Below are 104,283 nucleotides of genomic sequence, written 5' to 3' on the forward strand. Positions count from 1 at the left end.
CAAATGGATGGAACTAGAAAAGATCATCCTAAGTGAGGTAACCCAGACGCAGAAAGATGCACATGGTATGTACTCAGTTATAGTGGGTACTAGATCCGCAGTACAGAATAAACCAGACTACAATCCACAGACCCAAAGAAGCTAAGTAACAAGTGAGGAGAATAGTAAGTCAGTCTGACTCCATGGCAGGCTTCAAAATTGGCTTCAGATTGAACAGACCTGGGTTTCTATTTCTCAAAACATGAAACTACAGTCCATGTAAGCCAGATATTGTTTCCAGCTTTCCCTGAAAGCTAGAAACAATAACTTAATAAAGTTCCCAAGCACTTGACCAATCAAATTAATGGTCAGTTAGAAACACGCTGCCTAGCTAGTCAAAATTACACTTCATTACCTGGGCACACTTTGTTACCTGGGCACTCCCTGCAGTCCCCCTAACTGCACACCAATCATGAGTTCCCCTGTATCCCTACCAACCAATCAACATAAAGATCACCTAACCACACTGGGAAATCCCCTAACTGTCTTTAAATTGAGCCTTTAAATTGCCCCAGCATGCTGGCAATTTCTGTAGAGTAAACACTCCTTGCTTTTGTATACTACCTGAGGCCTAGGTCTTCTCTCAGGGATTCCTGGACCTAGTAAAAGAAGGGCCCAATGGGTGGTGCTGGAATGTCACTCCGAAGGGGAAATAGAATAGACAGCAGAAGTGGATTGAGAGAGGGAACTGTGCAGGAGATGGAATGGGGATCAGATGTGGGAAGAGGGGGTCTAAAGCAGGATCTCTGAGCTGTGCACACCAGGCAAGAGGCTGCTCTCAGAAGGCCGGCTGCAACTGGAGTGGAAAGTTCCTCCCCAGGCTATTTACAAGGTCCAGTCAAGATTGTGGAATCCATGAAGTCATGTAATCCAATTATCACTTTAAGAGGAACACCTGATCTTGAGGCAGGATCACACAGGCTTTAGTCTGGATCTTAACTACCCTGAGGAGGAAAAAATGGAGATGACCACACACTCTAAGTGCCTCATTTTAGGCAGACAGATGAGTAGAGGCCACAGCAGAAGGCCAGAACCTTGGCTTCCACTGCATAATGTATGTTTGCATGGAAGGTGAAAATCTGGGGACTGGCCCATAGACACCTAAGCACTCACAAGGGTCACCTTGCCATCTAATCCTCGTCATCTGATCCACTCAACTGATTCCTCTTACATTTAGATATTTCTCAGCATTAAAATGAGCCTCAACCTACAGTGTGTTGACTTAGTGCTCATCAGTAGGGAGAGGAACCTAGTATTCTACCAGCTGAACCACCAAGCACATGAGTGAAGCTGCTATACTGGCAGCGAATTCTCTAATTCCTATGATAACATTTTGCAGTGCCATTGCCAAAGATGTGTAGTGAGACTGTATCTGTGAGAGAGGGTTGAGGGGAAGAATACACATGGAGAAAGAGGTGTGTGGGAGTAGATGGGAAGCTGGATGGGGCAGGGAAGGGACATAGGGGGGAAGGAGAGGTGGAGGTAGAGGAGGAGGAGAAGCAGGATAGAGTTAGAGACACTTGCAAGGGAAAGGCAAGATGAGCGGCCCAAAGAGAATGTGTGGAGGAGTTAGGGGAGCGGGAAATGTGGAGAGCAGGGAGGGAAGGATGAACACAGGGAAGTAGAGATAGAGAGATAGTGATGAAGATTGAATCATAGACAGAGAGGGGGTGAAGAGAGAGAGGAGACGGACAAAGACACTAAAACAAAGCGGACTGGACTGAATACAGGGTGTGGCTGAGACCAGAGCGGCCCTGCTTTGCCACACCCACGCCAGTGTCGCCATAGTAGCATAAGCTACAGGGCGGGGGATATGATTTCCCCGGAAATAATGCCCCCTGGAAGGTCCCTGGCAAACTCATCCCACTTGGAAAAGAGACGTGTTCTGAGATTTCTACGCTTCTTCAGTTGTGGCTCTGGGGCTGGAATAATAAATTCTTTGATCTTTCCCTGTGACACCTGAAACAGCACAACTAACTTTATAAAAAAAATTATTATTAGTAGATTGTTAAAGGCTTTAATAAAAATAAGTTTAAGAAAAGTAATGAATTAAATTTAGTATTAATAGGCATTAAGAATAGTAAAATCATAATAGGCTCCTTCTTAAGAAATAATAGCATGAGAGGTGCAGCTGGCGGGAGTTTCCCCCTCCCTTCAGTGCCTTGTTCCTAGAGAAGATCATAAATCTTAAGCAGGACATATGGGAGGAGGGTTAACAAAGGTGTAGTTAGATTTTGTTATAGAGAGGGACTTTGGCAGGCATCTGACTTAGCTCCTGACTTTCCTCTTCATTGGTTAGCAATAATGAAACTATATTTGAGGTTTCTTTTCCTTTGTTGACTCTGATCAAAAAGTTTTTAGGCCAAGATTATTTGTGGGTACTGCTTTATGTTTGATTGCATTTTGAGTTAAAATGTAAACTTTGTATTCTTGGTAAAAGTCTAAATGTTCTGGGAAGTATGCCAATTTTAAGGTGCCTTTTGTGAAATCATTATAAAAATACTAGCTTGATTTCAGTAAAGTGGCAGCAGAGTCAAAACCATCAAGGTGTCTCTGTCTGTCAATTCTTCGCCGAAACCGTGTCTTCCTGTCTAAAGCCTTGTTCTCCCGCGGACGACGGGAGCCCGACTGGGCCGGTCCGTGGCAGCTGTTTTTGTTCAGTGCTGGGCTCCTGGACTGCTGTTTTCTTGCTCTTTTCAGCTGAATCTTTTAGTCCAAGTCTGTTGGCAATGGGAGGGAACTGCCTATCCTGGCAGGCCTACAAAACAGTCATTGCATTGCTCTCCACTGATGCACTGGTAGAGTTGACTCTTGGTTTACTCGGGAGATTCTGGATAGGCCGTGTGTGATGCCAGAAAGCTTTCTCCTGTGGGTCCCAGAAGCTGAGTTTGGGATTCTGTCTTGTCCTAGCGGTGAGCAGGATTCTGACTGGGCTGCTTTTTCCCACTGGGACCCTGGGCTTTTGACTCTGTGTGAAATGCTTCACTGACTCCATTCTTTTGGGGACCGCAATGGTTTGTTGATGCATGGTACCCTGTAGCTTTTGATCCAGCAGGTCTTGTGAGGCTGTGTTTCCACCATTCTGCCTGAGCACTGGCTTGGGGACATCAAAAACAGCCATGTTCTGACCTTCTTCCTGCCTGGAAGGCAAGATGCAGGAGGCATCAAAACTTTGGATGGCAGGGTTTCCAGGGCACACCTGCATCCCAGGAGACTTTCTGGAGGGTAGACTGCCACTGACCTCCTCCTCTTCCCAGGAATGAACCTGGGCATCTGTGAGGGTTATGGAAAAGACAGATATATGGAAAGATTAAGGGAACTGTGTCAGGGTGGAAATTCCTCCATTTGTATGGATGTGCCTTCTTTACAGGTACATATCGCTTGTCCTTAAGCATGATCTTGGATTTGGCTATGAAGATAAACACCTCTAATTCTTAATCTAGATTCACTCTTGGCCACACCTTTGCTGGAAGCCTATATAAGAATTTGGGAGGAGGAAGTTTTTGCTCTTTGCCTGTTTGCAGTAGAAACTGGAGCCTATTTCTTCGGGACACTAGCATCTAATGAAGACAAGCTGAGACACCGTGCTGCATAGACTGATGAAGCAGACATTTTTCAGACATTTTGCCCCATGAAAGAAATCCAGCACCATATTTGGAAAAAGACCCTGAAGACACAGGAGCTGCTCAGTTGCTCTGCAAAGGTGAGTCTTGCAGTAAGTCCTGTAAGAGGACATTTATTCACCTGTTTCAGTTGTTGTCTGGGAGGCTTCCTCTGTCTGCTAACCTAGCCCTACTCTTGGAAGCTTCCAGCCTCCATACAATATAACCGAGGCCTAGAATGATTTTAGCCTCTGAGACTGACTGCTATTCAGCTCATCCTGTCTAGTTCTTTCTAAGCTCATAGCTGGCTGATTCAATTCAGCTGTTCTGACCCAAACTCTCTCCCAGCTGACTTATTCAATCTGGCTTTTCTCTTGGCCTCTGAATTGTTCTGCTTGGCCTCAAACTAAATCCAGCAATCTGCTCTAATCCCCTGGCTCCTTCTCATTCTCTAGTTCATTTGGTCTTCACCCGAGTTCTCTCTCTGCGACCTGTCTCAGCATTACTGTCCCTCTAAAACTGCCTCCTTCCTCTCTCTGCATTGCCCCTTAAGTTTTTCTCTCTTCTTGTGAAAGTGGGTGTATCCTGTTTTGTAGAATCTTCTCAGATTTGTCACTTTCTTTTTCTGTGATTCAATTAGACATCACTTTCAAACCTGGGTGTTTCCTTTTACAAATTAACTTTACCTTCATCGTTTGGGGTTAAAGGTGTGTGCCAGCAGCTTTTCTGAACCTGAAACTTGCTCTATACCAGGCTGGCCTTGTCTATGCCTCCTGGATTAAAAGCATGTTTGTACTCCAGCCGTATCACATAGACCTAGAAGGTCTTTGGATCTCTTGCCAGAACAGTCATGCTCTGAATTAAAATTCCTCTACAAAATTTGTTACAGCTCGCATGTCCTATATCAAGGAGGCTGGCTCTGAAGCCTCTCTAAGCTGTTGTTCTGCCACAGATTGTGCCCTGTTATATCCAGTGAGCCCAGACCTGCATCGGGATGAAGCTCAGGTGCCAGGAGAGCTGGTTGCCAGGGGGAAGCACAGTCTAAGTTGGGAAAGGCTCCATGGAGTGGGAGCTGGACTAATTTCATTGGTTAAAACTCTTTTGTTTCCTTCTGATTCAAGAAATCAAAGCCAACAACTCCAGATTCAGCGATAAAGCAGGAGACACACATGAAGATTCAGGACCATAAAGCTGTTCCAGCCCAGAAAGTCCAGAGTAAGCCAAGAGGGCCCATGACACAGAAGGTTCCCCCATGGCAAGAAGAGAACATTATGGTAAGTAGAGCCCTTAATGTGTCATCAACCACTGGGGCTAGGTGAGACACGAACTGGGCTCCCTCAGAGAACCTATTTGTTGTGGGTTTTCCACCAGAGAAGACTGCTGGGAACATGGCTTTAAGTCAATAGAAAGTCCTGATTAGCCAGGTGGCAGAGTACTGACTGGATCCTCTGTATCCCAGGGGATCACTGAACCTTTCTTGGGGTGAGGTTTTAAGCACAAAAACAAAAACCAACCAAACAAACAAACATGTTTTGGGTTGACATACTTCTGTTACCCAGAACAGTAGGCCAGAAGCAGAAATGCACAGGTGAGAGACATGGGAGATTTTCCCAGGACTGTGGACTCAGACACATTGGGTCTTGTTTTCATTTTGTTAGGTGATAGTGTCTGTGGGTTGAGTTCTACAGTCTGAATGAAGCTTCCATTGTGGAATTAGTTGTGCCAGTGTCTGGGAATTTATTAAGTTCTGGGGCCCTGTGAAATGTTGCATCTGTCCATGGTCCTGACTGTAGCAGAGGTATCAGAAGGCCAGGCAAAGGAACTACTCCCCCTGCATGTGGACCTGAGTAGACACTGGGAAGTAAGCCCAGCCTCTCTTTAGCAGGATTGGTCCTTTGGCACATACAAGGCTCACTGACATCACTCATGCATCTTTCAAGTGTGCTTACCTCTTCCGGGTTCAAAGAAACAACCATTTTCTGGAGAGAAAACATTGCAGGCATTTTAACCCTTTATCCCTAAGAGGTACCTGGATCCCTTTTTGACTCACTAATATCTCATTTGCTACTCACAGGTAAAATGCAGAGAGTGTGGGGCCTTTGGCCACACAGCAAGGAGCAGAAGGTGCCCAATCAAGTATGGCCAAAAGCTCCTAGATCCACAGCCTCTGGGAGCCAGGAAGGAGAAAGAGAATCAGGATCCTCGCAGGACACAGGGTCTCCAGAAACCAGGGCCCATAAGCCAGGCCAAGACAGAAAAGAAACCTAGTCAAGTCACTGGACAGAGGTGAGTGATGGGGAAGGGCTGGCCAGAGGGAAGGCTCTGGGTGCAGCAAAGCTCATGGGGTACCATCACTCATCTCTCTGTCCCCAAACACTGAAAGGGCCAGACAGCTAGTAAGTAGTATACTAGCTACGGAGAGTGGGTGAGTGAGAGTGGGTGAATGGGTGGGTAGAGCTGATGTGTTTCCACACCATTGTCTGTCCCACAGAGGTGATGAGCAGCAGAGGAAGGCTCCCTTCCAGAAACTCCCCATGGATCCACAGAGGAGGGGCCAGCACATCAACCTGGTTGTGAGTAGCAGCAGTTGCTCTGTTCCTGAAAGTCCCTTTCTCTGTGCTCTGCCCCACCTGCCCATTCCCTGCTGCACCACCTGCTTGCTCCATTCACGACCCCATGCATGTCACATCGAATCAGTCCTCTCTGATGCAGCAAGGACTCATTTGGTCATTTTCATAGTTCAGACTGACTTGGGTTTTGGGGAGCAAGTGAGCCTCTGCTGTGTGCTTCTCCTTTGGTAGACCAGTTCTCCTGGAGGATGGGCAGGCTCCTCCTCACCTGTCCTTGAGCATGACCTTGTCTCCTGGTCTCCATGTGGTCCTTCCTTCTGAGGTCATATTACAAACATGGCCTGCTCTTCTAGCCTTCTAATGATCTTCTCTCAGATTTTAATGTTTCCATTTTGAACTGATTCTGTGTGCTGCTTCCAAAATCTAGACTTTTATTGGAGAACTTTTAGGGCAATGAATATATCCTTTAAAATTTTTATTTTATTTTTATTCCATCCCAATATGTTGGCTGCAGAGTTGACTCTCATTTTGAGAGTCATATTCAAGTCATGTCATCTTAACATACCTTTTCCCCTGTTTTACATCCTAGGTGACATGATTAGGGGTTTTCAATACACTGGAAATTGCGTGGTAATTTGAATTGTTTTTCTCTTGACCACAAAAGGCTCATGGCCCTCTGCTTAGCTGTCTATTTATATCATATATAAATAAGTAAAGATTTCTGTAAAAATCATATATTCTTTACATAAAACACATGTACACATGCAGATACATTTGAGTGATGAGAGTTCAGCTCAAGGAAACTTCACAGTGAGGCTGAAACTCTTCACATTGCATGTCCCAATCCCTCTGCATCTCCCCCACCACAGGTTCTCATTCTGCAGCTTTTGGATAACTAATGTAGACCATTTCAGACTGAGTACCTTCACCTTAAAGTGAACTTATACAAGAGTTTTTCTGTCATGATAATCTTATGAGGTCCTTGTGTTATTTGGAAGACTTACATAGTCAATTTATCCTGCAATTGTTATTTTCACAGCATCCCAAGATGCCAGTGTTCAGTCCTGGAAACACAAAGAAGTCTGTGACCAACCAAATTCAGATTACTGTGTCACGTGCCAGAAAGTCTCCTGGGAAGCGGATGTGCCCTGGAAACCCTGGAGCCATCCAAAGCTCTGATGCCTCCTGCATCTTACCTTCCAGGCAGGAAGAAGGTCAGAACATGGCTGTCCCTGGGGTCTCACAGCCAGTGTTCAGGCAGGGTGGTGGAAACACAGCCTCACAAGACCTGCTGCATCAAAAGCTCCGGGGTGTCTCACATCAACAACCCATTGTGGTCCCTAAAAGGAATGGAGTCAGTGAAGCATTTCACACAGAGTCAGAAGCCCAGGGTCCCGGTGTGAAAACACAGCGCAGCCAGCATGCTGCCCTCCATCAGGGAAGACAGAACCCTGAACTTAGCTTCTGGACCCCAGGTGAGAAAGCTTCTTGGCAGCCCACACTGCCTAGCCAGAAATCCTCAAAGAGACTAAGAGTCAACTCTACCAGTGCACCAGAGGAGAGCAATGCAAGCACTGTTTTGAAGGCCTGCCGGGATAGGCAGTCTCTTCCCATTGCCAACAGACTTGGACTGAAAGATGCAGTGCCAGTGAGCAAGAAAATAGCAGCCCAGCTGCCCAGCACTGACCAAGAACAGCTACCAAGCAGGCCTGCTCTGGTCTCAGCCACACCCTATGCTGAGTCCTCTCAACCATCTACCAGCCATGCTGTACGCCAGTCCCTGAGAATGGTCTTTACTAGACTTAATGGTGACTGCTGGAGCTCCAGGTTCCTGACAGTGTCCCCAGCACTTGCCCATGAGAAGCAAACAGCTCCTTGGGAGGGCCCTGCCTTCCTGGAGAAAGGTGAAGCAGCACGCTCCCAGGTCCCAGTGAGTGTCCTCTATGAGGACCTTCAGGTCTCCTCCTCTTCAGAAGACAGTGATGGGCAGTGAGTGATGGGACAGCAGATGCCACCCTCCTGCTCAGACTTGACAGACACTTTCAGACTGGTCCTCTCTGGGTTAGCCAGCTAGATGACATGACTGGGACCTGTCAGATCCACTTCCAAATGACCCTTCTGGTGTGCGTGGACTCACATCTCTGCACAGAGCCTCACCTCAGCATGGACTCTGGACTCTGACCTGAGAAGACCTCTGAAGAAAGGTCACCTGTCCTCTCCATTGTGATTATCAATGACCTGTATACAGTATGTCTTTTCAGCTACCTCAACGTCCTAACTCTGCATGAGTTGTCATATTGTATGATGTTTTCCACTTCCAGTAATAAAATTGGCCTAGAAATTATGTCTGCAGTGGTGTTCTTGGGCCGAAGGCATGGGGTTTTCACAGGACCTATGGCCCAATAACGAGCCACAAACCCAAGAGGCTCTCAACCTACCCCATCAGGTTTGCCGTTCTGACACTGTGCATAGGTACCCCCACCTTGTGATCTTAAGACCATTGAGAGACAGGGCAGTTTGTAGGCCTGTTCTTCCAGGGCTGCTGGTAATGGATGTCCTGGAATGTCAGAGCCTTGGCTTCCACCAAACATTGTGCATATGGACAGAAGTTGAGAATCTCCCAAACTAGCCCATAGACACCTAAGCTCTCACACTAACTACCTTACTTTAAACTTAATCCTCTTCTTCCCTGTCTGCTGAATTCTATATGAGAGAAGAGAAATGTCTTATGACTGGGATTGTTAATAAAATACAATTTCGATACAATGCACTGAATGACTTCATGATTTAGCATTGTGAAATATCTTAGTAACATGAGTTTCTATAAATTAAAATACGCAGAACTTAGGGTGCTTTCAAGGTAGAGAAAGCTAATTTCTTTCCTGTGCATATTTTGTGTTCAAGGACACTCTAGAAAACTGATGCGAATCCTGACTGAAAATGAAAATGTAAAAGGATTGCTAGTACATGACTTAGGTAGAGTGCTCGGGTGGAATGTATAAGCCCTAATGATTGAACCAGAGACACACAGAGACACACCCATAGGCAAACACACAAAAAGCCAGTTGGTTGGCCGCTAGATTCTGCTCCCTATTGATAAATACTAAGCAAGCACACTGCAGGCTCAAGCTCATTTTGACATTGAAGAATATCTAAATGCACACTGTAATCACTTGATTGGATCAGATGACAAGGATGGGATGGCTAGATGGGCAGAGTGGGGCCAGTTCCACAGATTTCTGTATTCCAATAACCATTGAAAAGACCTCTCAAGTATCAGGGGTTGGCACTCTCCCATAGGGTGGGTCTTTGGTTGGGCCAGGCATTGGTTGGGCATTCCCTCAGTCTCTGCTCTATCTTTATCCCTGCACATCTTGTAGGCATGGTAAATTTTGCCTCAAAGTCTTTGTGGGTGGGTTGGTGTTCCCCTCCCTCTGCTAGACTAGTCTAATTAGGGAAAAATGTTCTGCTAAACTTGCAGACAGGAACCTGACAGAGTTGTCCTCTGAGAGGCACTACCCAGCAGTGCCTCAAAACAGATGCTGAGACTCACAACCAAACATTGTGTGATATGTAGGGAAGGAAAGAGAAAAGGGCCTGGAGGTGACAGGAGTGCCACAAGAAGACCAACTAACCAGGGCCCAGAGGGGCTTGCTGAGACTGAAGCATCAATCAAGGACCATGCACAAACTGGAACTAGGCCCCCTACAAAGATGTAGCAGATGGACAGTTTAGGCCTCCGGTGGGTTCCCTAGTAAGGGAAGTGGGACTGCATTGGATACAGACTCACTTACCAGCTTTTTGATCACTTCCCCCTGGTGGGACTGCCTTGTCTGGCCATGGGGAAGAGGACACACTCAGTACCGAAAAAACTTTCTGAACTGGGCTGGATTTAAAAAGGGAGCTCCTCCTGTCTCAGGAAGAGGGAGGGGGAAGGGAAGGAGTGGGGAGGGAGGGTAGGACTAGGAGGGGAAGAGCAATGGGACTACAACAAGGATGTAAAGTGAATTAAAATTTTTTAATTAAAAAAATTGTTATGGCTCTCTTTGACATATTGTTATACCGTAAGCAGCATCAATGTCATTCTTATGCAACAATAAATGCAAACGATTCAAAGAAACCCACAGACTCTTTGAACACACATGCTTTTTCAAATCAATATAAATTGAGTGCTCCTGGGTAGAGATACCAGCCTAAATATAAATTCACCAGGGATTTTATATTCAAATTGAATAAATCTTATGCTTAAAAAGACATTTTCTGGGAGTATAATAAAATAAATAAGAAAACACAAATGGCAGCCCACCTACTGCGCCAGGCGCAGCATCTTCACACTGTCCATGGCTCCTTCCTCATTGTGATCTTCAGAGCATGGACATATAGGACTATCTGCAGGCCTGTCATTGGAAGCACCTGTCATTGTTAGCCAACTCCTGTCCTAACGGGCTCCCAATATGGACATATAGGCACCACTCGGAAAGAAGGTCTCTTGACTCGGGCTCAGGTTATCCCGAAATAAACACTGACAGTCCATTCTTGTAACTCTTGTCTTTCACTCAAGCTGAAGGAAGTTCAACATCAAGGACTGGAAGCCATGCTAGATCTCTCAGAAGCAGTGCCAGCCCTGCAGCTGATGAAGGCCTGAGGACTGCATTCATTTTGGAACTCAAGGGGCCACTTAGTATGTTCCCAACCAACTTGAACTCCAGTGTGAGGTTTCACTGCCCACACCGCAGCTTACTCTCACTCTTCCGTCCCTGACTCCAGAACCCTGCAAGCTTCTCAAAGTTTCCGCAGCCTGGATTTGGCAATACACCTGTCTTTGTCAACAAACCACTTCGGAATCCTGCCCACGCATGGCTTTAGTGGAGGCGTCAAGCTGTTGAGTCAGAGTCAGTTCTCTCTCTCTCTCTCTCTCTCTCTCTCTCTGTGTGTGTGTGTGTGTGTTGCAAATCATGTGAGAATAAATGCACCTGGAGTTTTACACCAACCTGTGGAAGCTCGTGGAAGATGCTTTGATTATACCTGTCTCCCACTTTAAGAAAATTCAAAAATCCCAAACTCAGGGAATAAGGGCCACAGAGGGCAGGACCGGCCTAGGATGGAGCGTGATAAGGACTAAAGTTCTCCAAGCTGTCCTGATATCCTTTAGTCTCACTAGATTCCCAAAGGCCTCCCTATTGGCACCCCTGGCCTTCACTGGTCCAGTGGAAAGTATCCCCCAACTGTCCAGCACTCCTATTAATCTGCTGACTATGCCTCACCTGGTTAATGGCTCTGTGGAATTAACACCCATGTAAGTTTGTGCATAATTCAAACAAGTCAACCACCCCCTCCACGGGGACCCAAGTGTTTGGTTCCTACGAAGCATGACCCTCACAGCCTTGCTGGCTCACTGTAGCCTGCTAAGTTGGCTCTGTGCTTCTGCCCTGGGCCGTGAGGACACGTGACTGCTGTGATGAGCTAGTTTTCCCCCAGCTCATACTGTTTAAGCCAGGGGACTCTCTCTCAATAGTGAGTGACTAGGGAGCGGTCAGGAGAGAAGGGCACTTTGGGCTTTTGAGATGCCTGCCCAGAACATGCTGTGTGTGCAAACCTGTAGTGGCAGAGACTGGTGGCCTTGCCTGTGCCCGTGAGGCACAGCTTTCCCTCTGGGCAATGCAGTAAGACTGAACTTGGAAATCTGAGTGATGGATGCAAAGGGCATCGTCTAGAGGGAAATGGGGAGAAGATATATTTGAGAAACACCCTCCTCCTGTTTCACCTCTGCTCCCAACAGAAAAATGCTGTCTCCCAGAGTGTCAAACAATGTGAGTGTTATGAAATCAGCTGAGCTGAGAAGTGAGTTACCGAAATTCAAACTCTCTGGAAGAGCGAGCAATCTGCTCCCTTCCCAGTTGACTCAAAGAGGCATCAGTGGTATCACTGAGAAGGGTTTTGAATCTCCAGTGAAGATCCTATATATACCTGCACTGGGTACCTTTCTTGTCATGACCGTGAAGCAGCTTAGAAGGAGGAGGAAGAGTTTGTTGTGCCTCACACTTTCAGGGTGTGATAAGGGGGGTGCTTCCCTAGGACAGGGAAAGCCTGGAGCCTGGGACAACCGGTCGGTTTGGATCTGTAGTCAGCAGAAAATGGATAGAAAGTAGGCAGGGCTCTAAAACCCACCCCAGTGACCCACTTCCCTAGTGACTTTCCTCTGTGGTTTCCCAAACTTCCAAAACAGTGCCATAGGATCTGTGGACTAATCTCAAACACGTGAGCTGAGTGGAGCAACGACTGCCTAGGTCAGGCCCTGATGGCGGTCAGTGCACACACCACACACCCAGGAACCCCACAGGGGGCTAGAGCAAGTGAGGCAGCCTGAGCATTCTCTTCCCCAGAGTACCCAAGAGGGCACTGGGGAGCAAACTGCCCAAAGTATGGCACTGACAATGGAAACTGATTCCGTCCAATGAGAGTGAAAGCCACTAGCCACTTTGCCTCTTCTCGCGCCAGGACAGACTATTGCAGTTAACGCCACATCATTCCCCCAGTCAGATCAGTTCATCTCCCGTGAGGCCTGAGAGTGCAGCTGATCCTCTGGCCAGATGAATCAAAATTTCTGGGCCTGGTATTCTGCATTTCAAGCCAACTCTTGTATAGTTTTGTAAGCAAGAGACCGATTAAATGTTCTTCTTTCATAAGTCGCCTTGGGCATGGTGTCTCTTCACAGCAACAGAACAGTGAATAGAACAGTCTTCTGTTTATCACAGCAACAGAAACCTAAGATAATGTCCAATGTAGCGAGGAAAAGGAAATGGCTTGAAAATGTGATTTTCTTTCCCCCTTTGCTGCAGTCTTTTGACAGATAGAAGCAACGAATTTGTTCCTAGTGTGCATAAAACTGAGGAATCTCCATGTTCATTTCTTCTTGGGAGCCTGTCCCCTTGCCACATTCCCACTTGATAGGGGTAAAGGGCTCTGTAAGTCTATCTTAAGTAGGCACTTGTGAAGCTGTGGGTCCACACTGCCCATTTAATACCACCGCTGGAAACCTCCTTCAGATCGGGCCAGTAAAGACACCCATGAGCCTGTTAGGCTTTCCTATCAACATACTGTCCCTCAGCCTGGGGTCACTCAAAGGACAGACTGGATGTCAGCTTTGGATTAAGCAAAACATCACAACCGTAGAGCCTTTGCCTGGGCCTCACCATAACAACTCAGCACCCACTAGAGGCCACCGGTCAGCGGCCGGAGTGAGCAAGTCCATTCAGTGTGCTGAAGGTAATTGCCACAGCACTCAGGGCCCCTCCGGGCATTGGCATATACAAACATTCTCTTTCACACCTAATCCGTGTTTCTTTAGAGGGAAAATATATTTTACGCTAGCCCAGATCTGGCATCTGAAAAAGGCATCTTGATAGCCATGGCCCCTCATAGGCTCCTTTTCTGTCAGCAACTTCAGACACCTTCAAATGGGAGCAGCACACACACTCACGTGTGTGTGTGTGTGTGTGTGTGTGTGTGTGTGTGTGTGTGTGTGTGTGTGTGTTAGGGTAGGGTGACCAGGCTCGGGTATGTAATGCCCACAAATCTGGAAGTCAGCTAAGGCTCTTCCACAGCATGGGAGCGTCACAAGCATACCCTTATCTTCACCTGAATCTAAAAGTATTGCCCCCCCCCCAAGCCCTTGTATTAACGGCTGGAATAGCAGACCATGAGGACTCCAACAATGTAACTGGAAAGTGTTTCACATACTTGAAAATTAAGCAAAAGACTTGTAAATAGCAAATGGATCAAAAATGAAATTACAGTGGCTATCAGGACAAAAATTCCTTTCGGATGCTGCATGTCTGTCTCAAAGATAGCTGGAACTATCTGAGCTCACTTCGTAGCTCAAACTGGCCTTCAACTGTGATTCCCCTGATTCGTCTCCCAAGTGCTGGGATTATTGGCAATATCCACCTCAGAAAAGTTTAATTGAATGATAATTAAAATCTTAAAATGTAGGACTGGAGAGATGGCTCAGAGCACTGGCTGCTCTTTGAAAGGTCCTGAGTTTAATCGCCAGCAACCACTTGGTGGATTCACAAATATGAGATCTGGTGCCCTCTTCTGGCCTGCAGGCAAAACACTGTATACATAATTAAAAAAAAAAAATCTTAAAATCCAAGGAAGTATAGAGGGAAATTGTCTTAAGCAGAGGAATACATTAAGCCTTAAGAAGATCTTGCCATTTGCTTCCTGATCAGCCTGGGGGACATTATACTAAGTGAAATAAGCCTTACATAGAAAAAACAAACAAACACTGTGTGGTCTCAGTTACATGTGGAATCTCAGAAGAAAAAAAGAGTCATGTATGTAAAACAATGGTGGGATACAAAGGGGGGAAACGGGAAGCGAGCCTAAGAATAGCAAGTACCAAATGCGTGGGATACACAGTTCCTGAGATGTAACTGTGTTGCCTGGAAGGCTTTTGATAAGAAAGTAAACTCTGAGTGCTTCTAACTTACTCACCAAAGGACAAACACCTCTTTGAAATAATGGATTTGTTCATTTTCTGGGCTATCGCAAAAGTTTCACTATGTAAAAACTTAGTTCTAGTGTCAAAGAAAAAAAAATTCAACTGAGGAGCTCAACAGTAGATTTGAGCTGATGGGAAAAGAATCCGTGAACTCAAAAGCAGGTCCATTGAGACTATCCGGTCCAAATGACAGAAAGAAGAAAGCAAAAGAAATAGAACTTCAGAGACTTGTGGACCACCACAGCTACAAACACGGGAATAATATAAATCCCAGAAAGAAAGGAAGGGGGGAGGGGCAACTGACCAAACCAGTCGGAAATTTGATGAAAAAAACACATAGAGCCTGCCAATATCAAAGAATCCCAACTAGGATAAACTAAGAAGACACAGACCAAGACACATCCTTGTCAAAAGACACAGACAAAATGTAGCAAGGATCCTCCATCATGCAAAGCATCCCAGAGGCCCCTCCTGCAACACCAAATGAGGTCCAAGGTAACAGTTACTATTGGTGAAGGCCAAGGCTGAAAGCTGTCAACATCTTTCCAACCTTTGGGGGACCCCCCTCCTTCCCTTAGGCCTCATATCTGGGGTCTCATCTTGACCTCCAACCTGTGACTCAGAACTGAGCACAAATAGGTCACTGCAAGACCTGTTGGTGTGAACCAAGAGCCGCATCACTGGGGTTCTGATGTGACAATGACTGCCTGCCCTCTGAGGGTTGCAGGGCCTTCCCAGTTGGGAAACAGCTAAGCAGTAAGTAACCTTAAAAATAAGTCCCAGCCCTGGTACAGTTAGGAAGACAAGACATGTTTTTGTTGAATTGTAAACTAGCTACATAGATGGATATTGCCAATTTTCTGTTGTTCTTGAGATATAATGCATATATAGATACTCGATTTTACCAATTCATTTCTCATAAGAGTGTTTGTTGTCCACATTTGCTCGTGTGTATGGGTGTGTGGGTGTGAACCACTGTGTGTGTGGAGGTCACAGAACAGCTTGCAGGAGCTGGTTCTCTCCTTCCACTATGTGGCTTCCAGGAACCAAACGCAGGCCATCGGGCCTGGCAGCAAGTGCTTTTACCCACAAAGCCAGCTCGCCATCTTTCTCAAAGATAATGTAGTGGTAACTTAAAAAAAACTTGTAGATTTTTTTTTCTAAAACTCTAGTTCAGGAAACTGTTATCCATCCAAGATGGATAGAAGATGCTATTCCTTGCGCATCTTCTCTATGGCAGAAATTACAGTGTGCCTAGGGATAGAAGACAGAAGGGCAGCCCCAGGTCAGAGAGAAGCTGCGAGGGGAGGCTGCCTGGAGAAGGCATCTCCTTCCCTAAATTTGAAAGGATAAGCTAGGTCAGTTGGTTCAAGCTATCCAGGGGGAGGGACTAAAGAATAGAGCTTAGAATATTCCAGGGACCCTAGACAAAGAGCCACATAATGACATAAACAAAATAAAAATTCTAAATTCAGTTACATTCACCCAACATTTCTTACTAGCTTCCGGGCTCCAGAGACAGCAGGAAGACATATCCACACATAATGTCACGTAATGATAGGACACTGGCAGATAGACACAGAGAAGAAGAGAGAAACAAGAATTGAAGCCCACCCAGAAGGTGAGGGAAACCTTAGAAGGGACACAGTTGGTGCTTTGGCAAAGAGGTAAAATGTTCACACAGAGCAGAGCAGAGAGAGAGGAAAGTAAAGATATAGACAAGGAGTAGTCAGCTGATTGGGATTTTCAAACTATGGAGTCTGGCAGTTTATAAGCAGATATGATGCAACAGAACAAAAATCTTAGAAATTGTGTTGGGGAGAGTGTACTTATAGGCAGATATCTGGACAGCAAGATCATGAGACCATGATCAAGACCAGAGACCATGAAAGCAGGAACAGGCATCCTACCCAGACGTGGCCGTGGGAAGATGGAAACAGGAAGCGTGTGCCTCCAAGAGAGGTGAAGGGTTAAAAGTGATAGGGCTTGGTGGTTGAAGAGGTTTAGAAGGTATAGGAGGAGAAGAGGTCAGAGGTGAGCCTCCAGTTTCCGGTTTGTGTTAGTGGAGGGAAGTGAGGTCAACAGCCATGTAGCTACCTCCTTCCTTTCTTTCTTTCTTTCTTTCTTTCTTTCTTTCTTTCTTTCTTTCTTTCTTTCTTTCTTCCTTCCTTTCTTTCTTTTTCTTTCTTTCTTTTTCTTTCTTTTCTTTCTTTCTTTTTCTTTCTCTCTTTCATGTATGAGTGCTCTATCTGCATGTACACCTGCACACCAGAAGAGGGCATCAGATCCCCATGTACATGGTTGTGAGCCACCATGTGGTTGCTGGAAATTGAACTCAGGACCTCTAGAAGAGCAACGCTCTTAACTTCTCAGCCATCTCTCCAGCCCAGCTGCCATCTTTTCATATGTATGCATATACCCACATACACACACTCACACACACCGTTGGTGGGGTTTACCATCCAACTGCCAGATGTCTTGTAACAAACAGCTTTCACATGTGAGCCATCCAGTGTGAGTGAACATGAAGGGGAGGGGGGGTGGGAGAGACAGAGACAGAGAGCTGTGCGTCCTTTCTTCCCCAATCCCAAGCCAGAAGAGGAAAATACAGGGAATGTCTGGGCCATGCTGCTTTACAGTGTGGTGCTTTAGGGAGGAGCATTGAAGACAAACCCCGGCTTCCGCACACAATGGGACCTGTGTGCCTGAGTGCACACACGAGCTTCAGTCACCTTTCCCTGTGGCCTAGGCATTCATCATCTTTCTCACCCTGTGACCAGCCTAGGTAGTTATCTGAACTCTGGATTTTCCTGACACTTGTGACCTCAGATACATGACAGTGTTTAGAATCTCTACCCTTTGCCTTCCTTTCCCTTTCCCTTTCTTTCCCTTCCCTTCCTTTTTTCTTCCCATCCTTCTTTTTCCTTGCTTCACTGTCGTTTCTTCCATTTGCTCTTCTCTCCTCCATTTCCCCGTCTTCTCTTCTCTTCCCATCCCTTATTTTCCCTTTTCCTCCCCTTCTCCCATCTTCTCTTTTCCTCTCTTCCTCTTCCTTCTTTAACTAGTGTTTAGTTTCCCATGAACATATTTTCATATGACACAAGCGCAGCCACCACCCAAGCAAGGAGCAGGACAGTGCCAGCCCCCTGAAGTCTCAGCTGCTCGCTAATCAGCTCTTAGTCCCTCCCAGCTCCCCTGCCAATCACTGTCCTTACTACAAAACTTGGTTAGTTCGTTTATTCTCTGAGCTATAACTTAAGTATGTTTCCCTTCACAGTGAGGGTTTTTTGCTTGTTTTAGGTCTTTATTCTTTAAAATTCCTTGATTCTTCCATCGCAGTATTCATGGTTTTCATTCATGCTGCTGTAGGCAGTTCTTCTGTGCACTGAAGGAATTAACCATCATGCTTTATTGCTTCCTCTTGCTCTGGTCACTGGGATGTTTCCAGACTGAGTGATTGTGGACAAATACTTGAACATGCTGTGTGTGTGTCTGGGTCACAAATAAGAAGTTTCCTTCAGTTGGTATCTGGACATGGAATTGCTGGCTCCTTGGTTTCATAACTAAAATAATAAAATCATGTGGGTGGTTTTCAGATTCCACAGACTCACTAATATTTGGCATTGTCTCACTTTTTCTTAATTAAACCTCTTTATCAGGTATGCTCTTCTGCTAAAATAGTTTCCCTCCCTCTGTTGGTGAGGGTCACCATCCAATTAACCAGGCACTTTGTAAAAACAGCTTTCACATGTGAGCCACCCTGAGTGAATGAGCGTGAACTCCCATGAGAGAATTTAGATGAATCTTGAGTGGCTTTGACAAAAGTCAATCCTCTGGAGGCTGTGACGACTTATGACTTAACCGCTTACAATCTACCCCTTAAGCATCACGTCGCCTTTGTGTACTTTGATTCCTAGCTTAGCACCAGTGTCTTTGTTGGGTTTGGTTTTGGAACACTAGGCCTTGAATATATTAGCCAGCTCAAAGCCATGACCACCTAGCATTCCTCTGTACTAAAACTTCTCTCTCTCTCTCTCTCTCTCTCTCTCTCTCTAATAGGACTAAGAGCAGTGATTAAATTTTCTCATATCAGAGAGCACATTCCTGAGCACTGTTCTCTGGCAAATGTTACTCACAGATGTGTTCTCTCTCATGTACTCACAGGGTTTGACCAACTGACCTGAACGTGGCCGACAGCCCTCACCTCCAACACAGCCACGTACCATTCCGGCTGATTGGAAAATGTTTCCCTTCAAGGTGAGCAAGTGGATGGGGCTGGCTTGCCTCCGGTCACTGGTGCTGTCCTCACCCAGTATTCGTCAGAAGAAATTAATACACAAGCTGCAAGAGGAAAAGGCTTTTCGAGAAGAGATGAGAAACTTCCATGAGAAAATAGAAGATTTCAGGGAAGAGATATGGGATTTCCGAGGCAAGATCCAGGCTTTCCGGGGCCAAATCCTGGGTTTTTGGGAAGAAGAGAGACCTTTCTGGGAAGAAGAGAAGATCTTCTGGAAGGAAGAAAAAACCTTCTGGGAAATGGAAAAATCTTTCCGGGAAGAAGAGAAGACTTTCTGGAAAAAATACAGAACCTTCTGGAAAGAGGACAAGGCCTTCTGGAGAGAGGACAACGCTCTATGGGAAAGAGACCGGAATCTTCTTCAGGAGGACAAGGCCCTATGGGAGGAGGAAAAGGCCTTATGGGTAGAGGAAAGAGCCCTGCTTGCAGAAGAGAAGGCTCTGTGGGAGGATAAGAAGTCCCTCTGGGAGGAGGAAAATGCCCTCTGGGAGGAAGAGAAAGCCCTCTGGGTGGAAGGGGGTGGCTTCCATCTCCTTGGGGAGCAGAGGCCCCAAAATGGACCCTACAATGCCAACGAAGAGCCACAGTCAACAGCCTTCCCCAGAAGCCGTGCTTAGTGAACACTGGACACACAGGCCATGGGGTACAGATGTCGCTGGTTGGGATCCAAGTCCAGGGTGACCCCGTGTACGAGAGGAAATAAACACTAATTTGTCTCTTTGCCATGAAAGAGATAATAAAATCCTGAAGAGAGGTTTGGAAAAAAAACAAAAACAGCTCTTTAAGGAAGGTTGTATGCATCCTCTCTGCCACGCCCCATGATTCAGTGATTCTTGCCTCCCATCCTCCAGACTGTGCGGCTGGCCACTGGGGCTGCCTCCAGACAGTTCCCAGTGCACTTTGCCGGTGATGGGGTTTGTAAGGTTGTGTATGGGAGACTCAGACGAAATCAGACAGAGACATACAGGGACAGAGAGGAGCTGAGACATCCTGCCTCTGTCAGCCTGTGAGGGTGACCTCCTCTTTACTCCGGCCAGTCCAGGAGGCCTGACAGACTTCTAGAAGTCTGGCAAACTCCTGGAAGCAAGAGGAAAGGGCCTTGACAGTGGCCAGGAACTCAACAGCCCTCTTTTCCGAGAGCCTTGCCTCTCCAGCCTCACACCCAGACAGGTTTCACTGTATGTGTCTCTGTGTTGTCAGAGCCTTGTCCTGCTGACTTGTATAAGCTTTACCATTACTCTAGGCTGACAAGAAGGTACTTACATCCATTGATCAGAGAGCAGTGACCGAGAAAGGCAGAGTGATTGTGTGTGGCCAGCAACAGAACAAGTCTCCTCTGGCCTGGGGTCCAGATCCTTCTTCAGTGCAATCTGGCTCATGGCAGTTGTCATTAGAGGCCAAGAGCTAGTGTCTGGTGAGGAATTTAGGTCACTGGAACAGTGAAGGGAATAGGGTTTAACACAACAGTCAAAGAAACAGACCAAGCAGCCGTGGATCAAGACCTCTAAAACTGTAGGTCCAAATAAACTTCCCAATCTGGAGGGGGATTATCTTGGGTATTGTGTAGAGTAATGTGAAAAAAGTGGCTGGCCTAGAGAGCACAGGATGATGGTTTAGATTTCAGAAGTGACTGCTAAGGCTCATACCCAAGAAGATTTAGTCTGGGTGTGCTAGATGGAATGGTGGGAACATTCAGAGCAGCAAAAGGTAAAGATCAAGCAGGCCCCAGATTCTACCAAAGGAGAAAACTCATTGAGCAGTTAACCCCAAATGAAAGGTATGGGATGAAACATGCAGCTCAGCAGTAAAGATTTGCTTAGCATCTCAGGTCATGGTTTTGACTCCTAGGATACAGAGAAAGGAAATGAAACAGAAAAGAAAATATAAAACATTTTGAAGCAGGAATTAGGAGTACACAATGAACAGAAATGAGCCTTTTCTCAGTGTCCCACAGAGACTACTGGAAGTGACAGCTGTCATTGTACAAGCTACCCAGAGAGAGTTGTGGGTCTCTTTGGTTCCTTCTTTTAGCCGTCACACAGCTGTAACTTCACTGACTCAGGTTCTGCTCTCTCAGATCTAGGTAAAGAAATAGGCAGTTCAATGGGCCAGTGAAGGCCTGGAGAGACAGACTAATGGAGTGATTCCTTGCTTTTCTTTTAAGCTATCTGGGAATGTGAAGAAAGGCTTCCTAGAAGGGCTGAAGGCTTGGAGAAGCTTACTAATAGCTGGCGGCTGAGATCTAGGGTGCATTCTAGGTAGAAAAACTGGCAAAGCGTAGTGCTTCGAGGGACAGCAAGTGGTTGCTTGAATGTGGGGAGAGAATAATGCATTATAAAGTACTGATATGAGGTCAGTGGGCAAGAGGAAGCCCACATACAGAAGAATGATGTATTTATATTTAAATTTATGGTGTTATTTTATTCTAGGGATCAAATCTAAGGCCTCAAGTATGCTAACAAATTCACCACTGTTAAACCTCCAGTTCAGGCTAAAATTTTAGGAACATCTCATGGTTCATATGTGACACAGAGAAATGACATTGGCCTAACCTGAGAGTTTCCTAGAAATCATAAGCCTCAATCTAATATATTGGATTAGGGTCCTGTTAAGAAGGTCACTGGGTTATTTGTATGACTTTGAATTTGAAAGCATATTACTATAATATGTGAAGGACAGGGCAGTAAAGAAATGGGGAGGCCATTCATCTGGTCACAGAAGAGTCTGAGGAAACAGTGCTGGATTGGAGTGAAGCAGCAGTGAAGTTAGGATAGGGAGGAACCACACCTTGGAGAGCCATTGAGAGGCAGATCAGCATCTGCTTGCTGAGGGATGGATAGGATTTGAGCATACAGGAGAAACAGATTACCAAGATGTGTAGGCTCCCCAAGAGACAGTGAAGGGATCACTGTGCCTATCTGTCACTAAAACCCAAGAAAGATCAAGAGTGTGAAAAGTGTAATCTAGGACATGCAAGACTGCAGATCTCCATAACCTGTTTGGTCAGTGCTTGGATCCCCTGGAGTTGTAGGCAGTTCTAAGCCACCCAATATGGGCAATGGGAATGAAACTCTAGACCTCTGGAATAGCAGCACTCTTAACCACTGACCTTTCTCTTCAGCCATGGCACCGTCATCTTTTAAATAAGTCAGTGTGTGAATATCTCTATCCATGACTCCTAAATGAAAATGTATAGAGACATCATAGCTTTTCTTTTTTATTTGTTTTAATTCTTTTACTTTCCCAATTCAGATATTCCATTTTCTTGTAATAATCAGAGTGTTGTTTTAAAAACAAAATCCCAATTATTTGATTTTGCCAACAAAGACTCAGAAGACAGTTGCTGAAGTGAAAGCCTGCTAGCTCAGAGGCAGAGAAAGCACCCAGATGACCTTCCTACTCAGCTAATGTCCCAGAAGGAAAAAGCCCTTCCTACTTAGCTTAAGTGCCAGAAAGAAAAAGCCCTCCTTATTCAGCTCATGTCCCAGAAGAAAAACACCCTCTCTCTTCTCCACACTGCCTTAAATATTCTTCAACTCAATGTTCCTCCTTTCTGTCTATCCATCCTCTGGACCTCCTTAAACTGTTCCCCCACCCCCATGTTCACTTCCTGTCAATCTGATTACTTACTCCGACTCTTGACCTAGGGTTAATTTTATTTAATCCTGTTTACAGAAAGCTCCTGGATTAAAGGTGTGTGCTAGGGCTGAGCTACACCAAACAAGAAACAGGTTTTTTTTTTCCAGTCCACAATCTCCAGGTTCACAATGAGATCAAACATCCTGCAACATCAAAGCTCTGAGCTAATCTGAGTCCTGAAAATCAGGAAGATAATGAACTGACCAAGGTAACCCCATCTTCCTTTAGCTGAGTGCATTTTGTATGTTTCACCTAACTGCTCCCTAGCCCTGCTAACCACATCCTGCTGAACAGAACATTCTAGCCCAGCCACCCCTGCACCTGCAAGGGGTGTTTTAGTAAACCAGAGCTCTGAAACTCTTTGTCATGAAACTTCTGCCCCTAGTGGTTTAGAGCTTTATACCCTGCTTCTCTCCCGGGTTGAGAGTCATAAACAGAAAACAGAGGACTCTTAATCTGACTATCATTAAATGCATTCTGCTGAGTCTGTAAGATGTAAGACATCTGAAGGCCCCAGTGAGAAAGCCATTCAATGTTGATCTTCAGTCTGGGTCTTTGCAGCGGTGAACTATTACAGAGGACACCCCCCCCAAGACATTCCAGGGCCCTGTGCTCCTCTCACAAGGGCTGGCGATCAGTCCTAAGATGACCACTGTTTCTCGACACAAACACTATCCTTCCTCCTGGTCCTCTCAGGAGGTAAGTTCTGATATATAGATATCTGATCTGGTCTATTATATCCTGATGGAGATTCCTCTCTGGTACCTTCCTACAAATGTCAAGATGGAGTCTTGGGAAGTTCTGGTCAGAAATTTTTATGTCTATTTCTATGGATGGCTGTATGGCTAGCCAGTACAATTTATCAATTCTGTTTCAGCAATTGTTCTTGCCTTCTACTTTCCCCTGAACCTCTCTGGAAACTAGAGAGCCAGCCTTCTCTCACAGATCACTTTGGTTAATGGCAACTAGAAGCTGACCTGGGTACTCTTCTTCCCTCTGGAGGAAGTCCTCTGCCCTGGTCACCTATGCTAGGAGAGGCAACCCAACCTCCTTTTCTTTTTTTCTTCTTTTTATTTTTTTTATGGCTCTATTATCCATAAGATAAACGACTCCCCTGGCTCCACCATATTTCCCCTCCCCGCCTCCTTTCCTAAACCCCTGTCTCCCTTGGGATTACCTTCTTCTTATAGACTCATCACATTGGTGTACTCCCTTGGTCCTTCCTCCCTTCTTTTGTCTCACCTCCTGCCATTCTGTTAACTGTGCAGTTTAATTCCAGCTCAGCAATTGGTGGGGGTGGAGAAGAGGGCAGCTCAGCCATTATGAACTGACTCCTCGCCAGTGTATGTTTAAATAGTTTCTCTTTGGAATTTGGCAGTGACTACAGAGTCAGTCGCTCCAAGAAAAAGCTCCAAAAATTGGCCTTATGGCATCGGCAGGACCCAGCGGTCTTAGACCCCACCTATCACTAGACCTGCCTGTCTCAAGCTTACAGGAAGCCCTGATACCTAGACCATTTCCCTCCCCTACACTGACCAATGGTTAGCCTTAGTACAACTCCTCCTCCTCACTGAAGATTTTCATTCACTCTTAGCCATCACCCCAAAGACCTCTTCTCCACTCCTTTTCCCCTCTACCTCATACCATCATTTTACCCCTCACAACAAGGGCGAGGAGACAGCCTCCACCTCACCCCTTCTCCTTTCAGCTTCTCTCATCCCCACCACTCCCCAAGGCTTACAGTCTGTTGTGAGCCTAAGCTCAGTCAACTTCCTGCTCTTCTCCTTAGAGAGGCCTGTCTATGCCCACGTATAGACCAAGAGGAATGCCCATTACTAGTGTATGAGCCATCCTCTACAACAGACCTCTATAAATGGTGGACTCCAAATACCCTGATCTCTGAAAAAACGCCAGGCCCTGACCTCACTGAGTCTATTCTACAAACCCATGGACCCACTTAGGGTGACTGCCAAAAATTGCTTATGACTATTCACATCTGAGGAATAAAAGATTTTATTGGATGTTCTTGGCCACACTTGCCATCCTTGGATAACTGACTTGGAGGTTTTCCCTTCAACCCACCACAAATGGGACCCTAATACGTACACTGGACATTCCTTAAATGCTTAATGGAAAGCCTTCAAAACACACGTTCCTTTTCACACTCTATCCCCGAGAACAATTGGGCTAGAGCGGCTAAATTTGGCTTTTGTTACCCAATCTCCAGACAGCCAAGAAAAAAGAAAAGAAAAAAGCTGAAGGTTTCATAGAGGATAGGAAATGACTTTTTCCATTTCTGGAAATGCCAAAAGGTTTTCATAAGTGAGATGCTGAAAAATAAAGAGTTCAGACTGCAGAGGAGGCAGCACAAAAACAAGCTAAAATCATGGTTGCTCCCTTCAAAATTGCCCCATTCTGGTCCAAAGGCTGACCTTCTCTAGAGAAAAGGTAAACCTTGACAAGAACAATGGGTGAAAATAAGACAGTCTCCACTAGAAAAAAAGATCAACGTATTTGTTGCAAGCAAAGGGGGTATTAGAAAAATGAATGTTCCACCTGCCACAGAAGGGGCGTTGATATTCTAACCATTGGGAGATCAATAATGAGTCTGATGGACCTGGGCTCTGTTCTCCTAGGTGTCCAGGAGCCCTTGCTTACGGCATCTGTAGAAAGCCACTTAATCTAATTTCTAGTAGATGGGGGGACAAGCCCTCTACTCAAAACCCTGCTAGGTCTGCCTTCCCAAAAGAAAATTCCCACCCAGGAAGCGCAGCCCAGCAGTCTGGAATTACCACTTCATAATGGAGAGGCACCAGGAATCCGGATCCCAAGCAAGTAGCTGTGATGACACAGTGAAGCTACCGAAGTGGACAGCTTCATGGACAGAAATAAAAGCTTACTGGGGAAACAAACTGCCGAGCCATTTCCAAGAATAATGGACAACAGCTTGGCAGGAAACCACGCAGATTTGATATCAGAGTTAGCAGGCTGAGAATTTCTGAGTTGATGTAACCTATTCAGATAATCAGGAACTAGATCAATGACAAGAGTTGGCTCTTTAAGGAAATCAGTAAGATTGGTAAATCCTTAGCCAACTTAACCAAAAGACACAGAGAGAAGATACAAATCAATAAAAAGAGAGACAAAAAAAGGGGACATCGCATCAGAAACCAATAAAATCCAGAGAATCATAAGGTCATACAGACTTTAAAAATCTGTATTCCATCAAACTGGAAAACTCAAAAGAAATGGATAATTTTCTTGATATATATATATATAATTAAATTAAAATCAGATGATCAATTTAAGCAGACCTAAAACCCCCAGTACAGTGGTTCTCAACCTGTGGATTATGACCCCTTTGAGGAATCGATGATCCTTTCACAGGGCTCTCTTAAGACCATCAGAAAACATAGATATTTACATAGTGATTCATAACAATAGCAAAATAACAGTTATGATTGGGGATCACTACCACAAAAGAAACTGTATTAAAGGGTTGCAGCATTAGGAAGCTGTAGAACTATTGCCCTAGTTAAACATAAGCAGTCATCCAAAGCCCTGCAACAACAACAAAAACAAACAAGTGGCTGGGCCAAATGAATTCAGCACAGAATTCTACAGGATCTTCAAAGAACAATTGATGCCATACTCCAGAAATTATTATGCAAAACAGAAACGGAAGGAACACTGCCTAATTCTTTTTAAAAGGACTAATTTACCCTGATATATAAAAGATCCACACAAAGACTCATCAATGAAATCCGAGATCCTTATGAAACAAAAAAGCAAAAATTCTCAATAGACTATTAGAAACCAAATCCAAGAATACATCAAAAATTATCTACCATGATCAAGTAGGCTTCATCCCAGAGATGCAGGGATGGTTCCATACAAACTATAAACATAATCCCTCGCATAACTCCTATTAAATGCAAAAGAGGTCTTTGACAAAATCCTTAATGACATCACTTAATGATAAAAAGTCCTGGAGAGACCAGGAATACAGGGGGCATATCTCAACATGATAAAGACAATATATAATTTACGTGCTAAACAGAGAAAAACTCAAAGCAATTCCACTACAACCAGGAACAAGACAAGGTAGTCCACTCGCTCCACACCTGTTCAATCAATGCAGTACTTGAAGTCTTAACCCAAACAACAAGACAACCGAAGGAGATCAGGGGGATAAAACAGGAAAGGAAGGAGTCAAAGCATCTTTATTCGTAGATGTAAAATCTCCACCAGGAAACTTCTACAGCTGATAAACACTTTCAGCAAAGTAACAGGAAACAAAATTAATACACAAAGCCCAGCAGCCTTTTTATTACAAACGACAGACTGAGAAAGAAATAAGGGAACAATACTTTTCACAATAACAGCCCCAGCATACCTCCAGCAAAAAGTATTTTGGTATAACTCTAACCAATCAAGTGAAAGGTTTGTGTAATGAAACCATTAAGACATTGAAGAAAGAAACTGAAGACACAAGAATATGGAAGGATGTTTCTGCATCAGTAGAAATCATACAGTGGAACTGGCCATCCTCCCCAAAACAATCTACAAATTCAATGCAATCCCCATCAAAAATGCCAAAACAATTCTTCACAGAAATTTAAAAAAGGAAAAACAGTTCGCAACTTCATTTGGAAAACACACGGACACACACACACACACAAAATCCAGGATAGCTAAAATAATCCTGAATAAGAACATCCCTGATCTTAATTTGTACTACAGAGCTATAGTAATAAAAACAGCTTAGTATAGGCATAAAAGCAGATAGGTTGATCAATGAAATATAACTGAAGATCCAGAATAAGTCCCCTCACCAATGGACATTTGCTTTTTGAAAAAAAAAAACAAAACAAAAAAACTTCAAGAAATAGTGCTGGTCCAAATGAACAGCTGTACATAAGAATACAAACAGATCCATGTTTATCACCCTGTACAATACATAACTCAGGTATGATATGACAGATATGACAACCATGGTATATCACCTCAACATGTACTCAGACTTCACAAATTCGGTGAGGTTAGGTTTCAGAGGCATGTTAAAGATGGTGAAGTTTAGAGGAGTACCAGGGAAGAATGGACCCCAGCTTCACATTCTTCACCTTCTCTGACAATTGTCTCCTCCTCCCTCTCCTCTTTCTCTTCTTCTTCCTTTCTTCATCATCATTAACTCTCCTTCTTAGACTCTTCTTTCTTCTTTCACCATCAGTTTCCAGACATTTTAAAAATAATAATGAGAACTTGGGTTCTGGCTGTGGGCTGGAATGTTGTTTGGGCAGAGAGACATCTGGTGGCTCTCAAGTTAAACTGCCCTGTCTTGCCAAAGGACAGACACCTCTCTACCGAACAGGAGGGCCCAGCATTGCCCTTGGAGGAGAGAGCTTTCCACCTGGAGTATAGTAAATCGTGAGCTCTGAGGCCACCCTCTGGGTGCACAGGGTGGGTGCACCCAGCTGTCTCACAGGCAGCTACTTCAACAGTACTGATTCATGGCTCCCATCAGTGAAAACGGTGTTATGCAAATAGCGTTTATAAGAATTGGGAGGACCAGAGAGAGGCACATGAGAGATGGGGCCTATAGCACATAACAGCTAGTCCTTCCTGGGGACACTGCATCATCTCTGTGTTCATTGCAGCTGGTCAAGGCTAGACCACAGGGAGCACAGAGACCTTGCCACATCTATGTCTGGATGCTTCCACCCGCAAAGACAAAGGATATTGCTCTACAAAACCCTGCTCCTGAGCTTTCCTCCTGAAGCCAGGTGGGTTATGGGGCAGCTTTCCCACCAACTTTCTCTATTTCTATGTTTAGAACTTTTGCTGCAGAAGTTTAAGGGTTTTGGTGGCACTGGTCTCAAACCAGGGGTCTTATGCATGTTAGGCAAAAGCTCTACCCACATTACACCCGCCTGGCCTGATTTATTTATGTTGGGAAAATGTAATAGCCATTTCTACTTCATTGAAAAAAAACGTTAGGAGTTTACACACACACACACACACACACACACACACACACACACACACCTGCAAAAAAAAAGAACCGGCAGGCCACTTACTGAATTCCTTTATGTATGTGTTCCAAGGAAAGATGGAATTATGGGTGTATGTAAACAAACCTCTTATAATTCAGTGACCTTATATACATTAGGGCATTTGTCTTAGGAAATCCCATTTTATTTTATTTGTACTGGGGACTGAACCTACCATACTAGCCCCAACATGGGTTTTTAAAGCCCCAATAATCTCCAAATTCTTTAATCAAGTAATCGTTCTCTAATTAAATTATGATTGGTTGAATTTAGTCTGGCCTGGATTTTCTTAAAGTGATTAATTAATCCGAGTTCCTTATGAAATTAGCACAATAGTTTAGGGATCTATTTGTTGACATGTCAATTTTCAGATGCCATTAGAAATTAGAATTATCATTCATTTGTTATAAAGGTAACACCATCAAAATTCTTCACTTCATCAGGAATGGAAGAGGCTGGGGATCCGCCTGATGCCTCAGGAAGCCTTTCAGGGAAGCTTGCTACATCCTTCTGACAGGGCGTGGGCACTCCATGCCTGGTCGGTAAAGTCCTCTAGGGGGTGCCAGAGACCAATGAACAAGCTCAGGGGCACACACTTGGCCCTTGGAAAAGGATTACATGATCAGCATAGTTCTCCTTAGTGTATCCTTCCACTCCTCAGTGTCCTGCTTTGGAGGACACATTACACCAGTAGGGTCCCCAGCCACCACACAACTTCCCCAGCAGAAGCCCTGACTTGGTTGGTTTACTCTTCCACACCATCCTTTCAAGGCAAGGGTCCCAAAGCATATCCTTGCTGATCACTCATGTGGTTCAGGGGGAAGTCAAAGGCCGAGTCAAGCCTACTGGGGCCGTGACTTCAACGAGGGCTTCTCAGCAGTCCTGAAGGCCACTCTGGCAGCTGCCTGTAGCCCTCAGTGGCTCAGACCAGGCAAGGCAGTAGGGTTCCCACCACCTCATGTGCCCACGCTAGAATCCTATCATCCTCTGCTCCTCCAAGGAAGTCTTCACCAGTCAGGGAGCGTGAGCTGCCCATGCAGACTGAGCAAGCCGCAGGCGACGACTCCTGGATGAGAAGATGCAGCTTTATCCCCACACTTTACGGAAAGTTTTTGAAGATGGAACTGTTTTCTGGCCATAAAATATTCCTGACTCGCTGAACATAGAAAAAATAAGTTATTCATTCACTCATTTATTTGTACAATTAGATAAACATTTTCCGGTCTACATATGAACATGATGCTTATGTTCTTAGAAGGCTTAAAAATCAATATGATTAGATTCTTCAGAAAATGATTACCATATTCCAAAACAAAGCTATGGACAGAATGGGTGGAGATGGGAGGTCTCTGGAAAAGGTTGCTGGGGAGGGGGTGGAGGGCTGAAAACAATGAGAGCCAAATCCCTGCACTTGGGATTCTAGAAGATAAAACTCAGCAAACACTAATACGCAAAACTGAAACTAACCTTACAGGGTGAGGGTTAGTAACCTCCTGACCAACTGCACTCTAAACTGATATAACTAATGCACCTGGCACATTTGCTCGTCCAGAGGCCAAAGGACCTTTGTCCAGTTCACTCTCAGCAAGCATGATATTTAAGGCCACAGCAGAAGCACAGAAAAGCCTTCAGAGCCACCAGAACTGCACGCTGGCTGTGAGTTCCTGGGAAGACGCTGAGGCCCTCGTTTTTAAAATACAGACCATAGCTACTTGGCTACTTCGGGGGTCGGAGAGAGAAATGAGTCACCTGTAGAGTCCTAACACTGCCCTGGCCAATAAGTGACATCCAATACAGGGACTATTTTTGTGTGTCACAGATGAAAGTAGTCTGATCCTGCCAGTCTATTCAAGGTGGGTCAGCCATTCAGTTCTGCTGGACCATCCCTGAGCTCTGATGCCACCCAAACAGTCACTGATGACAGAAGCATTTTTCCCTGGGGAGCTGTGGATGTCTCTCTTAGATGTGCCCTCAGCAGCAGACAACACTCTCAAGAGAACCTCACTCTTCTGATGGGACAGTTCCCTCCAGGCAAACACACAAGGCATTTGTGACAAACTCCACTGGACCCCACTAAGTGACAAGGTTTCCCTATGCATACCACTCCCAAGGGACACTGCTTTAAGCACCACAGGTATATAGGGTATGTTGGGTGGCAAAGACACGGGCCCCACAGGAAAACGGACTCTGGTCAGGCTCGAGGCTTCCCTCCAGCTGGCTGGGAGCAGCATGTGTGAGTTTACAGAAGTGGCTCTAAGCAAGACGAAACTCTCTCCTCAGAGTAAAGAGGGATGTCCGGTAGCTCGTGGGTTGGGGTGCAATCCAGGGAGCCACCTTTAGGCAGGTGGATAGGCAAGAGCCACAGCATCTGACACAAGAGATGAATTCTGCCCTCAGAAGACAGAGGGCAGGCACAAAGGCAGAAAACAGCAGGCTCCTCTGAGGTATCCTTGGGCTTCCATGGCCTGTGTGTGCTGCCGAGCTCCAGGCTTTGTGGGAAAGCTCTGAACGGAGCTCTCCGGGGGCCTCAGCTAGGCTCTTGGCCCTGACGAGGCTGCTTCTCATTTCATAACTAGTCCGCGCAATTATAGCAGGCAGGGCTCTGTGAAGAGTGCTGGCCTCCTCTCCTGTACTGGAATCCAAGCAGCGGGTGGCCTTGCCCTCATGGAAAACAGGGAGAGCAGTGAGTGCACTTGGCCCACCGGAGCAGGCTTCTGACAGAGCAGTCCTACCCAGCCTCCGAAGACACACCAGGCGAGTTAACCCCGCCCTGCTGGGAAGAATGCTCAGGGCTCATGACAAGCTCCAATCACCCCTCCAATCGCTGCTGCCTGCTGAGGCCGCACCTGCCAGCTCAACAATACTGAGTTGATGCAGGCTCACCTAGGAGGAGCACCTTGGCCTGGCCAAGCTGCCACCCACAGCTCTCAGATACACTGCTCTTCATCCCTGTCATTCAGAAGCAGGGACCACTTGTCCCCACTGTCGTCTTCTGGACCACCATGCCGAGACAGTCGGTCTGATGTCAGGGAGGACAGGGACACCTGGCTCACGTAGCTGACCTGGTCCCACGGTGTGGCCTTGGGGGAGTCCCGCCGTCGGTCATCCATGCCGATGTGCACGCTGACCTGGGATGCGTTCAGAGGCTTCATGCGGCCATGGGCCTGCGCCTCATACCTCTCCAGGTCAGGCTTCCTATAGCTGGAAGGCAAGAACGCAGCAGTGCTTCAATCACTCTGGACAAAGGCCCCTTTTCTCTGATGAAATCTACATTTTTCAGTAACACAAGTAATAAAACTTTATGGGTTCTGAAGAGAAAGGACACTGAATTCCCATGGTTCAAGTTCACCTAATCCAGAAACTTGGTATAAATACCCGCACATAGTAGGCTGCCACTCACTTTTGTTAAATGAATGCATAAATCCGAGTTTTTCTGTTTTGGCCGAGTTTTTCTGTTTTGGCGGTGCTAGGGACTAAACCCAGGGTCTTGCACATGCTAGGCAGGTGTGCTACCAGTGATCTGTATTCCTAGTCCATGAACATCTTCGTTAAGGAGAAAAACTGGTAATGCACATGGATCGTATACTTTCATGTGTTCATATAAACAGATCCTGAGAAACGCCCAGCCTTTTATAAGTGGTAGGTGGGCAGTCACTTGTTCAGGGGGCTGAAAAATCACCACAAAACCCCACTCACGCCTTTTGTGTGGCTCCCAGGTAAATAATGGGGAACAAAAACCAGGAGGCCTGCTATACCTCCACCCACTGCAAACATACACGGTGGGGGCTGCAGGCCCCGGCAGGTGCTCCAGGCCCAGGACTCACCACTTGAGCTGAAGTGAGGAGAGCACCACAGACACAGAGGATGCTGCCATGGCCGCCGAGCCCATCCATGGCTGCAGCACGATGCCAATGGGCATGAAGACGCCTGCCAAAAAAATGGCAAATGTCACTTGACAGCCCAGGAATACTGCTGAGAGTTGTCCTCAGGGGACTTAGGAGACACTATACCCACCAGCTTCCAAGGTGAGACCAAGCCAGCAGTAGGTGCTGCGAAGGGGAGAAGGGTCCCTCTTGCTCCTCCTGCTTGGAACTATATACAGGTAGCACCACCCAATGCAGGGGTTGGGAACCACAGGGGTCAAACTCTGTGGATGGTCATAGTCCTCGTCTACAATGATAACAACCTAGTCTCTAGGGAGAGCCAGGTCTCAAACAGCCCCAGGATACTCAGGAGGGAGTGACGCTCCTGAGCTGCTTCTGGGAACAGAAAAGCACTTATCTGACCTCTGGACTCAGGAGGCTGAAGCAGACTGGATAATCTATTATAGAAGTGACCACTAACCACTTGGACAGAACAGAGAAACTGAGGCAGAAAAGCCATGCCTAGGAACTTAGGTCAGGGGATAACAAGACGGCTTAATGGGTAGAGGAAATTACTGCCAAGCCTAATGACCCGAGTTTGTTCCCTGGGACCCACATAAAAGAATGAGAGAACTGATTCTGGCAGGAAGTCCTGTGACCTCCAGACCCATGTGTGTGACCTCCAGACCCATGTGTGTGACCTCCAGACCCATGTGTGCATATATGCACTTGGGCACACAGATACGCACACATATAAAATGTAATTTAAAAAACCTTTGGATCCTTTCAGCCTACAAAGAAGTGTTTGGAATGTCCCCTTGCCTGGTCTTTATTTTTGGCAGAAGGAGAGGGAGGGCAATTTCAAAGCAGAGTACCTTTTCTCTTCGGGTCATTTGTGGGGATCAGGCTAGAGCTGGGCGTGGTTCATTTGTAAGATGGGCTCTGAGACACTAGCCACTCTGTCTGGCATAGCAGGTGCCTTAAAACACTCCATGACACTTACAGACTCTATGTCTTAATAAAGCTTCAGAGAATTGGGCCACCTTAAATGAACGGCCAAGCCTCTCACTCAGCTGTCTCCAGTGGACCAGAGTGAATGAGGCTGTGGGGCCCTCCCAGGACTTTCTCAGTACCAGGAATGGCCAGCCTGCCCCTACCTACCTGCAGCAATAGGTATCCCAACCATGTTATAAATCAATGCCAGCACCAGATTGACCCGTATCCTCCGGACAGTCCTCTTGGAGAGATGAATGCTGGCCACCACATCCAACAAGTCATTCTAGAGGAGAGGAGCACGCTTGAGTAATGGCCTCAGGCTAACCCCAGCCCCTCCCGTGACCTGGACACAGCCGAGCTCACCCTGATGAGAACCACGTCGGCTGCTTCGATGGCAACATCTGTGCCAGTCCCAATAGCAATGCCCACATCGGCCTGGGCCAAGGCTGGGGAGTCGTTCACCCCGTCTCCCACCATGGCCACTTTCTTCCCTTTGTTCTGGAGCTCCTGGACCTTGGCCACCTTGTGAGAAGGGAGTACCTCGGCGAAGACTTTGTTGATGCCAACCTAAAAGGAAGGGAATCAACGCCTCATGTAGGTGAGAATTTAACAAAAGCAGATCCACAGCAGCAATCGGGCTTCCACAGCTTTGCGTATGTTTGGCTGGTTGGAGTAGGGTGTACAGCGGTGGAAGTACAAGATGCAGGAATTCACACCGGAGCCATGGCTTATGGGGACAGGCTGCCATCCAGGGATATTGTCCTCATGCCCAAGCTCAGAACTAAATGGGTCAAGATCAAGTCATTCAACTCGGTCCACAAGCAGGCTGAACCAAAAAAGCACTCCTGTAATGCAATACCTAAGTGATGGCTTGGATTTTTGTTGTTGGTGGTGGTGTATTTGGGTTTGGTTTTGAGAGGTCTTTATGTAGCTGTGGCTGACTGAAATTTGCTATATAGGCCAGGATGGCCTCAAACTCACAGAGGTCCACCTGCCTCTGCCTCAGAGTGCTGCAATCAAACACAGGCTTTTTATGCCGGATGCTTAGGTGGCTTTTATTTTTATTTATTTTTGCATCTGTGAGCTTGTCTGCAATTTTTAAGGACAAAGAATGTCTGGCCACTGCCATACCTGAGTGGCAATGGCTCTGGCTGTCTTGCGGTTGTCCCCAGTGATCAGAGCCACATCCACACCCATGCTTTTCAGTGTGTATATAGCCAGGGCAGCCTCTGGCTTAACAGCATCCGCGATGGCGATCATCCCGCACAGCACACCTGAAACAAAGCACCAGCGGTCAGCACCAGCCGGCCAGGAAGCTTCCTGCCAGCAAGACGCCAGGACTTGTGATGACGGATCTCACCACACATTCTTATCCACAGGAAATGACCCTCAAAGTACGTGATTTGATGTCTGGGTTCTGTTTTTGTTTTTCAGTCCTGGAAAGGGCAGGCAAATGTGCACAGTGGCTCCTGAAGGGGTAGGAGACCCTCACACCCTCTAAAGCCCTGCACACGTTTTTATAGTTTCCACCAGGAACATACATTACTTTGCCAGGTATCTCTGGCATGATAAGAATCCAGAGAATGTTTGTTATTAAAATACAAGAAATATACAAATGCGGCTTACAGTGGCAGACAACTAACCCAGAAACGGTCCTTCCTTTTCATCTCTTCCTATAGAAAGCATGTTTTGTATAATATACCTTCTTCCTGAATTTAGACACAGGAGGAGGAGTGCGGTAGCTGAGGTGTGACATGGTGAGAAAATGCAGCAGAGCACAGAGCCTCTACTTACCCCGATTCTCTGTAAGGGGTGGCAGGCTACAGTTTGTAAGGATTAGGGGGCAGGAAGGTATATTTGGCTGGAGTAGTTAGAATACAGTGTTGTAAACTATTTGTATTCAAATCAGTTTTACTTCTAATAAGCAACACTGAAGTGAACAAAGCAAAGGTTCCAATCTCTCAGGCATACAGCCCGGTATACTCTGAGTGCAAACACACCTCAAGTCGTGAGAACCCGCATCAGTCTGCGAGTCAGATGGTGGGAAGCTGCAGGGGCTGCCTCACTTGGAGGCCTCTGCTGTGAGGCCTCTGGGGAAGTGAACTCTTGCTTTGTCTATAGTAATGAGTGACAGGGATGACTTGAATTGCCACCTTAGATAGAAGCAAAGACACCAGGAAGCACTTGAGATTTCTAGGAGCAGAGCTAGTGCTGGATCAAGATGGAGATGGCAACAAAGCAAGAGCCTCAACATTTAAGGAACTAGAGAGTCGGAGAACTAGCCTCCCCCAGGGAAGAGACACCAGCTGGTTATCCAGTACCAAATGGTCAGCCCTGAAAACATGCATACCTTTAACAATACACAGACTGAGCTGGCTGTACTTATGTATTTAGAAACATATACATATACTCGTGTAACAACAACAACAAAAAACTGCCATGAACTTGACAGAGAGCAAGGAGAAGTATGCTGGAGAGTTTGAAGGAAGGAAAGAGTAGGGGAAGATGACATAACCATATTATAATCTCAAACATAAAAGATAATTAAAAGAGAAGAGATCATATGAAAAGACAGCAAGACAACCTAGAAAACCACCTCAAATTAACAGAAAGAATGACATAGTCTTTAAAATAAGAAAAAAAGAAAGAAAAATAATGAAGAGCAAAAGGAAGAGAGAAAGAAGGAAGGATGACAAGAAGGAAAAGAAATGATAGAAAATGGGGGGAGGGAGCGGGAAGAGGAGGGAAAGAGGCAGAGTGGGCTTCCTTATGGACCAGGGTGAACTATGCTCTAATCCCAGACAGAGATTACCATCAATAGCCACCAGGATGGCTGTCTGTCCTTTCATCTCGTGATCTGTCATGGTGTCACTGATGTCACTGGAGATGCTTAAACCATTGCGCCGCATCCATTCCCGGTTTCCAATCAGCACGGAGAAGGTCTGGGGGGCTTCACCTGTTCAGAAGGAGCTGGTTACTCTCAGACAGTCCAACCTCACACCTGACTGTTCTCTGACCTCTTGTGACATTCTCCTTAAAGGACCAGGAAGATACACAGTATGAGGAACACCAACATGAGTTTAATGGAGTGTTTCATGTGTTCTACATGTGTGAAAATGTTGTCAACTACTCAGGCTTAATTTATGCAAATGAATATTTTGCCCACATGTATGTTTGTGCACGGTGTGCATGCCTGATGCTCACGGAGGCCAGAAGAAGGTGTCAGATCTCCCGCAACTAGAGTTACAGATGGTCGTGAGCCACCGTGGGTACTGAAAACAGAACCTGAGTCCTCCGTAAGAGAAGCAGGAGCTCCTAATAGCTGCGCCATCTCTCCAGCTCCTGATTCTTTCTTTTAGGGGTCGGAGGCTGGCATGGTTTGGCTTGCTACCACTCTCACCCAAGATGGGTCCAGCCACAAGAGATCCAGGAGGGACCAAGTAAAGAATACCTTTTCCTGTGGGAGGGTGGTCTACCCCCTTCAGGTGCCCAGTCGCATCGCTGTGGGCCAGGACACTTTCCACATTGCTAACTTTACAGCCAATTCCACAGCCTGGCACTGCCTGGAAGTCCGTGCAGTATCCCAGGGTCTCTGTCCCAAGTTCCTGTGGAAGCAGGAGAGAGACTGGATGGGTGAGGGCAGCAAGACAGGAGAGGGAGGAGGGGGGAAAGGCAAAGGTGGGGAAACACACTATGAGCTCAGCAAGCAAGCAAGCAACCCCTTATCAGAGTCAGGGTTGGTGGTCAACCCAAACCAGGCTCGACAGCTAAATCCTCCCGGGTGGATACCCCATGACCCAGCAGGCCGCCATTCTAAGAGAAGGGTCCATTCACCTCAGACCACACAGATATTTCCAGGCTGGAAGTGATTACATTACGAGAACGGGTAAGTGGTGAATGGCAAGGCTATTGTGAAGCTGCCAGATGGACCACTGCCCACATGTGGTACCCAGGGAAGGGATCAGGAGTGGTGCAAGTCATTGGATCAGCAAGCAAGCCTAAGTCTTCCTCCTGGCCCATATGGATAGATGTCAAACAGCAGTGTGCTGACCCCCCATGAGGGACAAGCACTGAACGGAATTTCTCTAACATCCCCTTTTTGTGGTTTTTGTTTTTGTTTTTCTGAGGTACATCAATGATAAATTTTTGCTCAAGCCATCGAGACACTGTCAGCATAGTCCCTGATCCACTCCACTGCCTCCAAGAAACAGAACCTGCTCTAGGATGGAAGGCGGGGTACACTGATTCTCTAAAATCCCCAAGTCCGGGCTTTTCCCAGGTAATTCTAATGAAAGCTGTGTCCACTCACCCTAGTCATATAAAAGAGTACCCCTCACCTCCTGCCTCTGACTTGGGTTCTCAGAAGGCAAAGGGGTCACATCTTACTCACTCTGCTCTGAGCCTGATGTTATCCACTTGTTCTACAAATAACTGTGAAAGGGCCAGTGCAATCCCTGTCTACCAGAGAAAACTTCCTGCAAGGCAGCTAAGCAAGCATGTGGCAAAGTAACGGAGGACAAGGCTGACGAGAGAGAAGGCGGTGCAGTGCCAAGTCTGCTTACCTCTTTGCAGTATTTAGTGACTGCCACACCCAAGGGGTGCTCGCTACTGGCCTCTGCGGTGCCCACCACAGCCAGAACCTTCCTGAGGGATAGCATAGCCATGTCCACAAGCAGCAGGAACCGCATGACTTTGGGGACCCCATGGGTAATGGTGCCAGTTTTGTCAAACATCACCGTCTTTATCTACAAGAACAATTTCACGTCAGGACTTAACATGGAAGCAGCTTTCACAGTCCCCATGACCTGAGGCAGAGCTTCTCCCAACCTTCCTTGGGCAGGGAACTATTGTTAACTTCCTAACTCCTCAGTCTGACTCTTTGCAGGCAACAACTGCTATGACCAAGAAACCATTACCCATCTGCCAGTCTACAGCTTCACTGTCCCTTCCCTTTGATCAAACAGGGCAGCCGGACGTTCTGTTCAGGCCCGGATCCAAGAGCAGCAGATACACTGTCTGAATTCCAAAGTCATGCTGACCTCTGCCCTCACCACTGTCAACTGATCTTCTCCCTCCAAAGATCCCAGACTTCCATACTCAACCCTTACTGTGCAGCCAGCTTGACTTTCCCAGCATGCAACTGAGTGGCTCAAAGGAGCACCCTCCTCTACCATGTGATCCTTCTAGTGTTTATACCTGGCCCCTCCCTCAACACTTGTTCTGTCTCAGAATTTCTTCTAGTTGCTCATTAGTTTATTCAACAAGATGTCTCCAGGTGCTTTCAGGCTGAACGCCAGGGTCACAACGGTGAGGAAAAGCACGGTGGACTTCATGGAGCTTAGAAGCAACACAGCTGCATGGCCTTCTCACATCCTCTTCCCCCACCTACTACCCTGCTGCAGCAACACCCCCACTACCACTTTATCTGCCTGGCTCTTGCTCACCTTCCCAGACCACCGGCGCTAGAAGGTCTCCGAGTAGGCCAGGCCCCAGCAGAGTGCCCTGATGGCGCTGTCTTCCTAATACTCAGTATTTGGATACCTGTCCTTCCCACTATGTTGCAAGTTCCTTGGAAGCTAGGAGCCAGGACTAATGGTGCAGTACGTGTGTGGCAAATGGTGAAGAATGAATAGCAGTGTGGACTGGTGCGCCGGGCTAAAGAAAGACTTTTGTTTTCTTAGACATGGTCTCACTAAGCAGCTCAGGTACAACTTGAACTCATGATGTTTCTGCCTCAGCCCCCTGACAGCTTGGGACTACAGGTATACATCACCACTCTAGCCTAAAGGAAGAGTTTTAATGTACACCCATCGCTCTTCCACCCCAGTCACGGGGCTGTGCTAATCCCTGTTACCAGCTTCAGGCTTCTGGGCAGGTTACCTGACCTGCTTCAGGCTTCTGGGCAGGTTACCTGACCTGCTTCTGTTCTGCCTCTTCATCTATAAAACGGGAATGAATCACATCTGCCACAAGAGACGGAGTCAGTGCATGTCCATGAAGCAGTGACCTGCACAACCATTAGCTAGCTGCTGCTGCTTTTGCTGTCACTCCCAGGAAGCTTCCCACTCCAGGCCTCACATTTGCTCCCAGGCTTTTCTCTCAAACAGTAAAGCGACCTTGTTTTTATAAGGACTCTGTAAAAGCTGCTATCCAAGCTCCCACAGAGAACAGCCAGGACCTGACGGTGGCCCACCTTGTGTGCCATCTCCAGGGGCTTGCCTCCTTTGATTAGGACACCGTTCTGGGCGGCTACCCCAGTGCCCACCATAACCGCTGTGGGCGTGGCCAACCCCAAGGAGCAGGGGCAGGCGATGCAGAGCACTGTGATGGACGTCTGGAAGGCAAAGCGGATGATCACCTCTGTCTGCGAGATATGCTTGTTGGGGTTCTGTAGAGAGAGAAACATCAGGTGGAACCTGAGCCCAGCTCAGGGGCCAGTGAGAGCTGAGGACGCAGTGAGCTGAGTTTGGGGAACATGACTGTATTCCGTGCAGCTCCCGTACTAGAAAAGCCTTTACTGGCCCACTTCCTACTGGCCCAACTTCTCCCTGAAGCTCCCCCCAAAGATGCAAGGTGGACCAGGAACAGTCACATCAGACCCTGATGGAGCACAGTCTCAGGAGTTAGAGCACACAGGTTAGATCCCAGCTCTGATGCCGAATCCACCCCTCTTTGCCCCAGTTTCCCCAGCTATAAATGGTGATGGAAGTAACTCACAAAGTGCTTTGTGCTTATAAACGAGGCAGTCTGGACACACACAGAGATGTCTGTACAGAACAGCAATGGCCCAGCAGATTAGAGGTTACAACCACCAAGGCTTCATTATTTTTGGCTTCATTATTTCAAAAGCTTAAGTAGCTCTCCAAAGACTCTATGTTCAGATGATACAAGGCTATCTATCACTGCATTCTTTTTGTAATAGCAAAACCTAGGAACAACCTAAAGGGAACTGGTCGATTCAGCTATGGGCGTAACGGACTGTTAGGGGTTGTAGGAAGATGACGTGCAAGCTCCATGTACCGATGTGGACAGTGTCAGTGACAGAGTGGAACCTGAGGAAGCATGCTGTGTCTTACTCACGCCAGTAAATTCTCTGCCTAACGTATTAGCTGCAGGAAGCTGCGAAGGGTAACGCTGGGATCACTCCTACTAACAGAACTTGCAGCTACCCTTTCACTCTTCTGAACATTTTTCATCACCCAGACAAAAAAAGCAGAGGTCTGCTGTGCAGTGCGGGGGCGCAAAGTGAAACTATTACTTGCTGTCTGGGCTCTTCCTCTTGTTGCATTCTCGTAATGTCGTGAGCATTATACTAAGAGCCAGGATGCTCACCCATTACAATAAAAAGTGTGTTTTCTGAGTTGAGAACACAGTCACAACTTCTTTACATCCTTTATCCTTTCACTCTAAAATAAGGTATACTGTACAGGTCATTTACTTTTCATAGAAACTGCTGTGCTAGTGTAAAAGGGCATACTCCTTAATACACATGTGATCTTAAGAGATAAAGATGGACTGATTCTTTTTTTTTTACAGTCATTCTTATTAAAATGACACCTGCCATTTCAGTGGCACTGGTAGACTTCTGGAAAGTAACACAACCCTCCCTGCAAATGCCATTCATTCTTGCCACAGTGATGCAGCACACACTGATTTTGCAAATAAAAACAAAAGAATCACAGTAAGTGGGCAAAGCATGGAAGAGCAGAGAACCGCATACTCCCAACTTCGCAAAAATCAGAGCCCCTGACAGGCTGGGCACAGCTGCTGCCGATTCCAGGGCCACATTCACAGGTGGCTCCTTAGAGCGAGAGAGCTGCTTAGATGACAAGAGCACTGACCTCAGACCTTTTCAACTTAAAATACAAACACTGAGGGAGAACAGGACATCTTAGCCAACGGCATGCACCCTGCCTGATATACCTGTATCTTCAAGCAGAAACCATTTTAAGAGAAACCGGCTCTGTCTTTAGTTCCTTACTGCATGACTCTAAACTAAAGTAAGCACTGGTTTAAGAGGAAATGATGCTCCACTCATTCGGAAGTTGGTGGCATTCTAGGTCCTTAGCTATTCAGTCCCTCTTAACTGTGGGGTCCTCATGGCCTCTTAATTATGGGGTCCTGACCTGACCTCCAAGTGTCAGATGTATGTAGCACCCCATTCATAAAAACTGCAATGTCTTCAGACACTGCTAAGTGTCCTCGGGAATTAGCTCTTGTTTCTTAAGCAGATACTTTTGAGCATACACTGATTTTCCATTAATTTTTGAAGTCTGATAAAACAGTATTTCCTAAGATAGTGTTCTTCACCTACTTCTTAAAATTAGAAAATGTACATCTCCTTACTCTTCTTTAATTATCAAAAGGCTTTGCCGATAAGCATTATTGCTTGAGAAGGTAAGATATTAGATCTGGTGGTAGTGAATATAGGGGCAAAAAAACCATTTTCCCCCTAAGATCTAGCATAGTCTTGTGCCATCAAAACTGTGGTCTATCTTCTATAACATACATCTTATAAACTCAGTAATGGCCAATAAATTGCAAATTGTAGATCCTTAAAGCATTCCAGCTGGGAGCCAAATGATGTCATGGAAATTGTCTCTGAGTTAGAAAGCAAAGGGCATTTGTACACATGGGTACGCATGCAGTGATGGAACCCAGGGCCTTGCACACACTAGGTGAGCGCTCTGCCACTGAGCTGTACTCCTGACCTTCAATGAGCAGCATCAATAAAGACCTTCAGAGGTACACAGTCATCCCACCATGACTGAGATTTTGCTGATAATAAGGAAAAGAAGCAAATACACTAAAATGGATATTTAGAGCCCAGTGAATCTAAGACACCAAAGAACAGGATTAATGGCAGTAGGTTAGTTACTGAAAGCAGGACAAGCACCCTGTCCAAGGCATTCGACTTACAGGGAAGTATTTCTCAACAACACCAAAATCGACAAAACCGATGACAATCCATACCACCAATGTTAAGGTTGAAATGATGATGATAAATGGAACAAAATATCCACTAAACCGGTCAGCCAGTTGCTGAATGGGTGCCTATAAAATAAAGCATTAAGACCACAGGAGGTTACAACCTACAAAGACAGACGTGTGAACGCTTTGGATCCAAGCCCCCTCCATTGCTATGTTTAGGAATCAGTCTCTACTTGGTGCTATGAACCTTTGAGATCATTTCTCATTTGTTTTGTTTTGAGGCAGGGTTTACTGTAACCCAGCTAGTCTGCAGCTGACTAAGGCCCAGGGTGAGCTTGAAGTCCTGCCTTTTCAGCTTTCACCTCTGGACTAATTGAGACTCTAAGGACTCTGGCTCCACTCCATTCTAGTTAGTGCTGGAGATGGGATCCAGGTTCTCCGGTAGGCTAGGCTGGTGGTCTACTTAGCTAAATCCCCTTGGGACCATTTCTCAAAGGAAATGGTTTCTCTGTGTTTTAAGGTTCATCATTACCTTTGACATCTGGGCCTCTTCCACCAACTTTACAATCTGCGCCAAAGTAGTGTCATTGCCCACGTGGGTAGCTTTGATGAGCACCGAGCCATGAGCATTTATAGAGCCAGCAATCACTATGCTCCCAGGTTTCTTGGTGACCGGCATGGCCTCTCCTGGAGAATAAGAGACAAAAGTTTGTACTCACTCAGCACCCTCAACATCACATGGACCTATGACTACCATGACACCTGCCAAAGGGAACATACAACATGCCACCTAACCTGTGATGAGGGACTCATCTGCCATGGTATTGCCTTCCAGGACTTTCCCATCCACTGGGAACTTGCCCCCAGGAACAACTTTGATGATATCACCTCGCTGCACCAGCTCCATGGGCACTTGCTCCTCTCTGCAACAGAAGGCTCGCAGATAACATCCTCCTACTCTAAAATCAGACCGGGTTCTAGACTCTAACTGCTGGACCATTTACAGCTAGCCCTATGCATCTATGTCTCATAGCCCCCTATTGACTGAGGATCCTAGAACCAAATTTCATGGATGCTGAGGGATGGTTACACTTGCTTCCCACTGAATGGATGAGGCTAAGCTCAAGAGGGGAGCGCACAGTTGTTAGCAGAGTCCCACTGCCATGCCAAGGGCTTCAGACTGTATCCTAAGAGAGCAGGGAGTTGCTGAAGCATTCCACTACACAGCAGTGAAGACAGGTTGGTACAACAGAGACCTTTAGTAAGGTCAGTGGTTCAAATGTGGGAAAGCATTCAGGAGTCAATGCAGGCAAGCTCAGGCCAGCGCTTCAGGCAAATGACTACGGGACCTGAACAATGTCATTAACTACATGATGATCACTTTCTGTCACTACACAGGTGACGTGAAAAGATCCAGGCTCTACTGATCGACACAACCCACCTGAGAATCACATTGTCCCCACCAAGGGTCACAACTGTGGCTTCCGTGGCTTGGAGTGACATGAGTTTTGCAAGGGCTTCTGAAGTTTTGCTCTAGGAAATAAGAAGAATAAGAGCTGACTGTCCAAGCCCAGGCTGACACTCACAAGTGTGCTGCCAAAGGTGGCTGGTGCAAAAGACAGCCACACCGCTAAAGCAGCTGCCTCGCATGCCAGTGTCACAAGGAAAGCCCAGCCCAGCCCTGCCGAAGCAGCACCTGGAATTCCATTTCAGGTGAAAACAGTTCCAGTCTGCCTGAAGGCCATTTTCTATCACCTTCCACAAAATGTCCTTCCCCTCTAACAGGCTCCACTGCAGCGCACTAACCATCACCCTGCCCTGTGGTGGAGGTGCGGATTCCTACACTAAGTAACTACAATCTATTAGGCACTAAGAGCCCACAGGAGCTCTGGCAGGGAGTTCAGGGTTTATTCCTCTACACAATTACCCCAACAAAGGTTTTACTAATTAGCCAGATTAGCTGGGATTTCAAAAGAAACAACCAACTGGCAGATTAGTGACTGCGGAGCCCCTAATTAAGCCCCTAATTACACGGGGTTCAGATTCCTCTTTGCTTTTCTCTATGGTGTAATTAGCAGTTGCAGATGGAGTGGGGCTCAGATTACCCAAGGAAAAGCTCCTTTCTTAACCTGAAGCCATTGCTACCTTTGCCACGTGCTCCAGCCACCGCCCCAGGGCGATGAACACGAAGAGCATGGGGGGCGTGTCAAAGAAGGTCACGGGGCTCTTCTCCGCCTTCTCGGCCACTGCAACCACCAGGATGACCAGGGAGTAGGCATAGGCAATGGTGGTGGCCAGTACGATGAGCACGTCCATGTTGGCTGACTTGTGTCTCAGAGATTTGTAGGCTTGTACATAGAAGTACCAGCCACCCAGGAACTGAAAGACAGAGAGGGCAAGGGTTGGACAGGGAATGGGGAGATCCAGCCTCACGATGATGGGCATTCTAGTTCATGTACATATCTGGTATCCCTCTGTTCTGGAGGACTGTTTGACAGTGACGGCACCCCCTCTGCCTCAGCCTCCAGTGAAGCATACTTTCTCATTCAGAGTACTTCTGGCCACAGAAATGGGTGATTGAGGATATCAGACTTTTAAAACGCAGGCATACCATGGAAATGTCCAGAATAAGACAATGGTAGCAATGATGACGGCTCACTTATATTGTGAATGGTCTCCAAAGAGAAGGTAAAGTAATAACGTAAAATATGTCCATGATTCAAATAAAAAAGCCAGCATCCATTAGTGCTCTCACATGACCCCACTTGTATTAACAAACATCTGTATCTGTGTCATATGAGCATGCATACACACACAGAAACCTGCACACACATACACAGAGAGAGAGAGAGAGAAAGGGGGGGGGAATGGAGAGACATGTTTTCTTTACAAAAGTGAGATATGAGAGAGATACAAGACGTGGCAACATTATTGAGGACCAAGACTGGACCAAAGGAGGGTGTAATCGGCCAGAGTACATTTCCTTTGTGTCAGTACTGCTCAATTACTTACAATATGGGCAAAGCACATTTTCAGTTAAAAAGAAAATATACAGAAATATCTCAGCCTACAAATGTACTAGTTTGTCCTAGCTCAGCCCCAAATAGTCCTAGTTTTAGATGTCAATATGTACACATGCATATATATATGCATGCACATATATGCATATATATATGCACATATATGCATATATATATGCATGCACGCACAGCAGATGATCCACAAAGCCTGGCTGTGTTAAATGGTAACTTCACCCAAAGGCAATCACATTGCCTTGTGGGAAAGAACATGGGAGAGAAGCATGAGCTCTGGGGACATCCATCGGAAAATTCTAACAAAAGTGAACTAAACTAAATTTTAGGGAAATGGGGACTTGAGGTGTGACTGAGTGATGGCACACACTTGCCTAGCATGTACAAGGTCCTAAGTCTTGTCAGGTGTAGCACACACACGCACACACCCCACGTACAGCACGGATAGACAGGCTCAGCAAGCTTACAAAGAGAGGGTGGCTGTTCTGACAAGTTTCAGTCACTGGCAATTATCTGTGAAGCTGACAGCGAAACCAGGCCTTTCTGAGTTCCCACATTTGCAGCCCCCCCTCTACAACGCTCTCCCCCTGGTCACAAGACAGAAATAACAGCGGCAGCTCCCCAGAGGTGAGGCAGCATAATGAAGTTCTGCTGGAACCAAGCTAAAGGGCTGTTAACACAGCCAAAGAGCAGAGATCCATTAGCCGTGCCTGGGCACCAAGGGCAGAGGCTTGCCCAGCTTTCCGGTACATACTTGGACAAAGGTGCACAAGATGAAGAAGGTGAGATTTAGAACGGACAGTCCCGGGATGATGTTGTGGTCCAGGACCATCGTCTCGTGGGGCTTACTGCTGGGGATTAGCATGTAGATCATCAAGCCCATGACAGGAATGCCAAACACCAGGCTACACAGGAAGGACTTTTTCCACCTGGAAGGCAGCACAGCAACACAGACACATCACAACCACTTGGCACAGGGATTAGATCAGACTTACGAGGCTCACCCCTGACATCTGAAGGGCCAGCCATCTGAAGGGCCAGCCATTGCTAGAATGACTTTTGGGCTCAGCCCAGCCTTTGCATAGCTTGTGACCACCAATTTAGGTGCAGCAACCAGGGCCTGGAAGACAAGAGCTAGCCCCAGAGAGGTTACCACTCTTAAGTCAATAGCTACCTAGAGTTCCCTTACATAGATCTCCCTCAGTGCAAGAAATGGATGGAAACAGCATTTTAGTAGTAAAAGCCTAGCTGACATTCCATTTTTAAGCAACTTAGTTAAAATAAGAGGATGAGATGAGCGCGCCTGTCAGCAAACACAAAAGCCAGAAACCAAGGGTCACCGGCGACATCTGTGGCTCGGTGAAGTACATGCATGATATCCCAAGCAGGCCGCCTGAACCTCCACGGAAGGGTCTCTTGAGTTCTGCACCCTGATGTAGATCCCGAAGTCCTGAGTGCTCAGGCTGCTGCCAGAGGCCACCCAACTGGTCCCCAAACCCTCACCTGCCAGTCCCCTGCATCCCAGGCAAGCCAAATGAACCAAGCTGCAGGCACCGCCAAAGCCCCGGAAGATCCCCCACTCCCCACTGACACTGTTAGCCTGGCACACTTTTCTGAGTTGCAAATCCTGGGGCTCCTGCTTCCTAGACTCTCTGGAATTGGCCTAAGCCACTGATGCCATAGGTCATTCTCCCTTTCCCAGCAAGCACGGGGCTACTCTAAGGCACTGCCCTGCATACAACAGCAGCCTTCAAGTCTGTAGGAAGAGTAAGGGACCCTTTGAAAGAATGAATTAACCTATACCCGCATCCTAGGCCATCCCACCCCCACCACTATTTGGGCTGGAAATTCTGGGGCCTTGGGCATGCTAAGCACGCACTCTCTGTCACTGAGCTCCTGCCCTTCCCATTTTCTTTCCATGTAGCTCTGAAGACTGTTTTCAGATTTTACTTCTAGAACTTACACAAATAAAGCACAAATACACTGTAAAAAAAAAAAAAAAAAAGCCAACCCCCTCATCCTAGCTTAAGCCACCAACTACGGGTGACTATTTAAAGGAGTTAAAATTAATGAAACTTAATAGTAGCATTGAATATTTAGCCACCAATTATATGTGACTATTTAAAGTAGTTTAAATTAAAAATTTAAACTAAATTAAAAAAATGAAAGTAGTTTAAAAAAATCAAACAAAATAAAAAACCTCAGTTCTATACTCATTTAAGGGCACCCACCTAGTGCTCTCACAGCACACTACCAAGTACTTTAAGTGTACTGCAGTGCTTCAGGGCAGAAGGGCAGAAGGACAGATGGTGTCAGTATCTAGAAAAGTCTACAGACGGCATGGTTCCAGCTGCTGACATCACCACAGTAAAAGGCAATGATCCAGGCTGAAGGCAACTCAGGAAGTTGGGGGAGTGGGGCCACAGCTGAGCATGGCAGCATTTGCATGAGTCACGGTCAGTGGGAAGAGGATAGAGACTTAGGGCTACTGCTTCACCTTCTGTTTTCTACCTACTGTTTTATTTCCATCTTGTGGTCCAAGTGATGAGCGCTGGGAGTTCTCGGGGCCAGCGAAGCATGAAAGCCAATTTCCTTGTGATGAAAAGAAGAGGGGTGGGGAGCAAGAGGGAAAGGTTCTAGTTAAAATATGCATTTCCAGCACTGGAAATTAAAATCTCAAAGTTCCTCTGGTGACCTAAAGTTTTCTTCTCATGATGTCCTCGTCCAAAATGGCTGCCAAACCCTCTTCAGAGTTCAGTAAGCTCTGTGCTGAGAGACTTTACCACCCTGAAGCCATGGCACTGAAAGCAAATTCTCTCCCTACTGTAAGTAAAGGCAGTTAGTACTGTCACACACACTTCAATAGGTCCCAAAGCTGACCAGGGTTGACTTCAAGAGATTCTTGAGCTTAAAGAATTCCGGATGCCTTGCAGTCTGGTACTTCACCAACGCACGAGAAAGTGAAGGTCAGAGAGAATACAACAAGCATGCTGAAGAAGCGGGTGCAGAGTGTAGGTCTCCAGGCTTCTGGGCCCAGCAACTTCCTACTGTGTTCAGGGCCTCACTACTTGAAGAATGGCCTTCTCGATGTCCTGACAGACTGTACCTCACACCTGCGACTCTTCAAGCTCTGCTGCCCCCACCTTCACCTGAGCGTTGCGTCTCTGCTGCTCCCTGTGAGGACACACCAGGAGACCTGGCAGGGAATGCTTGTCACCATCATAAAGAAGCCCAGAATGCTGGCACTGAGCATCTCCAAAGTGACGTGTCATGGTAGGAGAGCAGTAAAGGCAATAAAGACAAATACTCTAATAACTAATTCTAGCCTAGCTGTATCAGGAAAAGAGGCCCCAGAGTTGCAAGCCTGGAAGCCAGACTTAAATTATTTCTCCACTGAGCACAGAGGTTTCAGGAGTCTGCACCAAATCCCTGAGCAGGGTAGAGGCAGCTAAGGAGGTCAGAAGTCAACATGAACATGAGACATGCTTGAAGACCCCCACCTAGAACTCTCCTTCCTGTTCATAGCATTGTGTTGACTCCTTGGCCCCACAGGAGATAGGCGGACACAGTTCTCTAAGGGATAGGGTACAGTGGCATGGGACCTGAGTTGGGACTGCCATCTTGGCTGTGGGGAGCTGGGTATCAGCGAGCAAGAACTTAGCTTCCCTGAAGTGCCGTCCTCATGGAATGAAGAGTCAGCGAAGCTAGTCAGTCTACTTGTATGGAAACGGCAGCAGCACATCCATACCCACAAGCTCTGCTGGGCCGCACCACAAATACCTCTCTCTACGCACATGGCCACAGAAGAGAAAATGAAGCTGATGTAGCATTTGATTTCATACGCAGTCATCTCACTGGCTGCTTCAGATCAATCTTACTTACTTGGACTGTCTCAACCCACGCCAATCACCGTGGATCCTCACTCCCTCAAGATCTGGTATAATATAGACATTAAGGGGGAAATGGGAGGAAGGACAGTTGTGAACACTTTGGTTTCCTAAGGCAAGATGACCACCTTCTCCTACAAGCCTAGCAGGGAGCGGAGTGTGGAATTACTGTGTAGTGCCAGCATCCTGAGTCTGCACACACCTGGCACAGGTAGAAACAATATGTTTAAATGGCCGGTGAGCAACTTATCCCTCCACACCACATATCTTGTCAAGGCTGATGATTTTCAGGAAACAGTTAAAACTAAAAGTGGCAATGTCTTTTCCCTTTCATCTCTTTCTTTAAAAAAAAAAAAATCTGTGTGTACACATGCAGACATATGTGGAAGGAATAATGGCTTTGGGGAGTCAGTGCTTGCCTTCCATGGGTTCCAGGGATTAAACTGGAGTTGTCAGGCTTGCACAGAAAACACCCTCACGAGCTAAGCCCCTTGGCAGCCTGGCCTTATCTCTTTCTCACCCATTCACCGACACGCTGCTTACCTCTATTTTCTGACCGTTTTCAATTAATTAAGTGACTGCCCTTGCAACTCTTGGCTTGTAGATGATGCTTTAATCCGGCTTCACTACATCTCTCCAATGATTATGTATTACTGCTTTGTAAAAGTGGATACAAAGTTTTCAGGAATTAAGTACCTCAATGATCTTTATGATATCACGTGGGCCAATGATTTCAGGATCAAACTTCACATGGGCTTTGCTTGTGGCAAGGGCCACAGAGGCGTAGGTGATGCCATTTGTCCTTGTGAGCCTGGACTCTATGTTGTGAACGCAGGAAGCGCAGGTCATCCCTGTGATCTGAAAAACAGGGGGACAAAAATGCCAAGACTGAAGAGAGCCTTTCCAAGGTACTTGAGGGACAGGCAGCTACTTCACCCTCCACAAATACTACACTCCGAAGTCCATGTGCAGGAGTCCATCCCTAAGAGTCCCCCAGAGGCTTCCGTGGCTTTATCAACTCCAGTGTAGGCAATAGCAACCATTTAGTCAGTGGCTGCAGACCAAGATTTGGCTTTCGGCTAAGAATGGGCTTTTAAAAGACACTCTGCATTGTCTTTTCTCACCAGCAACATTACATATCAAGTATATGGAAGTTCACCTTTGCACTCACTCTGTAGAGCAGGATGGCCACGAACTCAAGAGATCTGGCTGCCTCTGCCTCCCAAGTGTTGGGATTAAAGGCGTGCACCAACAGGCCTGGCATCTTTGGAACTCCTAACGGTTTTCAGTTTCAAGTGCCGCTGGTATCTGGTCTGCAGCCTTTATATGGAACTTTATCTAGTGCCCTGCTGGCTCCAATGGAGACGATGTCAATGCTGCATTATCCTGATAACAGGACTTAGACTGAAGGAGGGGGTAGCATATGAGCCGCTCTCAAAACATGGAGAGGGTGTTAAGAGGTGAAGGCAACACAGCATGAGGTATTTGGGCAGCCCTCAGCAGCCAGGCCTGGCAGGGAATGGGGTCCACAAGGGAGGAGGCAAATGTGCAGCACTGGTTGGATCCGGATCAGGAGGGCTCAGGAGCAAGCATCTAAACGTGCTGCTAAGCTGGCAGCTGATGCAGAGCTTTGGGGGGGGGGGGTGAAAATCAGGACAATGTGCCTACAACTGCACTTTGAAGTGTGCAGAATTCCAGAATAGAAAACGCCCAAAGAGCCACGAGAGATCCATTTGGAATTAGGGAGCAAGAGGGGAATTTACCTGTTTCTGACATGTTCAACACTGAGCTTAGCTTGGTACCCAAGAACAAGATACGAAAGGGAAGACCATCAGGCAACAGCCCCTCTTCTCTCAGTGCCGGGTGAACAGACACTTAACAAGTCTACAGGTGTTTCAAAACAACTCCTAGGCTCTTCCATTTTTGCAATAATCACTTTATTACACACTTGCAACGTGCTGGGCACTGCCTCGGGCGCTGTACTGTGGTCATCAGGCCTAGGAGGCCTCTAACCTCCAGCGCTGACAGGCTTACTAACCTGTGCATCGTCTCACACCATTGACGGGCGGCACCGAAGCTGAAACCCTGGAAACCTGCTTGCAGCATCTGCTCTGAGCCACCCAGGACTGCCCAGTGAGGCAAGGTGTTGGAGACTGGGCTAACGAATGTCCCTGCAGCAACGGGGCAGGAAGATAAACCGGCGCCTACGCACTCCTGCCATACCACTGTGTCCCGTGATCCTGAGTGGGGGCGGGGGAAGTTTTTAAGTGTGACACACGTGCCACTTGCATATAGATGAGGCACATCAGATAGCCTAGACTACAAATTAAGTGCTCAGTTTTCAGGTTGGGGTATATATCGGTGGCAGAGCACATACCCAGCGTGTGCAAACAAATACACAGACACATAAGTTCACATAAAATGCTCATCCGGAGGCAGTGGCTCGGGCCTTTAATCCCAGCACTTGGGAGGCAGAAACAGGCAGAGCTCTCTGTGAGTTTGAGGTCAGCCTGGTCTACAGAGCAAGTTTCAGGCCAGCCAAGACTAAATAGGAAGACCCTGTCTTAAAGAGTGAACAAAAAAATCAAACAGCCAGGGCTGCGTAGTGAGACGCTGTTTAAGGAAGGGGCTTCGGGGGAACACGCGGGCTTAAAGAAAGAAGACTGAAATAAAGGACTGTTTAAGAGAGCTTGCACTTTTTCTGATATGCTGCTCACTTAGTCACTTGCGTGTAACGAATATGGGAATGCACTTTCCAGGAACCACACATGGAGGCCAGAGAACAACTTTGGAAGTTGGTTTTGGGGATCAAACACAGGCTGTCAGACTTGGTGGTAAGCACCCCCTCGGGAGGCCGTGTTTATTTTATTTTCCGTGTGTGTGTGTTTGCATGTGTGAGTAGAGAACACAGGTTGATGTCAGGTGCCTCCCTTTGGTGGCTTTTCACTTCAAGGCAGGTGTGTCTCTGGATCCAGAGCCGGCTGACTGCACTTTCTGTGCAGGGACGGTTGCTACTTCATGAGCGCTGGCCTTACAGGCAGCCCTCCCCCCAGGCCCATCTGACTTTGTGTCAGGGATCTGAACTCTAGTCCTCAGGAATGCAGAGTGGGTGTGAGTCATCTCCCCGGTCGTCTCCTGTCTTGGGTTTCTGTGCAGCGTCTCAGCAGGCCCAGCTATCTATACCTGGAGGACTACATCAGGGTTCCTCCCCAACCTGTGATGCCTGCTGGAGCCAGTAAATATTAACTCTGTCCTTCAGCGCACAGCCCCAAAGCTAGTACAAAGGGTAGGCTCTTCAGAGAAAAGCGCTTATCAGGCGCTCGAAGTACCTCACGTCCTCCATGTTTTTTCTTCAAACATTGACTTCCCATTAATGGCAGAGATTAAACACACAAGGAAGTAAAGGTCCCACTGACCTCAGTAAAACAATGGTATTCATTTTGGTGTGGAGGGGTATTTACATCTCCCTTTGTTTAAAAAAAAAAAAAAAAAAAAAAACTTTTTCTACAAACACAATTGGAACAGAGGATATAGCAAATACCAGAATTAATTACAGGTTTCAATAACTTGTTAACATACAACTGTAACAGTGGACAGGGGGAAAACTACTGTGGAGACGACCACTCCCTCAGGAATTTACCTCCTACTGTTTTAGGCTCTTGGTTATTCAGCTTGCAGACATTGGTGTGCCTGCTAGTCCTCTCGGATGTTGTGTTATTTCACTTGGGGGGAAACAGGATGGAATCCGGGGTCTTATGCATACCAGGCCAAGATCTACCTGCTCCAGCCCTTGATATGTCATTGAATGGAGCCCACTACCCCGAGGACTTGGGTGTTTCGTCTAGAAATGCCTGCAGATAACTGAGCTTTAGATGTGAAGAACTGTGCCACAAGCCTTCCTGTTTACCGTGCTTAACAAAGCCTGCTATTTGTGCCTTCTTGACTCTTGTAAGCTTCACTTCACTGTCTTTCCCTTCCGACCCTGGGTATACTAAATAGGACAGCCTCCTGTAGCTCTTTGACACAACCAGTCCTCCTTCACACACGAAACACTTCGGTCAAACAGAACAAAGCATATTGCCCAGCAGCCAACAAATATAAGGACAGCACCTGTCATAAACTCATCCCTAAACCCTCCTTTACCCGCACTCCTCAGGGCAGTGGTTCCCAACCTTCCTGATCTTGCGATCCCTTAACACAGTCCCTCATGTTGGGGTGACCTCCCAACTATAACATTATTTTGTTGCTACTTCACAACTGCAATTTTGCTATTGTTATGAGTCATGATGTAAATATCTGTGTTTTCTGATGGTCTTGGGCGACCCCTGTGAAAGGGCTGTTGAACACTACCCTCCCCCAAAGGGGTCATGCACAGTCCACAGGGGGAGAGCCGCCACACTATGAGACAGCCACTATACTTACAATCAGTTCGATGTCACCTTCAGACACTGTGTTGTCCTCCATGACTGTTGCTTCAAAGCCCAGGTCCTGGATGAGTTGAGTTATTCTGGGTGGCTGTATGACCTCTGGATTATACTTGACCTCAGCCTTTCCTGACATCAAGGCCACCAACACAGAGAGAATGCCTGGAACCATCGGGTGACAAGTGTGAATCTGGGCACAGCAACTGGGCCAATACTGTCAGCATGATTTAACGAAGAAACCCTCTAGAGCCATGGCTGTCAAAACTGGCAGGCATGAGCATCACTTAGGGAACCAGGGACAACTTTGATGGCTCCTCTCCTACCACAGACCTGGCAGCTCAGTATTTCCCATGATAGGTACCAAATGCCCCTTTAATCAGGGGATTCAGGTAGAGCCAGGTCAGAGAGCTACTGTTCCAGAACAGCCCTTCTTAGACATTAATGGGCACAGGAGCTATCTGAGGACCTGTTAAGTCAGACTAAATTGGTAGATATGAGATTGCAAGTGCCCATCCAGCCCCTGGGGACGGCAAGCCTTTAGAAGGGATCTGAACTCTAGTCCACTGTTGGATGCACACCGAGCAAGTTGCATCATAGAAAGGGCACACTTTTCATTCCCTTTCTGATATACAAGGGAAAACTTGAAATTTCTTTTTTTGTTGTTGTTTTTGTTTTGATTTTTAATTTTTAATATAATATTTAATTATAACGTATTCACTTTGTATCCCAGCTGCAGCCTCACCCTCATCCCCCCCCAATCCTGCCCTCCTTCCCTCATCTCCTCCCATGCCCTTCCCCAGTCCACTCATAGTGGAGGTCCTCCTCCCCTTCCCCCTGACCCTAGTCTATCAGGTCTCATCAGGACTGTCTGCATTGCCTTCCTCTGTGTCCTGGTAAGGCTGCTCCCCCCTCATGGGGAGGTAATCAAAGAGCCAGCCACTGAGCTCATATCAGAGACAGCCCCTGTTCCCCTGACTAGGAAGCCCATTTGGAGACTGAGCTGCCACGGGCTACCTCTATCCAAGTGTTCTAGGTTATTTCCATGTATGGTCCTTGGTTGGAGTATCAGTCTCAGAAAAGACCCCTAAGCCCATTTTTTTTGGTTCTGTTGTTCTCCTTGTAGAGCTCCAGACCCTTCCAGGTCTGTCTCCCCATTCTTTCCTAAGATTCCCTGCACTCTGCCCAAAGTTTGGCTATGAGTCTCAGCATCTGCTTTAATACCCTGCTGGGTAGAGTCTTTCAAAGGCCCTCTGTGGGTAGGCTCCTGTCTTGTTCCTTATTTTCACCTTCCAATTTCTATCCCATTTGTCTTTCTGAATGAAGATTGAGCATCTTACCCAGGCTCCTCCATCTTAATTAGGAAAGGTATACAGATTTTAATATGTTTATCCTATATTATATGTCTAATATCCACTTATAAGTGAATAGATATCATGTGTGTCTTTCTGCTTCTGAGATACCTCACCCAGGATGATCTTTTCTAGATCCCACCATTTGCCTGCAAATTTCATGATTTCCTTGTTTTTAATTGCTGAGTAGTATTTATTGTGTAAATGTACCACAATTTCTGTATCCATTCCTCAACTGAGGAACAGCTTCTGGCTATTACAAATAAAGCTGCTACAAACATGGTTGAGCAAATGCCCTTGTTGTACACTTGAGAAAAAATTCCAAATGTGGTTTTATTTATTCTTTTCAGGCTTTTGATGATTTCCAAAAGTGAAAAACCTACAGACCCTCTGGCTAATACTATTGTGTTAGTTTAAGAAGAAGAAAAAATGAAAGGCATGATGTGCTTGAAAAATTTATGCCATAAAAGATAGAAGCGAGAAGTTCAAGTCAGGAGCAGAAACACAGGTGCTATGACATCACATTTTAATTTATCTGCAGCCAGACCACAGTTGCCAGAGGTCCTCCTGCAACACATCTCCACTTAGGGCGACGACCCAAGCAAGAGCTGCGGTACTTTTAAAGAGTGAACACAAGGCTGAAAAAGCTCCCAAGTTAAGGTGGGTACAGGGCCAGGAGTCAGAGCAGAAGCCTCCTGCAGCCACCGGGTTGGCCCTGGTGCAGGTGGAATCACCACCAAAATGTTTCCAAACAGAAACAGGGACAAGATTTGGTTGCACTTTCAAGTTTAAGAAGCAATTATTATAAGCATTATCTGAAGCCGGGCACTGTGGCACACGCCTGTATCCCAGCACTTGGGGAGGCAGAGGCAGGCAGATCTCTGTGAGTTCGAGGCCAGCCTGATCTACAAAGCAAGTCAGGACAGCCAGGAGTACACAGAGAAACTGTCTCAAGAAACAAAACAACAACAACAACAAATCATCTGGAAGGCAAACCCAGCAAACCCAGAATTTCTAGCTTCTGGAGTCAAGAGGACAAGAGTATCTGAAACTGGCAATTCTAAGCACAGTCTGGTGTTTCATTGTCTAGCGAGGGATTGATGGGATGAGGGTGGGAGACTGAATATTACTGGGAAAAGCTAATTGAGAAATCTTTCCATAGAACATATCATGACCTTCAAATGGGTTTTCATGGTTAATGCACTCAGAGATATACTCTACAAAATAACTGCTTCTTAAGAAGTTATTCTTGAATGCCAACCATACAGGGACATTACACAAACACCAACATTCTCATGTGATGAGCTAGCTGCCAGATCCTCAGGGCTATTGATAAATACAGTCAGAGAGCTGATACAAAGTATTTCCAAGTTCAGCATGGCTGCATGCCCCTTACCGTCATGTCTCTGGAGACTCCTTTCTATGTTAGACACACAGGATGCACAGGTCATGCCTCTGATCTGTACAAAGCACTTCTGTGGTACTGCTGTCCCCACGGGTTGTGGGGTACCCGACGAGTGGCCAGGATCGTGGTTTGTGGAACCCATTTTTTGCGCAGACCCCGGTATATCACCCACGGTTTGTGGCATAGAGTTCCCAGGGATGGAGTTTCTGACATGGTTAATAGGAACGTTTCCTATAATAAAATGTGAGAAATAATTAGAAAGCAAGACATAATCTTGCTTGTGACAATAGGAGGTTCGAGCATGACATGTTCAGATTAAAGCTCCGTGGGAAGGAACATGGGGACTGGTATCTCCAACACTGCCTCTCCCTCCTGGATCTTTTAAAGTGACATTTTCTTTTGTCAGTGACAAGCACTGCAAATGTCTCCTCCAAGCCTGTGTTTTGTGCTGTCATCCTTCTGATGTCAAAGCTTTTATATTAATAGAAATCAACCTTTTTAAATGTTTAGTTCTTTCAATAGATTCTACTTCAACTTGGCAAAAATATTTATGGAATTTTCCTCTGAAGATACTAGGTTTCTTTGTAGTACATGTGATCTGTCTCTCTCTCTCCCCATGTGTGTGCATGCATGTGTGTGTACGTGTGCACATGAGTATGTGTGTGGGCACACATGTGAGTGTGGGTGCACATGGATATACATGTATGTAGAGGACAAAGGTTGACATCACGTGTCTACATATGTTGGGGGCACTCTTGGGTATGAGAACATGAGGAGGATGCCGGTTAATATCACATGTCTACATATGTATATGTGGGGGTACACGTAGGTGTACATTTAGGGTACACATGAGTACACATGCATAGAAAGGACAGAGGCTGCAGTTAGCTGTGTTCTTAGATCACTCTTTACTGAGGTAGCATGTCTCATTAAGCCCAAAACCTGCTGGTTCCGTGGCACAGCAAGTGTGCTCCGGGAAGCCATTGTTTCTACTCTCCACGTGCTGAGAATACAAGCGGAACACCAGTCCTGCCCAAATGTCAGTGATAAGAACCTAAAACCCAGTTCTCACACTTGTGCAGCAAGCATTGTACCTGCTACGCTACCTCCCTGGTCCTCCTACAGGTTTTAGTAAACTCCCACAGTCAGGCCTGCAATAAACTTTAATTATTTCTTATGTAGCATATAAAGTAATGGTCGCGATTACTTTCTTTCCAGCTACAATCTTCTTGGATAGCCTGAAAAGATTGCCATCTTCTCCACAGAGTCCCAGTGGCATGAATGGGGAGACCATGTTTGCATGGAGCTGCCTCTTGGCTCTGTAATATCTACTGAGCTTTTCTATCTAATCATGTGCCAGGACAGCATTATGTTTTGTTTGCTTGGTTTTGTTTTGTTTTTAGTTACAACTTACTGAGAATAAGTTACACAACTCTAACGGGTAAGTACTTCTCTGGTTCTAAAAGACATTAAATTAGCTTCTTGCTGTTACCATAACAAATTTCCATAAACTTAATAGCTTAAAGATCACTAGAGTATTGTAGTCAGTTACTCAACGCTAAAATCAAGGCATCGGTAGCACTGCGTCCTTCAAGAGGCTCAATTGGAGAATCTGTTTATTCTCAGGTTCCCAGCCCCATTTTCCCATATTCAAAATTAGTAATCCCAAATATCTCTTTAGTTGTCACATCAATCTAGTCCAGCCAGGAAAGGTTCTCCACTTTTTCTAAAGACAATGGGACATGGCTGGGTCCACTTGGATAATTGAGCATCTTCCTACCTAAGATCCACTGTTTCATCACACATATAATGCCTGTTTTGGCATTTAAGGTTCTACATTCACAGGTCTCCACAGGCTCTTATATTCGCATTCTTAGTTCCAAGCTGGTAAGGAAGGATTAGGAGGTGTAGCCTTGTTGGAGGAGTGTGTCACTGGGAGTAGGCTTTAAGGTTTCAAAAGCCCACGCCAAGCCTAGTATCTTTCAGCCTGTGGATCAGAATATAGCTGCCAGCTACTTCTCCAGCTCCACACCCATCTTCTTACCACCGTGTTCTCCACCATAATATGGACTAGAACTCTGAAATTATAAGCAAACCTCCAATTAAATGCTTTCTTTTATTGGTCACGGTGTCTCTTCACAGCAATAGAGCAGTGACTAAGACAAACACCATCCAAGAAGCACATTCATCACTCCCTCCGATAATACATAATACCCTTAAGTGTATGCGAAATGGGAAGAGCATGACTTGATGACTGACTACCATTTATTTTAAACCACAAGCGCAGGGGATGGATGAGTAGCAGGCACCTGTACTGACAACGGCCTATGGCTTCTCAGGTTTCCTTCTGATTGAATCACATTTGTCAGGATGTGTTGTTCATTTTCTGCTACCTGGTAACCTCCACTGATCCTAGAATGTAACAGCTCTTCAGCATGCAAACAGTACATGCAAGCTCACTGCAGTTTAACCTAAATGAAAATTGCCCATACAGGAAATCCAGGTAAATTTCAATTTCAGATCAAGGTCAGTCTTCTTTACTGTAAACATATCTTCAATTCTCATATATTTATACAAAAGGAATCATTGGGTAATTATCTGAAATTCAGCTGGGTGTTTATATTTTTATTCATTAGATCCCATACTCTAAGCATCTCTTGGCCCTAGTGGGTATAAGCCTTATAATTCTACCTAATATAAACTAGTTCTTTTCTTCCTATGCTTACTCAGTCAAGTTCAATTACCTGAAGTTCTATGGTCACTTCTCTTTTGTTGCCAATAATCTGACTGTACCATTGAAAGAGTAAAAGATTTACTGTTCTGCTATTTTCTTTTATTGACTTTGTTTAAACACACACACACACACACACACACACACACACACACACCACATTCTTTCCAGGGTGTGGAGAACTAATGTGGTGAGAAAACAAAACAATGCTTGGACAAGAACAAAACATGGGGCCACTGCGCTCCCCGTGCTGCACCTGCGGGGGCTGGTGCGTACAGAGGGGAGTCAGTCAAGTGTCCTAACAGAGCGGTCTTTTCAAGGACACAGCTCAGTGGAAACAAGTCCAGAAGCCCTGGCTCTGTAAGTAGCTCCCAGGCCAGCACGGACACTCAGGAGCAGCAGCAGGTTCCAGGAAGAAGGCTCTGTGGCTGCTATATTCTAGCCCAACTTACAGATTAGGGAAACAAGGTGCTTGCCACCACTCACATGTCCCCTCAGCAAATACGCCAGCCAGCGTAGAGTCCCCTACTCAGTAGACTGTGCTCAGGATCACGTAAGCCCTAAGTGTTTGAGAATAGCCTAGGCAACAAGGTGAGACCGTGGGTTTTTGTTTTTTTTTTTTTAAAGGAGGGGGTTTGGGGGTGTAAGGGAGGATGATAAGGGAGGGAAAGAAAAGAAAGCAAGTACCCCATCCCTCCTCATCGGGAGCCTCTCTGGTACATGCTATCTCTGCTCCGCTCTTCACCCCCCTGCTCTACTTAAAGTCTCCCCAACCACCTGACAAAGGCTGGGCTCCTACTTTCCTACTTTCCCTAGGTAATCCTGGCAGCTGCTGCTCACCTCTGCTTCCATGGCCTCTTGAGTTCATGTAAGAAACCACCCTCTCCGCTGTTGCCATCTGGAAAATGCTACGCGTACTCTTAACCACACTTAATTCATCTCACTCTTTCTTCACCGAGAGCTGCACCACTCAAATCTACACCCCCGGCTCTGCACTGTCCTTCACCATCAGGGAAGGGCTCATCCTGGGCTCTGCTTCTCCTCCAGGGCCATTTCCCTCCACACACAGCTCTCATTCCAACTGACCCCACACAGTGCCTCTGACCTCTCGACTTCCTGTCACAACTGGGACAGGAGAAGGGTTTAATAGTCTTACAATGTTAGTTTTAGAATGCAGAGTTGTCTGAAAAAAAAAAAAAAAAAAAAAAGCCCAAATCAAGAATCTATCATGAGTGTCAGCTACGTGAGAGGCAGCAACTGAAAATTCCATTTTCTCTATCCTGCTGCAGACCAAACCTTGCTATAACTATCAACGTGCGAAGTGGTGAACAGGGCCCACCTACACAACTTTCCAAGTACTTTCAAGAGACATCAAGTGATGACCCCAACACAGTTCAAACCTGAGACAATGACGTACCAGAATTCACAAACACCTCAAATCCCATGTCTTCTACAGCCATTTGGAGTTCATCTGAGCTAACCATTGAGGGATCATAATGAACTGTTCCAGTCCCTTCTGCCAAAGAGATGGATATCTGCTGCACACCTTTCCACTGGGCCAGCATGCATTCGACGGTCTGAACGGAGGATGCGCTGGTAAGGCCAGTGATGGTAAGGGCCGAGGTACTGCCTGGGCCCTGCTCCTGCTGGCTCTGGGAGGGGTCTGGGGAAGGACTGCAAGAACCACTCTTGGGCTCATTCTCCTCTACCCCATCAGGAAGAGAAACTTTAAAGTGCCCAGGTGGTAGTGCCTCGATAGCCGTCTGTAGCAACGTGGGGGTGATACAAGAAGGGTCATACTGTATTTGGGCAGTTTTGTTCTCCAAGAGCACATGAATAGTTTGAACCCCTGGGAGTTGGCCTATATTTCCTTCGATATTCAAAACGCATGATTTACAGCGCATCCCATCTATTCTCAGCTGGATGGTGGCCGTGCGGTTCCCCTGGGGCCCTGGGGTCTCAGAGTTATTGGCATTCTGGTTAAGAGAAAAGGTTGGTCTCTTTAGGTTAGTGCTTTCTAACTTGGTGATGTCGATTGGCCCCAGCCTTAGGGGGGCTGTTCTGTTCTTGATGGCAGCTTCAAATCCCATGTCACAGATGTGGTCCCTGAGGTCTTCCGGCTGAATGAGGTACGGCTGATAGGTGATGACTGCCTCTTGGTTGCTGAGGGAGACTTTGATTCTCAGAACCCCCTGCAGTTTCCGGATCTTGCCTTCGATGGAGCTGACACAGGACTGACAGGTCATGCCGTCCACTCGGAGCTTGACGATTGCCTCCTGCGATGGGGCAGACCTGGAAGGCCAGGAGGCAGCCTTTCCTTCTGCAGTGCTGGCCTCGAAGCCCATATCCTCAATTTGCAGGCAAATCTGCTGTAGGGTCGTAACCGACGGCACATATTTGACACTGGCGCTGCCCTGTTCCAGAGAAACCTTAATGCTCACAATGCCTTTCAGGGTAGAGATCCTGTCCTCGATGGACTTGACACAAGAATGACAGGTCATGCCTAGGATGCTAACCACTCCGGTGCTGGCTGCGGATGAGCAGGTGCTGTCCAGACCCCCTTCGTAGCCAACATTGTCAAAGGCGAAGCTCTGCTTCATGGCATGTTCCCAGGGACGTGCAGGCAAACCAAGTTTAGATAAGATCTAAAAGGCAAGGAAATGACAAACAAGTTTATCCTTAAAACTAAGTGTAGTTGGTGGGGGTTTTACACTTGTGTTGCCAATTCCATAGGCACCCACTGCCTGAGGAAGAGTCACGAGCTCATCCCATAGGATCCTGAAGATTGTAAGAGTCCTTTAACTCTACAGAAGGTCAGCTTAGAATATCGTACTGAACCTGAGCTGGGCTGGAACTTCTCCAGAAAACCCATTTAAGCATCAACAGCAAATTGCCCAAAGACTGACTCCTAAGCCCCAAAGAGCTGACCAGCCACCTGACAAGTTGTGGTAACAGGAAACAAAGCTTGAAATACCCACTCAACACAACTCCTATGGAGCCCAGTGGTTCTGTACAACTTGCACAGGGACAAAGCAGGGGGCAGCTACCCAATGTTCCCCTGTAGGCACCATTTCCAAGCCCTAGTTCCAGCCTGGGCCCCACGGCCAGTGAGTGCCCAGCTGGTCTGGTCAGCACCATTTGTGCTGCCACCTATCTCCAGGTGTCAGTCAGAGCACATGCCCTGCGCAGCAGCCCAGACCCTTCTTCCTATCGCGTGATTTCACCCCTCCTGAGCCATATCCAACTTCCCGGCTCGGTCTTATCTCACCTATCTGCACTGGAAGCCACCCTGGTAAGTTTACCAGCTCCTCCCATACCTTCCCCCATCCCCAGATCCAGCCTAGGTCCAAATCTAGTGTTCCCTCCTAGTCCAGGCAGACCAGCTCACTGCAGCTCTAATCTCCAGGCTTAGACCAGAACATGCACCTTGTGTTCCAGCCCAGAGCCTGGCTGTCCACCTGCCTTCATCCTACCCACACCATATTGAAACTCTAACCTGAGCCTGGCCCAAACATCCTGTGCTCTGTCCCAGAATGCTGTGTCCATATCAGACACAAAATTAACCAAAAAAAAGTCCACATGCCACAGGTGTCATGACAAAAACACAAATATGAAAAATAAATTAGTACTCTAGCCACACCCAAACCCACCAGTCCTAAAGAAAGTTTTCCAGTGAGAATTACCTAGATGAGCATCAAGAAACAGAACTTAGAAGAACAACCATAATCTTCATCAATGAATTCAAAGCCCACCCCCACTGATATACCTCTGCCAACAAGGCTACATCCCCTAATCCTTCTCTAACAATTCCAACAACTGCAGACCAAGCATTCAAATAGATGATCCTATGGGAGCCATACTGATTCAAATCATTACAAAGACAGAATCGAAAAACTCAGTATCCAAACCAGAAAACTCAGGGGAAAACTTATAAGTAGAATGGGTCAAATAGAAGATAGACTATCAGGATCTAAAGATGAAGTAGAGGATCCAGACCAACCACATAAGCAAAAAATATGCAAAAATAAATTAAAGCATGGGGAAAGAACATGGATGACATTGTAGGAACACAAAACCTTCAAATTAGTCACAGATGAGGGAGAAGAATGTCAGGTCAATGGTATAGACCAGATCTTCACAAAGATCATAGAAGAAAAGTTTCCCAAACTAAGGAAAGACATACTCCTGTAGATACAAGAAGCACATTGAACACCAAATAGACAAGACCAGAACAGAAAATAACCAGAGCAATACACTAAGAATGCAGAAGAAAGAAAGTGCAAGGGAAAAGAAACACATGCAACAAATAAAGGAAAACCCATCAGAGCAACAGCTGATTTCTCAGTGCCAAAAGCTGCACAGAGCATTGCAAGTTCTAAAGGCCCACAACTGCCAACCTAGGCTACAGTATCCAGCAGAACTATCTGCCATAGGTGAAGGAAAAAAAAAGTTCCTGGGAGGTGTTACAGTCCCACCAGGCCTCTTTTTCCAGGCTTCTATCCAATACTCTATCTCGTTTTTCATCTTTCCTTAGCTTCCCAAGAGCCACTTTGCCTTGGCGTTCACAACAGCTAAGCCCACCTCAGCCCATCTAGGGCCAGGTGAACAGAGCAATGGTTTGGGTTTCACTCTTTATTGGCAGGAGTGGTAAACTCACTCTTTTTCTTATCCTCTAAGCTGACCTTCAGCTTGCAAAAAGATCACTGTTGTCCTTTCTGGAGCTACACTCAACACCATCCACTCTCCTGTTCAGCTTGAAGGGCCCTATCATTTAACAGTGGCAACTGGGACTCAGACTACTTTGGTTTCAGAGCCGAGGAGTACTTCACTCCTCCCAACAGTTCCCTTAGGGATGCCTAAGAAACTCTCAGGAACTGCATCCCAGAGAAATGTCCAGCTCTGGGAAACACTCCAGAGTAGCCCTGTCCCATTTAGACCTACAACACGGGCAATATCCCAATATCTCTGTGCCCTAAGATAACCCTTTGGCTTGCCTTCTAAAGAATTTCAAACAATTGGGCCTCAAATTGTATCTTAATATTCACTGCTTCATTCAATTTTCCATTCAGATCTAGCCTCAATATCCACTTGATAACCAGAACTACTGGCCTGAATTTGGTACATTTGACTCCTATTTTCTGCAGCCCTTCTACTTCTGTTTGTCTGTTAGACTACCATACTTCTTAACTCCTTTCTGCTAGGGGACACCAAGCCTCCATTATCTATGTAGGATAATAAACCCTCATTCCACAACAAAGATGCAAATCTCTTCAGCACACAACTTTAATTCAAGATCTTCCTTTCCCTACTATAAAAAAGGACCTGTATCTTTCTTTTCCATATTCATTTCTTCTCACAATTTTATCTACTCATCAACACAGCCTTTCTCTCCTTCTCCCCTTCCTGTATTCACACAATATATTCCCACCTCACAGACCCTGACAGCTTCTTGTATTCATGATCAGCCCTCAACCCTTAACTCCCTGATGTCTCCTTTTCATCATTAACTTCTGGCTCTCATTCTTGTACTTCCATAGTAGACTTCACCCTATATTCCTTTCAGTATACATGCACTACTTTGAATAAGAATAGCCCCTATAGGCTCATATATTTGAATGCTTGCTTATCAGGGAGTAGTGCTAGTTGAGAGGGATTAGGAGGGATGGCCTTGTTGGAGGAACTGTATCACTGAGATTAGGCATAGAAAAATGACCATGACAAAGTTGGTACCAGGAGTGGGGCATTGCTGTGACAACGGATCATGCTGTTTGCTGGGACTTTGGATTAGGAAAAAAGCTGAATGCTTTAAGTGGGGTTTAACAGGCCATCCTAGTGAAAGACAGCGGTGCTGAGAGCAATGTAGATTATAACCACCTGGCTCAGATTTCATAGTAAAAGAATATTAATAAGTGGCCTAAAGACCATTCTTGTAATATTTTGGCAAAGATATGCTGCTTTTTGCCCTTGTCTGAAAAAAAATATTTCTGAGGCTAACTTAAAGAGTTTTGGATTAATGACTTTGGCAGAGATTTCAAGATAGCCTAGGGTTGACTGTCTTGGTTATTAGTGCTCACCCTTATGAAGAACTGTAATGAGAAAAAGAAAGCTGAGTAAGGAAAAATGCAAAATGTATAGTTTGAGGAGAAAATAAGTACCAAGAAGTGTAATGGAGTTAAGTCCAGTGTCCAAGGAGATTAAAAAGCTTAAAGAGAAGCCTGATGACAAATGGGATAAAGGAGTGGTGACCTCAGGGCAAGATTCCATCCATCTAAGCTTCCAACTTGTGAAAAGGAATTAGAAAAAAAAGCTTAAACAGTGAAGGAAACCATCAAAAAACAGAAATCTGGTACAAATGTAATTGAACAGGGAGGCCATGTTCCAGCACTAGCAAGCAGCAGAACTTGGCAGCTTTAGCCACACAGTTCTGGCTTTAGAGTTGAGGGCAGAAGAAAGTGGTTGTGGACTCTGCCCCCACAGTTTAGAAAAACCACTAAGGCCAGGTATGTGTCAGGGAGGTATGTACCTTCAGGGAGACCCAGAGAGGCCCTTGCTTGAAGCTTTGAAGGCCTGCCTTAGAAACTACAAGATGCTGGAGATGGCAGAGTGGCAGGCTACGCTTGCCAAGGAAAGCTGCAGGCTGGGTATGATCCAGCCCAAGAGGGAGAAGTGCGTTGCGGTCAACAAAACTGAGTTGGAGATCATAAGAGCTCTTTGACATCAGACATGGAAATGCAGAGTTGGTAGTTCGTCCATCTGGTTTTTCAGACCTTTGGTCCAGTATGTTTTCATTATGTTCCCTTTCCACCCTTTTGGAATAGTAATGTACCTTCTGTGCAATTGTATGTCAGAAGTATATGATCTGCTTTTTGATTTTGATTTTACAGGGTATTGAAGTTAAGAGGTTGCCATGAGCCTCAGAAGAGACTTGGACTTTAGACTTTTAAACATGGTTGGTATTGTGACATACTACGGGGACTTTGAAGTTGGAATGAATGTATTTTTTGCATAATAGTGTGTTTACTATGGGAGCCAAGGAATAGAATGTGGTGGCTTGAAAAAGAACGGCCTCCACAGGCTCATCTATTTGAATGCTTGGTCATTAGAAAGTGACAGTACTTGAGAGGGTTTAGGAGCTTTGGCCTTGTTGGATAAACTGTGGCCATTGGGGTAGACTTTGGGGTTTCAAAAGCCCAAGCCAGTCCCAGTGTCTCTTTGTTCCTGATGCCTGTGGATCCAAATGTAGAACTCTCAGCTACTTCTCCAACACCATGGCTGCCTGCATGCTGCTAAGCTTTGCACCATGATAATAATGGACTAAACCTCTGAAATTTTAAGCACCAAATAAATTCTCTTACAAGAGTTGGCCTGGTGTCTCTTTACAGAAAAACAACACTAACTAAGACAATAGATCAAACAATACCTAATATCCCCAACTGGTTCTCAGACGCGTGCTCCTCTAAGGGGCAAAAAGGGCTTGTTATGCTACTATACAACATATGCCCCAAGCATACAAAGCCACATGCTATAGCATATCACTCATACCTCATCCACAGCCTAACATGCTAAACTCATAGCCCTCCTACCATTTAAAGATACCATGATCAACCTGTACACAGACGCCAAATACGCATGCAATATGGCATACCCTGATGCAGTCATCTGCTGGGAATAAGGCTTCTTCACGTCAACTCAAAATGGCACCTTTCTACACAAACTCTTACAAGCAGCCTGGAAGCCCGAACTAGCCACTTTCAATCACTGCAGGGGACATCAGCCAGGTTCCCAATGCTTCTACCAGTAATAGTTTGGCTGATCGAATATGCTAAACAAGTTCCCACACATTCACCCTTCTAAAACTAACACTGCTTCCGTTACTACAGCAGAGCAAGACAAAATTACCTCCCAAGATGGCTACTGGGATGGGTCATGGTGCTATCAAAATCAACTATTGATCTTACCCAAGGCTCTCAAACAAAAAACTTTTTTTAACTCTACATAATCTCTTCCACACAGGCCTCTGGCCCTCACTCAGTTCCTGGGAACAGGGGATTACCTGTCCCCACAGGACAGACAACTGTTACAATAGGTCTCCTCTGTTTACAAAGCCTCTCAAACCACTAACCCCAAGTCTCTCCTTTTTCAGACCTGTCAGGTAGGCTGGTCTCTCCCAGCTTCTGGCTGGCGGATACACTTAACTCAAATGCTTCCATCCAGAAGGTATAGATTATCTTCTTGTCCTACTAGATAGATTTATAGGCTTAGTTGAAGCCCCCAAATATAGTCTCCAAATCTCTAAGCACATTCTTTAACATCAAAGGAAGACCTACCCATTCCACACCAATCTCAATCCTCTGGCAAAGTGGAGCACAAGAATTGTACATTAAAACGTTCCCTAACTAAACTATCCACACACTTGCGTTTAGACTGAACCAAATTCCTCCCACTGGTCCCCCTAAAAGTCTGTTCCCTCCTATGTAAGCCCATAAACCCAAGCACCTTTAAACTTTTAGACGCTAGGTCCCTGGAAATCCTGGGATTGTCAGCCCCCTCCATTCAACATTTACCTCCCCTGCTCCACCTTCCTCTCCTCCAACACCTCAGAAAAATCCTTTGGAGCAACGTGGACTAAATAGTCTCACACCTCCTACTGAACCTTAACCCTTGAGGCCTAAGAAACTAATATTGTGTGAAGAGGATGGCAGCTGAGAAGGGAAGCCTACAAGGGGTACAAGGAAGTAATTTTCACTACATAATTTATATGCAATGCACATGGATTACCATTCTAAACACTCACTAATCTAAAGGTTTAGATTAAATAAATGTGAATGTAACATAGGCCTAGAACAGCAACTTGATTGTGGTTGACAATGATTAAACACCGATTCAGCTGAAAAGGAATCAAGAACAGAAGAAAAACTAAAAACTGATCTAAGAACATTTACTTCCATACACTATCACAGAAAGTAGAAACTGCCTCCTTGTACTAAGATACAACCCTTCCACCATCCAGTGTGTTGGAGAAAGAGAGCTCTATAGCTTTTTCTCTACCACCCTCCATGAGCTGATCCTAGCTCTGCCTACAACATACCAAAGCCAAGGTCACTGTGCCAGCTCTCAGTCTCTGCATGGCTGATTCTGCATGTTCCTGGCAGAAGGATTTTCGGAAGTGTTAGAAGCCATTTATCAGTGACAGACAATACTCCGCACTCAATCCCTTCTAGACAGGCAGGTTTTCTACAACAGGCATTTATGAGACAAAGCTTCTCAAAGCGACAGTTATGAAACACTTGGCCACCAAGAACCATCTCCTTCATTTTTCTGTTGCAGCACTGAATGAAGCTAGGGCCTCCCGCGTGAGCATTCTACCAGAGCCAACCCATAGCAAGAACAATCTGTGGCAGCTTTACGCACTGTTTGGATAGCTACTGGTGTAGACAAGCGATGTGTGTGTGCTCTTAAGCCCATTCTTTAACACAATATTTGCAGAGAGAATAAAAAGGAGCCTTCCTGCTGAGTTTCATACTTTAAATCTGCATAGGTTTACACTGAAAGGTCTGAACAACAGTCCAGCAGTAAGACAGCAGGCTAGGAAATTGTGTGCAAGGAAAGGCTTGTGAGGTACTCATCTCACGGGGGAGAGTACCTTGAGAACCTGAGAAAGAGCGTTTGCTAGCATCCACTAGAATCTTTTCTTGTTTATTCATTTCTCTGTTGTTTGGAACAGGTGGCACTATAGCCCAGAGCCAGGGCCACCCTGAGCACACGACAGGGGTGCTGCTTTGCTCAGCCTCACCTCAGAATTCTCTGGACCTCAGATTCAAGAGGAGGGGAGATGGAAATGATTGCCTCATGCAGAGTCGGGGTGTGGCTCTGTGGTGGAGCAGGTACTCAGCATTCAGGGGGGAAAGGAAGGAAGGAAGGAGGGAGGGAGGGAGGGAGAGGGAAGAAGGAAGGAAGGAAGGAAGGAAAGAAGGAAGGAAGGAAGGAAGGAAGGAAGGAAGGAAGGAAGGAAGGAAGGAAGGAAGGAAGGAGAAATGGATCTCATCCCAGGCATCCAGACAGATAGGTGTCAATATCTAATATTCTGAAGAATTGATGTCTCAAGCATACAGGAATATACACCATGCATCATTAGCACATACAATTAAGTTATCCTTAAGTATTCTAAACAATGTTTTTAAATACATATTTTGAAACTTAAAATTTTACTTTTAAAAAAGGGTTACATGTGTGTGTGTACTATGTACAGCATGCTTCCCTATGTATGTGCATAAAGAGGTCATTTGTGAACTTCAAGGGTCATCCTCTACTGCTCTCACTGAACCTGGGAGCTAGCCATTCAGCTGGCTGTCCAGAGCACCCCCAGGATTTGTCTATCTTCACCTCCAGTGCTGGGGTCACAGTGCATATGTATGTCCAGCTTTATGGTGCCGAGAAGCCAAGCTTAGACCCTTAAGGTTGCACAGCAAGAACTTTACCCACTAAGCCACCTCCCCAGCCCAAGTGAGTAAAATTAATAAGTAAAATCAACAAACTTTCTCTGCGTGTGACTGTCTGATTGTCTTGTCTGTGTCTCTCTCTGTCTGTGCGTGTATATCATGTATTATTTTCAACATCGGCAAAACAAATTCACAGAATAAAAACACCAAGACAGCAGTACCCTCTCCAGGTGGCACTCCCCACTGTCTCAGAACTTCCATTAGCAACGCTCAGTGGGGTCAGGAGCAAAGACCATGCTGTCACCTGCAGCAGCCTGAGAAACCCCCTTAATCTCTTAGGTGCTGAGGCAAAATTAGCTCCTTGGCCCCGATGTAGAAAAGAATCCCATACAAGCCAACATGAAGCAGAGTTCCCGCGCATTAAAAATTCGAAGGCGCTCATGGAAAGTACCCCCTGTAAACACAGGCGCGGGCTTCTCGAGAGCAGTGTGGTTAAGTGGTTTAGCACTAGGCATATGCACCACTTTCCTCAAAAGGTAATAACCATTCCTTTGCTCTTTCTCTTTTTAAAATTAAAACAAATCAAAACAAAACCTTTCGTGTATAGGCCAGAACCTGGAGGTCACTGACTTAGACAAACTGGCTGGCCAGAAAGCCACAGGATCCCAGTCTCTGATTCCCAGCACTGGAATCACAGATGCTATACAGCCCTCGCACGCACGCTATCTTTCACACAGATGCTGGGACCATCTAAGTGCCCAGTCTTCATCTTTTTCTTTCTGACAAATTACAGGATGGGATTACAATCTGATAAGAGAAAGTAGGGTTGTCCAAAGGGGTTGAGACATGTTTTTCTGCTACAGGGACTTTCTGATGAGAATCCTAGAAACTGAAGGTTTTCACTGAGAAGGGGAAAAGGCCTTGGACAAATGTCAACAGTGCTGGAATCCTTAATTCCAGCTAAGACTTTCAACCAGGGCTCCAATTCTTCCCAGAATCCCATTACCTTCCCACTCTAGTTAAAGGAGTGGGAGCAGTTGGGTTCACTGGGGGTTTGTTTTAAGTAGGTAGAAAAGTCTCTTCCACGTCCCTCTTCTACTTCTCTACCTACTTAAAACAACTCCCAATGAACCCAACTACTCCCACTCCCCAGGTAAGGAGGAAAACAAAGACTTCTAAAAAGCATTAAGAAGGAGTAAGGCCACAGAGAGATGCTCACTCTTCCGTCCCTCTCTTACGCTTAGACCTCTATCTAAAGAAGCAGAAAGCCATTCTAAGTTCCTAGGGTGGTGGGGAAAATGTCCTCTGCAGACAAAAGCTGCTTGTTCCAATGTTTTTGAGAAGGAAAATGTCCCCTTTCTGTTCATAACACAAGCACATCATAGTAAGCTGGCTTAGAGTCATAAAATAGAATGTAGGCTATGTTAAATAAGAAACACAAGATTCAAGCAAGCAAATTCACTAATCTAAAAAGCAATTTAAATTTTTGAATTAGATTGTGTGTGTGTGTGTGTGTGTGTGTGTAAATAGCATGCTTATGTGCAGGTCAAAAGACAGCTTTCAGGAGTTTGTTCCCTTCTTTCTCTGAGAAGGATCTGGGGGCTACACGAAGGTTGTTGGTACAATTTTCGGCAGGAAGTGCCATCTCACTGGGCCAAAGCAAATTTTAAATGCTTCCCTCAAAGCAACTTCTGGTGTCTTTTGTGAACCAAGTGACAACTACAACCTACTTTTCCATTCACCATGGAATCAGAAGCTCTCCAGTACTTCATGCTGTGACAATCCTGTCTCATCAACGATGTTAAATAGGATTTCGATGTTGACAGAGAGTAGGGGCTTGTCATCAGACCTGGAACTGACTCCTTCAGGGACTTGTTACCTAGCCAACCAATCTGAGCTTTCTTGGCTGTTACACATGAGGACGCCTCTTCAGGTTATGACTGAAGTAAGCGGCAACTGACACACACACTGCTCGGTGAACACAGACTTTGATCTAGCACAGGCTTGGATGCACTATGCTGCTCACCGTGAACAAGTCAAGGACGATGGGTTCCTAGTTTGGTTCTTCTGACCATAAACCAACTACTACAAATTCCCCATTTGAAGATTAAACTCTTTCTACAAAAAAATGCTAAATTTTAAAAATGGTACTTGAATAGAAACCTATAATGTAGATGTATCTACATATAAACAGAGAATGTTCCACAAACTATTAAGTTAAAAAATGTCAGGCATGTATCTGGGCTCACACATAAAATCCCAGTGCTTGAGAGGCTGAGGCACAAAGCTTTGGTCCATATCTGAAAATACACATGAGTGCACACAAACACATTCATATACATACAGTTAGGCATACATGTAGGGGGAAAATTATTGCTTCCATTCTCTTCTTTATCTTTCCATATTTTTCTCGTTCCATCATAAATGTGTTTGGGAAGGGAGTTTCCCATGAATTTGTTTCTTCTAATGAACTAACTCAATTTCATAACCTGTGCTTTACCTCAGTTGGCAAAACACTTGCCATGTAAGCATGAGATCTGAATTTGACTCAGCACACACTTGTTTTGTTTTTTGAGGCAGGGTCTCTCTGTGTAGCCTTGGCTGTCCTGGCACTTGTTCTGTAGACCTGTCTGACCTCGAACTCAAAGAGATCCACCTGCCTCTGCCTCCCGAGTGCTGGGATTACAGGTGTGTGCCACCACCACCCTGATTTCCTGGCACGCACATTTTTAAAAAGCACGTCAACACACACACCTGTAACCCCTGCAGCAGTGGCGTGGAGACAGAAGAGATCCCTGAGCCATGCAGCCAGCTAGTCTAGCCTGACTGCTGAGCTCCAGGTTCAGTGAGATTTTACTTCAAAAACTAAGGTGGAAAAATGACTGAGGAAGACATCCAACATTGACCTTTACCCTCTAGACTCACACACAGTGGAGTTGTAACATTGCCGGACAATTATGTTGATAACGCAAACTTTTTCAGACACCATTAAATACACGAGAACTGTAAATTCTACATAGAAGCCTGGGTTTTTATTTGCAATGCTTCACAAAGAGCTTTCACAATACAATGAGGAAGGGTCCCTCTCCCAGCTTTGAAAGGAGCAATCTGATGCCGAGGGTCCAAGCCTCACCTGTCCAGGCCCAACAGCCTACAGTGAAATGAAGGTGCCTACAAAGGCTTCTTTATTAACTTCCCTTCAGGGGGACTGCTACCCTGGCAGGACTCAGAGGAATCCCTGGGCCCAGAGATGAGCACTGGCCGTTACGATGTATCACAGCCCAAACCTCAGAGAGACTGAGTTTACAAAGTCTGGGCATTCTGAAGAAACGCTTGAGCATTTTCCCCAAGAAAATGTTCGCCATCCTTCTGTCCTAAGCACTTGCTAAAGAAGTAAACGTCAGCTATGATTCATGGACGCCAGTCACACAGTGCAGTAGGATAAATGCTCTGTTGTTCTTTGAGGTCCTAAAAGATTGAACAGTTTGCCTGTCTGCTGAATTTAATTTGAAGAGCTACAAAAAGAAACCTGGACAGTGACTCTGGGAAGCAACATAACCGAACTACACAGTGGCGTCCGCACCTGGCCTGCCTGAGAGCTATCCAACCTAGCCGATTTCAACCCCCGGCCAGGAATAAACCTGGAAAGAGCCTCTTGGAAATGTCTATAAATTCTTCAGAAATGAAAAGCAATTAAAAATTGAGGCATGGGCCAGATGTGGTGGCATATACCTTTAATTCCAGCATTTGGGAGGCAGAGGCAAGAGGATCTTCATGAGTTTGAGGCCAGCCCGGTCCACAAAGTGATTCGAGGACAATCAGGACTATTGCACAGAGAAACCCTGTCTCAAAAAACTAATAATAATAATAATAATAATAATAATAATAATAATAATAATTGAGGCATGTGTGGGAGCCCCAAGATCTATATCTACTGCTAAGCCTCATCTCTGATCAATAAATACATAAGTATCTCTGAGCATTCTGGTTAAAGAAATGAGAGCAAAATATAGAATCTTTAAATAAAATATTTCTATAGTCAACACCAGAGTATGATGGGTGTTCAGCATTCGCCAATCTTAAACACACACAATAAAAATAAGGAAAATAAAAACCCTCACAAAATTTGGTTTGGGGATTTTCAATGAGTGAGCACAAGGACAGGCGTGGTGATAGCTAGCTGTTATCCTGAGCACTTGGGACCCTGAAGCAGGAGAATTTCTGAAAGTTCAGGACTATATAGTAAGTTTTTTGGCCAATCTGGGCCACAGAGTAAGAACTTGCATAAAAACAAAACAAACCACAATAAAGCAACAAAAATAAAAGCATAAAAAGATAAGTCCTCACACTGGACTATGCAAGAAAAAAAAAATCCCATATAGACCACCAAGCAGTCCCACTAGGAAATGTCATTAAAAACACCACTCTTAACAAATCCTGTACCGCCCCTGCGCCCCCGCCAGCAAGAACATGTGACCTGTGGCCTAAGAAAAGTTACATTTATTTGCTTTGAAGCCACATTTTTAAAGTAGTTTATTTCAGACGCTAAGATCAACGAAATAATAAACATACTTTATAAACAAGAAAAAGGAAGAAACTGGGAATATGAACAGGAGAGAGCATTTGTGTAGTATGCTCATCACAAATAGAAGGAAAGAAAGACCCATTTGTCTAGCTTGTAATTTGGAAAGCTTGTGCTTAACAAAATGTCCTGAAAATATAAAGCAACAAGACCAAACTTTACACTTGCACCTTAACCCAACCCCATAGACTTGACTCCTGTCGATATGACCCTGTACAAACACCCACACACCCACACACTCACACACACACACACACACACACACACACATACACACACACAGAGCCAGGTGTAAACTGAGTCCCAGTCCCCAAGCCTCTCAGCCGGTCTTCTAGCGCACTGACCTGGGAACTCCTTTCCAGGGTTCTGGTTAAAACACCCGGTGACAATTCTTCCTCAGGCCGGGGAGAGTCATTCTCTGAAGACTCCGGTCTGGCCGAGCCCCCCAGCCCAAAGCTCCTCCTGAAGGAGCACCTCTTCTTCACAGAGAGCAATGTCACCTGTGGGTTACTCAGAGTTGCCAGGAGAGATTGCTCCCGAGGCTGCTGCACCTTGCCCTGAGCTTTCTCCATTGGCAGGTCCATCGTCACTCCTTCCCTTCCCACTAACGAAGTTCAGCTTCACCACACTTCTGGTGCTCTGAGGAAAATGCTTTCAAAGGGTCTTGCTCATTAGCAGGGACAGGCAGCCTTCCCAGCTGGACAAATTGCAGGCACGGAGAGGCAGTCTTCAGTCTGCAGCCAGCCCAGGGCCGCTGTGGACCTGTTTGCTTTGTTTATCTCCACCCAACCTAACCGGCACAGGTATGGGGTACTGCAGGCCCAGCACAATCCACAGAGTCCTGAACAGCAAGCACTGCATCCAGGAACTCAGCACCTAATCGTCTCCCAAGGCCAGGCACAGCTTCCTTCTGGCCACCTGTCCTCCTAGAAACCTGGCGAGAGATGAAAATGATGGGCCAGGCACTTCCTTGTAGTGCCAAGCTGTAAGGGTTTTCCTGGAATAATTTCAGTGGCCTCTCCCAGAGCTCCAGCACTGGCACAGGGCAGCCTACTGGGTAAGAGAAGTTTTTCCCGAACAACATGATTTGCATTCCCAAATAAGTGTTAGAAAGCTCCATGTTTTCTGTAGCTTTGTTTCCCCTTGACTTCAGTAAGAACTGACTGCAAAAACTCAGGCTAACAAGGCTCATCCGCCCTTTATATTGGCACAAGTGGCAAGAACTAATCCACAATTCAGGCTTCTCAGGCTACCTGCTTTTCCACCTGAGGATTAACAGACAGAGACACACAAGATTGTGGAAATCCAGGCAGATTTCCATCCCCCACCTGACCCATTCAGAGTCTGAAAGGAAGGTGTCTTCAAGCTCCATGAGCAGAACATACATGCAGACACTGATCCTGGCAACGCCTCCTGTTGGCTTGTGAAAGACACAGTGCAGAGTGAACTGAGCCAGTGAGCAGAGCAGCCATGTCTGCATTACTCCTCACAGCTCAGTGTGCTGCCTTCAGGTCACGAGAATGTGCATTTAGAACCCATGACCTTCTGGGTCCACACAATGACACCTTCTCTCTACCTGAAAATGACCTCAAGAGCTGCTTAGCATGCTCCATCCCGGGTTCCAGCTCCAGGATTGTAACCCACCCACCAACCAGCCCATCCATAAAGCTACCCACCAACAAACCCACCTACCAGCCTACCCAGCAACCCTCCCAAGAACCCATCCACCCACCAACCAACTCACCCACCAAACAAGAAGCCTGTTTGTTTTGTTTTGTTTTGTTTTGTTTTGTTTTGTTTTGAGGGAAAGCATGCCCACCAGTGGTCCACTTGGCCGAAGGCATTCGCTGTTCTTTTCCTCTCTAAGAATCTGACATCGCTATAACTTGTGAAGCATGTTCAGTCAACTCCTCCAAAACGTATATGGATTTTATTTTATCTTCCCAAGTAGGAGACAAGGACAAAGGGAACCTGCTTCAATTTCCAAGAAACACTGACCAAGCTAGAGCCTAACAATGGAAAGATAACTAAGGGCTTGGGCTCCCAAGCCTTCCAGCCAGAGCCCAACACTACGGCAGCTAAGACTGCTCAGAGCCTGCTTAGCTAGCAGAATGTCAGGTTTCTGCAGTCTTGCTGAACCTTGCATTTCCTTGAGGAAACACAGGTTGATAACTGAGGCTTATCTCTTTAATCCATTAGGCTACTACAAAATTGTAGACATTTAGGTAAAAATGTTCCCAGGGGTATCAGGTCTTTTAAAATATGAATTATTAAACAGTTAACTTTTCCCTGATGATATAAGATCTTTACAAATACAAATGCTTCGGCATTGTGACTGGGAATGTATACTTGGATTCAACCTAACTTGACTGTAGCCATCTTGAGTCATAACCATTATGGTTCTACCCTGACTGGTTTCCCAAAAATAGTTCCCTCCATGTCACAAGTAGTAAAAACCATTATAATAGTATGGAACTCCATGATCAGACCCTGGCCTGGGAATGTGCCTGACATCCTTGACACTAGCTTGAGAGCAATCAGATAAATGGATGAAGTCACTTTGGATTGTACTGTGTGTTTGCAGGAAGGCAGGAGTGAGGATCAAACCTGGAGAGTGAAACATGCTACAAGGGTGTTGTACCTGGGGCTCTGAGCCTCCTGACCCAGGCTGTTAGAGTCCACTGGTTTTGCTGCCACTCACAAGCTTCCTTTTGTAAAACACAATTCACTGCTCTCCATGCCAACCCATCTGTTTGCCCTTCAGTCTCATGGTACCTCCTGACTGATTCTCATCTTTGAGGGCCAGATCTTTCAAAAAGGTGGCTGAAGTATGCTGGGATTTATGTTCTAAATTCTTTTAAATAGTTTTATTCTGTTAAATCATGAACTTCAGAAAATGTAAATGCTTTCTTGTCCCAGGTGTCTCCTAGATAATCACCCAGATCTAGAACACAACCAGAAAAGTGAGCTAGCTTCAGTTTGGGAAGGACAGAAAGCCTGGAGCTTGTCCTGGGGACGACAGTGCACCTTTCTGTTGCTGCTGTGGCATGCATGCGTGCCTGTGGGTTTGGGCTTTTGTTTTTGTTTCTTGCTTCAGTGATATATTGAGGTAGATTCTGGGACCTCCTTCCCGAACAATGGGCAAGCAAACCTAGAAAAACTGTTAAGCAGAAGACTTACAGAACTGCAATATATTTATGATATGGAAATGTAGTTCTATTAGGAGGGAATGAAGACAGAGAAAGGGGGCATTGCAAAGCTTACAGGCAAAAGCCACTTTCTTGAGCCAGAATCCAAATTCCTCTTTCATCTTCCCCTTACAGCTGACCTCAGTCCTCTCTCCCAATGCCATCTCCCAGACTACCCTGAAGCACCCTGCCTCTCTCCGAGCTGCCTATGGGAATTCCAACAGCACTACAGTCTACACTAACTGCCTGTGTATCCAGCCCTTACTGTCAGAGAAATTCCAACCAGCAAGAACAGAACCTGCACTCGGAGAGACAGAAGAAACTCTTAACGAAGAAGCTGAGACCCAAGCACACGCTCTGTAAAGGTCGGCACCATTTCTCACAACTTGTATGGGTCTGGTAACTGGGGTGGTCTTTGAGACCCATGCCCACCAAAAGGAATCGCAGGAATGTTTACTGGAGCCAGCATTTTTGTACCGCGATGTTTTGCAGCAGCAATCCAAGTGTAGAAACATTTGTCAGTGTTATTGAACTTCAATGTGGCCAACCTGGGAAGAAAGACAAAGTGGTCCAATGCAACCTCCCAACACAGCCACATTAAATGAGTCTCCTTTTTCTGATTTCCTCTTTTAATTGGCCTATTGAAAGGAGCTGGCCAGACCTGCCTCAGGGCATAGGTTGTGATTCCCCTTCGTTCTACAGCATCAGTAGTAATTAAGGCCTACAAACTTTGGCAGGTAAAAGGATCCCTTCCTTAGCAAACAGGATCTGCAGTGTGACCTTTGCCAAGATAGCTGTGGTAATTATTCCCCCAAGCAGTGTTTATTTTTCCCAGCAAAAGGGGTAGGGGCTTTAACAAGCAGACAGAAATCAGCACACTTCGGTAAAACTTTAACTCCTTCATATCTACATAACCCTCTGGTTCCTAGGCAAAGATTTCTATTAAGCTATCATAACATAGTGCGATAATTTGGTTTTGTTAGGTGTACCTATAATATGTATATGTTTGCATACATGTATGTACGTATGTATATAATTTTTTTTCCTCATCATCTGTTCATCATCATTCTTGGAGCCAAGTGCCCTTTGCCCACCAACTTTGCAAGCTGATAATCCACTCTTGTGGCCACTGCCCAATAGGTGCTCAACTCTGAGAAATGACTAAGCTCTGGAACACAAGGATCTTCCATCTGTGCTAATGAGCAAATGTCAGGTATTACATGAGCCTGCTTAAACATATTTAAATAAGTGGTTGAGCTGTGTGTATAAAGCAGGGAAGCGCTCTCACCTACAATTCTTTAGGGTTTTCGATTCTTTTTTTTTTCTTTTCTTTTCTTTCTTGTTTTTGTTGTTGTTGTTGTTGTTGTTTTGTTTTGTTTTTTTTTTTCTTTTTGACATGGTCTTACCAGCTGTCCTTAAACTTACCATTACAGACCAGGGGGGATTATAGGCATGCACCAACATGCCTAGAATTTCATTGGGCTTTTCTGTCCCCTTTACACAAACCAGAGGGCAAACTCCATTATTCTCTTATTCATTCCTTCTAGAACAGGTCTTTGAAGTGTCTTCTTGCACACATGTATTTTGATTCCCATATGTAATCTTTGCTGTTTCCTAAAACAAAATTCACACACACATACACACACACACACACACATAAATTGTATATACATATATGTGCCACCAGCCCCCACACACCTTGCTGTCCCAAACAACTGTTTTGCAAGCTGAGAAGCCTGGGCCCCAAAGGCAGATGGGCAGCTCATGTTTCCATGAGCCCCTAGGACAAAAGGGCCCTGTTTTGGGGGAGGGACATCTGGCGAAGAAAACATTTCAGTACTCAAAAAGATTACTAGCTCAACCCAGCAGATCTTTCACTAGGAAGGGCCTCCAAGACCGACCCTGGGGCGGAGCAGGCCAGCCCTCTAAAGCACAAGAAGAGTCTCAGATTCTGTGACAGGACAGGACAGGACAGAATCTGACCCTAAGCTGCATGCTGGACACAGAGGCCCAGCAAGTTTCCCACACTGGCACATTTCCCAAACAGCACAGTCACCACAGCTAAGAGCCCAGTGTTCATCTGTCCTTCATGCCAGAACACAGGCCAATAAGACTGGAGGCCAAATGTTAGGTGTACACTCGACACAAGATCCCAAAACTCTGACTGATGCTCTCCTCTCTGCACTGTCCCAATCTTGCCAAATCTAGCCCAGGTCCCACATCCAGTGTCCCAGCCTAATCTGGCCACCTCTGCCTGCATCACAAGCAATTGCTAGGTTTCTCTTATGACCTGTCCTGCCAACTCCCAAGTTCATCCCATACCACACAAAACCTTCACCCAGCAGCAACTAACCCCATACTCCAGGATGGAACTGGTGCACACATTCTATCTGTCCACCTGGATTCATACCACCTAAGACCTTTCCAACCTCTCGGCCCAACCCGCTTGCACATGCTCTCTTCTGCCCCAATTTGTTCTGTCCATATCAGACACAGAACAAAACAAGTCCACATGCCCAGATCTCAAAGCAAAAGAATGCAAACAGTATGAAACATCAAGCCAGTATCTCCCATCCAAAATCCACCAGTCCTGTTTCAGAAATGTTGCCCATGAGAATTAACTTTATGAGCCCCAAGGCACAGACTTTAGAAGAACAATCAGAAACCTCATCAAAGAATCCAAGGAGTTTAAATCAGACACAAAGAAACAACTCGATGAAAGATATTATGAAGAAAGAGCTTAAGGAGAAAAAAAATACCTGAGTGATGATCAGCAAACCAAAAACAGCCTGCCACGGTGGTACCGCCATGGAGATGGCAGAGGCAGGAAGATCTCTTTGAGTCAGAGGCCAGCCTGGTCTACAGAGTTGCAGGGCAGCCTGGTCTACATAATGAGTTCCAGGGGAGCCAGATCTCAATACCGAGATCTTGTCTCAAAACAAACAAACAACAAAGAAGGAAAGAGAGAGAGAAAGAGGAAAACACAAACATAAGACTGATGGAAATGAGGAAGACAATCGAGGGCTTGAAAACAAAATTCAATGAAGACATAGAAATACTGAAGAACATGATGAAACTGAATAGCCCAACTAGAAAACTCAACATAATGCCTTACAAGTAGGATAGGTCAAGCGGAAGAGAGAACATCAGGACTTTAAGATAAAATAGATGATCTAGACGAAATAAAGAAGGAATACAAATAAATAAATAAATGTTAAAAAAATAAAAAAGAAAGAAAAGAAGGGAAGATACATGAGGTGTAGAACACCAGGAAAAAAACAAACCTTTGGATTACTAGGCATAGATGAGGGAAAAGAATCCCAAGTCAATGGCATACACCAGATCAAGTAAATCACCACGACACATCACAGATAAACACTAGATATAAATAACAGTATTGAAAACTAGCAGAGAAAAAACACAAGTCTCATATAAAGAAAACAAAACATCAAAATAACAGCTGATTTCTCAAAGGAAACTTTGAAAACCAGGAATCTGGAGCAATGCATTCCAAATTCTAAAAGATCATGAAGGCCAGCCTAGACTAATAAACCCAGCAAAACTATTTGCCATAGTTGAAGGAGAAAGAAAAACTTTCTGTGATATAGACAGTCTTAAAAAATAATATTTAAGAAACCAAACCTAAAGAAAACTTAGGATGCAATATTTTGGGCTGAAGAGAGACAGGAGCATAGCAGAGAGACTATGGAAAGAAATTCAACACCATAATATTATTAAAATGCAAAGTACCACTGAGAACACAAACAACTAACCAACAATAACCTGTCCACTATGAACACATATATTTAAATAATAACTTTAAATATCAATGGCCTCAACTGTACAATCAAATGACACAGGCTGACTAAAGGAATCAAGAAACAAAATCCATCTTTCTTTGGCCTACAAGAAACACATCTTAGCTTTAGAGATAGGCACCACCTTCTTAAAGGTTAGAAAAAAAGACTAAAGAAATTCAGATTATAAAGGAATACTTTGAAAACCTGTACTCCACTGAGTTGGAAAACATAAGAAATATGTGAATTTCTAGATTCAGCCAAAGTTAAACCAAGAAGTCAACAACCTAAACATACAAATTGAAATTGTAGTAAAAGCCTAGAAAAAACGAAAGTCCAGAACAGATGAGTTAAGAAGAAGATTGTCAGAAGTAGGACCAGTGAGTTTGCTGGGAGACTGTGTCTCTCAGGAACATCAGAAGCCACCCCCATAAAGTCTCAACAACGTGACTGTATAAACATGAGCTGAACAAGAACAACAACATTCAAGTGGATGGAGGGTTTGGTGGAAGCACAGAGGTTCTCACCCTTACACAGGCAACTAAGGAATGCTGACAGGAGTAATAGTCCTCCCCAGAGAAGAGTGCCCCAACTGGCTGTCCAACACCAAATGGTCATCCCTGAGAACACATATACAAGTAACATACAGACTGAGCAGAGTGCATTTATGTATTTAGGAATATACGCGAACACATGTTATATAACAACAATTCATGAAAAGAGGCTATGAATTTAAAGTGAGCAAGAAAGGGTATGACCAGAAGAGGACAAAACGAGAAACACTTTAGAATATCAACCTGCTATTTCACAGGTCACTGTGTGTCCGACCCTCGCTGGCCACTCTCTGCACCTGGATCTGCCTACAGAACTCCCCCTCTGCCCTCCAATGGCTGCTCACCTTGGAGTGAGCTGGATAATGAGATATACTGCCCCCTCCAGGCCTGCCTATGGCTCAAGCCCCACCACTAACCTGAGAGGTCTCTGGTGCCACCTGGAGGCCCAACTACCTCCCAGCCCTCTCACTTCCCACCGCTGGTCTCTTCCTTGTTATCATGATTCCCTGCCCCATTTCTAGCCACAGCCCCTCTTCCTGATATACTAAAATATGGAAACAACCCCCTCCCCCAAAAAACGCATTTTTTGGACTCCACCTGATGTTTTTTTTTTTTTTCTCATGGCTGCCTTTTGCCGCCTCAGTCAGCCGCCAAGTGACCCATATTTCTGGGATTTCTCCCATTCCATTCCACTCTTGAGTCCTTCCCTAGAACCTTATAGGCCCCACAGTGCTAAAGTGCTGGAATGCCACAGAGCCTTCTCGAATCTCCCAGCCCCTCCCCCAGCTTACCCCATAAGCCTCTTCAACTGTAGACATTCTCTGGCAAGCTCATCCAATCATGTGGAAATACCACCTTTCTTTAGTTTTAGCAGGCTGTATAAGAAAGCACTCCGGCTGGATCTTTTATGAATGATGATGCACCTCTCACAGTCTAGAGGTCAGGAGTCTATGATCGGGGTGAGCAGATCTGGGATCTGCTGGGCACTGCTCCCCACTTTGAAGAGGTGTACCCCAGTTGCATCCTCATATGGCAGAAGTGCTAAGGACTCACTCCTTCGAGCCTCTTTCTAAATTAATAGTTTCCTTTATTTTTTGCAATGAGATATAATTTTATCATTTCCCCTTTCCCTTTTCCAGCCTCGGTTATAAGGACACCAGTCCCATTAGGTCAACCCTCTTGAGCTAATTGCTTCCAAAGATCTGACTCCAACGAAGGAAATCTAGAAGACACAGGTTCATTCCCTGGGCCCACTTAACAGCCAACAACTCCCGAACTCCATGCTTAGGAACCCAGATGCTTTGTCACTATCTCCCTTGGATGTTTAATAATGACAACAAACTTAGCATTCGTAAAACTGAGTTCCCAATTCCCTCCACACACACTTCTGCAGTCTTTCACTGGTGCGTGAAATTCGTCCTAGCTATGGTCCAGAATTCACTACTGATAAAGAGTCTCTCCTATCATATCCGGGAGTAAATGTCCAGCAAATCCTGTCAGTTCAGCCTTCAAAAGACAAACAGTATCAAGCACTTAAAAAAAAACTTATGTGCATGAGTGGTTTGCTTACATGTCTATTTGTTGCACACTTGATCTCTTCAGTAGCCACAATAGGGTGCCAGATCTCCAGAAACTAGAGCTATGAATGGTTGTGGGTGCTACGCTGAGAACCAAGCCCAGTTCACTTGGAAGAGCAGCCAGTGCTCCTCAGCGGGGCCAGACCTCCAGCCCATCCCAGCAGTGTTCTTTTAAAATCTTCTAAAGAAGCCTTGGAAGGGTGCCTGTAATCCCAGCAGTCAGCCTGAGTTACATGGCAAGAGCTGGACCAGCAAAGGCAGCTAACCGGTCTCTCCATAAATGCTGAAAATTCCCAAGTGACTTCCGGCTTCTCAACACAAAAGTCGGAAGCCCTTTAATAGGAAGTTATTAGTCCCCTGAGAGGATCCCAGGGTGTCCCCACACTCAAGAACAGACCCTAAAGTCCTTCCAATGACCTGTAAGAAAGAAGAGTACACTTTCCCTTTTCTTGGGATCTCATACTTCCAGACTAGTCCCCTCTGTGAGGACCGTCCTCCTCTTCCTGTTCCTTAAATAAAGACCTAGAAGTACCTGCTTCCTTGTCTTAGAAACTCCTCCTACCAGCATCCCATATGAAGCTCCTCATTCCATCACCAGTTAGGGAACCTTCATGCGCACATTACCTCAGAAGTCACTTCCTCAAAACAACTCATTGAAATTTCAAACATTCTCAACTCCTTAGCAGCCTTCCCTGTCTCGTTTTTCTCCCCGAGTCAGCCAATACACACTACAGTGATGTATATATATTTTCCTGACTTGCTTCTCAGTGGCCCATGCAAGAGGAACAACAAACAGCTTTAGAACTCATGGAATGCAGCCCAGTGGTTAGTACAGCCTCCAGGGGTGTGCCTGGAAGAGGCAGAGCCCTGAGGACTGAGTCCTGAGGACTTCATGGTGTTGTGTTTTGCTCTGCTTGTTGTCCTTGAGATCCTCGTAATGTGTGGCAATCTAAGGGGGCTTCCAGCCCCTCACTGGGCAGTATCATTGGCACTTAGAATAATAGTGACTGAATTTTTCAACCATGGCTGCTAGAGAAGATAACGATTCAACCACCACCCTTAGAAAGAACTTAAAGATACAGATTGTCAGCAACAACCACCACCCTTAGAAAGAATTTGGAGAAGTAGATTGCTAGTAAAGTTAAGGTAAGATAATTTTGCTAGTGGCTTTAATATAGAAAATCATGGGGAACAATTTAAAGTTCACAAAGGCACACTTTTGATAATTGAGCAAGGGTTTTGGTTTGTTTGGTTTTTGTTTTTGGTTTTTTTTGTTTGTTTTTTTTTTTAAGGTCAGGGAACAAGAACAATGGCAGACTAACTAGAACTAGCTGACATGACATACCTTTCTTGCGGGTGGTCAAGGTGATGACTAGTTTCTTGTATCCATTTTTGCCCTCAGCTTCCTGATATGATTTAGTAAAAAAATTGTTAATGAGTAGATGTGTACCCTGCGGATTAAAAGTAGAAATGACTGGCTGTGTTTTATATAAAAGTTTAGATTTGTGATTCTTTTAAGACTTTTTATAAGATTACATTTTAAGAAACATAATAAGATAATTGATCCTTTCTTTGTAACTACAACTTTGTAGCTTGTCAGTAACTGGCTGAGAAAATTACCTTGCATGCTTACGCTTTGTTAATCTATAACAAGTTGCTTAGTTACAAATGTGTGTGGGTTCTTGGGAATAATTTGGTTTTTCACACATACTACGTAAAACATTTGATCATGTGAGGGTATTGGGGAACATGCTTTTCTAAGTACACTCATAATAACTGTTCACTTAAAGGAAAACAGAACGTAACCACATTGTGATTTTTGTACTGCTTGTCTCTGTCCCCACTTCCCACAGTGCTGCATTAACTAACAGGCAACTACTGCCATGCCCAGCTTTTTACATGGTCCTCATGCTTGTCCATGTGCTCTTACCCATTGAGCCATCTCCTCGAGCCCCAATATTCTCATTCTTAGGTCAGGTGAGGTACACAGGCATAACCTATATTACACTTTATAACTGGATATAGATGTCTGTGTGTGTTTCTTTCATTCCCAATAAACTGACAAAATAATGAGAAAAATGCGAAGTGATCAAAGAATGACAACAAGGAAAGGCAGAGGCCTCTTTCTATAAACAGAAACAAGCACAATAGCTCAGGGAGGCCAGAAGGCAATGGAAAGACTTCAGAAGAAAAGCACAGGGAATGGCTGCAAGGGCAGGGAGTGGTGGGAGGAGAGTGAGCCCTGAAGATTCCAGGCAGGTCAAGAGGAGGGTCAAAGGTATTGGCAAAGGGCAGGACCTTAAAAAGAAGGCTGATCTGTGCAATGATTCTACAGAAAAAGGAGAAAAAGCAGGTTATACAGCATGACAACATGTAGGGGGATGAGGCAGAAGAATTATAAGTTTAAGGACAGCCTAACCTACGTATGGGGACCTGGCCTTGAAGGGAAAAAGAAAAGTGAAAGGGGAAAAAAAGCAAGCTGTAAATCTAAATAAAAACTGGGGGTTTGGAGGAAGTGTGTAAAGACAGGAAGAAAAGTTAAAGAAAGCACACCCAGTGATTCCAATTTCCTTAAAGAATGAGTACGATGAGAAGAGATTGAGGCAAGGGTCCCTTCTACAAAGGGTGACAGTCTGTAAGATCGTAGCCAGATGGATAAAGGACAAATCAAAGGCACAACTGAGATAAGAAACGAACTGCTAGCAGAACCAGCTGCACAGTTGCCTGACTTCTGAAAGGGCAGATTTCACAATGTCTGCTTATTATTTGGCTAGGGGTGTAGCTCTATGTACAAGCACAGGCCTTCGGTTCCATCTTGCCCTGGCTAATTTTTACATCAACTTGACACAGGCTAGAGTCACTCTGGAAACAGAAACCTCAATTGCCCATTATGGCAAGCCTATGGGACATTTTCTTAATTAATGATTGATACGGTTGGGCCCATCCCATAGAGAGTGGTGCCAGCCTTGGGTGGGTGGTCCCGGGTGAGAGAAGAAAGGAGGCTAAGCGGGCCATGATGAGCAAGCCAGTAAGCAGCACCCTCCACGGCATGCTGATGGTCAGTAGGCCAACAGCCGCCTCACTGCATCAGCTCCGGCTTCCAGGTTCCTGTCTTGTTTTAGTTTCTGTCCTGACTTCCCTCAGTGACAGGCTGTGAGGTGGGACTGTAATCTGAAATACACCCTTTCCTCCCCAAGTTTCTTTCGGTCATGGTGTTGTTTATCACAGCACTAGACACACCCCTAGCCACACACAAAAAAATAAATCTCTTCTGCCTTGCTCTTCTGAGTCCACCTTTGCTCTGTTACTTTCTTCAACTTAGGTTAAAAAACAAAGAACAAGGGATTACATATAGGCCGGAGGCACACCCCAACATCACAATCAATCAACCAACCAATCAATCAATCAATCAACCCTAACAGGCATTTTTCAGAATTTCACCTGACAACATTCTTTTCTTGTGTAAACTGTCACTTGGCCAAGAAAACTTCCTTGATAGCTGTGCTGTGATTATCAGTGAGCAGCAACCATGTCACCACAGAGGTCAGCCTTCTGATTCAAACTGAAATGATTGTCAGTCAAGCATTTAAAAATCCATCCGTGGGGCTGCAGAGATGTCTCAAAGGTTAAGAGCTCTGGTTGCTCTTCCGGGTTCGATTCCCAGCACCACAGGGCAGCTCACAACTGTAACTCCAGTTGCAGGGGATCTGACACCCTCTTCTGCACACCAGGCACTAACATGGGGCAGATATATGCGCAGGCAAAAACACTCACAGACGTAAAAATAAAATAAGGCTGTTAAAAAAAATAAAAAAGGAAACAATAAAAAACCAGGATTTGTGGTGTACAACTATAATCTGGGAACTGAAGGACATCGCCTGCTGATTACTGCCCCACAGAGGCGCCTGAAGAAAAACACAATGGGTGAAATAATGCTATCATTCATTCATTGTTCAACAACTGAAGGATGCCTTTACAAACCATAGAAAACAAGGAAGCCCCGTGCGGTGACTCACACCTGTAACTCCAGCACTGGGTAGGAAGACTGTTGAAAGTTTTAGAGCAGCCTGGGCTACAGAGTAAATAGTGGGCCAGCCCGCACTACATAACAAGATTCTCCATCCCAGAAAAAGAACTAAATTATTAACTGTACTCCTCACTCCCTTCAATACAACCGAGACACTGAAGAGAGAACTACAAGCCATGTTGTTATTTGGACTTCCCTGCACTCTGGAGTAGAGGCTGAACAGCCAGTCCTGTACTGAAATTCACACCAAGAAGGATATGTTTTAAATGTTTTAAGTCTGGTCCCCATGTTTAAGCATCTCAGAGTTGCGAAGTTAAGACAAATTTATTAATTTAGTAACATCAGATGGGATGACCAAGTATCGTGAAGTCGCAAAGACCGTGTTTTTTTGAGAAAGCTCTTCAAACCGACCTAGGACCAAATACTACTCATTTTCTCTTACTAACAATGTCCCTTGAGCAAGTTCTTTAACTTCTGACTCAGTTTCCCCACCAACAAGGCCTGGAGGCCTTTTGCAGTTCTAACAGTGCCTGAAGTTAGCACAGATCCTGTGGGCAAGGGCTGGTCATGTGAGAGTCTCTAATTCTAGTGTTTCCACACATCTATAGTGACTGGCTGTCAGGCAGGGTCTTGCACAACTTTGGGTTAGATAATACGCTACAGTGGTTCACAGACATGCAGGGAAATTTTAATTCAGAACATGGCTGCTCTGGCAAGAGATCACATCCAAAGACCTTCTAAGTCTGTGTGATGTGGCTGGAATATAGGCACACCTTTAAGCAAGGAGACAGAAACAAGCATCTCTCTGAGTTGAAGCCAGCCTGGTATAGAGCAAGTTTCAGGTAAAGAAAAGCTTAGGTCCAGGGTGGTGGTACATGCCTATAATCCCAGCACTCAGGAGATAGAAGCATGCCAATCTTTGAGTTCTGTTCAGGCTGTTCAGTTGAGACAGTGAGTTGAGGGGCAGTTTTACCGGGAGAGATTGAAGAGGTTGAAGAGAAAACAAGCTAGGCACAGATGAAGACAGAACCAGCCAGAGAATGAGAAGGAGCTAGAAGATTAGAACATATTGCCAAAGTTAGTATGAGGCCAAGCAGAGCAATTCAGTCAGAGCCTAAGAAGAGCCAGATTGACTCTGTCAGGAGTTTTGAGCCAGACAGCTGAGCTGAACCAGCTAGCCAGAGTTCAGAAAGAGCTAGAGCAGTCAAGTCTCAGAAGCTGAAAGCATTCTAGGCCTAGATTAGAATTTACGGAGACTGGAAGCTTCCAGGATTAGGCCTAGGTTAGCAGACAGGCAGTAAGCCTCTGAGAGGACAATTAAATCAGGTGAATAAAAATTACTTTTACAAGTGGGTCAAGGTGGCATACACCTTTGGTCCCAGCACTTGGGAGGCAGAGGCAGGTGGATCTCTGTGAGTTGGGGACTAGACTGGTCTACAAAGTCCAGGAGAGCTAAGGCTACACAATAAAACCCTGTCTTGAAAAACAAAAACAAAAGCCAAAGTTGCTGTTACACAGGTATGCATTATCAAGGGCACAATGCAAGAAGAGCCAAGTGGAAGAGACATATAGAGCAAGGGGAAAGAAGTAAGTTCCCCGAGGGTCCATGCCTTCTGCAGACAGGACACCCTCACACCCAGAATCTTCACAAGGTTTACTTCCTGGAAGCTCCCCAAAGTTACCACTTAGGGGTTTTATGGAGGTTCCACTTGGTAGGCAGGGTTGATAAAAAGCATGAGTCATTTGTGATTGAAGGGTAATCCAGTCCCTTCACCTCCTCAGAAGCTGGGGGGTGGGGCTGAAAATTCTAACACCCAAACCAAAGGGCTGGTTTCCGTGGTGACCAGACCCAACTCCAAAGCCATCTAAAAGCACACCAAGGTCAGCCTCTTAACAGACCTCTGTGACTCTGAAAGGTTCCTCCTTGTTAACAGTAAAACAGGCTCCTCTCAGGCTCACCGGAGAAATCCCAAGGGTTTAGCTCTGGTCAGGAACCCAGGACAAAGATCAAATATGCATTTCCTATTATCAAGGCTGTGCTGCTTGGACACTGTCTGGCTTCAGCTCAGGGCACGTCCCTGGAATCTTCAACATTTGGATCTCGATTCCAACAGAACTCTTGTCTGATCATTCACTAAAGCAGATTCTTCTCTGTCCTTATCCCCAAGGGGGACCCTGCAGGTGTCCAGGCGGGGAATCGAGCCCAAAAATAAATGAGAATGAAGACCTGGTTCAGACTGACTGTGTCAACCTGCATCAGACTTCAGGGAGTCTAATGCCAGGTAGTTCATTGCCAGTGCATTTAAAACACAGTTTGGGAAAAGGTTTTCTGGCAACAATTTCAATCCAGGTGCACAATAAAGCTTAAGGTGTGACCACATAGAACCTTTTTTTGCAGAGTACATGTGACCATAAGGGTGGGTTCTAATAGCTAAAAGGCCTAGACTTTAGTGTGGACTCTGATGGATAGCAAAGAGCTCAGCAGGCCATAAAGTACATATGAGATCTCCCAAGGATGAGTAATGGTCTATGGAGGGAAGAGTCTGGGATAACCACTCTGAAGAATTTGGGAGGTGGGTGAGTTCTGCTTCCACTGATAGCAAAATGGTCCCCCGTCATTAACAAAATCCTCTCTCAGCTTTCTGGACGGAATGCAGGTATTTGATTTTATCTCCCCCATGAAGGAAACACCAGTGCTTGATTAACATTCCTGGTTCTCTTAGTGCACATCGGCCAGCCCAAGGACCTTTATGACAACACCTACCCCGCCCGTGGTTTGCAATCACCTTCCTGCTTCATTCCATGAGAATGTAATTTCCCTAAGGGAAAGGTCTTAAGTCAAAGCTGAATCCTTAGACCTTAGCATTTCTGAAACAATACTCAAAAAAGCACTTGCTGAACAACAAAGTAACAGAATGAGAAAAGCTAGTAATCGAGGCTGGAACTGGGAATACAGTGGGTAGAATGCTAGGGGCCCAAAGTTGGTCCTCAGCACAAAATTAAAATAGATATCTGTATCAAAGGATTCACGAGCATAAGACCACGATTTGATTTTCAGTACTGCAAAAACAGAATACAGAGACAGAAAGGGACATGGGTTGTGAGACCTGAATAAGAGTGCACACCCAGGAATATAAAATAAAACAATATCTAGCCCAGGGTAGGCTCGGGACTTCAGCTAAAGCCATTATCAGTGTCATTCAGAAGAGGGTGAGGTCAACGAGGGCCAGGGCAGTTAACCAACTGCTTCAACGACAGGGGCAGTCTTGAATTCCATCTGCTTAGATAAAAAGACTTCACACTCTACATCTCCTCCTCCACTCTGACTATCCCTAACCCATGCCTGCTGTCTCCACACTCCTCCACTCTGACCACCCCTAACCCAGGCCTGCTGTCTCCACACCGCTGATCAAGCCAATCAAATGCAGCCTTCACACTGCAAGAAGGACCTACTCACCAACTTCTCTCCGCCCTTCCACTAACACACTCTCCTTTCCTTCTGACACCTGAGTCTACATGAATTTCCGACATGAATACTGACAAGCGACGCTCAGTAAAACTCCTGGATTGACTTCAGAGACATGTACCCAAGAAGCAAGTCACTCGCCATTCCAGCAATCCAGACAGGAAGAAATGTGCCGATATATATATTAAAATCAAATATAGTCCCAGCTGCCTGGCTCGGTGGGTGGAGGTGCCATCTTGAAGCCTGATGACCTTGGATGGAAGGAGAGAAAACCAACTCCTGAAAATTATAGGCTTACCTCTCACACCTCTCCCCCTCCACTTCCCCATACACACCTAAAATAAATAAATGATGCGTTTTTGTTTTGTTTTTTTAGTTCAAGTACCAGTAAGGCACTGGGTGGACACCTGTCTTTAAGCCTGATGACCCAAGTTCAGTCCCCAGGACGCTCATATTGGAAAAAGAGAACTCCAGCAAGAGAGCCCTGACCTCTACAACACACACAAACTTCTAGTGCAAAGGTTAATATCGACTTTGAAATAGGGACAGAAAAGAAGCAACCATCAAGACCACCCACAAGGAAATCATCCACAGACTATAGGGACGCCTACGACAGACACTTTGTGAAACAATCTCCAAAATATAGCTAACTGGAAAAAAAAAAAAGTCGGAGAATATAAAACGTGATTTGAATGAGGTAAGACAAAACATTGTAAAACACAAATACACACACATCGTCAAGAATCCCTCATGTGCCTGGGTCCTGCAAGTTCCACTAAGTATTTGCTGACTGGAGACACACATAAAGAAAAGACCTGGAAAACAGACCTGCTTTTCGTGTTGAATATTTCTGTTCTGTCTGCATCCTTAGGAGACTGCATTAATTAACGAGTTGCATTATTAAAATAAATGCCTTTAAGCTACAGGACTTGGATATAGGCTGTATGAGGAGCCAGGCATTAGCCAGGCGACTAATCCACTCCCAGAGCAACTAGAGTTTTTACACAGAAACACCACGCTCAGAGCCCTTAAATATGAGCCGAAAAGTACTGAGCTACAAATGGTTGAACAGCAGTGGGATCCGTGGCACACTTGATCTAGAGGGCTTTTGCTCCCAAACCACTCCTTGAACTGGGCTCTGGGGGGTACGTGTCCTCAGTCACGACTGCCGGAGGAACGGAGGAGGAAAGCGCTTCAGGCAGGTGCTAAACCCGCGGTCCGGGCTAGGAAACTTACTTTCTGACTGGCCTCTTTGGCTGTGACCTGTCTCTCCTGTTCAGGCATCGTCCCCACAAACGCCAAGTTCTTCCTGGGATCCATCCCGCAGCCCAAAGGTCACCTGGTCGGGGGAGGGAAAAGCCGACTTTACAAGCCAGGGAGAGGAGGCGCGAAGACGAGCATCTGTGGTTCCCGGGGAACGCTCGGCTCTGATGTTCCAGCCCCGGCGCTGCGGACTCGGTGCAGCGAGCTCCGCGGTGAGCTGAGGATGGGATGCAGCCGGGACCACAGCCGCGGGGCGCCCGGTCCTGCCTGCGCAGACCCCTGTCCAACCCGCGCCCCGCTCCCGCAGCCGCCACTTCTCAAAGAGCGGACTCTGCGTCGGAGGATCAGCTCGCCACCCGCCCGGACCTCCCATTGGGTCCCAAACGGCTGCGAGCTCCGCGGTGGGGGCGGGGCGGGCGGCAGCGAAGGGGCTTCCAGACTGCGGGGGGGGGGGAAGGGGCGGGGCGGCTGTCCATCACAGGCCACGCCCCCCGCCCACCACCACAGTGGGGCGGCCCGAGTGGGGGCGGGCCCGTGTGCGCCCCGCCTGTGGGAAGCGGCTATTTGGCAACCCGCAGGAAGGCGTGTGGGCAGGAGGGGGCGTGGCTAGAGGCGTACGCCTCCGCAAGAACCAATAGCATAGAACAACAGCCAAGAGCTTCCGGGCTGCGAGGGGGTGGGGGAGTAAGATGGCGGCGTACGCGGGGAGCTGGTGCTCGTACGCGCTGCTGAGGTGAGGAGCCGGTGGCCTGAGTTCACGGGGCGTCTCCTCCGTGGATGATGTAGTTGGGGCAGCCCAGATAATGTCTGCAGAAGAGCTTTCTTTGCTATGCCTCCGTTTACCGCAGTGGTTTCGCATGCCTCACTGCTGACTGAGCAGCTGTTTCCTTACACCGCTTACTGCTGCTTCTCTGCTTCATAAACCATTTGGTTTATTCTCTGCTTCTTGACCGTCTGGTGATTTTTTTTCCCTGGTTAATGGTTAAATTATGGATGTAGCGTTTTCGTTCTTAAGTTACATATCGTTTCTTGCGTAAAAATTAGGAAATAGAAATAAACAGGAATGCTAACCACATGGTGATTACTACTGTTGTAATAGTTCTATATTTCAAAAGATGTTCCTAACTTATGAAGACCCACCTAAGTTCTTTTAACACCTATGTGTCTTTGTTCAGGTTGAAAATTAGAGCTAGCGTAATAGCGTTCTGAAGGATAGTAGATGCATGCATTCCTTTATGTTTGGTTGGTTGGGGCTTTTTATTTTTATCGTTTTATTAATTAAGTTTGCGTCTCGGTCATAGAACCCTCCCTCCTCTCCTCCCAGTCCCACCCTCTCTTCCTCATCCCTCTCCCCTATTCCTCAGAATAGGGTCCCCTCCCCAGACACCCAGCTCACCTATTCACATGAGGGCTGAGTTCATGTCTTCTTCCCCTGTGGTCTTGTAGGGAAGTCCCATCAGGAAGAAGTGGTCAAAAAGCAGGCAACATAGTCCTTGTCAGAGATATCCCCCATTTCCCTAACTAGTGGGCCCACGTGAAGCCTAAGATGCCTGTTGGACTTACCTAATGCACACAGTCTTGGCAAAGTTTGTACTACATCTTGATTTCTGTACTTTAATATATGAGTGTTCTATCTGCATCTACCTGCAGACCAGAAGAGAGCATCAGATCCCAGTATAGATGGTTGAGCCACTATGTGGTTGCTGGGAACTGAACTCAAGACGTCTGGAAGAACATAACAGTGCTCCTAACCGCTGAGCCATCTCTCCAGCCCTGTGGTGATTGTTAAAAATATGAATAGGCTAGTTTGTTGTAGCACATTTTTTTTCTGCTAAATGGAATGCTGCCAGCTCTGTACCGTACTCATTATAACAGTAACTTTCTGCATTATAATGGTGATTTGATGAGGAATCCATAACTTTGGATTACAGTTACCTTTCTTTAAAGCATTTTCTTTAAATATGGGGAAATATTGGCTAGGAATAAAGTGTTTGCCTAGAATGAATGAGACCCTGAATTCAGTCACCACTACTAGGGGAAAAAAATAATTGGATATTTTGCTATCAGACTTATAAGCTACAGAAATTCTCTCTGATACTAAGATATTAAGCAAATATGTAAAAGTTAACCTCGGTTTGTAGCTTACTTAATAAATAGACAATGGATTGATTTTTACCATTTATTTATTTCAGATTTTTTTATTCACTATTCTTTCCTGGACTAATGATATGTGGAGTTCTGTGTGTATGTTTGGTCATTGGCCTTTGGATAATCAGACGACATCTACAGAGAAAGAAAAAGTCAGTCTCAGCCAGCAATGGAAAGGATCGAATGGTGGTTTCATTTTTCCATCCATACTGCAATGCGGGCGGTGGAGGAGAGAGAGTTCTGTGGTGTGCTTTGAGAGCCCTGCAGATAAAGTAGGTATGCATCTTTCTTAGCCAATCCTCTACGCCGCTGCTTGCTTCCTGAGAGCAGAATGACTTAGGTTCAGGCAGTGTTGCACAGCTGTCATCCCACCTTCTCTAGAGGCTAAAGTCGGAGTTGTAAGCCAGCCTGGATAACATGAGGGCCACCTCTTAAAGGGGGAAAAGGAAAAAAAAAAAGCTGGCTTTTAAAAAGCAGGTAATACTTGCTGGATGGGAAGGCTCATAGTGCTTTGTGCTGTAACCACTAGTAAGTTGCCCTTGCTTAAATAAATAACTCTCCACCTGTGCTCACACAGGCAACCCTCACTAAAAGTCTACACATGAAGGCAGAAGAAAGATTTGCTGGGGAAACGAGGATAAGATGTGGGAGCAAGGGATGTGAGCTACCTGCATGTTATACATACGAGAGGGGCAGGGATAGAGGTGGAGACAGTAACATTGTGAAAAATAACTTATTTTTTGGTTTTATTGAGGAAGGGTATCTCAGCGTAGCCCTGGCTATCCTAGAACTCACTCTGTAGACCAGGCTGGCTTCAAACTCACAGACACCTGCCTGCCTCTGCCTCCCAAGTGCTGGGATTAAAAGTGGGCACCACTATGCCCAGCTGAAAATAATTTTGTTTTTCGAGACAGGGTCTCTCTGGGTAGCGTTGGCTGTTCTGGACTTGCTTTGTAGACCAGGCTGGCCTCGAACTCAGAGGGATCCACCTGTGTCTGCCTTCCAGCTGCTGGAATTACAGGTGTATGGCCATCATCACCCAGCTGAATATAAAATTTTTAAAGTGTATAAAAACACAAAATCTTTATATCAGGTGAAAATGTATTCCCAGATTCCCTTAGAAAAGCAACCCCAAATTATCTTAAATGCCATTGTTTTTTTCTTAGTTGGCTTGCTTTTCAATTAAGAAAGATTTATAATCTTTATTAAAAAAAACAGAACAGCTAAGTATATAGTTTGGGGAGCATTCATGCGTGCACATGTGTTTGTGCATGTAGAGGCCCAGGGTGTCTTGCTCAATTGCTTTCCACTTTTTATTGAGGCAGGATCTCTAGCTGAACATGGACGGACATCAGGATTCCTACCAACCTAGCTAGGCGGCTTGCCCAGAGACCCACTTGTCTCTGCCTTCCAGAGTGCTGGATTACACGTGGCTGTCACCTTTATGTGGGCACAGGGGGTGCAAACCCTGGCACTGGTGTGGCATGTGCTTTCTCCGTCGGCTTGAGCCGTCTCCTTGAGCCGTCTCCTTGGCCCAAGTCTATACTTTTAATTTATAGTAGTGATTGGATATTGTTGTGCGTGATGTTACTTATAATGTGCTTAAGAATTTGTTACAGTAGAATTAGTTAAGTAGCCTTGGAAGTCTGTCTGAAAATTGGGGTCTCAAAAAGTTATATGTGTATAACTGTATTCAAAAATAAGGGAATTAATTTTTTAATGATCTTATGTACTAATTTTTATTTTATGTGTATTAGCACCTGCATGTATGAAAGTGCTCCAGATTCACGCACTGCCCACGGGATCCAGAAGAGGGAGTGGCATCCTTGTGAGCCACTGTGTGGCACTGGGAATTGAACTCAGGTCTTCTGTAAGAGCAGTGAGTACTCTTAGCCACTGAGACATGTCTCCAGAACCAGGAATTAATTTCCTAAAAGTGTGATTAGCTAACTGTCTACAGCCAGTTAAGCTTCGTTATGTAGATTTATATATGGGGGCAATATTGCACATAAGGGGGAAAAAACACTGAGTAATACTTTAAAATTATATATCAGGGCTGGTAGAGTGGCATGGCAGTTAAGAGTGCTTGCTGCTCTTCCAGAGGACCTGAGGTCAGTTCCCAGTACCCAAATGTAATGGTTTATAACTGCCTGTAACTCTAGCCCTAAAGGGTCTTACATCTTCTTCTGGCTTCCTGAGGTACCTCTATGCATGTGACCTCTAGTCGCACAACCACATACAATACACATGAATAAAAATAAATCTTAAAAAAGAATTATGATCATACCTCAAGACTTTAGTGAATCTTAGTTTTTGTTTTATTAATATTTCATTACCACTTTATACAAAGAACCATGTAAAATAAGGGTCCAACCTGTTTGTTTGTTTTCTGTGGTCCTAAAGGTTGAACTCGGCAACTTGCGTATGCTGGGCAAGTGCCCTACAGCTAAACTCATTAAAATAAAAATTTTTTACATTTCCTAAAAAATGAAAACCTCTCATTAATATGTCAAATTTCTGTTGTTATTTCTTCGTTTTAAAACCCATAGTCAAAGGAATGGCATGTATTTAGAAGACATGATAGCCTAGTTTTGTCTCGCTAACTACAACAAAATACTTCAGGCTAGATAGTTTATAAACAAGAGAAATTTATCGCTCCTAGTTCCGGAGATTGGGAAATCACAATCAAGAGCCAGAGACTGTGACATGCCTTGGGATATGTAGATAACTGGTGCTTGCTGTGTCTTCATGTGGTAGGGCGAGCAGACTCCTTTAGTCCTCTTACAAGAGACCACAGAGGAAAGCTTAAGAAGGCCCAATTCTTATTAATCCCATTATGAGTCCCTTTTCTTTTAATGCCACTCTCCTAGAGACTAGATTTCAACCGATAAATTTGCAGGTAACAATCAAAATACTTCAGTACTTGGGGGCCAGAGAAATAGCTTAGAGGTTAAGGGCACTGGCTGCTTTTCCAGAGGTCCTGAGTCCAATTCCCAGCCAGCACAAGGTGGCTCATGACCATCTATAATGAGATCTGGTGCCCTATTCTGGCATGCAGGCATATGTGTAGGTAAAACATACATAATAAATAAAGAAATCCTAGTATATATAGCACATGGTCTCATTTTAAAGATTAAGAGTAAAAACCTCAAGGAAGAATGGAGTCATAGTTTGAATTCAATAAATGAAGAGTGGTAGAAAACACTTGGTATAAAAAATGAGCTTGTTTACAAGTATAAGGGAATTGTGACATTGGGCTTAATTTTAACCTAAGTTAATAACATTTTATTTCAGGTATCCTGAAGCAGTTTATGTTGTGTATACTGGCGACACTGATGTCAGTGGTCAACAGATACTAGAAGGTGCTTTCAGAAGATTTAACATCAAGTTAGTTCGCCCAGTGCAGTTTGTTTTCTTAAGGAAACGCTACCTTGTGGAGGATTCTCGATATCCTCACTTCACATTGCTGGGCCAAAGTCTCGGGTCCATTCTTCTTGGCTGGGAAGCTCTGACCCAGCTTGTCCCTGATGTCTACATCGATTCAATGGGCTATGCCTTCACACTGCCTCTGTTCAAGTATGTGGGAGGTTGCCGCGTCGGAACCTATGTTCATTACCCTACCATCAGCACCGACATGCTCTCTGTTGTGAAGAATCAAAACACGGGGTTCAATAACGCAGCTTTCATTAGCAGAAACACTCTTCTCAGCAAGGCAAAGCTCATCTACTACTATTTATTTGCTTTCATTTATGGCCTTGTTGGTTCTTGCAGTGATGTAGTCATGGTGAATTCCTCATGGACACTAAACCATATCCTCTCCCTGTGGAAAATTGGGCATTGCACTAACATTGTGTATCCACCTTGTGATGTGCAGACATTTCTGGACATCCCCTTACAAGAAAATAAGGGGACCTCGGGACATTTGCTGATTTCCATTGGCCAGTTCAGGCCCGAAAAGAATCATGCTTTGCAGATCAAAGCCTTTGCCAAATTGCTAAATGAAAAGGCAACTGAGTCACGCCCTTCACTTAAACTTGTCCTTATTGGAGGGTGTCGCAACAAAGATGATGAGTTTAGAGTGAACCAGCTGAGAAGACTGTCTGAGAATTTGGGAGTTCAAGAAGCTGTGGAATTTAAAATAAACATTTCATTTGATGAATTGAAGAACTACTTGTCTGAAGCAACAATTGGTCTGCATACCATGTGGAATGAACATTTTGGGATTGGTGAGTTTTTGTTTTGGGGTTTGTTTTTTTTTTAATAAGTTGTTGGATACCTCAAGATGTGCATAAGGTCCTTATCTTTATTACTTTGCTATTGATTTAACAAATGCCATGACCAAGGCAATGTATAAAAGAAAATTGGGAGCTCATTGTTTTGGAGAGATAGATTCCACAGTAGCAGCACAAAGGCATCGTGGCTGAAAACATCCTGATCTGTAAGTTGGAGTCAGAGAGAGGAGCACAGAGCTGCAGCCCTTCAATACAGTTCCTCATGTTATGGTGACCCAACCATAAAGTTATTTTTGTTGCTACTCTGTCACTGTTATTTTGCTATGTTATAAATCATAATGTAAAAAGCTATGTTTTCTGGTGGTCTTAGGAGACCCCTGTGAAAGGGTATTAGACCACTAAAGGGGTTGTGCCCATAGGTTGAGAAGGACCGGTCTACTGGGTCTTTAGCTCACTGGCCAGCCAGTCCAGACTCCAAATCAGAGAGTGACTCCACAGTGAGTGGAGAGCAGCAGAGAAACTGAAGTCAGCTTCTGGCTTCCACAAGCACATTCACAGGCAGACACACACATAAGACCCTTAAAGCTGTTTTATTTTCTGTCATGTTAAATAAGCAAATTTTCAGATGCACAAATCCTTAATCAAATGTTTCGTGGTCTCAGAATTTTTGAAGGCCTATGTTCTTCAAAAGCTTAAAGGTCTCTATGGGTTTTATTTTCTTCTTTCACAGGAGTTGTCGAGTGTATGGCTGCTGGCACAATCATCCTTGCACACGATTCAGGAGGCCCAAAGCTTGACATTGTCATTCCTCATGAAGGACAAATAACTGGATTCCTGGCTGAAAGTGAAGAAGGCTATGCTGAAACCATGGCTCATATTCTTTCTCTGTCTGCAGAAAAGAGACTTCAAATCAGAAGAAATGCTAGAGCATCTGTAAGCAGATTTTCTGACCAGGAGTTTGAAGTAGCATTCCTGTCTTCTATGGAGATGTTACTTACATAATGCCAAATCTGTAACATTCCGGATAGGTTACCCAGCATGAAGCTGGAGGTGGAGATAGTGGAAGAGCATGTGCTTGCTGTTTGCAAGGACCCGAGTTCTATCTCCAGCACCAAAAAGTAAGGGCAATGCTTCATTTGGAATCACTTTCACGTGTAAATATTTCCTAAATTCATTCTTTATTTTGATAAAGGCAATCTGAGCAATATGTACATAGACAAGATAGTACTTAACAAAATGGCTAAACTATCTCTATGGAAAAAGTAATCTCGTAGTTTTTTTTTGTTTTGTTTTGTTTTGTTTTGTTTTCACTTTTTCAAGACAAGGTTTCTCTGTGTAGCCCTGGCTTCTGGCTTTCCTAGAACTCTGTAGACTAGCCTAGCCTTGAACTCATAGAGATCCGCCTGCCTCTGCCTCCCGAGTCCTGGGACTAAAGGCGTGCACCACCACCACCCAGCTTCATGTAGCTTAATGTACAGATTTTACATTAATATTTGGTCTCAAAATCTGAATAGTATAGATCTCAAAGAAAATTACCAATCAGTTTTTATATACTCATGTATCTCTTAATTTTTTAATCTTCCCCTTTCTGTATTTTAATCCTTGAGTGCCCCTGCCTCCACCTTCCAGAATGCTACGATTGTAGGATTGCACCAACAAGTTCAGTGTGTGCGGTGCTGGGGATGGAGCCCAAGGCCTCACACAGCCTGGACAAGCGCTCTACCAACTGAGCCATATCCTGAGCCCCAAATCCTCATTTCAAATCACTTTAGTTTAGAAAGCATAGAAGAAAGCTTCCTGGGTTTTTATTTGTCTTATGATCCTGGAGATACAATGTAGAGCCTCAGAGATTAAGCAAGAGCAGGGACATTTGAATTCCGAGTACCACAGAATACACAGAACCAACCTCACCCAAAGACTGAAAGGGAAGTGCTGAAAGAAACAGGTAGCAGGTAGTCAGCTGGCCCTTTAAAATGTATTCTTACGTTTTTGGGTTAAATTCTGTTGGAGAGGTAGGTTTAAGGTTAGAGATTGAATCTTGAGCCATGCTCATGGTACATGAGTGTTCTAACCATTAAGCTACTTCACCCCAACCCCAGGAACCCTGGGAAACAACAGCATGATAACCCTTTTAGATATAGCTAATAATTTTCTTAAAAGGGAACAGAAGCTTCAAACAGGCGTCTCTACTCCTATACCCAAGGCATCCGTCAAGAGATGAGATGGACTGATTTCTTCGTGGGTGTGTTCAGATATGTTGAAATCAAAACACAAGCAACAGTCTTTCTAATAAGTTGGTTTGTGTGGAAATTGGATTTTATTTAGTGCCCACCACAGTTCATTTGTATGGGTTTCTTATCCCTTACCAACCTCACTGAAGGCTGAAAGGCAGCCTCCATTCGTTGGAAAGAATATCAAGCTAAGTTGCTTTTCTGAAACAGACCGTGTCGCATCATACCGCCCACACAGTGTGAAGGATCAAGAGGTGGAATTCGGGGGGGAAATGCCGGGGTGGTTAGCATCCTGGGCCGAACCTCACCTGACAGTTACAAATATCTGACCTGCTAACACTAAAACTGTGCCTTAACTCTTTTGATTCTCGGGTGTTTCGTCTGAAGTCAGTCTGTTCATGCCTTGGAATTGTAAATGTAAATATAAACATTGCTTTAGGTAGAAGTAACAACCAAGATACAATGATCTGGTAGGGAAATGGGAAAAGTTATGTGTGGGGTGGGGAGACTTTTAGGGAAGGAAGTAAATAAAGGAGGGAGTTGGTAAAATAAAAATAATACCTGAAAAGCCACAGAAATTATTGTATTAACTGTTTACAAAAAAATCAACAATAACAAAAATAATACATGTAAATCTGTGTATAAATGTACATGTGTAGTTTTAATGAACTTTTCTCATCTGGGCTGACAATACTCCTATGAGCTATAGATGAAAATCCTAACATCGGACATGAGAGGCCTCTTTTGAGTTGTTGGCTGTGGCTGTCCAAGTGACCCCTAAACCATACAACCCTTTTGCCCTTGGCTACCCCTAGAAGTGGAAAGTAAGTCCCAGTTGGTGAAGACACCATGTACTTTAGAAATAGGCCAAAAGACCCCGGAGCTAGAACTGACCCAGAAATCATGCACACACACACACACAGACTTGTTGCTCCCTTAGGACTAACTTTCACACAATGAGAAGGTGCCACACAAACTTCCAAAGGAGGGCCCAACCAACAGTCCTACGCTATGCTTCCTACGAGCCACACCAACAACCAGTATGGCAAGATAACCGTAAAGTAGTGGCATGTCCACTTGACAGTAGACAACAGCTTTTTTTCCTATTAATATTTATTTATTTTACATATTGAGCGCTCTATCTGCATATACACCTGCATGCCAGAAGAGGGCATCAGAGCCCAGTATGGGAATTGAACTTAGGACCTCTGGAAGAGCAGGCAGTACTCTTAACCACTGAGCCATCTCTCCAACCAGCACCACCACCCCATTTTTTCCAACAGCTCATAAATTGGGCTTAAGAGCCACTCAACTAGAAGGAGAGCATGGTACTGGAAACCTAGCTAAGTACTCAGTGCTAGTGAATGGCCACTATTTTACTAAAGCAGCATAACTCCTAACAACAACCTGTAAACCTTTGTCTAGACCCTTACTAAAGTATACAGCTCAAGTGTGGCTACAAACTAATGCTAACTTACTCGTTTTCCAAGGACTCTTTCCTAGACCTCTGGAGATCTTACTGTGAGTGAGGCAGGTACGGTCTCTAACACAATATAAAGGTCAGAATGTATTCCTCTGTTGGCTGTTTACCAAGTAATTTAACACTCTAGAAATAATTTCCAAAAGTTTGTTTTGATTTTGTTTTTTTTTTTTTTTTACAAAACTAACAACCAGTAGTAAAGGTTTTCTGTACTCTCACATCATAGATGTGTTTACAACTAAGTAGTTTCTTGGTTTCTTAGCTAGTAGCTGGGAATCAGTATAAATTTTACTCAGCCTCTGTTCTGAAAGTGTGGGGGCTGAGGATGTAACTCTGTAGCTGGCTGTAATAGGTGTGAGGCACAGTGGAGCAACAAGTGATTTTGTGTGTACACAGAGGACTGGAAAGATAGTATTTGCCATTCTCTACAGACATAGTTCCTTTTAATTAATTGAATTATCCATACAGTTTGTCTGACATTTGTGTTAGGGCACATTACTCCTTGCTGTCTCCTCTAGCTCATTGCTTGGTTTTGATTTTGGTTGTTTTGTTTTGATTCCCAGTTACACTGGGTTGTTGATTGACTACACTAGGAAAGCAGCAACACATAATCCCTGGTGTGATACACCAACAGAGCTTGTGTTGGAGACAATTCAGTTTGCAAACGTTGCGGAGGCTGAAGATGGATGGAACCTTACACGTTCTCTATTTTATTTTCAACTTTACAGACCAAAAAAAAAATTTTTTTTTTTTTAAAAAAACTATATAGATTTCTTCATTGTTACAAAGCTATTTAATGACAGAATCAGGATTATGGCCTGGTGTTCTGACTGACAGCCCACTCTGTTATTTTATGGCCAGTCTTTGAGGTAAGATTTGGCTATAGCCCATACGGCCTACCAATCCACAATATAAAAGGACTAAAGATTATAGAAATGGAAATGAACAACATAAATAGAGGATATGGTAAAGAAACAATTCTCAATTTCTTAAAAACACTTTTACACTAGCTTTTTGAAATTATTTTTATGAATCAAAATCATAAAATATTATTTATATGTATATTCTTTTCCAGTGTTCCTAACAAAGTATTACAGATGTTTATTTTTCTTTTACTAGATTTCAGGTATTATGCACAATGTCAAGGCTTACTGTTTCCAGGAAACTTCAGGAAAATTCTGGGTGGCTGCTGAGTCCTCTACAATTGTGATTTTTTTTCCCCCAGTGGTCCAAGCATTGTGTTTTGAGCCCACAGCAGTGGGAATTCACATTCCTATTTTCAGTGACACTGCAGCTGTGAAGTGTATGTTACATAGTCTTTATATGATATTTTTATATCTAATTGTGATGTAGAGCTACTGATACAAAATCCACTGTATCTAAATCTGACCAGTGAGTTCTTTAGTTCAATTAAAATATTCACATTATTTTTCCACTTTTCTCCCCTCCTGCCCTCCTACCTCTGGAATTTATGGTCTCTTTTGCTTTAATAATTATTGCTAAATCTGTATGCAAATAAATATATAAATGCACCCTGCTGGGTCTGTTTGGTGTTACTTGTATGTTTCTGTTTTTTTTGTTGTTGTTGTTTTGCTTTGTTTTTGAGTGTATTTGTTTTTAGGGATAAACACTTGGTATGGATAACCAATTAGGGGGCTCATCCTGGGGAGAACTAATTCTCTTAGCAATCATTAATTCCCTGTAGCTGTTCATCTAGAGCTTGAGCCATGTAAGATTTCCCCATCCTTGAGTTCTTTATATATTCTGGATATTAGCCCTCACATATAGGGTTGGTGAAGATCCTTTCCCAGTCTGTTATTTTGTTCTGATGGCAGTGTCCTTTGCTTTACAGAAGCCTTTCAGTTTCATGAGGTCCCGTATATTGATTGTTTATCTTAGAGCCTGTGTTTTTGGTGTTCTCTTCAGGAAGTTGTCTCCTGTGCCAATGAGTTCAAGGCTTTTCCCAACTTTTTCTTCT

The 104,283-nt window shown here is 45.3% G+C and overlaps 4 protein-coding genes across 7 annotated transcripts; 3 read left to right on the forward strand and 1 right to left on the reverse strand.

Annotated features, from left to right (window-relative positions):
• The first annotated feature begins 3,670 nt into the window (after window positions 1–3,670).
• LOC132653574 (putative protein FAM90A13P) lies at window positions 3,671–8,360 on the forward strand. Its single transcript, XM_060381354.1, has 5 exons — window positions 3,671–3,742; window positions 4,763–4,915; window positions 5,716–5,927; window positions 6,133–6,214; window positions 7,251–8,360. Exons 1-5 carry the CDS (start codon window positions 3,671–3,673, stop codon window positions 8,202–8,204), a joined length of 1,473 nt encoding a protein of 490 aa, XP_060237337.1. The 3' UTR covers window positions 8,205–8,360.
• Window positions 8,361–15,412: 7,052 nt separating this feature from the next.
• On the forward strand, window positions 15,413–19,827 carry Ccdc70 (coiled-coil domain containing 70). 2 transcript variants are annotated; one of them, XM_021661090.2, is made up of 2 exons: window positions 15,413–15,473; window positions 18,882–19,827. In XM_021661090.2, the coding sequence occupies exon 2, from the start codon at window positions 18,960–18,962 to the stop codon at window positions 19,629–19,631; it is 672 nt and encodes a 223-aa protein (XP_021516765.1). In that variant the 5' UTR covers window positions 15,413–15,473; window positions 18,882–18,959; the 3' UTR covers window positions 19,632–19,827. The 2 variants fall into 2 exon arrangements, with proteins under 2 accessions (XP_021516765.1, XP_021516764.1); XM_021661089.2 differs by lacking the exon at window positions 15,413–15,473 and adding an exon at window positions 16,215–16,338.
• A 10,048-nt stretch (window positions 19,828–29,875) lies between these two features.
• Window positions 29,876–92,327, reverse strand: Atp7b (ATPase copper transporting beta). Of its 2 annotated transcripts, none has more exons than XM_021661093.2 (21): window positions 92,188–92,327; window positions 60,739–61,966; window positions 56,582–56,821; window positions 53,835–53,998; window positions 50,109–50,270; window positions 48,041–48,117; window positions 46,280–46,454; window positions 44,639–44,872; window positions 43,935–44,026; window positions 43,289–43,416; window positions 43,026–43,180; window positions 42,482–42,616; window positions 39,756–39,950; window positions 38,125–38,307; window positions 37,014–37,167; window positions 36,375–36,518; window positions 34,694–34,836; window positions 33,926–34,129; window positions 33,728–33,845; window positions 32,528–32,630; window positions 29,876–31,904 (listed from the first exon to the last, which is right to left on the reverse strand). In XM_021661093.2, exons 1-21 carry the CDS (start codon window positions 92,269–92,271, stop codon window positions 31,631–31,633), a joined length of 4,392 nt encoding a protein of 1,463 aa, XP_021516768.2. In that variant the 5' UTR covers window positions 92,272–92,327; the 3' UTR covers window positions 29,876–31,630. The 2 variants fall into 2 exon arrangements, with proteins under 2 accessions (XP_021516768.2, XP_060237430.1); XM_060381447.1 differs by lacking the exon at window positions 92,188–92,327 and adding an exon at window positions 74,687–75,274.
• Alg11 (ALG11 alpha-1,2-mannosyltransferase) lies at window positions 92,304–103,842 on the forward strand. Of its 2 annotated transcripts, none has more exons than XM_060381448.1 (4): window positions 92,304–92,426; window positions 94,407–94,634; window positions 97,657–98,588; window positions 99,325–103,842. In XM_060381448.1, the coding sequence occupies exons 2-4, from the start codon at window positions 94,438–94,440 to the stop codon at window positions 99,594–99,596; spliced, it is 1,401 nt and encodes a 466-aa protein (XP_060237431.1). In that variant the 5' UTR covers window positions 92,304–92,426; window positions 94,407–94,437; the 3' UTR covers window positions 99,597–103,842. The 2 variants fall into 2 exon arrangements, with proteins under 2 accessions (XP_060237431.1, XP_021516773.1); XM_021661098.2 differs by lacking the exon at window positions 92,304–92,426 and adding an exon at window positions 92,859–92,947.
• Window positions 103,843–104,283: the final 441 nt, after the last annotated feature.

This window comes from Meriones unguiculatus, chromosome 4, assembly GCF_030254825.1.
Source record: "Meriones unguiculatus strain TT.TT164.6M chromosome 4, Bangor_MerUng_6.1, whole genome shotgun sequence".
In the NCBI taxonomy this organism is placed as follows: domain Eukaryota; kingdom Metazoa; phylum Chordata; class Mammalia; order Rodentia; family Muridae; genus Meriones; species Meriones unguiculatus.

Bases quoted from the DNA above. Each gene is read 5' to 3' on its own strand.
- LOC132653574 (XM_060381354.1), top strand. From the start codon at position 3,671: ATGAAAGAAATCCAGCACCATATTTGGAAAAAGACCCTGAAGACACAG. The intron at 3,743-4,762 runs GTGAGTCTTGCA...TTCTGATTCAAG, and splicing joins TGCTCAGTTGCTCTGCAAAG to AAATCAAAGCCAACAACTCC. The intron at 4,916-5,715 runs GTAAGTAGAGCC...TGCTACTCACAG, and splicing joins GGCAAGAAGAGAACATTATG to GTAAAATGCAGAGAGTGTGG.
- Ccdc70 (XM_021661090.2), top strand. From the start codon at position 18,960: ATGTTTCCCTTCAAGGTGAGCAAGTGGATGGGGCTGGCTTGCCTCCGG.
- Atp7b (XM_060381447.1), bottom strand. From the start codon at position 74,926: ATGGACCTGCCAATGGAGAAAGCTCAGGGCAAGGTGCAGCAGCCTCGG. The intron at 56,822-60,738 runs GTACGTCATTGT...ATTTTATTATAG, and splicing joins TGAGGTGTTTGTGAATTCTG to GAAACGTTCCTATTAACCAT. The intron at 39,951-42,481 runs GTAAGTCGAATG...CTCTCTCTACAG, and splicing joins TTGTTGAGAAATACTTCCCT to AACCCCAACAAGCATATCTC.
- Alg11 (XM_021661098.2), top strand. From the start codon at position 92,904: ATGGCGGCGTACGCGGGGAGCTGGTGCTCGTACGCGCTGCTGAG. The intron at 92,948-94,406 runs GTGAGGAGCCGG...TATTTATTTCAG, and splicing joins TGCTCGTACGCGCTGCTGAG to ATTTTTTTATTCACTATTCT. The intron at 98,589-99,324 runs GTGAGTTTTTGT...CTTCTTTCACAG, and splicing joins GAATGAACATTTTGGGATTG to GAGTTGTCGAGTGTATGGCT.